At 36.7% G+C, this 109,151-nt stretch overlaps 1 protein-coding gene across 3 annotated transcripts; it reads right to left on the bottom strand.

The window, feature by feature from the left end:
• Window positions 1–4,560: 4,560 nt before the first annotated feature.
• On the bottom strand, window positions 4,561–79,738 carry HMGCLL1 (3-hydroxy-3-methylglutaryl-CoA lyase like 1). Of its 3 annotated transcripts, none has more exons than XM_014869479.2 (9): window positions 79,553–79,738; window positions 58,903–58,980; window positions 57,827–57,934; window positions 54,387–54,482; window positions 52,549–52,697; window positions 37,061–37,124; window positions 32,472–32,660; window positions 9,811–9,936; window positions 4,561–5,699 (listed from the first exon to the last, which is right to left on the bottom strand). In XM_014869479.2, the coding sequence occupies exons 1-9, from the start codon at window positions 79,655–79,657 to the stop codon at window positions 5,586–5,588; spliced, it is 1,029 nt and encodes a 342-aa protein (XP_014724965.1). In that variant the 5' UTR covers window positions 79,658–79,738; the 3' UTR covers window positions 4,561–5,585. The 3 variants fall into 3 exon arrangements, with proteins under 3 accessions (XP_014724965.1, XP_088018391.1, XP_088018390.1); XM_088162265.1 differs by lacking the exon at window positions 79,553–79,738 and adding an exon at window positions 79,270–79,336; XM_088162264.1 differs by lacking the exons at window positions 58,903–58,980; window positions 79,553–79,738 and adding an exon at window positions 56,729–56,912 and having other exon boundaries at window positions 57,827–57,929.
• Between the last annotated feature and the right edge of the window lie 29,413 nt (window positions 79,739–109,151).

Below are 109,151 nucleotides of genomic sequence, written 5' to 3'. Positions count from 1 at the left end.
TACAAGACTAAAGCCCAAGTTTCAACTTCCATCATGCCACAGAGAGTCTTGAATTCTTCAAAAGGAACATTTTTTCCTTGCTGTCTCACCTGCTTTTGTGGGTCAAAAGAACAAGCTACTTGGATAGGCATAGGCTCAGCCTTTTCAGGCTGTTGTGGGAATCATATCCCGGTCCTCTGAGCTAGATATTAGACCAAGCTAGGAACACAAAAAATGGATGGAAGCAGCACCAACACCAGAAGATGGTGCCATAAAACAGAAAACACCATTCAGTTCTTTTAAAAAATGACTGTGACTGTCTCTCCACCTAGGGAAACACTAACCCTTATGTTCAAGCTAGTGAAGATAACTAACTGCGGCTCATGTTGAGGAACTTGAAGAGTAGCATGGGGTAGGGAATTTTGCTGTTGGCTTTGCCAAGGAAGTTCCCTCATCAGCATTTTGATGTTTCAGACCACATGCTGAAGTCATTCAGTGTCCCATGATGTGTGTAGGGAATCTTAGACATCACTTAGACGGCACAGATTTCTATCCTGCATTGGAACATCTGAAGTTAGATAATGCCTCATTGAATTTTTTCAACTCCTACCTCCATTCCTGCCTGTAGCTTTTAATGTTTAGTTAATGGAGGAAAGAAATGTTTCCCCAGTAACTTAAAAGAGATTTGTCTGCTATAAAAACACACAGGAACACCAGATTAAAAGGTAATCCTAAGAAAAAACACTCAAAATGGATTACAAGGTAACAAAGTCAACACAGACACACACGTCAGTGACAGCTTATATTTGCTAATGCTGTACGCATGAACTGGTTAGTCAGAGCTGCTTAATCTGGCATAATACATGAGCATATCAGTTTCAATAAACAGTGAGACAGATTTTATTTCAGCTTTAACACCACATACTGCAAAATCACAAATGCATTCAACCAGGCAGATACATGACAATTCCTTGACAAACATATCATCTCTTCAACGTTGGTTTCAAAGGACTAAGTTGACTTTGGCTGTAGTCCTTCTGCCTGCTGTGTTATTGCAGCAATGAAGATCAACACTGCATTACAGCAGGACTGTTGAGAAAAATAATCTTCAAAAGTACAATATAACAAAAGAAAAGCACTGATCTGCAAGTCAAGAACTGGAATTCATTTACTTCTTTCCACTGTTATACCTGTTTAGCTACTTTTTTAGATACTTCACAATCAATGAAGAGAACTTAAGGCAGTGTCAGAAATCACAGAAAAATTCAGTGGCAGAAAGTACCAATTTTCTGATATCACAGTAACTAAACAATATTTCTATCCCTTAAACTCATTGAAAAAATAGGCAGATTTTATATATTCACACTAAATCTTTGGTAAGTATTTCATTTCAACAGCACTGATCCCAAACATAAGAATTTTACCTCACAGACTTGTAGTCTTCATTCTATGACTCCTTAATACAATAATAAAAGTTTTATGAACTCAAATGACACTATTAAGAGAGGAAAATTAGCCAAAGCCTCTCTGGACTTATTCACAACACTAGAATATTTAGTTCTTATTTCATAAGCTCTGGTAATACATGAAAATGAACCATTAAAGTGCTGGTCCAGAGCCAAGTTGCCCTAGTACATAAAAGTTTAAACTACAAAGCAAGCTGCTGCTGGAAGACATTAGAAGTGTATGGGATCTGTGTCATTGCTGTGTTCTGGAAGGCACTGAAGAATGATTATGCTCATACTACTGGAACTGATCAACTTCTTCAACAAAGCACACCAGTAATGCCTTTGACAATGCAATATCTTTACTTATGATTTTTATAATGACACAGTGATAAGAACACCTGCCCATGGAAGCCAAACACCTGGATGCAAGCCCTCCACAGGCAGGGGGCTACTTCAGGGTGAAGTGACAGCAATGCATTCAGCTTGGGACAGTGACAGGGACTAAAAGAGCAGACACCACTAGTGATGGGTCACTCTGAATATAAGCATAAAAATTTAGGAAGTCAGAAGCACTGGAGAGCCTCATCCATGTCTTGACATGTTTTTGAACGGGTATAGTTTCAGCTGTTTTCCTGTGTGCTAAATTCAGTGCTGCCTGTGTGAGTGATGCATGCTCATGGCATAGCTACTGGATTAGCCTTTGATATTAAAAGCAATAGATGCTTATTTTGTGAAGCAAGAGATTAGGTGTCAAAATGTTCTTCATAGTCAAAATTATGCTAGCCCAGAAAAGCAGAGCAGCAGCATTTTGCACACCTAAAAAATGTGAGTAGGCAGAACATAAGTTGTCTCAGGATTCTCAGTCACACTAAAAGTAAACAAGGATTTTATATGGACTGCTCACCTGGATCCACAGACCTAAATACATCCCAGGTTGCAATTTTGGCACATAAACACTAGGTTTGGGGTTTTTTAAAATTCTGGCTCTATATTTCTTTCTCTCTTGTAACAATCCTGACAAACAATCTATTTGTCTGTGACCTCCACCCTGGATTACTACAACTCATGATGTGGTTGAAGCTGAACATGTGGGTAAAGTACAGGCTCCAGATGTGACTGCTCATCTTTTCCAATGCTTGCATCATTACAAAATAACAGATTTGCAATTAAGGCTCTCCACAAGTTTCCAAGTAGTTTCTAAAACAGACCCAATAAAGAACTGAGACATTTTAGGTAGTTCATCCACATGATTTAATAAGTACCCTGTTTCACTGCATAGGAAGAATCAAGAGCCTTAGAATTGCAAACCAGACAATCCAGATGCTGAGAAGCCTAGGATGCATTGTTCAGAGGCATAAAAATGGACACTATCCATTCAGTTCCTTACTTGGCTGATAATTGAAGGCCTCACCACCACCCTCAAGGAAAAGAACTCTGCCATCTGTTGCAGAAGCACTGACATTCTTTTCTTGTGATTTTTCTGGTCTTAGGAATTTTTAATTCCATTCTACCCAGTGGCACAAATTCATCCAGATTTACTAGAAAGTGTGTTCTTTTTCAGGTCATAATCACAGGATAAGCTGAGTTGGAAGGGACCCACAAGGATCATCAAGTCCAACTCCTGGATCCTGTGCAGCACCATCCCCAAGAGTCACCCCATGTTCCCAAGAGCTCTGTCCAAACACTTCTTGAACTCTGTCAGGCTGGTGCTGCGACCACTGCCCTGGGGAGCTGTTCCAGTGCCCAAGCACCCTCTGGGTGAAAAATATTTTTCTAATATCCAACTTAAACCTCCCCAATACAACTTCAAGCCATTTCCTTGGGTCCTGTCATGGGTGTGTATTTAATCTCCCCAGGCTGAGCAGCAAGCTCAGTCTCAGTTCAGTTGTTTAGTCTCACATTCAGGTTTGCATCAAAACTGGTTGGTTTTTTTTCAAGGGCTGACTTCACTTTCAATCTTTGAAAAGCTCAATATTGTTTATGTCAATTAAACATGCTTGCTCAGGGGGTCTTGGGTGGAAGAAAATTCATCAGGACCTACATGAAAACTGCATACTTAGTTCAAAATGAGCCAATTCTGTGCCTACAGAGAAAACTAAACAGGAAAATTTATTATTAAATAGGAAAATATCACAGTAAGGTTAGTCACCTTCAGGGGTAAATGGCACCTAAATTAGGGAGTCTTTAAGATGTCAATTCTGGCACCATGTTTAGGCTTAGCTACTAATTACTAGACTGAGTACAGTCTAAGTACTGCCTCACCTCTTCATTGGGTCTAATCCATTACAGAATTTTTATGTCCATGAATTGTTCAAGACCTGGTTTTATTTAAGTTCATATTTTGATATATGAGCTATAGTGGCTGCTAAATAGCAAAGCCTCAGCTGAAACATGGGAAAAAGAAGAAAGAGCTTTTTTGTGGTGATCCAACCATGCATCCAGGGCAGGTCAAGAAAATCAGGGTGTTCACACCTTCAGGAGTACTTGCATGTCTTCTTACTAGACTCTGCAGGAAAGATTTAGTATTTTGGAATGATAGGCAAAATATTTCTTGCCTCATCTGAACACATTTCTTTGTTTTTCCTTTGACTTTTACCATGAGAAGAGTGAAACAAAGTAGCTTATATTAATTCTGACTATCATTACAGCATAAACAAGATAGAGGTATTATATAAAATTTATACCTTTGTGTTGCCTGGAATGCAAATACTGACTTTCTTAAGCTATGCCAATTCTAAATGACACAACTGGCTAAAAGATCTCAGAAAAAATTCACTTTGGTATTTCAAAGGCAAACCGTGACTTAGCTGTCTGTAACTCGGCAGACTTGAGCTCCAGACAAAAAATTTTTCAGCCTTTTCTTTTTTTATCTGTTATCTTTCACTTTCTTTCATTTTACCTTTTGACAAGATTTCACATTTTTGAGAAAAATTGAGAATATGGATGAAGACCACAGTCCAGAGTTTTAGATTTTCATGTCAACAGGCCATGTTCAGAAAAAATACAGATCAAGGTTAAGTACACAGAGAGGTACAGACACACAAACAACCAGTAAGAGTACTGAAGTTTCAGGCTGAAAAACATGACAGCATTTTCATGGCACACTTGAACATTTATAAATAAGATAAGGCTCTTTGAATTTGTCCATTTGTTCTTTATTGATCTAAAAACGACAGTGCAGTTCATTGGCATCTTGTTGAACTAAGGCATTTAAAAGAACAGTATCATTATCAGTAGAACACAAAAAAAACCTTAAGTGGTCTCCTTTGTGTTAGCTAGTCCAGCAAAATACTATTAACCTAAAAAACCTGTGACTTCTGAATGAGAATATCAATTCATAGCCTACAGAATGAAAAATCTAATTGTTTGATGAAACCTTGGATGACAATGTAGCCTCTTCTACACCACTGGACCTGAATGATGCTGAAAACCTTGCCAATTTTTATTTGTTTCATATAACTGGGTTTTAACAATTTTACCAAAAAAAGGCAACTACAACAAATTTAACATATGTAACAAATAAGGAAATTTGCAAGAGAATTTGAAGGATCTGGCAGAGTGCCATTCACCACAACGTCTTGGAACAAGATAAAATCATCCATAATTTAACAGATGTTAAATAAAATTTAAAAGAAGTTCTATTGCTAAAAAATTCTTATGGTAAATTCAGATTTGGCTCTGTGTTCATAACACAGTGACTTGACAAGTGAAAAGCGAGAATTCAGATAAATAAAATACATAATAGAATGGCCACACACAGTGTGAGATCCCATAAACTACTGAAAATATTTGTACTGTTCTGAAAGACATCTTGATTAAAATTTAACTATGTACTCACTGCTTCTACCTGGTTTTCCTGAAAAGAAGTAAAAATTCAATTTAAATCATGGTAAAATGTCCTAGTGTTTGTACATTTTTCTCATCTGTAGAAGTACCAAGTACAGGGTTCTTACTACAGTCATTTATTTCTTACTTACAAATCAGATAATTCCTGACAAGACAGTACAGTACAATAACTCCTCCCATGAAAAAAAAAATACATAATTAGTTCTATTTTGCTTCTTTGACACAATGGTTTTCTTGTTTCTTTTCCTGATGCAAATGGCCTTGGTCAAGATAAATGGAAAATGTAATCAAGCTGCAAAAAGAAAACTCTGTTTAATTGGTAGTTCGAGTACTGAAGGAAGCTTGTGCAACCTTCGAGTTTGTTTTCTTGTTCAAAGCTGTGCAGATGAAGTTTCCAGCTTCCATCACGGCACAAAGATTTACTCCCTAAAAAAGAGGTGAAAAATGTTAAGAATAATAAATGCACATGTTGAAAATGCTTAGACTCCAAGATTTTTGCTCCAGGGTCTAATTTTTGCAAACAAAGGGCCTGATTCATGTTATAGGTCAGTAATGGGGATCAGTACAGCTACAGTGATTTATGGATAGTTACAGCTTCTAGTTGTTCAAAAGGTTCTGCTACTTTGAGAGTGATTTCTTGTCCCATCAGCAGTGGACCAAATACTGGAGTAATACCTTTCAACCCCAAAAGAATCTGGAATAAAGAACTGGAATTAGAACTAGAAGTTAGAAGAAAAATATAGTGTCTAAATATGTGCTACACTTATTTTATCATCCAACACTATAAAGCTTCATGCTTGCAAGTGCCCCACTAGCAGCTCAGGAAAATGGAGGAAAGACACTGGTATTGGCAACTGAATCCAGGAGAAATGGGCTCCTGGATTCTCTTGAATTACTATAATCTCCTTCTTGAAGGAGTCCATTTCAAAATCAAATTACAATTTATCTTCATAGCATAGATGAGAAAAAGCTCACAACTGCTTCATCTGCCCATGCTAAAAAACATGTCCTTTGAGCTACTGTTTTTAACTGTGATACATATCAGCACTTCTTGATTGCTAAAATTAAATCAGATCATTGATTAAAGATGCAAAACCACTTCATTATAAGTTTCCTTTATTATTCATGTATAGTAGAAGTTTTAAAGTTAGATCATCTAAGTGATATAAATACTTGCTCCAAAGATTGCAATTTGAAGCCAGAGAAAAGTTCCTGTACAAAAGATGAAAAAGGAGACTTTGAACTACCAATACACCAAGCAGTCGTTCAAAATTGGGAGAATATCACTCCATTAAAGAGTACAAAGTGTATTGCACCAGAAATTACACTTTCATCACACTTCCAAATTGATGCACTAATATTCAGACCGAAACCTGACTTAAATACTTAATCCTTTAATTGGATCAAGTTCCAGGTTCTGTGGTAAACTTAGCCTTTTTCATTCTTGAAATAGGCTAAAAATGTTAATGAGAATAGAAGGGACTTAGCAGAAATGTAATCAAAAACATTTTTAATTTGAAAAAAAATGCTACCACCATCTAAACCATATAGTTCAAAGACATTCTTTTCTTACAATCTCATTTTAATACAGTTATAACGAGGTTAATTTCAGCTTACTTCGTTTATCCTTTATGGATCATTACTTAGATTTACTTTGTAAAGTGCTATCGTACATAACATAATCTAAAAAAATTTAATCAATCAGTGCTTTTTAACAAGGAAGAAATGAGCAACATACCACCATAGACATACTTGGTAGTTAGATTATGGAAGATGTCAAAATAAACTCCCCAAACTACACAATAGTCATGTTTCCATCACTCTAGCACTGCATAATGTGATATGTGTTAGTAAGAAACATACCTTCACAGTTCACATTCATTAAATGGAATACATGAAAATCTTCTTTTTATACTGTCTTCCTTAACATAAGTACTGTGAACCAGAGGGGACGACCATGAGGGCACAAAACCCAGCATTCATTAGCATGACTTAGAGATGGGAATGGGATAGGAATAGGTGTTTGTAAGGTTGTCAACAAAATAATGTGTCTGCAGATAGATACCCAGAATGTACTTACTAAGTATACTGGGTAATCACTCCATATATCCAGAATTACTCCTTCACACCAAGGAATTAATATCCCCCGAGAAAACCTAAAGAAAAGTGCCTCTAATATTATCTACAAACTGCCTTAAATCGCAAAAGCTTCTACCAGAAGGCAAAATCCTTTAATTCTCATTGAATTCAAAATTATTTCATATTTAGTCAGCCAAAGATTAATTTCACGTGTCACTTCTTGTTTATGTGTTCTGAAGAACAGTACAGAAAAAGCATCATTTATTATTTTGGTGTATCTAGTCAATCTGAAGTCAATAATTCACAGATATCACAGAATACTCTGAGTTGGAAGGGACCCACAAGGACCATCAAGTCCAATTTTTAAGTGAATGGCCCATATGGGGATCAAACCTGTGACCCTGGAGTTATCAGCACCATGCTCTGACCAATTGAGCTAAAATAATGTATGGTTAAATACTGTCCAACATTGCCTGATGTGAAAACTTTAGTGTATAGTTGAGATTAACATAAGAAAGTGCTCCTTGCAAATAGACAACATTAGCAATTATGACTTCATTTTGTGCAATTACACAAAAAGGAACACATTAACAGTTTTCTTCAATAATGATTGTACAGAATTGGCAATGGTACCAAAAACAACCAACATTATAAAGACAAAAGATCATATATTATGGTAATAACTTTGAGGGTCCAGGGCTCTCATCCAGTAAAATACTCTTTATTTATTGAGCCAGAAAGCATTCACAAAGCAAAGCCTTGTGTTTTGCAATTGCATAATCTAAAATATAAAATAAAACAAAACCTAAATAAAACCACCACCAAACCAAATGAAGAACTAAGCATTTGAGGGTGCAATTGCCTCCATGAGATTTGGTATCACCCTTTGGGACAAGCTGGACTCTTGCTTGGCCACCAGATTTTTAACAGATTAATCAATCTTATCAAGAAGCCTGAGGCATGGTATATTTCATATAATCAGACTAATTTTGCTTAATTACTTCCTTTTGCTATGAGTCAATTAGAAAGTTCAATGAATATTTTGCCCAAGGAAAGACTATACTGAAAGCCTAAGATGCAGAGCAATGTAAAGTGAAATGCATGATTTCTCCTCCTTATTTCAAAGAATTGTGTTGTTTCAAAAGAATAAACATCTTCATGAAGAAAAGCTACCCCAAAGTGTACACAAATGGTTCAAACCAGACTCCATTTGTACAGTGGACACCTGTGATTGAACATTTTCTAAACATGTCTGACATGTATGCTGAACTCCCTAAAAAGCAAATGAGAGCAGATAAATGCTTACAGTAAACTCTGTAAGGCACTGAATATGCTTTAACAGTGCCCAGGGAATGTGTAATTCAGAAAGAAGTTCTGTAATCCTTTCATTTCAAGGAACTCCATTGGCATGTACACCACACAGAACTGCAGCCTACAAACAAGTCATGTGTTCCAATGAGATCCTCAATAATTGAAATCTTCCTATTTCGGATGTCAGGCATTTAGATTTCTTTCTGCAGTAGTTTAAATGCAAATCACACACTTTATAGTTTTGGTAGTTCTTAATATGTTCTCCTTTGAACCTGACTCTCCAAGTCTATGTGTAAATTAAACTAAAGATACTGCAGTGCCCAATTTAGCACAAATTCATTATGTCACACAGCCAGAAAAATGGGGACCAACAGGAAGACCAAGGACCACATTTATTGAAGAAGGCAGTAACTGAGTCCAAGGAATACAGAATAATTAATATGCAAACCAAGCCAGGGGTACTAAAAGTGTGCTCTTGAGGTGTGGATGCTCACTGGTAAGGTTCATTAAAGTGCAGCTCAGTGCATAAAAGCTGCTCTGCCCTCTCCTCCAAGAACAGAACTGGTAATAAAAATGACTGTGAAGCCTCCTAGCCAGTTACAGGTTCTGTACAATTTTGAAATATATTAAGTGGCTACCTGAGAAATAATAATGTCCTATGCTTGGGTGCCAAACACCACATTTTTTTTCAACTTTTAAGTCAGAAAAAAATGATAATAAATTAATAAGCACTATGAGCCAAATCCAAAACTGTGACAAAAGCTGAGATCTGCTCAATCTTTCCACTGTTGAGATAATCAACCTCCTGGATATCCAATCCAATATCTATGGTACTGAATTTTTTGTGGCTACTGAGACAGAGCAATGACACAAAACAGCTGCTACTCAGTTCCTCATAGCTCCAGGTAGGAAGAAGTGAATTTTTCAAATTACGTTAAATACACAAGCCATTTCTAGTCTAAAATGCCAATGAAGACATCATCATTCCTGTTATATGTCAAGCCATATTAAAGCATTTCATTTACAAAAACTGGGCCCTGAATATTTTATTGAACAGCACAAGTTATTGTGAGGTATGTATCATATATTTCCTAGAAAAATATATTTTTGTCCTTTAGGTCTTAAGTAGAAAGTAAAAATATCTTACTGTGCTGATCCCCAGACCATTCAGCATGTATATCACATCCTCTGTGGCTACATTTCCAGTAGCACCTTTTGCATAGGGACAACCACCAAGTCCTGCAACAGATGAATCCACTACAGAAACTCCCATCTGGAAAATAACGGCACAAAAATGAAGCATCAGCACAGAGTATCATTTATAAATTTTCATAAATGGCAGGCCATATATATTAGTTACCATGCATAACATACACATTTGTCCACAAATGGATGTGTTCCTTGGAGGAAATTCCTCATAATGGCTTTAGTCCTGACGTCTTTATAAGGTAAGACTTTTCAAACACAGGATATGGAAGAAAGAACTAATAGTCCACTACATGTGATTTTGGCAGATAAGATGATTGCTGTTTTATAGACAGAGGTATAAGTCTTTTCTCTCTTTTTCTTTCAACTTGGTATTTTTAAATAACCTGCATCTAGTATGAAAGATTTTCATGCAAAAGAAACCAATCAATAGAAGTTCACTATAGATATACATATATTCTAAGGTTGGAATATTTTTAAGAGAATACTTGGTGCACATTTAAACTGGACCTAAATTACGACTTGAAAAAACACTCAACTGTGGTAAATTCATGTTTGCTTTTTATTTTATTCCTGCTTTATTCAAATGTCTTCTCTCTTCTGATCCAGTCAGCAAATTCATGATAAAAAGTAGTGAACCCAGTTACCAACTCCACCCAGGATATAATATTATATTTCCTATGTGATAAAGTCTTCCCTAGAAGACTGATAAGGGAAGGGACAAAAAACTGAACCAGTGACTTCCACTGATATATTTAGTGAGCTTTGCACCCTCTTCTTTCTATGATTTGATTTTAAAATAAAGCTGAAACTGGAAAGCAATCTTTTTCTGTTACAACGTTAGGCATGTGATCCAGGACACTAGATCTCACACCTTGTCAGAGAAGGCTCTTCAGCCTTCCCCTTTCCTCTGGAGACATTCAGGCTCTACAGATAATCAGAAGCAGGCTAGGGAATTAGGCACAACAATTATTAGGTCTTCAAAGATACAAGCTCCTCTCTGCCTTAAATGCACTAGACGGTTCTCTTCCCCATAGGAATAATTTAGACAGGCATACACCAAAACTGTAAGACAGGTCAGGCAGATTGAAATTCAGGACAGGAGTTCCTGTGCAGAGATAAATTTTCAAAACCCCGACTTTGGGTATGGAGAGATTAAGAGGTTAAACCACGCCTGTTACCTGCATACGCAAGTCAGGAAGTTTGGTTTAGAGTCCTGACTGCACAGATCTCTCTTCTGAGGAATCTACTTGTCCCTGCAGGTTGCTCTGGGAGCCTAGGCATCTCCTTCTCCTTCTTTCCTAGACATGCACACAGCTAGCTGGCAAGGTAGGCAAATGATACATCCTGCATGTTGCAGTTGGCTAAGTCCCCTTTCCAAAGATACCTATTAGTTGTTTTTTTAGTTCTGAAATAAACTACCCTAATGTGAGGGTTTTTTTGTATTTGCTTCTAGTTTTAATAGTGCATTTCATAGTATTATCATTGGCCCTACAGGGTCTTTGAACTTCCAGCATCTCTGCAGAGCAATAATAAAGAATGAAGTGTTGTCCCAGATCCTATTTTTGGACAGAGAATATTATCTTGATCAAGGTAGCTGCTCAAAGCCTGTAATAAAGACCTCAAAGGAGTCAAAATTCAGAACTGTGACAGACAAGAGAGTGCTATTTAATATTGCTCACACAATGAGAGTCTCTAAAAAGAGATCGTGTACTTAAAGCACACTAATCTGTGACTTACAGAGTGAATCACCAAAGTGCACATTTCATGTTTCAGCCACTTGTCACACTCTTTGTGTAATCCACCAGTCACAAAATGTGTTATATGACACATCTATGTCCAGTACACAGAAGATATGCATTCATGATAAATTCTGTCTCTTTTTCCCTAGGTGCTAAGATTCATACATTTACTCTAGAAGACATTGCTCCAAGCTCCACAGTGGCAGCTTTCATCTTGAGAGTGTCCCTGCAGAGACATACATAAGGCTTCTTATTGGAAAGATTTAGGGCGTGGTGAAGTCCTGCAGAAAAAGGTGTCTAATGTGGATGTATAGGTTGATACAAGTATGATCCCACTACTCTGCCTGCTCTCAGTCTGATTTTAAGATTTCCATCAGAAATTGTTTCAGAGATGAAAAGATAAAAGAAAGTGTCTTTCATGGAGGTTTTCCCAATCTGTAAGATTATGTCATAACTGCTAGAGCATTCTTCTTCATGTACTCATTTTCAATAACTTTCAAATGGGGATAAAACTATAGGCAAATAATGTGGTGCTGTACATCATGGCTGTAAAATTCCCAAGGAATATCAGCAGACTCAGAAACACCTTCAGTAGCCTATAAACAGTCACTTTCTAATCCCAGAAAATTATCTCAATAAACTCTTGTCCTTTTGCACAAATGTGAAAAAGTATCAACTAAATAGTATTTGGTAAAAAACAGCCAAAAAAGTCAGTAACCTGCTCCAGTCCTTCACAGGGCACTCACTGTAAGCAAAATCAAGAACCATATCCTCCAGCATTAAAAGGGCATATTTTCTAAAGGCATTGAATATATATACATATTAATTCTTGATATCCTTGTACAAACACTAGTAATGCCACCGTAGTTCTGAATTTGCAGTGCAAATCTAGCAGCAGGGGGGTACAGGTTGCTTATAATTGTTTGCTGAAAGTGTTGGTGACTCTATGGGTGGATACAAGATATCACAGCCACTTGAAGGTAACATTAAACACCTTTGTCTAACCACACCCTGCTATTTTCAGGCAGCCTTATCTGAGTTATTCAAAGTATCCTCACTGGAAGCTGAAGTAAGCTCAGATAATTTATCTCATAGTAGATGCAAAAGCATATAAAACCCTGATGCCTTCTGCTGGTTAAGAAGTGGGAGTAGTAATGTCCACATGATGGACAGTGATAACTGCTCTGTCTTTTAAATCAATGACTGTTTTGGCTAAATATAAAAAAAAGAGAAGGTCTAATAGCACCTTTACATTAGTAGCATCCTTGGAGGGATGGCTTTAACCCTAGTACAGCACACTTAATCCATTACTTCCCAGAAACCATGTATAAACATGAAGTCTCTAAAATTGTATCTCTATCAGGATGTATTTGCTATTTGAACATTAAGCCAGTGATAGACAAGGTCCAAACATGACATATATAATACAGCCACCCTGACTGACCTCCAAATCTGACAGTTCTTCAAATCAGTGGTGATAATATGCAGTGAGCAGGTGTCTCTCCTTTAAGATAACGTCTTAAAAGTTCTCTTGACAATGCTTTTCATAGGATATCTACTGCAATATACTAATATTTCAGCAACAGGGTCAGCTGCATCTGTCTGCTCTTGCATGTGGTACAGACAGTTATAATGTGTTTGCTGACTCAAGTGCAGAATCACCCCAGTTCATCTTCAGTGTGGCCCCATTAAAAAAAAAATCCTTAAATAATCCATTCTCTAAGCTCCAATCTAGCAGTGCTAAAAACAGATGTTGGAAAACATCCCTCAGCAGTGCTACTAACTAACTAATTTGGAGGCTGATATTGCAGCCCAGCCTGTCCAAGCACAGAGTCTGAAATAGCACCTAATAAATAACTCCTCTGCACATTTGAGCAGCTATGAAACTGTTTTGCTTTTGCAGCCATTAAAAGCACAAGGAGCTCTAAAGCAAAACCTAAAAATTGACAAAATATGTAAAACAAGGTATTTTCCTTCATCACATCTTCCATATTTGTCAGACTATTACAGGAGATAATGAGTTTCAATCCTTTTAGCAAACCAAGCTTGCAAAAAATTCACTGTCAATATGACGTTTAAGAAATCCACAGTCTCACTGTCACTTCCTGACAGGCACCAAATGGTGCTGACATTCATGAGAAGTTGTACTGCAGCTATTTCATAGGATATGTCCTAGATGAGCACTCACGGAGCTGCTTACATATGGACATGTGTGGGGGTGAACAATGGCTTGGCTTCCAGGACAACTATAGTACTTCAATATTTTTTGATAATCACAAAATTCCTGACAGTGGTTCCTGAACACCTTCCAAACATTAGCTTTGGCTAGCTTTAGCTTACTCTCTGGAGAAGGCAGAGGACTTTTTGCTCCTGTCCCATGCTAACTTCCTAATTCCCCAATGAGAAACCAAGGAATTAAATTCATCACCTTTGTCAAACAGCCAATTTTAACAGGAAACCATTATTGCCAGTGAATAATAAATGCTTCATGTTTCTCAGTTTGCTTTACTAGCTCCCCATAACTTCTTGTTGGGACAGTCAGTCTCCTTCCTTACTGATCTTTAAACCTGGTTTGTCTGGCAGAAGTTTAACTTTGTTTCTCTCTTAAAAATGGCAAGGTCAGCATCAGTAACTCCAGGAAAGTACGTGATATAAATCAGAAGCTATAAATCAGGTCTTTCATAGATTAGACTTCTTCTAAACGATGAGATTTTGAAAGCGTAATACCAAGGATACAAGGCATGCATTAAACAGGAAAAGATTTGTGCCACAAAGTCAAGAGGCCACAGCACTGTGGCCAGTGTCTTAAAGACAGATGCATGTAGATATGGCAAAGAATGGCTGAATTAGTTCAGCTTTTGTCCAATGAAGGGGGAAGGCAGGGAGGAAGAAGCAAGATGCGTCAGGTCAAAGGCTGCCCACACAAAAGGCAGTACAAGACTATTTAATCCTGCAGCCCAGTCGGTGCCTAGCTGGCACTCTTGGAATGGTGTGGTTCTGCCATATTACTGTGTACCCCTGGCATCAGTCAGCTGCTGTACCCATTATTATATGGCATGCCACTGGCAGAAACCTCCTCTCCTGCAGAGAGACAGAGAGGTCACCACAGAAACAGAAATAACTATGCCAGCAACGCTTTGTAAGGTACAGTGGCTACAAAAACCCTTTCCTAATTTACATTGCCAAGCTGTCTAAAATCAAAGCTTGCTATTCTCCCATATTTCAACAAAATAAATGTATGCAAATAAATATTATTTTTGTATTTACGAAATTAAAGCATACTTTTCTACGAATAGGCAATAAAATGGGATAACATGTCTCTGTGAAATCCTTGAAAGTTATCTGCATTTCCTTTCTGCTTCTTTTTTTTCTCTGCTTTTGCTAAAAGCTAATACATCACAAAGCTGCTTTTCAGAGTCAACACCATCCCTACTGACCACAGGGTGTCACTGTTACATCAAAATCTCTAATTTCCCAGTTCACGTCGTTTGAAAATTAATACATTCATCGGAGGAAAAAAAAAAATCCTTTTCTTCCAAAACATATTGAGATGCAAGCAATTTGTGGGCAGACGTGCCACATAAAATAGGTTAATACTGCATTCCTTTAACTTATTGTACACATCTTTTCATATTGCTACTGACACATTTATTATAAGCAAAGCTGGCAATGACATCTAGAGTTAAAGTTCCCTAACACTTTCCGTCATAAGGCCCCACTTTCAGTTGTTTATTACTTTGTCAGCCTTTAACTGCTGGAACTTATATTTTCCATACCTTGTCTCTGCCTCAGACTGGATTGTTTTGAAAGTTTTAGTGAAAAATGGGCTTGGCAACTTCCGGGAACAAGTTTTGGGGAAGAAAAACACTCTGTTACGTTAATATTCAATAAGTTTTACATGAGTTTCTTGGAGATATTTTTGTACCTTTGCACTCTCAAGTTTGGCACAGTAGGGATACTGATCTTAAGAGATCCCAGTCTGGACTTAGTTACATGCTTAGGGAAGTTCCACCTTATTTCCACCTTATTGTCAGGAACTGGTCAGTCTGAGAGTTAAAATGTCCAAGGGTCAAGAAAGCAGCAGCTGACCATGATTTTTTCTTAACCTCAACACGAATTGTGAAGCAGTTTCCCTGAGACTGAGTTGGAAAATCTGTGTCTCTGACTGACAATGCACCACCTGCACAAAAAGCCTGAGCCGTGAGGTCTGGTTTTGGTTCTTCAGAAAGCATTCATAGATGTTTAGGGGGAATCAATTCCATTCAACATTAGACTGATTTTCAGATTTTGGAATGCTAAAAAAAGTCCTATGCCATAACACAATTAGTGAAGCAGATGTTCACAAATCATTATTCTTATTGCCTAAACAGGCTTATTGTGCTCTTTTTAGGAATATGTGCACTCTTATTTAGAAGCACTGGGGTTTGCTGGTGTGGGGCTGTGTTCAACTCGAGCTCTGCCTTGCTAAGGATCACAAAGCTGCAGGGGGAGCAGGAGGCACACCAAGGTCTTCTTAGAACCCATGAAGATGCAATGATCATCAAAACAGTAAGCGACTTTCCAGCCTCCCTTCCTTCCCTCCCCAGGCAAGCCAGGGCATTGCCAGATGCTGCTCTGACTCACAGTAAGTAGCTACTGCCCCGGATGCTCTTCAGCAGAAGTTCTGCTCTCAAGCAAACCTGCGATGGTTTAACAATTTATCTGCTTACTACATCATGAAATAACCTGATCTATAAAGGCAAGTTATTTGTTCTATAGACAAAACTTTGACACAGATGACCAGTGAAATAGGTAGGGCAGGGAAGATAATAATCTTAGGATCTGGAGGGAAAGGGGGAACTAGACAGAAAAGGCAAAGAGAAGCTTTGGGGTAGGCTGGGATAGAACTGTCTAGCCCAGAGGTGCAACAGCTGTGCCAGCTTGCCTGTGCCCTACATATCATCAGGTAACAAGGTTTTTCTCATATGCTACATGCCACTGTACATGAATAAAAATAAACTGGAAAATAAACAGAGGGCTTTGAATCGACAGGGGAGATTATGGACAGGGAAATGATTACTTCACTCCATGGTAAAATTACTGACGGTAGCTTTGGGAGAGGAAAATTTAGCTGGGACTGGATAAAGAATGTTTGGAGCTGCTGACTGTTAAGATCTAATGAAGAAAGAAAAAAATATCCATTTACTTCCATGGATGGCTCATAGACGATAAGCTGAGTAGACACATACTCACTGAAATAAAACGGCTGAATTATCATAATATGAGACATCAGCTGAGAATGAGTTGAATGAAGGACAGAACAGGTAAAAATCAATGTTTGAGATGCAGGCTGCAGATAGTGCACTTGTCTGTGAGCCACAATTCTGAAAAGAGCAGAGGACTACTATGAAGAATCAGGGAAAGGCACTGATTTGAAAGGCCTAGGATTTGATGTGCAGGTGGCAAATGGGGAACATGTAAATCTCTCAATGAAAACGGCCAATCTGACCCAAGCATAACAGTATTTGAAAAGGCTCCTTTTTTTCCCTACATTCAGGGAGCACATAATGAAGTCAATCTATCTTATGTACCCCTTTTACTGTACCTGTACCTTAGAAAGAAACTACAAATTCTTTCGATCTTGGTTTTTTTTTTTTGTCCTCACTAGCTTCTGCCCACTCCCAACCCTTCTAGTTACTGGAAGAAGTAACAATTTGTGTTGAGTGACTTTTCAGCTTAGCCCGGGTGACCAAATTGTTACTGTAGGTGTAATTTCTCTCACTTATAACCAGAACACTTGCAGCATTATGCACTAAGTGGCAGTGGACACTACCTTGTATCAATGTGAGCAAACAAAATAGATGGATGGCCGAAAACATCTATTGTTTTAAAATAAATTTGCAGCAATGACAGCATTTGTAAAAACACAGGGGAAGTAGAGCAGAACCATTTTCATTCCACATTATCATATATCAGCATCGGGATATCTAAAGGAACAAAATAACCGCATTTAAAATGTCATCTGACTTCAGTCTGAATCTTCATGTATTGTCACATTTTTCAGATTATTTTAGAATGTACTACAAGGATATGTAGAATTTTGAATCCTAGTTTGGTCTTTACATAATCCATAGTATCTTTTGCATTTTATATGTATATTCAAAATAGATGCTTTGTATTTGGAATACATAATATATTTTTATAGCAGTTATTTTCTAATGCAACAGATTCCTTTTCTCATTTCTGGAGATAAATCTCACAACAGAAATGAACAATTGTGCTCAAGATGAACAGATAAGTATCTACATCATTCACTATCATACATAGTACATACATAACATAGTAGATTTAGAGTCAGCCAAAAATAATTTGTACAGTTAATGCTGTTAAATAAAACCTGGACTTTTTATTCAGACTTAACTACTATTTCAAATCTCTCTTAATTCTATTTTCAGAGTCCCTTGAGTGAAACAATACTTTATTCTGCTTTAGTATATAGGATATACGGAGGTTCAGAGACTCTGCTCACCAATATTCATTGACAAACCATACTCAGCATAAAGAAAAGTGGATTTCCAAGATGTATGGCAAATTAACCTTAAAAAAACCAAACTCCTGGCATTCCTTACATCTTCTGGATTGCACAGGTGCACATCCATCTTCTCCCATATATGGAAAATAAGAACTGCATCTTCCATTCAAACGCTTTTAACTTATTTACAGCTAGACTGGAGACAATATTTATCATCACAAAGTATAAAGCCAAATGTCCATTTTCTTCAGGAGCACCAAAGATTAACAGATTAGAATGTTTTCCACATGTCCACTTTACTGTCAAGAGAATATTAAAGAAGTTTTCCAGCTTCCGCAGCTCAGCCAGATGTCAATGGATCCCACAGTGAAGCAAAATTGGCAGAGTAGCCTTCTCATGACCCCAGCATTGTTTTATCAAGGATCAGTTTAAAAGTATAAAGGGCCATTTCTTGCTGAGATCTGTAATGTTTTTCAGCCCTTTCCCCCTGCAATTACACAAAAGTGCTGACTTTGTTGAACTACTGATATGCAGTAGTATTTCTTATGACTTCTCTCACACTGTGCTGTAATTGCTGTTTATGTTGGCACAAGAAAAGTACCACATCTTGTTTCCACTGTACATTTCCGGACTCTGGTTTCAGTAACATCAGTGTAGGATATTGTACTGGGCATATGTTTTGTTGTGTAAACATTAACTGGTAATTTACCCTGTCAATCTCCACAGTATGGCTTCTAATTACCAGAGGTTGAGGGGCTTCAGATGGACATTTTACAAAATATTTACAGCAGCTATCCTGCTTCTTCTTTTTTTTCCCCTCCACTTGTATTTGTGTTTTGAAAATCATTGCAAGAGTAAAAAAACCACTCCATCAAATGCCATAAAACAAAACCCAAAACCAAATGTATTCATTCTTGTGCACCTCATTCTCTAGAGTAACTAAAGAGTAGTTTCCTAATTAGTTAAGCAAAAATCATGGCAATATTACAGTAAATATGACAATATAGTAAAGTATCAGATATTTCTGTTTGCGTGTAATTTGATTATTCCCTTTACATTTTTTTAACAAGAAAAATAAACTTCTATGGGCTTTTTTTTTTTCTTAAAATTCATTCTTGCTAAATAGCCTGTGAACTTGCAAATGGCTGTGCACATCTTTATTTGATTCAAGACTCAGACAAATGTACTTAACAAATGGGACCACTACAGTCTTATTGGAAAATCTACTGCAAAGATTCAGAAACAAGGAACAATCTCTCTTTAAGAGCTATGGAATATATGTTTTATTCATTCATCTGTATAATTTCAAGGAAGAAGCACTTTATATTTTGTGCAAAAATACAGTGTCTTGAGTAGAATTCCAGGATGGGATTATACAGTAACAATAATTATGGTAACTTGGGCAAAGAAGATGCAATCAAATAGGCCATTTTTTTGGCTACCCTAGGCAGAGGGAATTTTTATTTCGAATAAAATTTTCATCATGACTTTAATTATAATACAAGAAACCTTTTTTTAAAAGTGCGATAGTTTCTCATCTTCTACTACTCCATTATAATTGGATCAAATTTATAATGTTCATCACATTAGAGTACCTTAGCATGTTACACTGCTTCCCCTTCAAATACATGGACTAATTAAGTGGTAGCATTAAGGTGGGGAGCCACGAAATGTAAAATATCTTGAAAACATTTTTCTCTTATTCTGATGGAAATTCCTTTTATAAAAAGACACCTGTAATTGTCTATCCAGTGTATCTGCCAGCAGTAATGCCAGAATACATCTTTTGTTTAAAAGGGCATTCAACTTAGCATCTTATATTTTGATATAGATGCATGTTACATTGCTCTGCTAAGTCTACTTTTATTTTGTTTACTTGGTTTATTCTTTAGAGGAAAAGCTACTCCATCAAGTTTAAAATTATTTCCTATTGTTGTAACTTTTAGTGCAAGCAAAATTTAACTGCTATGAACATTGATTAGAGAAATAATTTTTTATTTCTCTAAGTGTTTACTTTATGCATTTGAACGGACTCTGATAAGCAAATCACATCATTTGCCTCTGGCAATCTTACCACATATCATTTGCCCTAAGCAACAAATAAGAAAAAAGTAAGCAGGCAAACATGCAAGCTGGCAAAATTATGGAGTGTGTAACATTACCATCCATTTATGTTTAAACATTATAAAAAAAAATTAATTCTGAGTGCCTGGCTGCTTCAATTCATAGTGCAATATTTCAAAAGGAAAAGAAAAAGATAAGTGACAAATGATTTGACTTGGGAGACCGTTTCTGTGTTGCTTCTGCACAGCACAGAAAGTGAAAATTATTTTCATACTTTTAAGTACTACATCAGCTTTGGTTTCTGTCTTAGCTGAAGAGTCATCTTCAACTTATTCCACTTATGCAAATGCTCATTTGTTCTCCCAAGCTACAAAGATCCACCCAACACTCATTTGGAGTGAGTTCAGAACTCCAGCCTTCTGGTCACAGTTATTTACAGATTTTCTGCAGTTTAATTTACCTTAGAAAACACCTAAGATCTTATTTAAAACCACTTGATGCATCTTAGAATAGGAAGTAACTCCCTCCTGATAGAGAATAATAAAATTCCTTCTGAGGAGCTGTAAATATGCAAGAATGGCTTGAGTTTTAGTTCCACCCCCTCAGCACAGCTGTTTGTAGAGCTGCCCAAAAAGGAAGGAAGCATCATCCTCTAAACTACACTTCCCTACTGGAGACTCTGGGATTTGTCATTTCCTAAGTCTGTTCCAGCCATGGCAAACTCCTCTGATCCTTGCTTAGGTCTGAAATTCAGGTTCCATGCAATGTCCTCTTTTTCAGGCAAAGATTAGAATACAAACATTCACAAATAATGAAAGGTCATGAAAACAGTAATTTCCAAGAGGGAAGCATTGTAGTGATTTGGTCCTTTTTTTACAGTTGCTATTAAACTTTAAGAAAAACAACTTTAGGGGAAAAAAGGAGAGGAGTCATTCCTATCAAGCAGAAAAATAAACATGTCTAAAAGCCATTTATCTTCTTCTAGCTGATGTGTACAGATTGAAGTTCCATATAATTATAGTGAGAAATTCTAAAAACAAGTCAAACAACACTTTTCCTTTCAAAAAATAATGTAAATTAAACGAGGAATTAAATTCTGAAAAAAAAAAAAAGGTTTTAAAAGTACTTAATTGTATCTTGATCAAACTTTTGAAATTTTTCTTTCACAATTCTTTTTAAAATTATGTTGCAATATTGTACTTTATTTCTGTCACTGCTCCACATATCTTTTTAGTGTCCAGCATATAAACTCAAATCCCCAGAGACATCAGCAGCACACTCAGAGCCGACCAGAACCTCGAAAATCTCATCTCCAGAGACATCCTTAGATGTCATTATGGAATGCCATTTGTGGAATGCCACAAATGCTACTAGGAATGACAGCAAAAAACTTCTCTTTTGTGTGGCTAATGCACAGGAACTTGTGCTCTTTTGTGGCTATATAAATGACCAAAAATCTAAATGGCATCAGGACTGGAATTCAATTGTCCACTGTGTGTAACTCTTGCATAATCCTTGGCGTAGCTTTGCCCTGGGGCAGACAGAGCTCCACCAAGCAATTTCTGGCACAGCCTGGGAACTAGCATCCTTTAGGGACTATCCATAGCTGTCAATCTGGATTTTTTGAAGGGTAAGAGTTTGGTTTTCAGGATACAAGCTTTAAATAGCTATAGACCATTTCATTTGTTGTGGAAGTGGGAAGGTGTGGGAGAGATAAGCAAGACACCATAAAACTAAAGGGGACAAGTAACCATTGTGAAGAACTAGCTTGTCTTTCTGTGGATGAGAGAGTGCTAATGTCATGCTGAATAAGGCACAAGAAACAATCTTCAGATCAATGAAAATTCTTTATTTTCCAGTAATGTAGATAATCAAGACTTTCATTTTTAGGAATTGAATCAAGCACTGTTGTAGAAAAACAGTTATCAATTATTAAATTTCTGATTGCTACAGGCAGTCATCTCATTAAAAACTACAGCCAGTCACTACCACCCATGCAAAAAACCACCCCAAAATACTACCTTTTATGCATGCAATCCGAGGCACAATAGAAATATGCATGGGGAATTTGACACCAGTGTGCCCTCACCATACTTTTTATGCATGCTAAAGATGAGTGATTTCAGGGTTTTAGTGCTGTATTTTCACAGCTTCTAAAAGTACTAAATATTTATTTTAAATGTGGCTTAGCATTTTGAAAACTATTTTATATCAATTTGTTCTATAAACACCTGAAACTCTTTTTTTTTTTTTTTTAAAGCCTTCTTACAATTCCAGCATTTGGAAGCAATTTGTTTCTAGTCCAAAAAAATGAATGCCTGTCTATAACAAAAAGAGCTGGATTGCTGCCCAATCCACTTCAGAACTGGATGATGCTGACTCTTAGCCATTTAAATAGTCAAGTTAAACAAGACACAGTTGGGATGATAAAAGGAGGTCTGTAAAGAGACTATTGCTCGGACTGTGTGGACTTAAAACTATCAAACAATGACTAGGAAAACAGCGAAAGAGAGGAAAAAAATTTAACATAAGTACCAGGGAAAACATTTGGGTTAGGTGAATGCAGGAGCATGGTATCTGTTCACATCATTCTTTTCTCTTGCATGTGAGCTGCCAGCAGGATATTTACTCTGCTTAAGCAATGACGGAGGCAAAGAATGGCAAAAAGGCATTACAAAGGACAATAAAGTGAAGGGGATGTAGACACTAACCGGCTGTGTGGAGTATTATCCTAAAAAGCAACTATAATTTGCTAATTTTGTGTCTAAATTATATTCCATGCTATTTTGTGTGAGCCTTGTTTGCAAGCACTACTGTGCAAGCTTCTTATAATCTGGAAAGAGGTGGAAAACCGATAAGGTCTTCTCATAGCTTATTAATACCAGTTTCTTTCCCTTTTGCAAACTATAGTTCCAGATATGACAACTAAAGATGCAGAAGAACAGAATCTGATGAAGACCAGAGAACTATTTAAAGTAAATTCTCTGAGTCTGCTTATTTTTGCATAGGAAGAAGTGCATTCACGAGAGGACAAAGATACACAGCAATGAAAACAATATTAGTAATGTATTTTAGGTGCTGCTCAATCAAATCAGTATGACATTAATGGCTCTAGATTTAATGAATTAGAAAATTATCATGAAGCTTAAACTGGAATGTACCACTGACACTGCAGAATGAAATGTGCAAACAAATGCCACTTACAGGATGGGGAACTCAGAAATTAAAGTATTTAAGATGTAATTAGGAGTCTTAATTTATAAGATACAATAAAACAGCATTCCAAGTGTGCAAGGAGGACACAAGCACAGAAAAAGAATACTTGGGCCGAATCAATATTTTTAATAAATACACAGCTTCAATATTATTTCTATAGAAATAATGTTTGCTTTTAAGACAGAAAACTAAAACCACTTCAGATTTCATTTGTATAGTTGCTGCAATGGTTTTCCATTCATATTCCATTTAGACACGGAGTGATAAGTATGTATGAATTTGCAGAGATATAAAGAAAGATGCATAGATTTGCATGTGAAAAATCAAATGTTTATAAATATTTTAGAAGACAGTTGAGGTTCAATTTTAAGCCAAAAGGAAGTCATGTCTACTGTTCCAAGTCAGCTGTACTGAGGTAATTTGAAGATGAGAATAATCTATACCTGATGAAGGCTCTCTTTTTTTAGTATCTTGAAACAGACTTAGACTTGAGGTTTGTTGGTTCAGTAACTAGATCTGAAAGCTTCTGAAATCCTATCAGCATATTACAGACAGCTAAAACAATGAACATTTCTATTATTCATTAATCCTTTACAGTATGTTAAGTTTCATTTAAAAAAAAACCCCAAACCTCACAAAACCATACATACAGACTATTGGTATATACATGTGCATATATATACACACATATGTATATATACAAATATACACACAAATCTTTTCCTCAGGAACTCTCACCACTATTTCAATACACAATAACAAATAAATTCCCCTTCCTATCCTAAAATGTTCAAACAATAAGAGATCTGAAACAAAGTCTACCATTTGATTTTTTTCCTAATTATACTGTAACAGTTGTAATAGTAGCAATGATTAATTTATTTGTGGACTCTCAGACTATTAAGTTTTTCTGAAGCATAAGGAGAGAGGTCAAAAACTTTCATTTCCTCAGAAATTGCACACTGTTCACACTCAGAAAAAAACAGCAGAAAGCAGTAAGAATAAAGTTTCTAATTCTTTTGTACTGATCTGAGAGAAGAGCAGGAGTGATGCTGTCTGTTCACTTGTTTAATTCCTTATTTTGCTGATATTACAAGCAAAAACATAAAACCAGTACCAAAAAAAGAAAAAAAAAACCAAAACCCAACAACAAAACAACAAAAAAAGACAAAATACTGGAAAACATCTGTCAGATTTTGAGCATGAACACCTATGTTTTCATTTTCTTCCCATACGTAGGTCTGATTTATCCATTTGTGAAGTATGTTTTTTCACTTACAATACTAACTAGCTGACTGCTCACAGTAGCAATATTATTTGATTAAATGCAAGGGTTTTTTTCTACTTTCTCAAAGTAGACACTCTCTTTTCAAGTTTTCTTCAGAGGAAGAAAATGAGTACTTTGCAGCCTGCAAAGTACTTTGAATACTTTGAATATCCCTTTGAATAACCTGCCATTTGATCCCTAATTTATATGCTTTCAAATTGAGTTTTTTTCACCTGTCTTTTTAGCTTTCAATCTCAAACAATTCTACTCACGTACTTTCCTAATATCACATACTTGTCTCCATAATCTGCTTTTTTAATTGCAAGCTTTAGCTAAATGCTATGTCATTTCCACATGGAAGAGGGAATGAAAGGAAACAGAAACAAAAAGAATTTGATTTTACTAGCAACATTTCACCTAGCTTGCTAATCAAGAATTCAAAAGTACTGTTTCAAACCCAGAAAATACCTAGGAAGTGCCCAGGATAATTTAATTCTGAGAAAAATCCAAAAGCAGAAATCTAGGAATACCCTTATTTAAAAGAACAGACAGGTTGTAATAAAGTTTCTTGCTTTACCTACAATTTTGTGTATTTCCATTCTCTCATGTTTGATCTCATGCATTTTCTTTTGCATGTTTTAGAATATTACAGATTTCCACTTACAAATTGTGCTAGCTATCCTGTTTCTCACAATGGAAATCTAAAATCTGAAAAAAATTAATTTCTACAATTTAGAACAATTGTCCTTAACATGAGCATTACAGTATTGCAAATTATTCATTTAAGCCATAAAGCCTAGGACCCACAAGCCAATATATCCACAACTCTGCTGATGGGTGCTTTCCAGCTAAAAGAAGTTCTGTTTCATAATTCCATTTGTTTCCTGCCATTTAGCCAACTTTCCACTTATTACATGCCTCCACACCTTAATATGAACTTCCAGTGCAGAACACTTTAAATTTTCTATGGCCATTGTACATTCTTTGTCTTCTTTGGCAGTGATTGCCTCAAAGAATTCCAGCAAAATACTGAAGCTTGACCAGCCCTTCCTGAATTCTGTACAGCTACTCTCAGTCAAGCTGAATTTTTTTGTAATGTTTCCCTATCTGAACCTATCTGAAATTAGTTTCTGGAGGTCTCTGTTAAGTCTTCTGCAGTTTGCTGGCATATATTTGTAAACAGCAGAGGAAAGCAAACTTGTGAGGTCTGCTGAAGCCTTTCCATTTCTACACTTTCCTCAAAATAGGAATACAAACATATTAAAATATTCTTCAATATGCCAAAATATGCGCATTCTTCATATGGCAAGTCTCTCCTACACTCACATCATGCACGTCTTCAGAGTGCCAGGTTGTGCGGGACAAAAGACATGGAAGGTTACAGGGCTCAGATAATTTGATTAGGCATATATGTATTTTGATCACTTGTTCACTCATATACCTTAGCTTTTTAAATCTAAAAAGTACATTCTACACAAAACTTGAAATCTATTCTGTTTTTAAATTTCAATCTCAAAAATTAAATCCTAAATCTTCACAAAAACTATCAGTACTTGTCTGATGATCTTCCTCTGTCTTTTTCCTAGCCCTTCACAAGGTAAAAGAGATAAGCCTTATTTCTCTTTTACAAATAAAAATATTTTTAAAAAGAAATTAAAAAAGAAAAAAAAAATGAGTACAGTGACATGTCAAATTAGGAAAAGACAAGCCAAGATGTATGTTATGGTTCCTGTCTCCTGTACCTCCTTAATTCCATACAGTACCTCACTATTAGCTTAGAAAAACAGTCTGTAAGACAGTGTTGAAATTTTAACTGATCTGTCATGATTACTTTTTGCTCTGTTAAAATTTAGTTCAGATAGAAATCATTTAATTGTCAGGTAGTGAGTGCCCCAGCACATTGCTGAAAAAACCCCAAAATACTAGTATCATTTAATGCATTATTGAAGCAAGAATTTTGGCAGGTAAATACAAGTTCTTTTTGCCAGTTACTACAGAACTCCCCAAAACCATTATTTTTTGATGTGTGTAGCAACAGACAAATCTGGCTGGGCTGGCTTCCTCAGCTAAAAAGTGCATATTCACTGTTATAGGAGAAATTCCTAGCACAATGAGTACAGGCAAGGCTTCACACTTTTTCACAGTTATTTACGTATCTTTGCCTTAAAACAAAAGTGTCAATTCATTCTACTGCACTATAGCTCTGGATGACTGTGTTTTTCAGGGAAATAAAAAGGTAGTGTTGCTTACAAATGAAGAATGATAAGGTATTGTTTTGGGGTTTTTTTTCCTTTCTTTATCAGTACATAAAGCTTGGGAAAACTAAGCTGAAGGTATTGTGCTTATAACTTTTTACAACTTTTTATGGTTTCATAAAACTACTTGAAGATCATCCTGTTATTTTTTAAATCAAGAGATTAACTGGGAATTGGATACAGAATATGTATAATTCAGTAAAAAGGTAATAAATAACCAACATAAACCCTGAAACAATTTATATGGAACTACTATACACATGCATTTTTCCCATTTAGTCTTCTACCACTTCTATCCATATCTTCATGCCATTTTACCATTATTTTGTTTTATCATTTCTCTATTCTATTCAGCTTCCTAACTTGCTTGGCTTCGAGCTGTAACTACTATTCATTCACTGGGATAAACTGGGATGAGCCCTCATCCTGGCAGATGTCTACTAAAATACGCCAGACAAATGCAAGGTGAAAGAACTGACTGTAGGATATAAATGTTAAGTGAATTTTCTAGTACATAAGCGTTCTTACATATGATGTATTTATTTGGAAATTTATCACTACTGGCATTACGGGTATATTATTTTATGTCAGTCACAGAAATGCAGATCTGAAACCTAAGAGGAAAATATCAGCAAATGTAATCTGGCACCTGAGAGAGACGTTTAAGTGCTGTCAGACACCAACACCAATTTCTCAGGCATTCTTGAGTCTTTTTTTTTACCAACAGAACTGCAAGTGGAGAACTTTGTCTACCCCAGACACCAAGAAAAGCATTCTGAATTTAACTGAGTAGGAATATCTTTCCTCTGCAAGACAAAGCCTCCAGCTGAGCTCCAAGATCAAAGCGCATGAGACCTGCCAACTCTCAGCATCCACTGCACTACCTGCCATTAAAAGACATCCATAAAGCTCAAGTTACTGGTTGCCAGTCCTTTCTCTAAAGACTTGACTGTCCTAAAAAGCAGCAAGGACAGACTATGCCATAAAAGAAGGCAAGCAAGGAGCCCAGAGTCATAGCCAGGCAGGCAGTGGTGGCAACATCACCAGAAAAACAAAGCCAAGAAGTTGAGTCAGAGATTCAAGACTGGAATCTGGTCTGGACACAATAACCAGGATCAGACAAGATCAGCCAGGTCTGAGGGTAAGACAGTAAGTGAAGCCAGCAGGTGAGGATGAGAATGGGAATCAGGGAGGTACAAGATGGCACAAGTGCAATTGCAATGCTGCACCAGAGTAGCTCAGGCAAGGGCCAAGCACTGGAGCTTCAGGTTTAAAGCCAGATGAAGGAGATGGAGCCTACACTGAGGATCCTTAGCAGCAAGCAGTTCCTGGACAAGAGATCTCTCAGCAGCAAGCCAGCCTCTAACCAGCACCTGAAAAGGGCCATGATAGCTTGTCACTTCAAGCAAGCTCGACAGCTATAAAAACCAAATCCTGTATTTGAAAAAAAAAAAAAGGGACAAGATGGGACAGCTACATCTAGGAGATGGTTTTGAGTGGAAAATACATCTCATCTAATACTTTGCACAGAAGTTCATGTAAATCACGAAGGGAATTTTAAACACGGTGCTTTGTCATTCACTTAACTTAGGCCCTACCATTTCATGCTGCTGGCTGTTGTGAACTCTATTCCTGTGAAAAATGATCCTTGTAAATTAATAAACCATGAACTTTAGCACCTACATTCAGACTGCTTCTGGCAGTTAAAACAGCCATGCCAATACTGAGTGCCTTTGAGTGATCCTAGATTTTACTACGTAAGTAAACTGGATGCACAAAAATATAAAGTTTAGTTAGAGTCTCCAGCATATACCAAGAGGTTAGAATCAATTTAGTTAAGTGATGAAGGGAAAAGGTCAGCAGTCAGCCATTCTTATTTGGATTTACTTTTGTCTTAAGTCTATGTCATCTTTAAAATTCAAGGATCTTAAAGAAATTAATATTATTAAATATTTTAAAGCTCTGTCAATATATTTCAATATTTTAAGCTCTCTAAAAGATATATTATAATGTTTGTAAGAAAAATTTGTATTCTCAAATCTGGATTTTACAGTCTGAACCTTGAAAGTTTAATTAAATGCTTGCTAAATTCTGTTTCTGGCACTGAAGTGAGGATTTTATTTCAAAATTCCTGATTTCTGGAAAAAGAAAGAATAAAGTGAAGTTTCATTTGGCATGTAATCAATCGAGTTCATCTCATTGTCCAATAAGGTGAACATGATTACACAAGATGGTAAAAATCCTTGGTTTTTCTAAGTCATTAGGGTTTTATACTTGTTTTCTTTAAGTTAGAATTTGATCCTCACAGTGCAGAGATCCTCTTTGCCTCTTAGCATACTCTTTCTCATGTTTGAATATATGTTATAAAGACAGACAAATCTATTTCTGGCAACTACACAAGCTTCACAGGAAAACAGTTCTTTAACACTTCCATTAAACACTTTCCCTTCCATACCCATTCTGTATGTACAATGGGAGTCAATTGTCAATGAAATGCAAATCTCCTCAGATCAGTGGCCTACCTTACCAGGGCCTCTCCAGAAAGAAGTTTCCTGACCTATCTTTTTACCCTTCCTTGGAGGTCTGTAACAATTTCCTATAAATGTTTTACTATTTCTGTTAGCTACACTATGTGTTTGTCACATCAGCTCGCCCACACATGTAATTTTACTCAAAACACCATAACCTCTAACTAGAGCTCCACATCATTTCCCATTTCATCATTCAGACAAGCTTCTGAATTGTCTCTTTAGTAAATTCTATACTCTGGTAGTTTTACGCCACGTAACCAAGAGCCCAGTCATGTTTCTACTTTAAATGTTTACTGGTTTGTTTTGAAGCACCAATGCATGTTCCTCACATTTTTACATAGATTCTGTTCATAAAATAAAGTGAATTTCCTTTCCATCTGTATTATTCACTTCAGCAATTAAAAAAATTACTTATGCTTTAAAAGTTGGCTAATCTCTCTTCCATCTTTCACTACCTATCCTTTTGCTAAAACAACACATATAAAACTGAGTACTAAAACTGCAAGACTACTGCCCTGCTAATTTCTTATACAGATATGGCCTGTCAGTTCTAGATGACTTTGGATCAGCCCCAAATGAAAGAAAATATTCTGGGTAGTATAATCCTGCATGAAACAATGTGATCTGTATAAAAAATCACTTACTGAATCACCAGCAACTCTTTCCACTCCTAGGAGATCTCCCATCGAAGCAATGCCTGAATTAGTGCAGAGTGATTTGTGGCTTTCCAGCTGCCATTCATTAATTCTTAGGAAATACAATATACAATACAACAGTATTCAGCCTGGGGTTGTTCAGTGATGTCTTAGGAAGAGTGTAATTTGTCTGCTGAATGTCCTTTAAACTTATTTTCAAACAATAACTGTAGCCTATTATTTCTATGACCCCCCAAACACATTTCACTCTTGCTGAAATATCGTGTCGGTCACGCAGACCCATAAAGGGGGAAGGGAAAGGAATTGTGTCTGAGAAGTTTGGTTTAGGAAACAGCAGCTGAGTTGAAGACATAGACTTTTATTCCAGTGCTCTGCCATTCCTGTACCTTTGGCAGAAAGGAAAGCAAGAAAGGCAAACCTGACAGCAGGGACTAGAAGTGACCTGGGCACTCTGATCCACTGGCTTTAGCACTTTACCACACAGCTGACCTGTGATTTAGAAGGACCCCCTATTTTAGAAGGAGTATTGCTTTAGAAGGAGTTTTAATTCACTGCTAGCTGCCTTGGATTTTTGACCAGAGACAAGAGAGGACACTGAGGTGCAGGATCTGTTTGAGCATCTAAAAGCCTGGGGACCTTCTTTTACATGAGCCAAGGAGCTGCTTGCACAAAGCCAGTCAGAGAGACTGTGTAATGCCTGCTTCATCAAGGACTTTTGGCAAACCCTATGACAAGTTCAGCTCAGCCAAAACCACTTCACCTTTAGACATGTATTGTAGGAGACCTTGACAACAGAGGGAAGTTTTCTGGTGGGTCTCAGGCACCCTTGCCTTCCCAGAAATCTGAGAAGGTTGCATAGGAATTTCTTTTTAAGTCTTTTGCTCTCTTGAATTTGCATGTTAATTATCCTAAACTGCACAAAAAAAAACCCCCTAAGAGTTTGGGGCGCTTTTTTTAACATTTAGCTCTTACACAGCTTGCTTAAAAACTAAATAAAAAGATAGGAGCAAGAGTAAACATGAGACAAGAATCACTTACAACAAATGCTGGCATTAACAAAACATAGCCATTGTTCAGCGTTTAGTAGGCACCATGACAGCAATTATTTTAAGGAAGGATTTGAAAAACAATGCTTCAAGTATTTTTATGGTCAACTCCTCCCATGCTCAGGGGTTTTCATGCTTTTAGCTATTGCATCTGCAACTGAAGCTAACTGTGAAATTAGCAATTTATTTATCCCATGGTACATACACACACATTTGCAACAGTAAAAGTGAGTAAGGGTGAATAGTGAATGCTGTGAGTAAAAGCTAGAACCTTTCTTACCAGATTTTGTCATTCCCTATTGAACTGAATACCCGTGGATACCCATATTGAAACGTTCCTCGTTCCTTCTTGTGGCGTATACCACTAATATTGTTAACACAATTGTATCTAAATAACATCATATGACCTCTGTCAAAATAACAAGTCAGACAAAGGAAACTTCGACCTTCAAAATGACTGCCTGAATTGCAAAGAAACAGAAGACACCATTAAGTATAAAACAGAACAATAAAGGCCTACAATTTGTAAATAGCTTTTGATTCTGTAATGCTTAGTAAAAGTAGATCTCCTTAGGAAGGCATATGCATTTTAAGATATTTCTCAGGATTATATCTTTACAAAAACTACATTAGAACTTGCAGTCTTTTTTCTGCATTGTGTCCTATTTTGAAAAATGTATCAACATAACGGAAAAAAATCTCTTATGGAAATTAACTCTGATTATTTAGGCACAGATTTGAAAGCTGATTAAATAAGATATAAAGTTTCTGCTAATCTTACTTGGAAGGCATAACTGATAAACAAAAAGAATAATGAAGGCACAGGAATAGTGACGAAATTATCTATTCTGTGTACATAACTACCAATATTTTAGATTTATCCATTTGAAATAAAAATGTAATTATGCATTATTCCATTTTATTTTTAGACACATCTATAAACTAGAAATTTAAATTTAGTGGAAAATAAACATACAGCTGTTCCTAAGAAAACAGGATATGGAATCTGAGATATCATTAAAAAAATATTTAACGTCCCTCCTTCATCTAATGTTAATGAAATGTAGTAATAATCACTGTTTCTCAGTGATTTTGTATGGAATTGAAGGTAATTAATAGATAAGGTTTGACATTTCCTAGTAAAAGCAACAGCAGTAATACCAGTAGACAATCTGATGTCTGAGCAATACTTTCCTAAAGTTTAGTGAGTGCCTTTTTGATCTTCTTAAGATTTCTTTAATGGCAGGATTTTTTAAAATTGCACATTGAATTAAAATATTATTATTATATACATAAAAAGAGAAACCAAGTCACCTGTATGGCTGTGAGGATATTGGCTAAGGCCTGGCCATATGTGTCATGACAGTGAACAGCAAGAGCACTCAAAGGAATTTCTTTCATAACAGCTTCCAGCATTTTTTTCATACTTCCAGGCGTCCCCACACCAATTGTATCTCCCAGAGAGATTTCATAACAGCCCATACTGTACAGCCGCTTAGATACCTGATTAGAAACAGAAAAACACCAAGAGGTCAAGATGAAAGAGCATAAAATAAGGACAAGAATATACATTATATAGGACTTACTTCTGTACAGGTTTTAGGTTTTGACCCACTAAGGAGGATCTATTCATCAGACACCCCATATTCATTCTTGAAAACTGCCATTGAAGAACATCCCACAGACCCTCTTATTTTAAAATTATAGTTATGCTACATTCTGGGTGTGGAATAGCTAACCAAGTCAAATCCATCAAAAATTTGCTTTCTGACTCTCCCACAGAATCCAAATGAGCAAAATTTTAACATTATGAATTAAGTTTCTGTCAAGCCCTTTCCTAGCATTTTCTTCTCTCTGGGGATTTCCCAGTTGTTTAGTTTTGTCCATGTACTTTTCAGCTTACAAGTTGTGCAGGGTGAAGACCTGTCCTTTTGTTTGCATATTACATGAAGCCAACTGAGATAATAAATAATTAACAAAAAGGCCGATTTTTCTTTCTCTTGGCACTTAAAAATCAATGAAAACTGAAATTTTAACATGTTGGAGTGAACATTAATTTTGCAATATTAATTTTTCTTGCTTTTCATGAAATCAAATACTAAAATACTAACGAAGCAAAACTGAAACTTTATTAACATTCTAGTCTTTAAGTTTTAAAAATTTTCTTAATATCAAACAAAACCATATACAATAGGTCTTACTTATGTAAACAGAGCCCTAAATATTTCTGGAATTATGTCTTTGAGGAGTTCTTTGTATGAGTGAAAACTGAGGTCTGGCTCCATAATTTTTGCATGGAGAGAAACATATTCAGAAGCACAAAATCATGTTTTCACTGAAAATATTGCTTCAGGAATTGAATGCAGGATCTTTCCATCTTATTTTTGTTGGATTTATTTGGAAAGATTCCACCTTATTTTCAGCTGCTCAATATGTTTGTCCCCCTTTAGGATTCCCCACTGTGTATGAAAGATCCCAAAAGACCACTCCACCGGAACAGAATCCCAGCTTAGAAATGAACAGGTTAGAAATGAAAAAGTACAAGCCTTTTCCAAAAAGACATCTTAAGCCACACTGCAGTCTGCTGTTAAAACAATTCCAGGACTTCATCAGTGGGATTGCTGTGAGCATGTCTGAGGAAGTGGACAAAGTGCTGCACCAGCAGTCTCGGAAGTGCTGGATTAATATTGCTGTTCACTTAATTCAAAGAACAGCTGAAAAAGAACTTCAGATAATCTGAATCCTCCTGTTTGAGGCTTGGAAGTGCTATGGCTACTGCAAATGTGGTAAAACTGTGCTTTCAAGTCAGCTCATATACACATAAATTCAACACATATTTTAAGAAAGGGACATTCACTGTAATGCAAAAGGGATTCATCTCACAGCATATTTTTAAATCATCAACACATGGCAGGCATTTTAACTAGACTACTGTTGTAAGGAAAAAAAGGCTCATCTGCAATTAATGGTGGATTACATTCAGTCAAACCTCAAACCTTAGTGTTTCTTTAAGTTCTGGACAAAGAAATGTACTGCATTTTCCGCCCTGTTCTTTTTAATCCACGATTAAAAGTTTTTCTAGATGAATATTTTAGTTATAACTTTAGTGTAAACTGCTAGAAATCATATTGCAATCACTTCTTTTTCATGCTGAGTCCTTAGGTCTTTCAGCTTCCTGAATGCAGAGTTCTGAAAGATGGAAGAGGGTTAAACTGTTAACAAGCTGAGCACCATCACTGACTCATCATGATCTAAACTTAAAGTGATCCTTAAAAAGAGGTCTATATTTAATTTAAAGAAGAATAAGCATTCTTGGAAGCTGAATGGGAGATTTTTGTACTGAATTTTCTATTCTACCATATTAGAAGGAAGCTTGTCAGTTTTGTAAGTTTTCAATATGGATTTTTGGGAGCAGAGTGCGGGAGAAGAGAACACACTGTTTTTTCTATGTAATCAGGATGTGATTATGATCTTGAAGCTTTGTTGACTGAACAGGGATGTGTTCTGGACCACCACTGAGAAGTTTTGCCCACTGTATGAGTCTTGTGCTACTCCCCTGGGGAATACTGAGTTGATACCAAGCATTGATCAGAATGGGAATTGGTGAACCAGCACTGCAACCTCAGACATGTGAACAGTCCTACTCTTGGAAGTAATATCTGAAACTATACTCTTATATTGAATACAAAAGCTGACAATCCAGTTATAGATTATTTTAAGCAACAATCTAAAAAACCTGCAGTTCTTATGCTGTAAGGGAAACTTTAATGATCCAGCAATATTCAAACAAGAGTAGGTACATTTTCTATCATTTGATCAAAATGTGTCCTGGATAATATTTAATTTAATGAATTCGCTGCTTAAAGGTTAAAAGGAAGCTAAGGAAAGAAATAAGCAGACAAAAAGACAAAAACAGCCAAGCATATGATGTATTTATATAATAATGGATTATACAACTGGCTTCAAAGATGTTATACAGTGTTTCCAACAACTTCCAAGCTTTATCTGCCTGAAGTTGAAATTCTCAAGCCACAAAATGATAAATGGTTAAGCAGTGAATTCCTTTCAAGAATCAGCAGAGTAATAAGATTAGGCAGTTTATTTTAGGATATGAAAACTTTGTTTGTTTTAAATAAAGAACCATACAAATATACCTGACCAATTCCAGAAATCTGAAGGTTTCTGAATTTTGGACTCACTAGATAACTATGTGTAAAGCAGCTATGTATGTAGTCTGCAAGAAATTAATGTAGTCTGCAACAATCTGTAATAATGCATGCAGTCTGAAAAAATTCACCTCTTTCTAATTGCTTTTGCTTCAGTTGAAAAATCTTTTGCTTAAAAAAAAAAAAATGGTCACTGTTACTGACCACAGGAGAAACTGCCTAAACCTTTCAATCATAGCTGCTGATTGCAATACACAGTCAAGGGAGTCAAAATGCACGCATCCCAAAAAGACGATGACCAGAGTAGCAGCTCTCTGAAAGAGCTTAGCAACTCAGCCAGTAATTTTGATAATGCTGATTCTGTGCATGTATTTACATAAAATCCATCAGAGGCTTCTGTATATACAGCAGTGTTTGCTAAATCAGGGATAGAATTAATACATTTAATGTGGTAGCTTTTTCATGAACACATATACAGTGGCATACAGGTATGCAAGAAGACACTTATTAGGATGAAGATAGAAAATAAAATAGCTGTGTGAGTAAAAGTTTGCTGTTCTGGAACATTAAATAGCAATCCCACTGGCAAACTGAGAAAGCTCTTCTGTGCAAGGAGTCAGTAAAAAACAAGCAACACATGGAAAGAAGCCTGTTGGGAACATGGTAAGCAGCATGTCATCACTGCTTTAACTAAAGCTGTGTCATTTCTAACCTTCACTTCATATTAAAGCAAATAAATTTAGAAATACTGAGTACCTTCCAAATTAGTTTTGTTTGTTTGTTTTTTTGTTTATTTTGCCAAAGAGTCTGAGTATGTGTGGATGCTGTGGGAGAAGTATTATCAAAAACTCCATCTGGAATGTATACTAGAAGATGCAGGAGAACAGGACCTGAAAACCACCCACACAGAACATAATATATAAGACAAATGCTGACTAGCTGCCAGTGCTACAAATTAAAAAATAATGGTTTGGATGTTCTGCTAGATCAACAAAAATAGGTGATTAAGTGTAACAGAGAAGACAAGTCTGTCTCTAGGTGGAAGGCCAGCATGTTCTGCCTTAAGTCTTTTAGAATTTTTACTCCACTTCGGTTTATTCCTGTCCATTTAATCTTTGATGACCTCTTTGCCTTCCTGCAAAACTTTATGCTTGTGTTTTAGTAATTTCTCTTCTGGAAAAAAGGCTGGACTAAGAGATCTTCTTTATCCTTTATTCTAAATGGGGAAAGGGGTAAGGGAGGGAAGCTGCAACTTATTCCATCATGGCACTAGAGCAATTTAAGAAATCATACTGGGGGTGAGTTTTTGTTCATGTGTCAATCACATGACCATCACCAGAAGTACAATGACAACACAGTGTGCTTTTTCCAGCATAAAATGGATTTAAAAACAAGACGCTGTACTGGAAACCCTCTTGTACAACATAGTCCACTGACATATGTGCTTGATACTATTTCCTTAAGTAATTTCTTACCTTCTTGCTAGTCAAAATAATGCATAATATTTTTCTACTGACTGATAACAATGAAAATATGGGTTTTTTTTTCTCACATTTGACTATGCATGTTTAAGTGAGGTTATGCACCAAGTTTTAGCATGAGCTAGGTATTTTGCTTGTTCTCCTTAAATTTTATGCATTAAAGATCTTTTTATGATTAAGTAGAGAAATTTACTTATAGACATTTCTAAATGTATTTTTGATTCATTAAAAAGACAAGCCAGAAATTCACTCTTACTTCTGCCACTTTATCTGGTACAACGTTTCCTTCATATGGGCATCCCAAGGCACAGGACACATACCTATAACAAAAAGAACACACAATGTTGTGTTTTATATATATATATATATATATATGCATGTATGTGTTTGTGTGTATTCATCCATGTCACATTAAAATATAGGTTAAATATAATTTTGAACATATAAAGCAGTCAACGTAGAATAAAGACTTGAATGAAAAGTTAAAATTACATCAGATGAAAATTGGTTTATCAATTTTCCTTTCCGATTACGGAACAGCAATGCATAGCTTTATTTACACTCAATATATGTCACGAGTTGTAAAAGACTGGCAATGCAGCAAAGTTTATAATGTTGTAGGACACTCAGTTTTTCTTGGTATTTCCTTCTGAAGTTGCAAGAGCCAGTTAAATCTTTGCCCTCACAAGGTGTTCAGAGGAAGACATCACTTTCTTCCTTTAACCTACCCAGATCATAGTGAGCAACCATGGACACTTCTGACAACTTCAGACTACTTCTGACAACCCCACCATCTCATCAGAACTGTGGTAAATGAGAAAGTTTGCATGCTCTCTCTCTGTGCCCCAGAAGAATCATAGCTCCATTGCAAGCTGTAATTTAGGTATGCCTTGGGACCAGAAAAGACTGAGAAGCCAAACTGTGTCCCTCAGCAGCTATTGGCTCCACAAAGAACAGAAACTGAAAGCCACAATGAAACTTCTGTTGTTCAGTACTAATGCTCTATTAGCATAGAATTCAGTTTATTTCCTCTTTTGAACGACAATTAAGAGCCATGAAATTCTAATTAAATTTCTAATTGTTTATCTTAAATTGATCAGGAATATGATTAAACTAACCAGAAACATCCAGTCAAATCAAAAGTGTGACTGTAAAAGGATTTACAACAGATTCAAAGGCCTGCAGAGCTCCAGTCCCAGTGGGAGATTGCTCAACTGCTTAATAGGAGAACAAGAGCCTTCATCGATCTCCCATCATTCCCTTTCGCTCAACACTGAAGGATATAATGTAAAATTATACACTGTATAATGCAAAAGGGATTGAACAGATGCCAGTTTGTATGTAGTCAAGGTCCGTGGGGTAAAGGATGTATTGTTTCTTTGCAGTTGAAGGAGAAACTGATTGATAGAATGTGAAATTAGGATCAGTAACAGGCAAAAACAAATAGCAAAAAAGTCCATATTTTAACGCATAGAGCATATTCTATCCCTTATATGAAGGCATAGTGCTGGCTCACTAGAAGTAAGAGTAAGAATGAAACAAGCCTTAAATCTAAAAAGAGCTTGATTAGCTCTGACAAAGAAATGGAAATGAATTTTATTTCCACAAAAGTGGTTGGGTCTATTACATTCTGCTCATAATTTTAATCCAGATGCCTACTAGGCATGATTTCAATTATCTATATGTCATTATGAAAACCAGGTTTTGAAACTTGACCACAGAATTCATTAACTATCAGCCCCAATTTAGATGTCATTGTTTAAATTCCAAAATTCTGAATTTTCATATCTACATTAAAGATAATAATGCAGCTACTGTTAACAGTTAAACACTGCCCTGATTTTCAGTGACACATAACTCAAAAGCAATTCAGGATAATTTCCTTAATTTTTTTAATGCATACAGTTTTTCAAATGAAACTAAGCATGAAGAACTTCAGACCCAAAGGATTGCTTTTTACATAATACTACAGTGCCTAGAGCTAGTGACTGCATACACCTACTGAAATTATTTTCAATATCAGCCACAGCACTTTTTACAAACTGATTAAGAACAGTACTAAATACTAAGTAAATGCAAAACATACAGTACATATGTGCATGTGTTCCCTTTACTTACATATCTTTACAGGTTCCTAATGGCGACATAAGTCAGATCAAGAAGACATGCATTTGGTAGTGATAATGTGGCATGAATGACATCTGGAATGGAGTAGGGCAAACGAAAGTAAAAGCAGGCCAAAAGGTATCTAGAGAACAACAGAATACTCCCTGTGGTTCACACCAGAGAGCAGAAATTTGCCTGAGCTCACATAATTCAGTTGTGCCTGCTGGGGTATGAAAGTATGCGGTGACCTGAGGAATTTGCCTACTACAATACACAAATCTGTTTGAGATTATGAACTCTCTGCATACTTACACCATTGCGACTAGACTGACGTTTTAAACAAGGAAAATATGGTACATATAATCTATCTGGGCATCTGATATTCAATATTAAACTGGAGAAAATAGGGATTACCGAAAGAATTTGACTGGAAAAGAACTTCCTACCATAGAGACAATAAAGTCCTATGGAGAATGGAAAAACAAATTTTCAGTAGAGTTCATCAAGAATGAGCTTGGCAGAATTTTATCTAATATTTTCACTTAATGAGTTGGAATAAAAAGTAGAGATGTGGTGATAACACTGATTTTGAAAGGGAAATACTTAAAATGCAGCTATAAAAGAGTAAAGTGCACTCCTGACATATATCAGGATAAGCGTTTTTAATAGAGGACATAAAATAGCGGACAGAATTACAAAAAAACTGAGCTGGAAGAGACTAACATTGAGTCCAGCTCCCGGACCCTGCACAGGACCATCCCCAAGAGTCACCCCATGTTCCCAAGAGCTCTGTCCAAACACTTCTTGAACTCTGTCAGGCTGGTGCTGTGACTGCTGCCCTGGGGAGCTGTTCCAGTGCCCAAGCACCCTCTGGATGAAGAACCTTTTCCTGATATCCAACCTAAACCTCCCTTGGCACAACTTCAGGCCATTCCCTCAGGTTCTGTCACTGGTTACCAGACAGAAGAGATCAGGGTCTGTCCCATCTCTTCTCCTCACTAAGTAACTGCACTAAGGGCTCCCCTCAGTCTGTCTCCTCCAGGCTGAACAGACCAAGTGCTCTCAGCTGCTCCTCATATAGTTTCACCTAAGGCCCTTCACCATCTTTGTTTCCATTCTCTGAATGCTTATAAAGATCTTTCTTATAGTGTGGCACCCAAAACTGCACACAATATTCAAGGTGAGGCTGCCCCAGCTCAGAGCAGAGCAGGACAATCCCTTCCTTGGCTGACTGGCCATGCTGTGCCTGATGCCCCCAGGACAGGGTTGGCCTTCCTGGCTGCCAGGGCACTGCTGGCTCATAGTCAAACTTGCCATTTACCAGGAACCCCAGGTCACTTTCCATGGCATTGCTTTCCAGAATCTCATTCTCTAGTCTGTCCATACTGAGATGGATGGGTTGTCCCATCCCCGGTTCAGAATCTGGCACTTCCCTCTCTATGGCTGGTGATTGCCCAGCCCTCTCATTTGTCAATGTCTCTCTGCAGGGCCTCCCTGCTTTTGAGGGAGTTGACAGTTTGTCTTGGGGTAACTGTATAATTCATGTATCCCCAAATCATCTGTTCTGTTGGTGTTGAATATTGAATTCTGCAGCTTTAAGACTGGTTCCAGAGGTGAAGGGGGGGAAAGAAGTGCAATTTGTTATCAGAGACTGCACTGGCTCCCCCACATTCCTGCTCACAGACTGTGTTGTCTGCAGTGAACAGCAGGAGAGAGCTCTCTTTTTGCTTTTGGTTAGTTTTTCTGGCTAGCTGAGGCAGAGGAGCTTCCTGGACTGTGGGGGTTTTTTGGTTGTTTTTTTCCCTTTTTCTTGGAACTATCTGAACCTGCTCCGAACTAAAAATTCAGAAGAGCACCGGGAGCTCACACCTGTGTCCCACCGGGCCTGGCCTGGGCTGTGGCATTTCCCAGCGCTGGAGGGACTGAGAACAGCCTGAGTGAGCCGGGCTGCAACCCACGGAAGGCACTCTGCTGAATCTGTCATCTCTTCGTCAACTCTTCAGAGCAGTGAAGGGTTTTGCTGTTTAGTATTGTTCATTTGTGTGCTCAAAAGTGTTTTACCTGCTGAATAAATAGTTTTTCTTTTTCTACTTCTGTCCGAGGAAATATTTTTCCCCGAACCAACTAGGGGAGGGACTGCTTGAATCTGTTTCATAGAGGGACCCCATTCAGAGGTTTCCTCCCAAATTTGCCCTAAACCAGGACACAGCTCCTCATAGTTTTGTATCATTTGCAAACTTGCTTAGTATCCCTTCCAGTCCTGGGTCCAAGTCATTTATGAAGATGTTGAAAAACACAGGGCCTATGATAAAGCTCTCTGCAATTCCTTTTGAATATATCTTGCTGTATTCTTATAGGAAATGAGACACAAGTTGAGACAGTTGCAGAAAACTACATGCAAGTTGGAACATACACAGGCAAGCACTGAGTACTGCTAGCTGGGGCACAGAGAGCCTGGCATGTGAAAGGAGAAAACATGCACGTTTGTGTGAAAGAGCGAAGAAAATCATGTATCTGGTCTGAGTATTTGTCAGGATATCTAGAATTAAGGCAGCGCTGAGTGGGATACTTTGAAACTGCATTTGTGTGTTTCCAAATCATTAAGTGGATGTGTGAAGAAATAGGTTTCAATACAAATGTAGATCTGTTATCTACAGATAAATTTGGCTGTTACATTTTTCTTTATTTTTGGGTATGAAAGAACCCATAGGGCATTAAAATCACAAGAGAATACAACCAAATCAGAGCCCCAAGACTTCCACCCATGTGACTCCAACGTGGGAAACAACTTTTAAGAACATTTTTCAGAACTGTTTGGAAAGAAAATTACCAAGACAGAGCCACAGAGAGCAACAGAAGACACAAGTTAAAGGAATAGTCTGGTCAACTGCAGCAAACACTACTGACAAATCAAGAAGAATGAGGATAGACTACTGTTTCCGAGATCTTGTCATCAGGGAGTTTGGTGAGAGTTGTTGCAGTTGCAAGCAAGGAACAGAAGCCAAAGTGTAGGAGTTATAGGAGGGAATCACAGAAGAGGGTCTCCAGACAGTAATTATAAACAGCGCCTTCAATGAGCTTAGGAATGAAGAAGAGATAGGCGATGAGATATGATATGAAGAACCAAGTAGGGTCAAAGGTGCAATTTTTAAGAGGCAAATGCTTGGTTATATTGCAAATGGAAAAGAGCCAGAGGACAGTGAGAGGTTAAGAAAGAGAATAAGGGAGGGAAGAAATAAGAGAAAGAACAGAACATGGGGTCACTGGGGCAAGTGGAGGGGGTATAGATGAAAAGTAGACAAGAAACTTCTGCTGCTCTGACAGTGGAGAAGAAAGGACAGAGGGAAGAGGATATCGTATCTATTTTTCTTAGGAGAAAAAACAGCAGAGGAAAGAGAAGAGTTTGAACAATAAATTACAGAGGCAACTGGGATTTAATTTGTGAATTCAATTAAGTTGGAGAATACAGATGTTTTCTAAAAAAGATAGTAGGACTGAAAGAAAAAAATATACCATAATGAAAAAGACTGTTCCAGTCAGTCTCAGAATATTCACCAGAGACACTCCACAGTATGAGAGCAGAAGCAAATATCTGGGAGTTCACAAAGTAGAATCTGCAATAGAAGTGTTTAATTCTAAGTATGCACTTAAATCTTTGCTGAATCAAGGGCAGACATAGCTTAACTGTATCTTCGGCAAACAAAAAAAGAAAACAGCCCATGAAGCCAGAGATGGAAAGAAGGACTTGCAGGTAAACACATCTATACAGCTGCTTTAGCAACACATGGGTATATGCTGTTTGGTTCACTCAGGTTTTGAGAAATCAGAATTCTCCCTTTTAAGAAAAAGTGATAAAAAGAAGTTTTCTACTTGTTTCACCTGGCATAGTTTACCCAGTCTCTTGTCTGTCTGCAGATGAGTATCATTCATCTACTAAATTTCCTATGCATATAAAACAAAAACAAAACAAACCAAAAAAACCCACAACAACTTTACTGGGTAATATTTTGCACAAAAAATGCTGAATAGTCTCTGGGGATGGGGAGGGAGAAGGAAGAGGAAGAGAGTTTTCGATTTCTTCCAGTATGCCAAAACCAAATTTCAATGTTCCAGAAATGGTATAGACAGTACAAGGTCCCCATGATCAAGGTCACTAAGAATGGTGATAATCACATCAGCCCAGTGCCTATGAAGTGAAGGATATAAAACCACAAATAGGGTGAATGAGCAAACTTTTCTTAACCAAAGTGTGTTAAAAGGAAAATTAATCCAAGCAGAAACTGAACTCCATGTTGTAATCAGCCCTTTGTCAACTTGTTTCAGCAGGAGCCCCAGAGCCAGATCCACAGCTGCTACCACAGCTGGAAGCATGAAGCCTCCTGAGAAGCCAGTTGCAGACTCAGATGCTGCTGTTTCCTGTTTATTATTATAGTGTAACTTTGCATATAATTTACCATGTTCACTGCAAATGTATTTATTTTTACTGGATGTTTGCGCTAAAATGTACATGCCTATTATTTGGTGAATTCATAATATTAAGGCTGATCTATTCTGTGTCTCTGCAAAGAAAACCATTTGTTAAAAACAGGGAATCTTTCCTGTAGGGAGAGAGAAAACACAAAGAAAAGAGAGAGAGAGAGAAAGGAGATTCTTCCAGAAATAGATTCTCCAAGCCAAGTCCAAAATGAGTAAATAAGGCCAGGATCTTTTTCCACATTTGATTTAACAAACAACTCAAAACCCCTCAAACATCCTCCCTCCTACCCCCCCAAAAAACCAAATACAATCTCTCCATGTATTTAGTGCCCAGTTACAAGTAATGTATCTTTTTCTCAGTAAATACTACATAAAAATATTTGTTAATCTTTTTAAATTCCAAAAAGACACTGTTAACTTGTGAACTATGTTCAGAAAATAGTTATTTCTCTAAAAATAAAACATAACCATTACAATAATGAAGACCCACTTAACCATTTAACTTTCAGTAACTCTCTCAAGTTACCTATTGAGCTATCACATACTAGCAAACACATCACATTGTTACCCTCTAATTTCATACTAACTTTCCACATCTGATTTACACTACCCTTTCAGAAGACATGGGGATCATTTTTACTTCCCACGGGGATCCCTCTTTTGTTTTTTTAAAGTAGCTCTTTTGGCCTGCTAATAATATTTTCTCTCTGCAGGTACAAAAACAATAGGTAAAAGTTGGTATAAATTTATTCCTCAGCTAAACCCTCACATAGTGCAATCATTCAGTATGACCAAGTCAGTACAATGGCTCCAAAATCCTTTTCTTAGCCTGTTCCCAGTACAGAGAAATTCACTAAGTCCCTACATCCCAGCAATCTCTGGCTTCTTAAACTTCTCCAGGACACTGATTCCAGCTGGCTTAATACTGTGTAACCCTGTATATATGTTCACCATTCACATACAAAAATGTGTTTCTTCCAAGTCTATTAAATGCTCATCTACATTTTGTTATTTCCAAAACCCCAAATGTAAGCTCACTTAAAGTGACATGAAGGTGTTACACTGGTTTTACTATCTAGAAAAGTCATAATAGTATAAATCACGATATTCTGAAAATAATTGTGACTAAGCTAAACTACACAGTATAGTCTTTAAAATGGGCAATCTAAAGTTATGTGAAAAAACCACGTATTTGAGCTCCAAGTATTCCAGAATACCAGAAAATGAGTTGAGTTTCTGTCTGTATTTGTAAGACATACATGGCTTCAAACTGTATTTGTGCAAAACTGAATTGTTGAGTTTATCTTAAGGTATTTCTAATTTTATCTAACAGATTCACTACTGTAAGGCCATCCAAATATCTCAAGTTACTTAGGAAGGACTGTAATAAAAGAAGAAAAAAAGAAGGTTATTGAACTAAATTATAAATATCTGATTATCTTGATAATCGGGAATTTTGGATAATCAGGATGTGTCTTTATAAACAAAACAGGCTTTGCAATGAGTTTCTAAAACCAACTGTTACAAGTACATTAAAATAAAAAGAATTTATTCTTCCACATCTTTTTTTTCCAAAAGAAATCCAGGTCTCATTAGCACAAGACAAAGATTACTAAAATCAATTCTTTAAGTCTTGATTATATTTTGTTTAATATGTATTAGCATCAAAGTGAACCAATAATTATTTCCTATAATCAACAAGGAATTACGTTTGTTGCAACCTGTAAGTTTTATTATAGTATAATATAAAAGGTGGTAATAATAATAATAGTCATGGAAAAAATATTCCTATATTTTAAGTATATCAACAAGTATTTGAATTCTATATAAACACAGATGTAAGCCAAATAGTGATACATTTCAAAACACTTTTATGTATTATGAACTGCACCATACAACTCATTCTTAAAAGGCATAGGACATAAACAAAGGAATTACATAGAACAGCTCAGAATTAATGTGTGATTGTATGTGCTTTAATTTATGAAGTAGCAGCTTTGTAAAGAAATGCTTCTAGAGGTATTTCTACACCAATCATTTGCATCTGTTTTTTTAACACTGAACCTCTAAACATTTGCATACACATTCACATTTGAACAAATGGCCTTAAAAGGGCTACTCCCACAAAAATTTTTCAGGTCTGGGATATAAATACAGCTTTTGGTTGCTGACCATGGAGAAGTGTTTTTTTAGTATAGGAAAAAAATTACAACCTTTCAGGCTTATACTCCTGGTTTATTTTTTATTAGGATTAAGGCAGTCCTATATAGTATTGCATTTTTCAGAGGTAGATAGCTTGGTTTTATGTCATGGTCAGAGGACCCAAAGCACCATTTTTAGAAAAGAAAGAAAAATACCAGTAAGGACGGCCTTACTTTCTTTACTGTTCTGTTGTACTAATTGCAATTCACTCCTGCGTCTTTTTAGATTTTGTTATACATTGATTTAGAAGAATCTAACTTAATGGAATACATTACCTTGGAAGAAAAAAGCTTATTCAGAATTTACTTCACATTTTCTTCATATGTACATTCATGATACACAAGTTAAAGAACAATCCAAGTGACTGTTTCCAATTACCATTTCCCACCATTTTTATCAATCCTGGCTGTTAAGATTTAACTTTTAATCACTGAAAAAGTTGTGGTATTTTTAAGAGTACCTGAATTATGCATTGCAAGGTGCAAGTTTAAAACCAGAACAATTTTGTGTCACTTTACATGTAAACCACACATAGTACTAATTAGCTGACCACACAGTTCATAGCTGATTTGGCTCAGTGTCTTCACAGAGTGTGTCCCAGATGTTACTGTAAAGTTTTTGTAAAAAAAGTTTTTGTAAAAAAACCTCCCAAACTAACCCAAAACCCCAAACAAAAACCAACAGAACTCCACCCCTTTATGATGCTAATAAATGGTCTAACTTCTCAGACCATATGCAACATTTCAATTCTTCATAAACATTTGAACTGATTTAGTAAACATTTAGAAAACTGTGGACTGTGGTGCAGATTTTAAATGTGACAGCCGACAACATAAATTTTCTGGATGATGATGGAGTCAATGTTAGTGCAGCTGTAGTAACAGTAAGACATGCAAAACTTAAAGTTTAGTTTCAACTGTTTGAGTGCATTTTTCATAAGATTCAAGGATTGCCAATGATTTATGCTCACTACATAAATTGCAAATTGCCAGTAAAAATAGGAAATACAATTTGAACCCCATAAAATTATTTTTGGAAAAATTTTTCAACTGCTCAAATAAGGAGTTAGGGCAAGGCACTAAATTATCCATTTCCTGCAAATAAATAATGCTTTAAACAATAAGAGCACTTTAGAAAGGAAACAATCTCTGTATTGAAATGAACACAAATACAGTTTATACATATTATTATTTTATTACTTTAGTAATTCTAGCAAAATATTTAGCCTACAAAATTTATATTAGAATTTAAAATGTGTAGTCCTGGGAGCCTGCTTGAGGAAGGGCTGAAGGTTTTGGCCATGGTTCTTTAAGTCAGCCAATATCTAAAAGGCTGATTAAAAACTAAGTCCACAGAGTAAAAATCTTTCACTATATAGTCAACAGCTTCATTTTGTGACACCTTGCAGCACAAAGCCTATTAATACATTTCTTCTATCTCTTGTAATTTATACAAATTACAAGGTCGTAATCCTTTGCCTGTGCAGAAGGAGGATGGGATTAATTTGTTCTTACTCCTGATATCAGAGAGAGTCATCCACGGCCTAGCCTAAGACAGGCCACCTACAGAATGACCAGCACTGGAAGACCTAAACTCCTCTGCAGACAAAAGGATGGATCATCCAGAGAGTGTTTCATTTTATCCTGTGGCAGGTGCTATTAAAAAGCACAAAGTAAACCACAGCAAGAAGGCTGCCTAAGTACCTCTAGTAAAGTACTAGAAAATTTAGGATGACAAGCTCAGGCTTGTTGTGTGGTCATGCTCAGATGTGCCTCATGTTACAACAACAGTGAAAAACAATATATAATTATTATCAGTAAATAATAGCCACACAACAAAAAACCTGAAACTAATCTTCTTGAATTGAGTAACAACCAGTCAAAACAAGGGCATCTATTCAAAATACTGAATATAAAAAAAATTGCCACAAACCCCTGACTGTCTCAGCATTTCAAAAGAGTGCATGGAATCAGGATACCAAAATGTAATTTATTGTATCTGTCACTAAAAGCAGCCTCTTTAGCAGCAGCTAAATATGGAATCATAAATCACAGACTTTAATAGCTAATTATTTTTTGATTTTTTTTTTATTCCCAGGAAAAAAGTCACCTGGATTGCACTGAATATTTCTGTGAAATCTTAGTTTAAGTTTTACTTTCTAATTATATTTTAATTTTTTCATTGAGGAAGAGAAACCCAGTATTTTATCTCACTAAATACAATGAATAACTCTGGAAGTCTTCCAAATGTTCTGCAATATTTGGGAACCAATGAACTACTTTCTTCCAAGTACTAATGAATTCCCTATAGTGCAGGCTTTTTACCAGAGAAAATCACAGTTTAGTTTTCTAGAATTAAGTCTGAAATGTCAGACTGCTTCCACAACCTCCCTCCTCACAAGCATCTGAAACGTTGTAATTCCTGGATTTAGAATTCAAAATTGATGCTTCTTCTTTAAGTATATTTCTTCATTTTTTAACTAATTAAAAGTTTTAAGTCCACCTTCTAGACCTTTTTTCAACTGCTGGGAGATCTACTATTAAAATAAGAAGTCCTTGTGAATCCTCTATTTCTATATTCAGGCTTCTGCTATTTTTTTCTGATCTTCAGAATTCTACTCAAGAAAATACACCAGAGCTTTAAATAATGTAGTGAAGTATATGGAAACTAAACAACCCCTTTTGATTATTATTTCTGAGCAATCATTCTGTCTCAACGCTTCTCATTGACTCTTGTAACTCTGCAACCCATGAGAACTGCATCTGAATGAGTATGAACAGGGAGGGTCACAAGACAAAGTGTCACAATACTTTGCAATTATTCTCTAAAACATACTTGTCTAGAGTCTGATCCATAGTACTCTTTTATTTCTCATTAATTACTATTTTGATTCCTCAAAATCTTCCCGGGATGGATTTTTTAGAAGTGCACTCAAAATCCAAATGTATGGGGATAATCAGTTCCCTTTTATCTTCTAACTTACAGTGTTCAAAACCTTCTTTCCGGTATTTTCATATACTGAAATCCATGTTCAGTGGATACTGAGAATTATTGCCTCAGAAAAGGTTTTTTGTTATGAAATAAGGCTCTATATTCTGCAATTTAGATTCTCAGCAGGTTTTTAGCATATTTGCTATTTTATTATTGAGTTATATTAGATAAACCCTGGAAAAATACCAGATCTCTCCTAAACTTTTCGATTTGTCAAAGTGTAACATCATCTTATCTCTTGTGCCTCAACCTCTATTTTTTACTGGATAAATTAATTCTCAAACTAATATAATGTGAGGAAGATACATGTAACATTTGCATAAATGTAGCTTCCATTCTATATACATATCCTCTCTATTTGGATCCTTTATTACAATCCCACCAATGATTTTTTGCCTTTTATATACCTTTTATATAAACTTTTATGTATCCTCAATATTCTTAGCATGCACATTTGTAATTCTTCATGTCTGATAACTTAGCATAGTCCTAGTATTTTGTTAGGCCAGGAGAACAAACATCCTAAAGGCCTTGTAGTAGAAGACTGGAAAGCCCTAGGCTATCTTGGGATAGCAAGGTCCTGTCTAGAACTTTTCCTGCAAACTACAGATTTGGCCCATCCAGGGGGGAATTTCACAGATGGGGGAATACCATGCCATTCATCCAGACCTCCCATTGGGGCATCCTCTTTAGATATGCTAATTTGTAAGGTCTATAAAATTGTATACACGATCTATTGTGTGTGTACTGTGGCACATCCCACCTCGGTGAAGTGGTGTCTGGCTCTCAATTTTCTAAGACCAGGAAAAAGCATCACCACAAATTGAATTATTCTGTTAATGGCTATTTAATTCTGAATGATTCACTTTTCCTAGACCTAAGGAAGAAAGCTCGAGTGCATTTAACATAATTTGCATTCACAACTTTGAATAACTTTGTAGAATATCTGGTATTAAGCAGTTCTCTGCTGAAGTGCTCTGTAACATACTGCACCTGGCATGACAGACTCAATAAAATCTTCCTGCATTTACTGTATGAAGTTTATCTTATGTTTGCATATTGCACTGAAATTAGAGATATCTGTACTGGATACACAAAATAAGCACTTTCAAAATATAATCTGATTGTATTTTCCCTGAGTTCAATTATCTCCTTTCTCTTCATCTCTGTACTGTTCTGTTTCCTTCACCACCTGGTTCTTGATATTCCTCCCTTTTATCTCTTTGCTTTGCTTTCATTCTTTATTACTTTTTTTTTTTTTGCTGTGCTGTTCTTCTCTTTTGCCATTATCTGCCTCCTATTTCTTTCTCTCTCTCTTTTTTTTTCCTTTGTTTTTTTTTTCTTTTTCTGTGTGAAGAAAAATAAAAGCCACATGGTTTGTCAGATAGTAGACAATAAATGTTTGGGAATGTTGTAGAATCCTGTCATGGGAACAATTACTTACATCACATCAGTGTATCAGTGCCAGAATAATTGCTTCTGGTATGTTACAAATGCAATAGACATAATCCAGGGTGAGGAAGCACCAGGCTGCCACTTTTTTAAACATGTGAAAACTATTGCACAGAAGTTAATATTTTAGAGCAGAAAATCAATCTACAGTACACCACAGGGGCTTCTTCATCACCTACAATTTACATGTTATGGACAAGTTGCAAAGTCCCTTTTTTGACATCCTCCATAATTATCCAAAAACAATACACAGGGCTTTGAGGATTTCCTAGATGCTTGGTTGCCTATATTGTACCATTTAGTTGAATTTTATTAGTTAAATGCAGGAATATGAAACAGAAAACATCTCCTGACATGCCTAGACATCTGAAAAAAACAGAAAACAGACGTTTAGTGTAAAAATGTTCACAAGTGGATAAGGTTTGTGGCTATACACTTGCTGTTTTGTCTGAATTGACTGCCTGTTCCTTTAACCACACCTGTCTGGGACCTAAAGTTCAGGCATACCTGAACTTAATCCTCCTGGAGAACTCAAATTGCTAGTTATGTTCTCAGCTCAGAATTTAGTTTTAGAAAAAAATGTGATGAACAGTGGTGGCAGACAGCTTTTAAACAACAGACCTCTTATATGAGAAGTTGCTCAGGAAGGCAAATCATGACTCTACTGGCAGATTAGCAACTGGAAAAAGTATTTAAACTCTGGTACAAGTTACTATTTCTTAATGCAGTGAATGTCCTTACTTCTCCCTTTAATGATTTTCCCCATGAAATATACCCAGGATAACGAAAAAGAACCCGAGCATTTCTGAGTTGTCCTTGGTTGACTCTTGTGTGTATACCAAAATCATAGAAGCACAGTATGGTTTGGATTGAAAGGGACCTTCAAGATGATCTAGTTCCAGCCTCTGAAATGGGCAGGAACACCTCCTTCCAACAGATCAGGTTGATCAGAGCTCCATCCAACTGGGCCTTGAACAACACCTCCAGGGACAGAGCATCCACAACTTCCCTGGGTGAACTGTGCCAGTGCCTCACCATGCTCACAGTGAAGAATGTCTTCCTAGTATCTAACTGAAACCTACTCTTTCATCTTGAAGCTTTTCCCCCCTTGTCCTATCATTACAGTTCCTGACAGAGTCCTTCTTTGTCTGCTTCCCTGCAGCTCCCTTCAGATATTGCAAGGTTGCTATAGGGTCTCCACAAAACCTTCTCTTCTCCAGGCTGAACAGCCCCAACTTTCTCAGCCTGACCTTTAAGTGACATGTTCCATGCCACATGTAAGTCCTCTGCTGGACTTGCTTCAACAGTTCCATGTCCTTCTTATGCTGGGGAACCAGAACTCTATGCAGCACTCTAGGTGGCATCTCATCAGAGCAGAGCTGAGGGGCAGAATCCCCTCCCTTGCCCTACTGGCCATGCTGCTTTTGATGCAGCCCAGGACACGACTGGCTTTCATGTGAGCACACACTGCTGGCCCAGGTTGAGTTTTTTGCCAACCATCACCCACAAATCCTTGGACTCGACAAGATGATCTCCAGAGGTCTCTCTCAACCTAAACCATACTGCTGCTCTGTGATCCTCTGGGACAGAGGTATAACTAGAAGTCAGATTTCCCGTTCTTAGGGCAGATGCCCAACCAACCACACACTGTTGTGAAAAAAAGTGTGCAGCAGCATTACCTGCATCACTACTTCTGGAGCAAAGAGAGAAACCAGGATTTATTCCCAGACTGATTTTCAAGTACTTAAGTCTCTGAGGTATCTACCTCTACATATTTTCAAGTCCAAGTATTTTCTGAGCATGATGCAGTTTACACTACTACTAATCCTCAAGGAATCTAACTACCGAGTTTCTCTTTGAATCTATGCGAGCCCTTCTGCATTCACGAGGACCTTCTTAGGTCTTAGGTAAGTAGTTCTTACCTGTGATGCAAAAGAAAATGGAAACAAAAATTGATACTGTTCAAGAGTGAGTACCATTCATGATAATTTTAAGTTAAAAAATAAATTCTAGAGTTTCATGCACTGGAGACTCAAAAATTTCAATGCCTGGGTTTTCAGGATAACTTATATACAGAATAAGTTTTTTCTTAGGAGTATATTTGTTTTGTCGTTCTTATACCTTGATGCTGCAATGTATGTAGTGATATATTATCAATTCTATAATAAAATAGAAATTTGTAGGGCATTTTTGTAAGGTGCCTGCATTACGAATTCTCCACAGCACAAAAAAATTGTATTCTGTCATCTGTGATAGTAAAAATTAATTTGTATAATAAAACCTCATAAACACAGCTCTCTTTTTTCAATTTCCACAGCAAAAGAGTCACCATCAGTAGTTAAAAATGCAAAAATAACAAAATATATTCAATCCTAAACATAAAAATCACAGTAAAGACTATTATTTCAATTCATCTACAATGTAAAAATTTGGTAATAAACTTTTCTACTGGTACCAAATAATCCATGTAACAATGACTCCAGCAACTCTGTATTACTTTAGAATCTGAATATTTACCCACGCACTGGAATATTCATATTCCTCGCAGATTTAGTGACTTCTTCAAACCTTTCTATGCTTTCTTCAATTGAACAATTAATATTCATTTTGCTAAAAGATTCAGATGCTGCACCAAATACTGAGACTTCTGTAGCTCCTGCTGCAATCTAAAAAACACATTTCAAGAAAACAGAATCATAACACTATATTAAAGTATTAGATTAAGCATTTAATTCTATACAACATTCTAAAATTTTAAAGTATATTAAGTATATTATCCATTACTAAAATCTAATTTTAATCACATTTTTTTAAGATAATAGCATACTGACAGATTGAATCAAATTTTGAGATCATTCACTATGGCATATTTTCTGCCTCTTCTTAGCAATTAGTTAAACAAGTTTCTAAAGTGATGAATGATAAAGGTAATAAGATGTAAGAATTCACATGAGCCAACTATACAAAAACAATGATTAATACTTATATTCATCTTTTCAGAAAAGGAAAAGGTCATACAACAACTGTCACACTGTCTGTTACTCCTGAACACCAGGAAGTCATTCTCATGATTGGGAAAGTTCTCTGTGTGCATATGCCTGGAGCAGCAACAATAACCAGCAGGGATTTCCTTATTAGAGTCAGCTCTAGGATCAAGGGCTCCATTGGTCTTGGTGTCACAGTTGATAAGGATAACATGGAAAATGTTTACATGAGAGAAGTCTCAGCAAACATCAGTCTAGAAAATGTGTAAATGTGATGACTTCACTGAAGGGGCAATTAGCCTGAGCTTGTACTCAGTACCTCAGTAAATCAACTAACATGAGGCAAACTGGAAGGCTGAAAGGCAACTGATAGGAGAAGAAAACATTTTAGCTTAGGAGAATAGTTAACTCACTCTCCAGTCAGAATAATACTCTTGGTTCAATGGGAAAGTATGGAGCTTTTGCCTTTACTTTTTGCCTCTGCAGGATACTGTCTAAAATTCAGCAACCCATACAGGAACAGATATTCTTTCAAAGAGAGGGGAAAAAACATCAGCAAGGAAGAATGCAGGAATAATCTACAACCATTTTTTCATTGTTTTCCCTTAAATAAAGTATAGAGATAAAGCACACTTAATTAAACTCATATTACCATTGAGACAAAGTTGTAGCACTATAATCTGACTGTTGATAATTAAGTCAACTATGCACAGGATTTGGTTTTAACCGATATTTCAGTATAGGAACTGAATGACACAATAGACAACAAATGTTCACCAAGCAGTATGCTTTCCAAATACAGCTTGTCATCAGGACAAAAGCAGAAGCATTAAATATTTTCAGAAAACAAAAAAATGTGTAAAGATTTGACTAACAATGTATATATTTTAAGACGACTGAACTGCTCCGTTTTCACACTTTTACACACTTCAAGTCTATAATTTTGACTATTTTGGAAGAATGGAAACAATTTAAACTTTCAAACCCAACCAAACCCAATATGAAATCGAGAATTGCTATAAATCTTTTTCATTTAAATGAGTCTTTCCTCATCCTTCTTCAGTATTTTCCACCAAGACACTCCTCAGAAACTTTGCAGGGTCAACAAGTCAAAAAGAAAGAACTGTCTTGCCCTTTATATACAAGTATCGTTTAAAAGAAGTTACAAAGTTCCTGGTCAATGCCTCCAGTAAACTATGAGCTTAACATCATTCTGTGAATTTCCCTATATTTCATAAAGAAAATTAGGAGTTTTCAGTGAAAAAAACTATAGCATATTTCTGACACTAAATAGCTAGCTTTTGGTACTGAACTTAAAGTGTCTGAAACATAAAAGAGGTAAATGTGGAAAACACCTATGAAGGCACTTACAGCAGAATGAAAACCTTGAAGATTAGGTGTGAGAACGGGATACTGGACTCCAGGATGCCGCTCAATGCCCCTCATTACTTCTTTGTGATCTGCCATCTAAAATATATAAATGATTTGTATTGATCAGCAGTTATTTTCTGATTTTATATAGCTAACTAGAAATTGGATTAGACTGTGGTTTTGCCTTCATTACTTTTACAGTTCATACAAAAAGTCTAACAACAAGAGGGTTAAACTGATTTTGTACAAATATTATTTTTTAATTTCTTTTGACTGTGTTGCAATCTTTTAAGATCTATGTGAATGTAGAACTGGGACTAAGACTTCTACATTGTTCCTTTGTGTGTATCTGGAAAAACATAATTCACAGCATAAATTGACAGGCTTATGATCATGCTGTTCATGAAGTGTTACAGCAACTTTAACTTTGCTTCACTGGACTTAATAAGTGGAATTAACAGAATAACTGAGATTTTAAAAACAGGAATCTTGAAAACTTCATCACTCTGATAAATGCAACTTCACAATGTTAAGCATAACAGAACCTGAATTACTCAACACTGTAATCAGAACATTTGATAAGACTAAACACATCTATTTTTAAAAATACAGCAAAATCCAGATGGCCACAATATTTTAATATATTCAGAAGTTTCTTTCTAAAGAAGAAAATACTTCTTTACTATAGCAAAGATCAGAATACCTGTTTTCCTTAGTCTCCCCTCACAAAAGAAAATCTGCCTTTTAAGATACTCTTGCATTTTTCTCATACATTCAAGATTAAATATACTCTCTGTACTAACGAAGAAGATGAATGAAACTTATTCATTTAATAAAAGGCAGATTCCTTAGATAAGCACATTTTCTTAAAAGAAGTGGCTTGAAAACAAATATTGTTCAATGGTGTGCACACCTGAAAACAATACAATTAATAAAACACATTCCTCTTATTTAATGTCTTAAAGATTCTGAGTTTTAAAAAAAGTACTGTGCATTTTAAATGAGCATAAATAAAAGCAAATCTCTCAAGCAAATACTATTAAGTTGGATTTGTGTTTCTTTCCACACTGGTGAAAAGTATTTTGAGAAGTACCATGTGAAAAGATATATGAACTACTTTCATTACCCCTTATTTTCAGCAGATACCTTCTTGATAGCTATGCAGTACCACAATTCTAAATACATGGTATTAAATTATACCACACTCTTAACTAAGAATACTACTTGTAACCTGGAATCTTCCTGTCACCAGCTTCCTTCTATGAAAATGATAGATAAAAAATATTAGAAAAATCCATTCTCTTGAAATATAAGTCCAACGTATATCTATAAGGAAGTGTATGTATAGTACAAAAGGTGTTTTACAACCACAGACAACCCATTTCTTATCAGGAAGTAAGTGATGGCGCAAAACTTTTTGTATTTGCTTCTATGTGAACTAAACTGATCTGATAATCTCACAAAAAACCTCTGTTAACACCTTAGTTTTTTAAGAACAATATTTCATTCCTTAATTTAATATAAGCAGTAGCTACATTTCTCAGGGCAAAAAACAATGTCTGAAACCAAATGACAAATTAAATGGCAAATGCTGGAACTAAATTCACTCTCCACAATTATAGCCTGTCTTAAAATACACTGGAAAACCAAAATGACACTTTTTCAACCAGTATAAACCTGGCAGATTCAAATAATATTTTATGCATTAAATCCGTCCCACTGCTATTTTTCCTGTAAGTAAAATCCCATCTTTGCACATATTGCATGTTATAAAATTTTAAATTGTAATAAAATATTTCTTTTTCCAATTTCTTTAAAAATAAGCTTCCAAATAGTAGGTATTTATAATTTTTGGCTGTTTATGTTATAGGTGTGGGATCCTGTTTTATATGGCACCTTGCTACTGTGGAACTTTTTATTTTAGATTTTTCAGTAAAAAAAAAAAAATCTTTGCCAAAAACAACAGTGGATGGGAAACCATAAAAAACTTAAAACACTAAAAACAGAAATAAGTGAATGAGATCTAAACATAACTGCAAATTCTATTCCCATGACCTATAAAAAAAGAGCAAAGAAAAGACAAAGTCAAGACTGCACCCTCTGTCAAAGCAACACAATCTTATCTTTTAAATTAAAAAAAAAAATTAAATACTAATTAAACCATTAAAACAAAGTACCGAGTGAATGAATTTGAGATAAGAAGGGATCACTCATTTTTTTCTAAACTGACATAAATTTGATAAATTTGGTACTCATAATGGCTCACAGGAAAAGGAAATAATTAAACAAGGAAGAAATACACCTTTGCTTTAGACATTTTCTTCTAACATTTAAAAAATTACATTATTATCTGTTGCAGTAATTGACAAAGTGTGATGGCACTTAGAAAAACTTAGCCTGTTTCCTTTTAGTAGACAAGACATCATTGCCCCCACACTGATGCCAAAGAAATTCTGCACTGTCATTCCTCTCTTCATCTTTCCTATTATCCTTCTTCTAGACTCTTCCCTGGTGACCCTGACAACACTGAAATAAAGCAAAGGACTTCCTCAGAGTGTTGTACAATTTGCCTTGATAATTCATGAATTAGCATGGCTGTACTATGTTTTTCTCAGAGAAAAGCTGAGAATACAGTCCAGGCCCAGGATGTATTCTCAGTTTAAAATGGACAAATTTTATCCACATTTTATCAGATGTTCAACATGCAGTAGACATTGTTAAAATTGAAGTATTTTTCCCAAATAATTAACTTCTTGTTTTTATTTGTAAATAACTTGTATGCTCCTTGTCAAATATAAAGTATTCAAATGCTTCTGTGCAAAAAAGTGTCCAATTTCTTGAAAAATAGTTTAAATTACATACACAAGTATTGATTTATTTCCTTATTTGCAGGAAATAATTAATTTGCACAAACAGGTGCTAAATAGTAAACTTCAGGACTAAGCCTGAATTTGCAGTGTTAAATCTCAAATGGAAACGTGGCACTCTAATGCCAATGTATTTGCTGCCAGTTCCAGAAAGGCTAGGTTTCTGCTGAATTCTACCAAATGCAAAAATTAATTCTGGAAAAACAATAAGCCAATTATTATGATTCTTCAAAATTTAAATGTAGTTGCTGATAGAGTGTTAGAACTCCAAAATAAGCAATGCCACTAAGTACTACTACGTATACAGAAGTCCTAAATTTCGATCTCCCAAACACATTTCCAAATGTGGAAAATTACATTTCACTTAGACAAAAAAGAAAATAACGTATACTACTTTTCTTTTTTACATCAGTGACTACTAGTTTTAGAAGAGTAGAAAAGAAGTAAGAACAGCAATAAATTATATTAATGATGTGTCTCCATCCCAAATCTTTAGTTGCAACTGAATGTTACACAAATAAATTGAATGGCATTTAAATTGAAATAGTTCTGAATGGAGCTGATTTTACATACCTGAGGCACCCATTTGGATGAAACGAAACTGGTCACTTCTATTGCAGGCAGGCCTGTTTTGGAAAGCTGGTTGATTAACTCAATTTTTGTATCAGTTGGGACTATCACCTATAGACATGGAGACATACTTTAGTAAAGTATTTCATATATAAGAAACTTTTGTAAGTGAAATGTTCCCTGTACATAATCAATACTATTTTTTTTGTTGAAGAATGAACTACACTTAGATATTTTACTATAACTCTACTGTTTCCTGGCAGTAGGAAGTATAAGGAAGGTACTAGGCAGTATACATGATGTTACCCCATTTTCTGTCCATCACAATAGGAAGCACTCCTGTGTAACTGGTTATAGATCTGGCCTCATTATTTGTTATTAACCAATCACCAAACTAGCAAGAACTGACAAAGGAAACACTAACAGTGCAACCAGCAAAAAATGGAGGAAAAGGCTCCACAGCTGAGGCACAGTAACTATTCTGCTAATACAATTAACATCTCTGGTATCAGTAACAATGATATGTGTGAGCTTATCCTCCTGTTTGTGGAAATAGATGACTGTTTCTATACACGTACCCTATAACCTCTTGCAATCTTCTTCCATGCTTCCCTACCACTCTTCAGGCAAAAAATGCTATCAAAAGAGTAATATTTTTCTTCCTTGTCTCTTTAGCAGGAAGCACGATAAAACCTATTTTACCATTCCTTCTACATTAACACTTGAAGCAGAAACACAAGTTAGAAAGACAGGCAGTGTTTCATAGTGTTTACCAATTATGTCACGACAGAATGTTATGGACTGACAAGACAAATTCCAGCAAAAATAAATGTTGAGTAGCAGAAAGGCTAGTTAGCCAAGTATAGAATGAAATTATATGATCTAAAAGCTGGGTAAATAGGAATAGACTTTCTAATACAAATTCTAATACAAAGGAAAGTTATCAATATGAAAATAGGTATATTTATTAGTATAAAAATGAAAGAAACATAATCAGCAGGATACACATGTTCAACACAATGAAAATAACACTAACATCCATGTCAAAGCACATACAAAAATAAAAAGCGCTAAGTTACCTTTTCATTTTGTAATCCATCCCTTGGCCCAACTTCTACAATTTTTATGTACTCAGGCAGTCCAGATGCTTGAGGTTCCTGAAATAAAAATCAATACCAAAAAATAAAACAATTAAGGTCACCAAGATCAAAAGGTACAGCTTGTACTTGTGCTTTCATATGATTCTGGGTACAAAGTCATATTGTCAACATTAAGTTTGCTCGGCACATTTAAAAATCTGTGAGAACATGTTCCATACCTTGACCTAAGGAATAAAAGTTAAAAACAGAAGTTAATGAATGTTCCACTGCTACTTTGAGGTCACAAAAGTTTATTAAAAATGTATAGAGAACCATAAATGAACATTGAGTTTTACAGCGAGAAATATTTCCATTTCAAAAATCTTTCCAATCAACAATCCAGTCCTCCAAACTTGCAACTCAGTGTTCTCAATTTAACTTAAGGGGCACTTCTCTGTAAACGTTTGCAAGACTTGGCTATAAATCTGAAAAGAACATAGCAGTCAAGAAATGTTAAAGAGATTATTAATGAAAAATGAAAGTTATTTCTCCGACAGAAGATGAAATTTTTAAAAAAGGATTTAAAGGACAACAAGGAAAGCCTCTATAGATAAGAATTTTTCAGGTGTAAGAGAAGCTATGGAAAGGCAGGAGGCTGATGGGGACAGGAGGGAAGGAAGGCAGCAGAATAAGGTCAAAGGGCTAAGGAGAGCATGGGGAACTGAGCAGGGGGAAGGAGAAATGAGAACAGGAAAGCAGGTGAAGGGAAATGAAACTTCCTTTTTTATTATTTAGCTGCTCTGTGATTGAATCAAGTTGACAGGTGTGGCAGTTAATGTAAACTGGGCCCGTAAGTCCTGAAACAATTCAGAGCAGTTGGCTGGACTGAACCCTAAAAGCTGTGTGCCCTTAAAAAAATACTCCATGGCTAATTTGGGGCACACTGTGCATGCTCAGGAATGGACAGGAGAGACAGAGGCAGCCTTGCCAGGAGCTCTGGAAATACCCTGTTTTCTGTATTGTACTGAGGACAGACCAGTTTGTTCCAGCGTTGAAAGCCTGAGCTGGGATTAGCACAAGCTACCTGCAGGACAGCTGCTCCACCGAATCCACCACCTCTCCCAGGGGTTTAACACCACTGGAAGGGTGACACTGTCAGCACAGGGGGACAGCTCCTGCCCGTGGGAGCAACAGCTCCCCCAGACCGGAGACGCTCCATAAATACAGCCACTAATCTCACAACATCCATAACCAAAGGAAAACCCCATATTTTATTCCTCTCTGACTCATATCATCAGGGTTGTTTCATCCAAATGGCTGCTAATTTCCTCTCAGTAATGGAAAATGAGCATGCCTATGAGCACCCTTGGTTTCTCCCTGCATTCTTGGTGCCTGTGGGCAGTTCTCTGCAGGATTTGCCAAAATACCATAAATATATTTCAGACCATTTACTGTGTATTTATCTGAGCCCGGTAAAAAGAATGGGAAACAGCTGTATAGCATCTATTTGATCACATGGAACATCTGGTAAGTTGAAACTCTGTCAGGCCCTGCTAAGCCCACACTCACTGACAGTATAAACCTACTTAAATGTGAAGGTAAAACCTTCACATCTGCTGCATATTGTTCCTCTTAAGTTATTTTCACAAATATGGCACTGCTTCAGCACTACAGGCATAAATCTGGGTTATTTCATGATTATCAGATCCTTCTTGGTGCAAGACAAATGCCACAGCTGTACTATGAGTGAAGCTGTGACTGGAAAATAAAAAGAGAGCTAAAATACATTATGTGAACCAAAGCATAATTTAGAGCATGAAAAATGTCCATAAAACTTTGAGAGCAAAAGCGTTCATTTTCTGGGCCAAATCTTTTAAATCCCTATTTAGTGTCTACTGTGGCAAAACTTTGTGGAAATCAGGAGCTGCACTTGTCTTTTCAGAACAGGTCACACAGCTATGTCAGGTGATGTCTGCAGCCCTTGGAGTTGATAGGGCTCAAAAGTTTGGAGGGGATATTGCAGAAAGCCATTCAACTATTGGTTTTTATTTTCTGTCTGTGTTATTACAGATATACAATCTCTTTGAATCACAGTCCAGGCCTCTCAGGCCCTGATTTTCTCTACAGCCTTCCTGTTCACTAGTCAGTCTCAACTCAAATTCACTGTTCACAGAGTGAGAACAACACTGACAACCACATAGGGAATGACTCCCACATACTAGAAACTCAAGGCAGTACTATACACAAATCTGTACACTCTTCAAGCTGATGAACTAACACCTTAGAATAAACTTCTTGGCTCAGAGTCCAGAAGAGTCTTGATTTGCATTGTATTTCATCTAATATTATTTATGGTGCATTGATTGCTCCTATCTTCAGTGTTTCTCCTGTGTGGCATCCAATGTTGTACTGAAAATGTCTCCTTCTGTTATCAGCAGATAAACCTTAATACTTTCTTGTGAAAACTTTTGGACTAACATCATTACCTTATTTTAGTGCAAACATATATTATCTCAAAAAAAATTATTAGTGCCACAGAAGAAAGATGTTTTAAAAAACACAGAGGAACTCCACCACCAATGTCCTTCTGGTATAATAAATCTGCTTTCAACACTATCTCCTATTTCCTCCTCAGCCAGTTTCTTATTCATCTCACAAATTTTGATCATCCTTCTCCCTAGCATAACTAATAATTTCTCTTCTGCTGCATTGCTGAAGCTCAGTTAACAAGTAAGTCAAAGACAGGCAGAATACTGAGTTTCAGGTCCCTGTATACTATTTATACATTTTACAGTCTATTGCTGCTGGATAGAACTCAGAAAGAAATTGGAGACTATAAGAGTATGTATACCATCTTCTGCTAAAGTGACTCTAGCATTTTTCTATGCTGTGGCCCAAGTTGAATCCAAGGAGTAAAGGAATCTCACCTGTCCTGTGAATGAATACTCAGTAACTAGCTGTTAGGACATTCCTCCAAGAGAGAAATATGTACTTGACAAAGCTGTTCGGAAGAAAAAGGAGACTCCAGTTTCTAGGAACTTTTCTGATCACAGTGCCACACTTGCAGAATATCTAGACATTACTTAAATCACATCTGAAGAAATTGCCTGAGCCACTAGTCACATTCTGTGCCAGGCTCAAGGTCATCTGACTCACCAGTCAAGCTTCAAATGCACAGAACACACTAAGTCTGTAAGAATCTAGGCAGAGTTTAAACACTTCTCTGTTTACTACCTGGATGGCATCAGACCTCAACAAGGACTTGGGCTTCATGAACTGCAGGACTCATTTCCCCAAACACTAACTGGAGCATTTCAAATGTACACTACATCCTTGGGTAAAAGGAATGATTTTCTGAACCAATGAGACCAACTTAGAAAATTTCAACACCTTTAAGTATGGTATTAAATGACCTACAGATAATAATTAGAACATAGAAATAAATAGAAAAATGAAAACCAGTTTCCATATTTTAAATGTATGAGAAATGGTGAACTTTGCAGAAATACACAAGTACCAATTTTAGTACCACTAAACATGCCAGGTATACAATTTTGTTTCAGAATTACTAAATTTAACTATATGAACTATTTTTATGTAACAATATATATAAAGTATTAACGGCAAATACTTAGGGGGGACTGCTTATTGAATAAAACAGGGTCTCTGTTAAAAAGTAATGACCACCAAAGTATCATGTTTTAAATATCAAAAAGGAAATAGCTGACATAAAAGACTAAGAGCCTGGAAAATTTGTTTTTCCATGTAGCAAGCCTTGCCAAGGAAGCACAAAAAGCATATAAAACCACAAAAAAAAAAAAGAAAAAAAAAAAGCTTCCCTCAAAACAGAATGCAGCCAAAGAGTATTTTAAAAGAAATAGAGAAAGGAAAACCAAACCATTTAGCTTGGGACATTGAATGCCAAATTTTTGTATGGAAACATTTTCTCTCAACTATAAATAGCTGCAAATTTAGGTTCATTACAGAAAACCCTAGTAACTTTTAATTAAAGCAGTATAATCTCCCTAATGTAACAATAAATGTAAAGAAATTAAATAAACGCACTTTTTAAGCTCTCTCATTACTTCACTACTTCTACTAAAGGTGTTAAGGTTCTTTCAGCCTTCTGATTTTTATTCCATGAAGGTCATTCATAAGGGCAGAACCAGCAATGGCAAATATTACTAAGAGCTTCTGAAAGGTAACTGAAAAACACAAAAGTAAGAGAGAAGGATCTGGAGGTTCAGGTCTTTTCAATCCTAAGCAAGCAAAATTAAGCTCTGCTTTCCTTTTCCACAAGGTGGTGTTCTGGCACAGTGGACAACTGAACAAAGGTAGGTCCATCGTGTACAAAGTATTCAGGAAAGCAGTTTTCAACAAGAACGAGGAGGGAGGTGGCATCATAACTCCATAATGTGTATCTGTAGTGACATGGAAAAATGCCCAAAACCAGGAGAAGGCTCTAAGATAAATAATATGATTGCTGGAAGGAGAACAAAGAAAACAGTGATCAATCTTCTGAACACATAGATGTCTCTAAACTTTACAAGGCATAGAGGAAATAAACAGGAAGAAATTAAAATCCTTGTTCACATAGTTCATACTACTAGAAAGCAGATAAAAAACATATTAATTCCCAGCTTAACTAGAGAAAAAATGGAGAGAAGATTAAAAAAACAGTGGGATGCACCTGAGGAATATCCCTCAGAAAAGATAAACTGAGTACTCATTCTAGAACCTCTGCTGTATGCTGCTGACACGACCACTGGGAGAAGAGTAGCCATGAATGAACCATGACTAGCAAAAACCCTCAACCCCTGAGAATCTTTCATCAAATGAAGTTTTCTTATTATATGAGTCCACATGCATGACCTGAATGTTAACATAGACATACTAGAGACAAAGCAGTTACAACAGAGTACAAAATTCCATTGAAATACCAGATGCATTTCAATAAAAGCAATACATATGATAATACTTAGGACTCTTCATATTGTTTCTGATGCTGATTGACTAAGAAAATGAAATGGCAAAATTGATCCTAGCCTATAAACTAGCATGTCATAGATAAAACAGTGGCCTGGCACTTAATGAGTAGAAATATTGGGACTTCCTACTTCAAAAAATAATTCAATCAACTGGAGATTGTCCATGGGAGGGCAAAATATAGAATCCAAGTCAATCACGACTAAATAAAATTAGTTAAGTCCAGAGTAAACCTATCTGGAATAAACCAAATAATTGTTGAGGTCAGAAGGCTTGTTTGACCTTATGAAAGAGTAGTGATTTACATATATCAGGAGATTGTTTGAACTGGGAGAGAATTCACTTTAGGGATTTCTATGATAAAACAATAGCCCTAATATTTCTACTGTCATTTACATTAACTATTAAATTCCAATATAATCTGCTAGTATACTACTTCTTATTGTTGCAGGGTTGTTTACAAAAAAAAAGTCATTCATATGAAAACATAAAAAATATGATTTTGAACAAGAAGGAATTTAACTGAACTATGAGAATCATGTTTATGCCTCTGGAGTGGTATAAACAGTCAGTGGCCAGTTGTTTGACCTAATCCTGTTTACAAAGAGGACTTTAATGGTAGAGACAAAGGTGATAAAGTAGAAATAATATTAACAAATATAAAAAAAACTATTACTTTTATTTAGAAAACAGAAATTAAGATTTGGAAAAAATAATTCTGTCAAGTATTCTGATGAGCTGGAAAATCAAAAGGTAACAAATGATATTAATAAGAAGTGCCCAGAAGACTGGAAAAAAAAAAAGTTGCTGTGTTAAGAATACTATTCTTACATTAAACTAGAACATTTGAATGACGCTCAACTACACTACTCGCAGACATAGTTACAAATTTTAAAAAGCAAAACACCATCTATATATCACTATTCCTTTTAAAAATCCTTTACAACAGATCTTCCAAAGCTACAGCAGACAAGGTATTCAGGTCAAAGTTAAGAAACCTCAGCTAGCACCAGTCCCATGAAAAGGATACTAAGTCATTTCAGAGCATCTTTTTGGAGCAACTGGCATGATCTCTGTTCTTCTGCCCAAACCACACCTTAGAAGCAAATCAGACCAAATTAATTCTTGCCTCCTTGTTTTCCCACCATGGCTCCTCTGTAAACAGTGAATTCACATCAATCCAGATCTAGATCCATGGACTGACTCTGCAGTTTGACCCTGGATCTCTTTCATCACCATGGACCTGCCTGAGGGGTGCAGGCTTGCATGGAGAGCTCCGTTTCTGGACTGAAGCCTGACCATGACTCACAGACCTGCACTCCCAGCCATAACCTGGGACCTCCCTTAACACCACAAACTCGCCTGATGACCTGCACTCGTGCCTGAGCCCTCTCTAGGCCTACCCCTCTCACCCCACTCAGCTCCTGTGGGACTGCCTGGTGACCTGCCTGTTACCACCCTCAGGTCCCTCCCTTAGGAAGCTGCTGGCCCTAACTGCTCCCTAACAAATTCCTTATTCTAGAGTTCTAGTACCTGAAATTTGTTCCTTAACATCCAATTCAGATATATACTCCTCAAGTATTTCTCTACCCCAAGTCAGACAGGCTGGGATTAGAATGCAGTCTATTTCTCCTTTTCTTTGCCCCTTTCTATCAATTGCACCTAAACCAAAAGTGTAGTAGCTGTTAATGCCTAGCACCCTAAGGATAAGCTTTGTTGATGAAAGCCAGATATATCACACTTTTCAGATTAGAGTAGCAGCACTCATAAAATACACCTGAACATTAGTGTTTTGTGTATTAACTGATTTATCTCCTTACCCACTGGAGGCTACAGCCATCAGATGCTATGACAGTAATCCCAAAGAATAATGTTTTACTCAAGCAACGAACAAGGGTTGACATGAAAAAATATACCAAAATCCAATTAATAATAAAAAGGTTCTGTCTGATACACAAACAGAACCATGTTTACAAAAAAGAAAACTTAAGCATAATATGCAATTGTACTAAGTCACCTATCACACAGACAACTGCCACAGAGGTACGAAGTTTGCAAATCAATTTCACAGCACAGTACTTCCCTGGTCTTAGCAAAATGCAATGAGATGTAGCAAAACAAATTAGGAACTCCTTTCAATAAGAAAGAACATTTCTTTCAGACAAACACAAAATTGCACATTTTCTAAAGAGCTACAGAGTTAATAAATCAATATAATCTCTGTCTGCAGGATTCTGAGAGAGGGAACAGGAGGAATTCCTAACTTGCAAGATTGTTTTCCTTTATATTATATGAAGAGCTCAACTCTCACATACTTGGGGTGAAACACCTGCTGATTATTTTCTGTGACTTGTAGTTTACTCTTTTGCTTACAGTGGATGTACTTAATGGATGGGAAACCAGAACCTGCAGCTGCCTCCAGTACACAATTTACCTCATATAACCAATTGAAGTGAACTCAGCTTGAACTATGAACACACATAAACTGAAAGCCTGGAACTGTCTGTTTTGTTTAATTGAAAGGGTAGTCATACATTTGAATACTGTTTGGAGGTGTCTACTTTCATTTTTATTTTAAAGGCATAAAATGCTTTTATTTTAAAAGAATAAAATGTAATAATAATACATTTTTAAATGCATGGGAACGTGAAAGTTGTTTTCTGTTGTACTTTTCATATCACATCGCAGACTAAACTCATGTTCCTTCTTAGGTTATTACTCATTTTCCCCTTTCATGAGGAAGTCCAGAGTTCAGAAGTAGTAAACAAGCTTAAAGATTCCTCACTGTTTTATTTACCATGTCGTGGGTTTGGAATGCATTCTGAAACTACTACTCTTAGTCAAACAAATTACATGGGTTACCATACATATCTTGCAACAATATTATTCTGTATTTCTCTATGACCTTCTCAGTTTCTTTATAAACTAGATTTTCTTCTCCTTCTCTCCTTTATTTGAAGAGAACACAAAATGTCTTTCTTCCAAAACTGATGAGCTACACTCAACTACTATGCCAGGCAACTGTTTTTCTAAGTAGCAGGATATAAAACCATGAATTGTTAGCCGATATTCTTTAGCTTCAGTCCTCATTAAATCCTTGCTTTGTAACTTTACATATGTCACTTTCAAACCCCAAAACTGTACAAAGCATACATATGGTGAAATGATAGCACACAACTTAACTGGTGGTGTTATCTCAGGGATACAATAAAGGCAATGATGGATAGAAAATCAATAAAGCAGTATTTCCCACTTTATATAATAGTCATGAACAAAATCTTAATATAAACATTACGAAGAAAGATATGTAAGTTTTAATAATATACAATACAATGACTAATAGTATTTCAAATAATTAAAATAAATCTGTGGAAATATAAGCATACAATTATCAACATTTAAGATTATTAATTTAGACATTTCATTGTTATTTTCATAACTCAATCCAAACAGCCAGAGAAAGTATATCTGTGAAGCAATTTTGATGGGAAGATAGTTACAGACCCTCAGAAGCTTTTCCCTTTAGTAACCAAAGGGAAGAAAAGTGAATTATATACACTGAATTATATATGTTACACATTTTAAACTGTGATCATCAAAATCCACGCTACATTCTAACTATGCGGCCAAGGACAACTTACTACATGTCACTACAGAGTCACACAGACATTTTCTGTGGTAATGGCTTAAAATTTACCAAATGCAAGCTCCAGTGGATCAGAAAATTCCACACATATGGCACACTAACAAAATGCTGTTCTGACAGCTTTTGAAAGAAGGAAATCTCAGGAACTGGAGACTGAGTGTCTAACAGAAGCAGCAGCTAGTTCTAAGAGTACCTGGAAACCATGTCCAATTCTCTGCCATGATGTTGGAAGCTCTTAAAAAAAAAGTAGTAGTATTACAGGACAAACAGAAAGATAAAATCAAGCCCAAAGATTGTTCACTACCTTTGAAAACAAAGAAACACCTTCTTTAATATTTATGTCTATATTTCACAAAAACTCATTCATAACCTGACAAAAGCAATAGGCCACATTTGTCAAATAGCAGTCTCCTGGATGAGACTGAACTTTCTGAATTATCACTGACAACTTGACTTGACACCTTCTAAAAAACATTTGTTGCTGCTTTCAACAAATGCAAAGCACATGGAATAGCAGAGATCTGAACACCCAAATTACAGCCAAGAGTTCAAGCAACCTAAAAAAGCACATAGATGTGCTGCAGTCACTGACAATTTTTGATAACTTGAAAAATAAGGATCAAGAAATCTATTAGTAGTGTCAGGTGGTAGCAGAGGCATAGGCAATCACAGTTATATTTGTGTTACAGTGAAATCAATAATAAATGGTACTAGAGACCTCTATTACCAACAGGAGGCCAACACAGCCAGTCACTTCAGCAAAAATTAAAAATGTATTTTCAGGATATGGTGTATACATTACCTTTTTCTATTTCCCTAAATGCTTCCCTTGGCTAACAAGCAGCATTTCTCCATTAACCAAGCTGATTTACAGCCAACTCACTTTCATCCATATCCCTATCTTGGTCAAAGCCTGGAAAAGCAATTATACTCTGCCATCTGGGCTGGATGAAAAGGATACAGAGAACGGAGATCAACAGCACACTGATGACACTGGAGCCAAAACCTCCCACACTTTCCTTTACTATTATTTATGGTAATAGTATTATGGTGTGTACAGTGTTTTATAGGCAAGACAAAAGACAGAATTCTAGAAAGGAGAAAGAGTGGTGTTTTTCCACACACATTGAAAAAGCAGAGGCATGATCACCATTACAAATCAAACATGTGCAAGCAATTTGCTCTTTAAAATACTTTGGGATATCAGTGAGGGGGAAAATGAATATACTGACAAGTCAGCCCATCTACCCTATCAGGTAAGTCTCTCTAAATAACTCATTGTCAATAAAAGTGAGTTATGCATAGATCTTTAAGAATTAAAATTAAAAGCTGAAAGTAAAACAACTACTCTCCATTACTATCACAATCAAAATCATCTTCTGTGCCCAAAGGCTGGGCCTAAGAGATTGAGTAAATCATTAATTTAAGTACAGGTGGCCCACCACTATGTTTTCCATAGCTCTCTTTCCAAAAGACATTGATTAAAATGACAGTATTTTAATGACTATTTATTTCATCACTGTTGGCAACTCATCCTTCAGGAGAATTTGAAATTTATAAAGCTCTTTAGAAAAATAACATCTGTAAAGTATCACCATAATAATTTCCCAATAATGGCAAGGAAATTATAATTTGAACACTACGTCATTCTTGATGCTATAAAAATCGTCCATTTTCACAATGAAATTAGTCAAACGTGAGCATATTTAAAGAATATAATTTTCTTCCTATTCAGCTGAAAATAATGAAAGGCATTAAAATTTTTCCTTATATGGAATTTTAAAATTACATAGATATAAAGTGCTAGATTTTAAATAAACATTTAAAATACATTATCATTTTCCATAAGCTTACTAAAAAATATTCATGTAATAATGATATGTCACAGCATCTTCTGAACTGGTTAAATTTCTAATTTATTACAGTAAATAGCAATGTAGCACATTCGAATCATGCAAACCTGAAAACACTGAAGTGGAAAAGGTAGAACAAAATATACTGGCACTGGAGGAACTGTGACAAAGATAAAAACAAATTTGGAACATATAACTTTGGACTGTTTGAGAAGATTAAAGGTTGTCATGGCAAATTGAATCATGGTGTTTCCCCATTTTTTATTGCTTTCACTTCTAGATTTTGCACATTTAGGAAGCTGCTTTGTTTTTTCAAATCTCCATATTCTGGATAATAAAGTGCTCAACTCATGAGAAAGAAATTTATGTAGTTGTAAAATTGGTAATAAGACCAGTGTTAACTAAGGACAAAGAAAAGGAAAGAATGTCTGGTAGCATTACTATTAGGTGTACTTTTACTTTACTGTGACACATTAACTTAACTGAGGGATTTTTTCAACCACTGACAATAGAGAATGCTGGTTATGGACTAAATGGCAATGCAGCCAGACCATTCATTAAGCTCAAAATGTCCTGAAATGTTCTTAATGATAGGGTTCAACTGGACTTTAAAACACCTGCACTTAAGTATCTACACAGTTATGTCTACAGGTGTCCTAGGTATCTCTGTACAGTCAATGTATATATTCACATAAAATGTCTTAAGGTTCCCTAAACACAGCATGCAGGACACAGGTCTGTGGCTTTTTGGAAGCTGGAGATAAAGGAGGATATTACAGGGCATCCTAAATGGGATTATCAATGAAGAATGGCCAACTGAATGAAGCCACTTCTCAGCACTGTCAGCAATGGCCAAAAGCATATTCAACAGCACAGCAAACACCAGGAGCACAAGTCAGCTGGCTAATTACAGGCACCCTTGTGCATTTGGGATGCACGAGTCTCCTGTAAATCCTATTCGATACCTGACAACCCTATAAGCCATCTCAACTACCTTAGGGCATCCCACATGGCATCAGACAAGAGTGCTTAGGAAATTAAATCAAATCATGAATATCAAAACATGGCAGGGAGACAAGCGAAAATTCTCAATTACCAGTTGATTCCTCTCTGCATAGCCAACAGCCAACTGTCTTAGTAGCTTAAACTTCCATTATCTTTATTCATCCCATTCTGACAAAAGTAACATGCCAAGGCCAATCAACTAGCCTATATTCTGTCTTCTCTTTCCCCAGTAAAATATTCATGTACGCTGCTTTACTTTTTATGAAGCTAGTACATAGTTCAATTCAAATTATGTTTCCAGGGTTTTAAAAATTCAGCTGTGATCTGCTGCAGATTCTGTGAAATCTTTACCCTAATCCCAGTGTTCCACATGATATACCTTCATCACTTACCTTGTTCCTCCCTTTCTCACATACTAACACCTATATTTAATCTCATCTTAACTACTTGCATTATAAGTAAGCCCTAAAGCCACATACAGTTCCTTTCCAGATGCTGCTGTTGAATTATTTCCCCACGGGTTTCACCTAACATTCCGGCAATGTCCTCTGGCGCTTCAGTCCACACATCTCATCCATTCAAAGCCTTTAAACTTCTTTTTTCCAAGAAACTCATAAACTAACACCTTTATTCCCATACAAAACAGCTAACATCTGTGGACAAAAAACCCCCACTCAAACAAAGAATAAATGTCTACCCAGCACAGTTTTTTCACCAATGCAACTTTTAGCAGTTTTTGCATGTAATAAATCTGTGTTTTTGTCACAAGAGCTGCTGAGAATTACTCTCATAAGAGTATTTAATCCAAATAAATTCAAATGCAATGCCACAATTGGAGTAACTTTCATTCATTTACACCAAACTGTAAAATAAATCTCCATTTAACAAGGGAATTATCTAAAAATAATACTGGCTGTAACAACATTCCAACAGTAAATATAATTTCCTTCTTATCACCTGCAGCATCTTTTCCATCTTTCGCAATATTAGAACTTTGTCCCAAATGCTAATCAAAATCTTCATCATTGACATGATAACTAATCCAACTAGGTTAAATTCTAAAAGTTAGGAAAAAAACGCTATGAGCTGATTACTTCTAACTGTAATAAGTTTGAAAGGCAACCCTTAAAACTGTCCCTGGAAATACTTTTCTGAAATGTAAACCATGCATTTAGCAGTTTTCTCATTCCTCTGAAGTGACTGATTAAAATACCAGATAATAAAATATGTGTCTGATTAATAATATCTTATGTAATAAAGTTCTTACCATTCATTGTATGTTATGTCCCTATCAACATACTACGAAGTACAAAAATCCTTCATCTCTACTGCACTGCTTAATTTTAGAGCACATGCACCATTTTGACATTTCTACCCCAAAAGGGCTATATAAGCACACATTAATACAGTAGTAATATTTCCCTTTTGCTGAAAAGCAAAAATGATGAATTTGTTTTATGGGTACTAAGCACAGTATGAAAGTCTGATTTTGATCATGCCCTTATCGCAAAAATTTCAGATCAGCCAATAAAGCAACTTCTCTCAGAATTTCAATATCCTGATGAGTTTTCCTAAGTGACAGAAGATGGATGGATTAGATAGACAGAGAGAATCTTTTCCCACAATTTCGGCTTGATTTTTATTCCCATTATTAAAATTATTATTTTTCTGTTCTGACATTTTCTAAGATTCAATTAATTGATGATACTTACAGAGTGCATAGTACTGCATGGCACTGTATGTCAAGGTCCACATCTACACTATCATGGGCCTCGGCAAACTTTTAAGGTGGCACATTTCGCCCAGCAAGTTCACAATACCACACAACATTGTCTCTTTCATACTTCATCTATCTTTATAAATATACATTTGAGAGAAAAGAAGGATGCTACAGAAAATATTATACCTTTGTTAAATGAACGAGAGAGTTAAACAATAGAATTCAACACAGCCTGAGGTACTAAGTAACTACTTTTCTGAAGCCCTCCACAGTTTCTTTAAACATAACTTCTTTCATACTTTACAATTTACATTAAGGATTCTCAATAGCCTTCAGTTCCTAAAATTTCAGAGAATCATCGACTTGTTTAAACACCTCAAATATCTATGCAGTGAAAGGAATAAAGATGACAAGAATTCAGCTTAATCTCTGGATTGTACCTATACTGCACCAGTTTCTTACTGCATGCTATTCACATATAAACTGAAATTCAAACACACACTTCCATAAACATGTGAATCTTTCAACCCAGGTGCTGCAAGAGTTGAAGCTGCCCTCTTCTTCAGAAGGACCTATATATAGCCCTATCAGTAAAACATAGAGAAAACAAGTAACTTCATCCACAGCATTCCACCCTTAAGCATTCTAGGTACCCAGCATTCCTTCTAAGTGAAAAAAAAAACCAAAATCTAAAATCTACTATAGAGACAACAGTTAATACTATTTATTAGTCACCATATCAGAAAGTTAAAAACCAGAAAATTTGACTAATTAGAAGCAGTAAATGTTTTGCTTTATGCAAACTTCTATGTATGACCTGCTTCAAAGCTTCTAAGGTGAGATTTCCTTACTGAAGTTAAAAGACAGAAGACCTATAAATTGTAAATAAGATCCTTATTAAAAGAAATTCTCATTTATTTAAGTAGGAATTAAACTGGGACCTGACTGATCTTCAGCAATTCACTTATTTTCACTCTCAGCCAAAGTAATGAGAAAAGAATAATCTCAAGATGCATGAATTTTAAAATTATTATCTGACATGTGGGGTGCCTTAAGTCAATCCTCCTCCTTGAGCTGGCATGAGAGGAAATTAACATCACTGTGCCCATATTTAAGCTTTGAAGGAGATGGAGGTGGGAAAAGTAAAAAAATGGAATCATACCAAAAAGCAGATATGGGGTCTGAGTAAAAACTTCCTGGGCATTTTTTAGTTTCCAAATTTGCAAAGCAAATCCTTTACAATATTTGCACCTTTATCATAAAATTTTTAAATCACTTAATAATCCAAATATAGCATAGATCTCTATCAACTAAAAAGCTCCTGCTATCCATTCAAGATTTACAGGCCAATGGTCCAAAAGAACTGAAAGTCAGTGACTCCACTTAGGTAAAACCTACACTTTATCAGCTTAACTTCTAATATCCTGTTTGGCACCCCTAACGAAACAACTACTCAGCCTTTTTGGGCTTTCTCTCTTCAATGTTCTTGAGATCTTACTCTGCAGCATATAAAATACTTGACTGAAAAAGCTGGCAGGAGTCTAGTGACTGGATCTTCTGAAGGGGAAACTCCTCTTGACTTCAAAGAGCTCTGCATTGCACTCTCCCTACTCCAGTCAAATTTAGTGGGAGGGTGTTTTATTTATTGCCTTCAGTATCAGCATGTATCATATGCCATTCATCATTCCCAAATTCAACAAGAAAAAAAGAGCATGCTGATACAAACTGAATAGATTGCTAAAATTTAAAATTAAATTATAATCTCTTCTACTTTATTCTTCTATTTATTCTATTTTTATAATAACTTTGTATGCTTTACATCTCACAAACACTAAGAAAATAAATGTTCCTTGGAATCTGCAACAAAGCAGAAAAAAAAAGTCCCATTATTGGGACATTCTTGTAATGTATTCACCTAGAAAATAATCCATTTAATGAGTTCTGTATTGACAAGGCTTCTGCATGTAGAAAAATACAGAAGGGCTAGAAGAATGTAGGACTGGAAACCAGGAATTTCATAGTCTTTCAGTGATCAATTATTTGGTCTTTGGTTATATGAAAGACAACACAAGGTCAGGATGAAAACACAGAATGGGGTAAGAATGGTGGGCAAAAGAAAGAGGGAAAAAGATCTTTGTCCAGTGAAATTAACACACTTTCCCTATAAAGATTTCATCAATTATCTTTAAATAATGCCATCTTTTGAGAGTTAAGAAACAAACTGCAACATAAAGTCCAGGAAAATTACCTTGTTTTTACTCTACTTATATGCAATTTTCATCAGATTTAAAAAAAAAAAAGGGTGTAAACAATGAACAGTGATGTATGGTAATTGTCATAGTAAATTAATAAACTTGCAATATTGTTGTCAGCAATTTTTTATAGTACTTCTTAACTAGATAAATGAAATTAAAAAATGAAAATAGCCTAAATAGTTATTTGATGAGAGACAGCAAATGTAAATTTATTCCCGGAATATATAATTACACAGACATAAAAAGAACGTGAAATACAGTGTGTCTCACATCAGTTGCTCTGAGGTGTACCTAAAAGACTCAAATAAAAGAGATCTGCTGTCTCCTCCCAGGTTGCATAATAATATACACCTCATTTTTTATGTTGTAATTTGAATCAAGAGTCAAACATAAGTAAGACATATATAACTGTCACATGGACTGTGGGTTCTGTTGTTATTCTTGAGTTACTTTAAAAATAAATTTGAGAGGTTTCTAGCATATGTTTAAAACACATCAATCTGTTACAAAATCTAAACTAATAAATAATAAATAATTATAAATAATACATAATAAACTGCAAAAGTAAGACACTTGTATGCATCTCTTGATCCAAGAGTGTCATGCAGTGAGGAGATGAGGGAATCTTAGTCTGTGCATTTTCAGTTTGGATATTTAGGCACGTAGCATATAAATCATTGCAATCAAGGCTCTGAAAGAGAGTTAGCTGTCTAAATTAGAGGACACACGTTTTTGTTCATTATTTTACATATTTAGCACCTAGAATTTCTGTTCCTCTCCAGTTACAAAACTTTCCAACGGTAATATCCTGAACAGCTGCTAATGATTCTGGATATTGCTTCCCATATGACCACCAAAGTCAGCGACAGAAATCCTACAACTTAACATGGCACACATTAGCATTATTTAGACATTACACTTCCTAGAGTCACAGCTACATCCAGCAGAATAAGACACTAGAGTCTTATCTTTGTCTTATTTTTGCTATATTTGCTGTAAGTGTAGGTAGCTCTCACCAAACCATATGAGTTTTAATATATTCTTATTTTACTATACCCCTTAATACACCTAGCTAGTAGTACATAAACATAAGCATTTAAGAAAAAGATGCTTATAATTTAGCTATGCTTAACCACTAGCCTCCTTCAATGTAGGATTCCCCAGTTTAAAGCAGCAGATGAACTCATGCTAAAGTTGATACTCTGACCTTAAGTATTATAAGCCATGCAACGTAATTTAAAAACTGGACATGGAATTGTCTCTTTTTTAAAACATTTAAATGTCTAGTCCTCTATTCCTTATTATATAATTTTTGAAGTTCTTAAAAGTAAAATAATTTTCGCTACTATGGAAACCACATCATATAATTATTTTAGTAAGCCTAAATCATATCCTCATTACTGTGATTACAAAGCTCACAGACAATTCCACCAATGGATGATTTGCTTTTAAATTTCTACTTTATTATATGGACTGAATATAAGTTTGTGTTTGTGGGTAGAAACATCTTCCTTTATTCTAAGCAACTAATTCCTCTTCTTCCCACCCTGCCTACTCATCCTCCAGGTCTTAACACTAGATATCAAACAAATCCAAGTTATTTTACATTTCATCTCCTTTTTCCCAATCATCCCAGTGGTGCAAGACCTCACTTATCTCAGGTGGAATTCAATTTCTTGAACATGACTAACCAAAACTGAACAGATACAGTTTCTTTGCAATGGCATCTACATCTCCCTGTTTGACTGAAAATACTTTATCTACCCTATCTGAGGACTCAACCTGAGTTTTTTTTAACAGCTATATTGGCAGCTCATAGTCATTCGAGGATTTGTGAGGATTGCAAAGCTCTTCTTCAATCTCTTCTAACAAGTCAGTTTCTTGTTTGGGTTATAGGTCTCAAAGCACCTAATCATTCTGTATCCTTGAATTTCATCCCAGTCTTTCACACTTCTTTAGCCATCCAGCTCTTCTCTGCTACATCCTTAGAATATCCGTAGTGCATCAAAATTTCATTGTAGCCTACACGAAAATATAACGTTAAGTCTGTAGGATAAGACCAATGTTAGTTACTCTCAGACCATCTCTTGTCCAGCAATAAGGTTCCTGCTAAACCAGAGGACAGCAGCAGCAGATAAACACCTTCTCCACAGCTCAGCCTGAGCATTTCACAAAACACACCACACAGTACATTACATACTCTGGTCAAATCTGTAAGTCACCATCAGTAACAACCTTGATCACTGCAGAAATCACCCCAATACTGCAACATCTACAGCCACCTCTTTTCTCCATAGATGCCAGCACATTTTACAGTTCTGACATAAATCCACGTCTTTAACAAATTCTCGTGTGACTATATCTCTTGTTTAGTAAAAAATAAACCAGACCTTTAATATTAAGTTAATCAGATCTGTTAATAAAACCATATACATTGGGGTAATGCTAAGAACATGAAGCTGAATTGTATTTCTTGTATGAAGCATTACGGAAGCATTCTGAAGCAAACTGTTAAGAAATTAACAATATGGAGAATGATGAACACACTGCAACAGGAATGTGGTGTCTCACTGACTAGTCAGGTGCTCAGAAATTTTTTTATGAAATAGATTAGTCTAAATAAGACTGAAATAGGTATTAGTAACTTCTACAAACAGGTAGTAGAAAAATCTATTTGCTGTCTATTTAGCCACCTAGCCAAATTACCTATTTTCACCTCCCTTTTTTAATAACTTTACTAGTCAAGCAAGTCTACCTCTTAAAGCCAAATATTGTTCTAAAAATACCAGAGAAATGGTTGGCTAAATGAAAAAGAAAAAATAAGGGAAAACAAAGACTAAGACATCCTACAACTCACTTTAGAACCCATTATTTCACCTTCAGAAGAGCTTCAAGTGGTTAAACCTGGACAGGACCACAAATTAATCAGTACAGTATATAACCAGATTTTTATATATTGGGGGTTTTTAGACAAAATATTTATTTTTACAAGAGCCTTGGCAGCAGTATTTAGATTTTACTTGGTGGTTAAAGAAAAATCCTGAGGAACTCCTGAAAATATTTCAGCAAGTAAATAAACTCTTTATTTTTATCAACCATGAAGGCATTATTTCTGGGAAACTGTTCTTGCACCTAAACCCCCTTTCCTATTTTATTTCTTAACGTACCCTCATAAATATCATTACAGCAGTGCTGCCATAACTATCTTATATACACTGGTCATAAAAAAAAAAAGACCAACAAACCTTTTTACAACCATTTCTTGAGCCAGTATAGTTTCTAGATCATGTAACAAGAAACACTTTTTTCTTGAGCAGGATTGATATGGAATGCACTCCTACATAAGGAAAACCTTTGTGTGTTGCTTAAGAATCCACGTGAGAAAAATGGAAATTTGAACAGATTCATGTAAAATCACAGCAAGGTAATGCAGAAGTAAATGTTGAAACATGAACAATGACCAACTCTGGATTTAATCAGTGCACTGTGCAGCTCACACCCACATCAGTGTGCACAGGGAAGATGTTTGCTGTTGATTCTCATGTTTGCAGATTACTGATGATGACATCTTCCTGTATCCTTGGAGGAAGAATAATGGTGACGAAAATGAAAGAAGAGCACTGCAAAAATTAAGTAAAATGATCCATTACAATAAAGAAAGCCTTTTTTTTTTTAATCTACTACTTTCTTAGAAGATGTTAATGATTGTTTTTAGCTGCAAACCCACTCTGTTGCAAAAGCCTTTTCAAATGCTTCATCTGATAGGAGGAGACTGACACAATTAAGTAGCAAATCAAGATATTTTGAAATAAACTTTTAAAATATGTTCAGGTCTTTTGAAAGGAAATGATGCAGCAAAATGTAGCAAGGACACAGGAACAGAATTATAATGCTTTGCTTCAGGCCTAATGCATAAAAGCCCATTAATTCTATTTTATTTCTTTACCATAAAAAAACCCTTTTTTTCACAAAAAAAAAAAAAAAAAAAAAAAAAAAAAAAAGAAAGATAAAAGTTTATTATTTCCCCAAAATTTAATGCTGCATAGACACTATTCCCAGTGAAATATGATAGTCAGAAGCTGTATGGGGCTTACCTATATAAAGCCCTACGCTCACAGCAATGCTGCTTTGGGTATTCCATATAAGCAACTTTTGAGATATGAGGCTCAGACCATTTGAAGCAAAACTAAAATGCTACCAGTTTTCATACCACTCAGAATATTTTTAATCATCTCTCCACCTCTGAAGTCACATTGCTTCCTCGTCCTTAAATTTCACTTCCAAAGAGTGGAGAAAAATGGAAGATAATCCCATCCCCTATCTGAAAACAGAAGAAAGATGCAACAAGAGGTGCTCTTTAAAAAAGAAAATTAAAAATATATTTAAGTATAGTTTAAACTCTTTTGTTATAGGCTTGCCTTATTTTTCTAAAGGTTTGAAGTACTGACTGATTACTGGAGCTGGAATTGGACTGAGTGACTGTTCAGAGAAGATATGCTGGCAACATTCCTTCATTTCTACAGTCATGTTCAGGACACTCACGGCCCACGGTGTGGATTCGGCAGCCTGCCTGGGCATCTCTCTAGCCTACACTGCCCCAGCCACTGACCCCACCTGCTCAGAGCTCAGAGCCAGGAGGGTGAGCAGGCACCTCCACTCACCGCTCCGTGACAGCCCCCGGCTCTGCCCCGCACCCCACGGCTGCACTGACTCTTCCCTCGGTACAAACGCGCCCGCCGCGCTCCAGGGAACCGCACAAGCTGCAAGGCCGGTGCCGTGGGCCCGCTTAAATGCGTGTCACCCTGCCATTTTATGATTTTCACACAGCGAATGATCACGCGTGGCGGGGACCACTGCTGGGTGGGTTTACCACTGCTTCAGCGCTGCCCCAGCACCACCCACCTGTGTTCGCAGCGCCTGAACACGGTGGAATAACACCGGCCGTGTGCTCAAACACTGACCAGGCACAGCCCAGCGGGGCGGTGGGCGAGGGCATCCCTCCCTCCGCCGCCGCTCCGAGCAGGACGGGAGAGGGGAGCGAGCCGGGCGCTGCCGGCGGGCACGGGCAGCACGGGCGGCGGCAGCAGCGGCGCGGGGGACGTGCCTGAGGGGCGGGGGGCGGCGGCGCCTCGTCCTCCCCCTAGGGCCGGCTCCGTCCCATCCCTCGACCCGCGCCGGGCGGTACCTGCGCGGGGTGCGCGGCCGCGGGCGGCTCCGCGATCCACAGCTGCTCCTTGAGGAGGTGCTGGTAGCTGAGGCAGTGCTTCAGCGCGGACGGCACCGTGCCCATGGCTCGCCCGGCAGCCGCCGCCGCAGGGAGGGCGCAGCCTCCCGGCCCGCGCGCCAGCGGCCCCGCGATTGGCGGAGCGCGAGCGCCGCCGCGTCCCCTCCCGCGCGGCTGCGGCGGCCGCCGCCTCAGGCCCGCCGGCCCCGGGGCTCGCCTTGTGCGTCTCCTTCGCCTCCTGCCCCCATCGCTTGCTGCCCCTTCTCGCCTTCCCGGTGGAGGAGCCGCGGCAGGGGGTGGCCGCGCTCGCTGCGGGCTCGGCTGGCTCCGCAATCGCGGGCCGCGTATGCAGGACAAACCGCTGAGGATAGCCCGAGGGCAGAGCGTGGCTACAGCGGGACATCCTGCCCCTCATCCTCCCTGGTGCCCTGCAAGCCCGCGGGACACCGGGCCCAGCCTGACCTGGCAAGGCTTTAGGCAGCAGGAGGGAGAGAGAGGAGCAAGGGGAAGGGACAGGGCTGCTGCCAGACCAAACCTTCGTGTCCTGCTCGGCATCCCCGGGGCTGTGCAAACGATGCAGATAAACCAGGTCGTGCTCGCTCGGGCGTCCAGGTGGCAGGAGGCATTTCTGCTTCCATTTATGTAGCAAAAACTTAAGAGTATAGCAAATGGAATACTGTGCAGGTTTCAACAGATCTCTCCGCAGCAGCAAGTTCTATTTCGTCTGCTCCCTTATATTCATTGTGTCAGACAACTTTCCAAACTCCTCTCAAGCAAAAATTGTTTATGAATCATTCCTCTTCTGGGGTATCAGAGATATTTTGTTAAATTTATTAACCTTTCCGTCCATCATTTTCTGCAAAAATTATCAAGTTTACCACCAAGTCTCTCTTTCAGTTGTTCACAGCTAGACATGATGCTCTCAAAGCCCCATCTTTAGCAGTTTTGCATTTCATCCTTGTTGTTCTTTGCGTCTAAAAATTGTATTTCCATAGCCGTTGTAAACGAAAACTGGATGCTGATTGATTGCCTGGAAAGATTTTGTTTTCAAGAATAATCGTGGCTTTTCAGAAATAAGATATTTGAAATAAAATATAAAAATTTAAAAATATTACTGATGGTCATCTCTGCAATTTCAAATCTGGCCACTGAAAAGTGCCAGGAAATTTTATACTGAATGCTATCTGATGCAGTTAGTATCTTTTCTGCCTTTTTCCAGTAAAATATTTGTGAATTCGTCATTCTTTTATTTTCACAGTTCAAAATTCCACTAAGCTTCCCTTAAATGCTGGTTCTAGGTACTTGCTTTCGTCTTGTTACCTGTATAGTTAGGGATAAAATAGAGAGAAACTGGCCAAAAAAGTCAACTTTCTTTTTTGACTCACAGTGAGAGAAAGTTTATCAGTAATGGGGTATATGTGAAGGGAAAGGCACATTATTAAGGTTAATAATTTCATTTTCACTTTTCTCTACATTTCATAGCCAGCTGGAAAAAGGATAAAAACTGCAATCACAAGAAAGTTAAGAGTATGTCTGTGAATAAAGTGTATCACTCCTACCTAACTTGCCTGTTCTTGAGTTACTCCAGTCCCAAAGCCAAATTTCATATGGCCTTTAATGATCTTTCTTACAAGTACCTCAGAAATTATCTACATTGTAATGCTCTGAAGGTAGCTTATATATCAAACTGCTATTTTCTCCACATTAAATCCCTTCTAATTGTATTGTTTTTATGTCTGTCACTGTTTTGTTTTCGTAGGGCTTAAAACCTCTGTGGGCTCTTCTAGCCTATATCCAGTGTCACAAACCTGGACTCAGGTTTGACTGAAAGTCAAGACTCAGAGTGCCACCACATGTACTGAAAAAGACCATCTTTATCTGAAATCCTGGTGTTGTTGGGCAGAAGGAAAATATAACAGATGCATTTTAAAGTAATCTTAATTTTGTTCTCATGCAGCAGTTTCTCATTGTTTCTTTTCTGTTCTGCCTCTCATTCTCCCTGCAATCAGAGTATGTTTTTCACCCTTGACAATTTTGCACTGAATTTTTCAACTGGTCCTTATAAATGCAAGGAGTTGTTTCAAAAACAGGAGACATATAAATAAACACATTCATCTGAAATGTGCACGAGAAGGGTGTGATAATTTTTCTGTTGCAAAAGGCCCTGTGTTTTAAAACCTTGAGAGCTACAATGGATTGTTATTGCTAAACGTCACGTTGGACAGCACAGAATGAAAGTTCCAAGAGGATTGTATTTTAGGCACACACAGTCATCTTGATACTCTTCTTTGCTTGCAGAGGCTACAAAACTTACTCCACCCCACTTTATGAGTCAACGTTAAGGCAGATACCCTTGTTCTGTGATAGTACCAGTATATTTACCAATTTATTTACCATCTATTTATATGAAGGGTTTGCAGGGTCATGTAAAGAATGATGGACACTTCTGGCAGATCTTTCTGTAACAGCATGTGGGCCTCTCAGGGTCTGGACTTTTATGTGCCCTGTCCTGTTCTTTATTTTGATTCTGCATATTTTTTGTTCAACAATGGTATTTTGGAACAACTTCAGTTTACTAGAACACATGGAAGGGCTCATGTTTAGTGCTGTATCAGGATAGTGAGTAGAAATTGCTCACAACTGGCCTTTGGCTTTCCATCTGTCTCTTAAAACTGTTTATCATTCTGATACTCCTCTGAATTTATCATTGTCATTGGCTCACACTATTCTGGTCAAAGGTTTTAAAACGTTTATTAAAAAGGAATGCTTTTCACTAAAATAAATAATCTCTCATAGAAGTCATGCCACCAAACCAACCAGATGGGGAGAACAGGCCTATTTGTGTAATATGCAGACCAGCTTCCAGCACTATCACAAGAGGTGTTTCTGTACTCCTTATTGTTCCCATGCAGTTACACAGGTAGTTGGCAGTCAGATCATTAGGAGTGGAAACATAAAGCTGCTGGATTTCCTGCAGTGTGACACAAAACCTTGGCCAAGAAAGGCATGGTAAAAATAGATTGATCGTTTATAAGCATCTAAAAGAAAATAAGAAAGTTGTTTAAAGAGTGATTTGATGACAGCAAGAAGGACAGAATCAGAAGCAAGGGAGCTATTCATACTGATGATAATCATAAGTGCCAAACTGGCAAGCAGCCAAAGTGCCTACTAGGCAGGGATCAAAGACACATATGGTGAGTCTCAAACAACAAGTAAGCCATAGAATTCTGGCAAGCATTGCAGGAATAATATGCTCCAGCCCTGACAAAGATGAGGGCTAAAAAAAATAACAATGGGGCTACCAATACTGGATCATACCTCAGGGAAAGCAAAGCTTTCATCATTTCAGTTTTATTGGAGAAAAATGTAGATAACTTCTCACATATGGTAGGTCTGGTTGATCTAAATTGATGGGAAGTGTAACACAATGTTAAAAAAATATCCTTTACAGTTGTGGCAGTAAATCAGTATTCCATTAGCTGCAGCATCATTCAGAGACGGCATTCTTCAGAGAGTTAGTAATAGATTTACTTTGCCAAAGTAAAACTATATCCCAGGTGATAGACACCTGGCATTTGAAACAGACACAATCAAGAAGAAAGTCCAAGTTAACGTCTTGCCAGATGTTGGAGCCTGTTCTTTTCTATTCTTTCACTAATTTGGTCAGATGGCAGGGTTTATGACAACTAGATCACAATGTAAAACAAGCAAACATGAAAAGGGACACGTTTTAACTTTATTCTCACACTATTATGCAGCATCAAATAGGAAAAGAAGGAAAGTCTGTGAGTTTAGACCTGGTTTCATAGTTATACACCCATACACAGAGTCATTAAAAGGGAGTGTGTCATAGCTGTGTTTTTTTACATTTGTAAAGGGTGCTGACTTTTACACTGGCAAGAATGGTACTCGGCAGTCCTGTGGGTCTTTGGGTGGTCTCCAAAGTACCAGCACTACATACCTACATAAAATTGTTATGAGGCATATGAAGGACAGCAGAGAATTGTAGCAGAAAGTGCTTATTTATGGATAACATTTTCTATTTGTAATATTTCCATAACTGACAGAAATGCTGCTGAACCAAATGTGTGCCTTGTCTGACTCCATCATTTACACTGTAATTTCTTTGTCTCGGTGACCTGACCTACCACTCGACAGTATCAGGAGAAACCATGGGCCAATTCCAGAATGGATTTTCAAGGTGCTATTATAATATTTAAGAAGATATTTCCTTTTCAGAGCAACTGTTTTGCCTACTGTTTTACAGACTTTGTTTCCATCTCTTTTTTTTACATCAATGTACTTAGTATCTCCATCTCCACCTACTCTTCTTTGCCAGTAAATACTGATGTGATTTCTTACAGGGATTATAAGGTGCAATATGCAGTAACCTCTGATTTCCTTCCTCTCTTTAAGTTACTAGGAGACAACAAAATTTGTGCTGATTGTCAGTGAAGCCAGTTTTCTTGTTCTTCAAAAAGTGACCCTTTTACCTCATGTAGGAGAAAGAGAAACTATAAATTACTCTTAGGAAATGTTTATTGAATACAGAAATGCTAGGACAGAATTTATGCTATATCCATTGCTTCTCAAATAGAGAGCATTTATCAGAGTTTAATCAAAACAGGACAAAAAAACCACCTGAAAATTGTACCTGCACTGCATTTTGGGAGTAGTGCTTTCCAAACAGGAAAAAAGAGTTAAAGATCTGGACCTTTTCTGTTCTCTTACGGAGCAATTGTTCTGATTTTTTTAAAATATATGTTTTAGTATCAAAATAACCATCTTCTACAAACCATGTGCAATTTCTCTATTTCATACTTGTCAAGTGAAAATTAATTAGGCATTATCCAATAAAGCAAAAATATATGTAGATTCTATGAACCCAAAAGCTAAATTTACATGTTCTTTTTTTTTAATTTTATTATTCTAATTACTAGGTTAACATGCAAAACATATTTTGTGGGCATACCAGGAATAAGTGTTCAAGAGTTTTTTTAGGCATTTGCCATATAAATGTACTTTTAAAATTACTTGTAGTGTGTCCCAAATCGCTATGCCACTGTCATTAAATTGTTCCAGAGCAATAGCAACAGTTTGAATTCTAGTGGTGACCAGTCTGACACTAGAATTTTTTTATTTCTTCTGTCACCAACATTACTCAACTTAGGACCAAAAAAGCCCAAACAATGGAGAGCTTTGCTGGTGCGGTATAAACTTGCTTAATTTGGCAACTAAACAGTAAAAAAGGCAGAGTTATTGCTTAAGAGACAAAACAAAGTTTGTGTTTGCACATAAAGGATGTGCTTGCCAAGGTAGTTTGCTCATGTTTAATATGGCAGTTTCATGTTTTTCAATTTACTTCATACCATTTTGCCTAAACAATGTGCAATTAAGATGTATATCCACAGTAACTGAAAGCAGTTTTTAAATTATCAACACAACAAAAACGTTTGGACAAAATACCAGTAAATAATGAAAAATAAATTGGAATAGTATGTAATGTAGGATAAAAACAAATATCACATGTGCCATAATACAAAGTAATCCGAGATCATCAAGTAGATGTGTGCATCATTTTTTTCTCCATTTCTGTTTGTATTTAACTTGAGAGTCAGATTGGAGTTTTCAGATAAGTCCTATGATCTAAAATCCTCTTCAGTCGTATGCATAAGTAGGACAAAGAATTGTGTTTTTTGGCTTCAACAGTAAACCCAGAACCCAGCAAATGGATACTGTAACTCTAGAGGAAAGACTGACATAGGAATTACTGGAATGGTATTGACATTCAGAGATTTCCTTTTTAGCAGAATGGTGGCAACAGCACTGTAAAGTAAAAAAACTTGGAAAAAGTCAGATTTTTTTACATCTTGTTTTGCTATCTTCATCATTAATACAAGATTTAGTTGCATAAAAATTGATGTGCACTACTTCATGCTGCATTTACAACAAAAGAGCACATTCTTGAATCCACAGCATTTCTAACAAAATTTATCTGTAACTTCATCTGGGCAGAAAAAACCTACAATACCCTTAAATTAAAATGCTAATGTCATATTGTGAAGCAGGATACATCTTACTTTTGTTATGTTTAGGACTCACAGTCTTGCTTAAGCAATATTATGTGAAACAGAGCAGTGTTCTTTTTCATAACAAGAAAGCCATTTAGAATGTCAGCTATTCCATGCAACCCTTAATTATTTCGTTCCCCAATTTAAAAACAATTGACATCTTAAGTAGATGTTTGTACGCCAGGATAAGAGATTTGTTTCACATACTGTATCTGGGAGTTTTAAGGTCTATGTGTCAGCTCATAGGAGTATCAGAGAATCATAAAATTGCTTCGGTTTGGAAAGACTTATAGAATGATTGAATTCAGCCATTAACACAGCACTGCCAAGTTTATCACTAAAATGTATCTGTAAGCATCACAATTACTTGACAACACAGGAACAAGAATTTTCTTAGGAAATTTCATCATTTTCTCATCTTTCTAATTGCAGAAAATGACTTTTAGAAGTGTTAGTGTGGTCCTAGTACAACAGGCTGCTAGTTTTAGCTGGGATAGAGTTAATTGTTTTCATCACAGCTTGTGCGGTGCTGTGTTTTGGATTTGTGATGGAAACAGTGTTGATAAGACACCCGTGTTTGATTATTTTATTCCTGACCATTGTCAAAGCCTTCTCTGTTTCTCCCAGTGGTAGACTGGGGGAGGGCAAGAAGTTGGGAGACAGCGGGGACAGCCGACCCCAAAATGATCAACATACTAATAAAAGCTGAGGAAAGAGGAAGCAGGGTGACATTCAGGGTTATGGCATTTGTCTTCCCAAGTAACAGTTGTATGTGATGGAGCCTTGCTTTGCTAATGTGATGGGTTGACTTGGGAAGAAGAAGCTCAGAGAGAAGCTCTCTCTAAGGAGCTTCCTCTGTGGGGGTTGAGACAACTTCAACAGCCAATGGGAGAAAGTTCACTCCGTGAACACACATTTCAAAGGAGGTAATCCAGAACTGAGTCTCTTTGTCTTTCCAGTGGCTGAGCAGGTAACACCAACCCGAGCTTCCCCCCTCTATGCGGGGGGAGGCTCAGGAGGCCGCTTGGGCCCCGTTTGCAAACGAGGGGACCTGATGGCCAGAAGGAGGAGAGGCTCATTGGTAAAACCTTCACGGCTTCCTCCTCCACGGGCCTGCGGCTCTGGGGTGGGGGGCCCGGTTCTCGCTGCTGTCGGACGGGCCGGGCCTGCCCAGTCCCCACGTGGCCTGGGGGAGGCAGCCAGGCCCTGTCTGGAAGCAGGGGTGGCCATGGGCAATGTGGGGCTGTAGCACAGCCCCAGAAAGGCTGAGTGACACCTCAGCCACCCCCCCAGCACGGCCTGAGCCTGACCTAGCTCTTGTAGTTGTGTTAAACTTTAACTCTTTAGTGCTCAGATAAGATTTGCAAAACCTCCAGCTTTCCTTTGTATATGAAAGGGAATAAGAAGATTTCTGAAGTCAGTGAAGGAAGAGCTAAGTTTTTTTAGATGGAAGGAGAATGAGAAGATGCTGTCAAAATGGCTGAAAATCCTTTTGTAAGATTGTAAGAATGAACTGATGTACTGAATATTCCTATAAACCGTAAAGAAAGACATGGGAAGTTGGAGATGTTCCATTTGATAGATGATTTGACCAAAAAGCACCTGTGTTGAAAATCTTTTGCCCCGAGGAAAGAAGGGGATCTCGGTTTTCTGAGGATGAAGCATGAACAGAGAGAAAAGAAATGAAGAGAACCTTTGCTGTGGAACATTTCATTCTTAAAAGTAATACCCTGTGAAACAGACATAGCCCACATCTACAGCTTTGGGAAGGCTGTGGAGTTGGGAGGAGTGTCACGATTGCAGGTCCAGGCGGATGCAAATCGTGAAAATGAAGCCACGAGAGAACTGTTTTCTTCCTTCTTGTGGAAAAAATCCCTACAGCTTCAACAAGAGGAGACTTCTCTCTCCAGAAGTGAACTGAAAAAGACTGAGTTGGGAACTGACCGAAGTAGTTGTTGTATGTTTGTTTTGTTGTTAGGAAGGTTGGAAGAGGGAAGGAAAGAGCAGTGTGAAAAAAATCTTATTCTGAATTTGGTTTTTTTCCGCCTTTGTTTCTGTAGTTAATAATTTTTTTTAATACTCTCTTAAGTTTTAGGCCTGCCTTGCTTTTTTGCTCATGGTTCTGTCTTACAACAGAAAAATGAATATATTTAAATTGGCAAATCAAAACTAAGACAGCTGCAAATGGCAGAACACCTGCTGTCAATGGGAAATGTTGAGTCAATTCCTTATTTTGCCTTGCTTGCATGCACAGCTTGGCTTACCCTATTAAACTGTTTATCTCAACTCACAAGTTTTCTCAGCTTCATGCTTTTGTTTCTCTCTCCCATACCGCTGTGGGGAAGTCAGTGAGTGTGGGACTGAACTGCATCCTAGGGTTGACTCAAAACTAACATCCAATCTGCATGAGACTGAAGTGGGAAAACATAGACATGGACAGCATTAGTCAAACCTCCTACTTTAGGCACTTAAATTAGGCATTGCAGCATTTATAGGCTTTAGAGAGATTTAAGCTGCCTAAGCTGCATTCTTTCTGGAGTAAGCGAAGGGATCTAGGTGTCCACATCACCCTCAGGGAAGCATTTGCTCCAGTTTAACTACAGAGTTTCTTTTCCAGTGTGATGAAGGAAACTTCAGTACTTTCTAGGTGGGACAACGTGCACATGTTGAACAGGTAGCCGCTGAATTTTGGCCAGTAGGAAACATCAAGGACAGAGGAATAGCTACAAAGTTCCTGGCTGAGTTTGAGAAGCCTTCCTAGTATTGGACCTACACTTTCCATTTACTAGGAGAGAATCCTAAATGCCAAACCAAATGTTGACACTGCATCCCTGTATAGCCAGGAATTTGAGTGATAAGGAATCAAAAACAATGTGTAGAATATTTCATTAAGTTCTATAGTAATGCATTCATGCTACCGTTCTGACTTTCCTTTGACCTTTACATATTGTGGGTCTTAGTGCAGAAAGATTCTTCAAGATACATAATTTCCATGAGGTCAACAGGTAAATAGACTTTTGGACTTAAAACTATTGTGTTTGGGTTGTTTTATTTTTTTTTGTTTGTTTGGGTTTTGGTTTGTGGTTTGGTTTGTTTTTCTTGGTTTGGTTTTGGGTTTTATTTGGTAAAACTTTTTGTTCCTTTTCTGCTTATGCAGAACTTCAATTACAATTTTTGAAGTGCTTTGCACCATGTTGGGGAACATCATTTGACATAATGCCTAAATTATTATAAATCAGATTTTTTATTCTGAGCTCAAGGAGAGTGCTAACAGAGACTGGAGGCAGTATGAGTTTCCATAATTATCTTTAGTGGGTCTTTGAGAAGCATGATCAAAGGGAACAGGTCACCATGGGGTGCCAGAAGACTCAGTGCAGGCAGGAGAGACAGCATTGCAGCCACAGAGGCAGTAGGACTGCTCCAGTGCTTGAGAGCCAGGAAGGGGAGCTTTAACTTTCTTTCACAATTGTCCCCCGAGAGACTTTGGCTCTTCAACCTCATTAGCATCTATTTCCTGCTTCTTCCCATAGTGTTGTCACCTCATATGTTCATGAGACAATGACCTTGTGTTCCCATTGTAAATGCAGTGGTGTTTACCCACGTTACATCTGGGCTTGATATAGTGACCACCCTATTTAAGTTGCCAAAATCTTTCTGTTACAAAATATGTCCAACTGTTTCTAAAGGAACAGAGATTTCCATGTCTTGTAGCAAGAATTTGGAGTTTAGCAGCAGTATAGCCTGGAGTCAGGAACATCTTCTGTTGTTTCAATGAATATCACTTTAATTTCTAAAATGTTGAGAAATGTGATTTTCTAGCTATGCTTTACTGTTTTGTGTTTGCCAGAGACTAACAGCTAAGCAGTTTAACATTCTATTTGCTCTGAGCAGATTTTTCTCTTGCATGTTAACTCCAGCATGGGAAACAATACTGAACCTAAATCTGGAGCCCACATAACTCAATTCCTGCCACTACTCCACAACAAACACTCTCAAAGAGTAAAAGTTAGTGGTACACTAAAGAAGAGTTCTGGAATGAAAATAAAACTTCATGCTTTTGGGCTTCAGACAATCTCTTAAGTATCAGGGTTTAGGATGAGACCTCTTTAATAGAGAAATAATCCAACATCTGCCTACTGTAGGGAGATTTTGCACCTTTATGTAAAACATCTGGTGCTGGCTACCATCACAGACAGGATGCTGTGCTTCAGAGATTACACATTTGATGCATATGTTTTTTATAGTATGGATAGAAAGTTCATAGAATGCTAATTCAGAAAATGCGAGTTCTAAAGGAATTTGGTTGTACCTGTAGACTATTTTATTTCTACTAAAACAATGATTTCCAGCAAGAGATCATTCAGGTAATGTGTATAAGATGCTAATGATGAACATATGAAAATATAACCACACTTGCATGCTTGCCTTGAGATGACTGCATCCAGACATAAAATAAAACATGTTTCCTATCCCAGTTTATCAAAGGAGAATGGAAATATGGTTAGAGAAAGATAGTCCAAAAATACCAGCTTTTAAAAGCCTATTATTGACAAAAGAATACAAAATATAGCCAGCCCTGTTCCTTTTAGACAGAAGCAGCTAGGAAAATATGGTAGACAGGGTACAGGATCTCTTGCTCATCTCTGTTTATCTGTGATAAGATTTTAGGAGTTAACATGTTAATTGTGAAGAAGTGCATGCATTGTTAAAATAATTTAAGAAAACCACGAAAAATTTTTGTTTGTCATAGTTAGATATCTGAAGAAATCATTGTTAAGGCATTTGAATAGTGCTATGGTACAAAGGGAGTTCGTTCAGCCATTTGAAAGAGAAGAGACATCAAATCCAGCTCTAGCAGCAGAAGAGTAGGTAGGGATCTCTGAAGCTGGAGGTAAAATTCTAACCAAGGTATAAATCTTTACTCCAAGAGATAAATTCGATGAAGGCTCCACCCAGAATTGTATGGAAAAAGTAAAAATAGTTGAAGTGTCCTTTCTGTTGGAAAATGTGCAGCAGTCAGCTAAATTAATGAGCACTGCCTGATGAATAATTCACCACCATTATTCTCATAAAACCTCTAGTCTGTCCAAACAGATTTGGGATTATTCTGTAAAAACATAAATGGCCTGTTAAGGGTGGTAATTGTTGCATTGTATTCAAAATGTGGTTTATCTGAAATGTACAGTCATGAATTATTGTGCAGCTGGTACTATATACAGACATGGAATAAAATGACTCATTAAAGAATTAAAGAAATACAAAATTTTTATTGTCAGTGGGCATTAAAGGTCTTTATGAGCAACACCAGTGATTTGGGCTTTCCAAAGTACAAATCAAACTGAGAGTGAATGAAATCCACAATCAATGAGATGCACATTCAGGATTAACTGGGCATAAAATAAGGGGCCTATTATTCTACATATTCCAACAAAAAATGGAGACTTAGCAAAAAAGGTGTTTGAAAGAAATCTTTTTTAAAAAAAAATATGCCTTGCTTAAATAGGTTGTGTCATTGTGAGAGAAAAAGGGGAGGGAGATATAACTGAAAATATATTTCCTAGGAATAATATCTGAAAAAAGTGATTGAGTTTTTAAAAACAAACTGCAAGTTATATCTCCATACTATTAAGAAAACAAGTGATTCCTTTGACTCCTAATACATCACCATGACAAATCAGAAAATTACAACTTTTTAACCAAGGTTAAAATTGAATATGTCACATTTTCCCTTAAAACTTAAAAATAAGGATGTCAGACAGACAACTTGAAACTCATTACAATGTTCTTATTACTGTACATATTTAGGCAATTCTTGACTTGTAGGGATTATGTTATTTGCATAAAATATCTGAGCTAAGATCTCAGCAGAATTCTAAGGACTAATGTCTATATGCATTATAAGATAGCTACAAAAGAAAGTTTAAAAATGTAATTATTTAACCAGTTGACACTAGGTGGAATTAGAGACTTCTGCTGAGAAGCATATTTAAACTACTGTCTGATTTCATATAGTAACCAATTCCAGGATTCCAGATTCTGGGACAAGTTACTTCCTAGCTAGATCTTACAGCTGGTGTTAATTGTATCTTAATATGAACAGAAAAGGTATCTTAATTCGTACATCTGATGTCAACAAAACACATCATATACACCAATATGCAATGTTATGCTTTTAATATGGATACTAATCAGGTCATAATTTTAAAGATTTGATTGCTCTCTTTTTAAGCCCTTCCGTCTGTAGCACAAAAAACCATAAGACTATATACAACACTGAATAGGCAATAACTGTGATAACATGGACAACACATGCTCAGTTGTGATTTCACCTAGCAACACAGTGAGGGATGATGTCACAAGTCAATAAAGTTGATGGATCTATAGCTGTGATAAAATCAGCTTTTTCCTGAAAATGCTGCCTAGCAATAAAGGATATCCAAGCAGCAGGGGACACCTGGCTTCATACGAGATATGAATCAAAACTTTGATAGTGATTCATCTTTTGGAGGTGAGGGCTGGGGGGATAAATAAGCAGAGCATCTTATTATTGGTGTCACTCAGTACTCCGCAGAAGGAAAAGGGCTCACTAGCAGCTAGGAATTGGGCTGGTTCCCATTCTTAGCCATTACTGGCCTGTACAGAGAAGTACCCACAAAGTCTGGTGTCCTGCCCTGTGCTGCCAAAATACAAGTGAAATATAGGAGTTATCTTGGCCTCAGAAGCAGAGTTTGCCCCTAAGTAAAGGGGGAAAGGAGAAAAAAGGAGAAAAAGCACCTTTTTTCTCTTGAAAAATAGGAAATCCTGAAATCTCGTGTAATGACAAGGTAGTTGGCCTTTGTACAGGTGTTGCATGTTGGGTCTGGAGGAAGACAAGTTGCCACATGTTCACTTTTGCTGTACTCTTGTGCTACTCTAACAAGTATTCACAGAATCACAGAATCAATTAGGTTGGAAAAGACCTTTGAGAACATCAAGTCCAGCCTATGACCAAAACACCACCTTGTCGACTAGACTGTGACACTGAGTGCAACATCCAGTGTTCCCTCCAGGGATGGTGACACTGCACCTGCCTGGGCAGCCCATTACAATGCCCAATCACCCTTCTTGTGAAAAGCTACTTCCTAATGTCCAGCCTACAACTCTCCTGGTACTGCTTATACTGTGTTCTCTTGTCCTGTCACTAGTTGTCTGGGAGAAGAGACCAAACCTCATCTGGCTACAGCCTCATTTAGGCAGTTGTAGAGAGTGATAAGCTCTCCCCTGAGCCTTCTTTTATGAACAACCCAAGTTCCCCCAGCTGCTCCTCATAGAACTTGTGTTCCAGACCCTTCATCAGTCTAGTTGCACTTCTCTGGGCATGCTGCAGCAGCTCAACATCCTTCCTAAACTGAGGGAGCCCAGAGCTGGGCACAGTATTCAAGGTGTAGTCTTATCAGTGCCAACTAGAGTGAAAGAATCTCTTCCCTAGACCTACTGGCCATGCTATTCTTGATACAGACCAGTATGTCACTGGCCTTTCTGGCCACCTAGGCACACACTGGCTTATGTTCAGTCTGCTCTCAATCAGTACCCCCAGGTCCATTTCTACCTGTTGTCTAGCCACTCTGTCCCCAGCCTGTAGCACTGCAGGGGGTTGTTGTGGCCAAAATGCATGACTCAGCACTTGGTCTTGTTAAACCTCATATTGTTGCATGTGGTCTATCTATCCAGCCTGTCCAGATCCCTCCCAGAGCCCTCCTACCCTCCAGCAGATTGACATTCCCTCCAGCTTGGTGTCTGCATATTTGCATCTGCATATTTGCTAGTAGTATTTGTAACAGATGCAAAGCTCATCTTTTAATGGAGCTCACTATATTGTCACCCCTATTTCCTTACTTATCCATTCTTAAGAGTAGTCATATAACTTAACACAGAAATTTCCTACATGAAATTTCTTCTGCCACACAAGGCTCAAATATATCTTATGATAATATCCATTAAATTCTCTGGGATTTTACACTCTTGCCTCTTCCTGCAGGCAGGAAGATTTTGATTCTTCATATATAGAATCAGTAACAGCAGTTACTTAAAAAAAAAAACCTTCCTTTGGACTAGAGTTTGTTCTTGAGAGGCAAGATTATAGTTGCTAATTTTTGTTTATATGGATATATTCTCAAATACTAATACTAGAAGCAGTGCTGTGACTGTGAGGGATATGCACAAGAAGTTTTTGGTAATATGTAATATCTTTTTCAGTACTCATCAACATTTTTAGAAAAAAACCAGATGATCTCTTGGGCACATTAAGCCATCCTAGTCCATTAGGACTACTAGTGCTAGTAGTTTCTAGCTACAGGGTTAAGGAAATTGACTAGTTGACAGATTCAGTGTTTTTATGAGCAAACAAGTCAGGATGACAAATATTGTTTTGCAGTAGCAAGTTTCTTCACAGAAGGATTTTTTAATGGAATAAGAAGTTTAATGTTATTTTTAAAAAAATATGTCTGTTTTGTCTAGTCTTACCAGATTAACTGGTAAAGCAAACACAAAACTTGGTTCCTGTGGAATACGATCCTGTAGATTTCCATGTGTTGCTGTTAATTTAATGCTTTGTATGTACTTTTACAGCTGGATTCATGAGTTGAAGCTGTTAAATTTAATTTCTAGCAAGCTAAATATCTTATGGTCTAATTTTATTATTATTCATATTTCTGAACCTTAAGCAATAAGACATTGCCTGTAGGGATGTTTTAAACCAACACATGACTAATCCACCTCACAAGAGCATGAGCAAAGGAGTGGCAATATATCCACAGCTGATCCCCAGTGACTTTTTCTCATTATTCCTGCAGTCAAAATAGTATCATTTTAAAATTAGTGTAATAATAGAGAATAAAGCTTGGTGACTAACCTGATGAACTGTTTAAAAAATTTAATAAAGCAAAACAAGACTGAAAAATAAAGTGGACTGGAAAAGGTCTTCTTGGTATCATTCTTCACCTTTGACAGACTCACCTGCTGTGAAAGTAGATAAAGGACATTTCCCACTGAGGTTTAAACTTTTTAGACCTTGATCTACAAGTCACAGGGCGTGGAAACCAGTCTGAAGTGGGCATTGCTCTCCAACTGGAATTTATTTCAAATCATTCTGGAATTCTGCAGACCCATACTGGTTTGGATACTTATATTAATCTTGGTGATAAAGTATCTTTTCTCAAATGAAGCACCAGTCTTCTATTAAAGCAACAATTCTCTTTTATAATTGAAGTCTACTTAAGTATTTTTCAGCAAAATACTAGTTACGCATGTTTTTTTCATGAAAAATGACAGGCAGACTGCAGTTGTGTTATTCGATGTATGAGTTATGCTCTAAATTACAACTTTCAATTTGGCCCATTTTGTTTTGGGGAAAGCCTCTGTATGGATGAAACCTCCCTCGTGTTGGATGAATGCTTCATAGGCTTGCCACCCAAATTTGACAGCTCAGCAATGTTGACAGACTCGGGTCTGTGATAATCCTGGTGTGGCTGATCAGAAGCAAAGTGGAACAGAAAAGCAGTTCTAGGGATGATTGCGTAGCATTTCTGCAATATGTTTGTTTTTACCAAGGTTCAGCTGGTTGTGCGACATTGTAAACCGGCCTCTTACTATAAAGCAAAAGCAGCAAACCTGACAACAGCAAGCCACCAAAATATGTGAACAGTATAAAATTGATACCTAGTCTGAAAAGTGTATGTTTAATGGTAACATAATGAAACACAACTTTATCACTGTGCTGCTTAAGGACTCTCTTTTGTGGGGTGCTGAGCACTCTTAACTTAAGACGCATCATATTTTATAATGAGGAGCTGTGCAAAACAAAAAGAAAGACATTTCAATATGTCATCAGGTCTAATTAACCTAAATTACAGTGCTTGACTGCATATATCCTATATACCAACTTTATATGAAAGCTCTTGAAACTTAAAAAGATCAAGTCCATAAGTCCCTCAACACCTCCAGTGTCTGAGTAGATTCATTATTATTATTTTGTTCTATATAACAAGGCTGTTAAGCTAGAAAAGCATTAGCTACTGTGTTTAATGTAAACCCTAGAAATCTAAATAAATGTAGCAATTTGTACATAGGAGGGATACCTATTGATCCCAATTGGATTTTACAAGTATGTGAGTTACAAGATGATACATAATGTATATCAATAATATATGTTAAGTTTAAAAGAACAGTTCCTTCTCAATATGTGTGAAAATGTACTAGATGTGGATTTCCAATTATATCTTTTCTAAGGAGAAAATTTACACATGTAAATGCATGCATATGCACACACACACACACAGACAAGGGAGATGTTATTAATATTGAGACATTATTCATATATTCATATTCATATATTGATGTATCTATATTAACTATATCTAAATTACACACAGGGTACTTGTTTACTGTTGAAAGCAGCACCAGACATAACCAGTGAACCATCCTTTATAAACATTTGCAAGGACCATTTTCCCTTATGGCTTCTACACAATTAGTTCAGCAGGTTCATAAGCGTGGATTCCTGATATCTTTTAGCTCTGTAATTAGCAAGACATTTGTGTGAGGCTAACAGACAAAAGTAGAGAGGATACACAGTTCGAATGGGATTGGCAGGCATACGGGACTGTGGCCTGTGCCTTTCTAGAATGCTGTGAATTTGCCTTAGTTGTCTAGCAAGTGGTTTAAGGCTAACAAAAAAATAAGCAGTTCTGGGTCCTCGGAATTTTAAGCTGTCTCATGCTCTGTTACAAAAACTTCTGGTTTTATTTCCTAATGAACAAAGCAGAAAGGAAAGAAAGGGCATCCATATATATCACTCCATCTTACTTATTCAGCTATGTAATTTGCATAATGAAGCAAGGTCAAACAGCTTTTCTGTTTGATCAGTCCTTTTGATTGCATGTCTCCCATGTGGAAATGGGGAGTGCCAAATCTGTAATATAATCTCATAAAGACTTGTTCTTCTCATTCTGAGAATCATCCCCAGTGTTTTTGTTGAGCCAGAATTAACGATTTGTTATTTTGCAATTATATATTTTTGGCCTGACAAATTCCATATCGCCACAGTGAGAACTGATTTTCTTGCATGCAACAGTGTCAAAAACTCCAAAAACTTCATTTTCCAAACTAAAAAAGATAAATAATAAAAATATTAAACCTATATTTTGATATTTTCCTCTATTTATATTTTAAGGGGGTATTTTATTTTTATTGTTATTTTTATAACAAAGTACATCTAAAATACTGAATTTATCCATAATTCCAAAAGCCCAAATTTGAATTACAGCAGGCAGTCCAGAAAACTGGTTTCTTAAAGCATTTCAGAATGACTGGAAATATCATCTGTCAAAAGCACATGGAACACCTCTTAAACAGATGCAGATCAGTGTTCTACAAGGGACTGAATTCAAGTGCCCTTTAAACCAGTTATCCACCCTTAAAGACAAGCTGAAATGAAAGCCAAAAGACATTCATGAGACTGAAACACCACAGCTTGGACTTCCTCAAACTGTGTGCTGAATAAAATGCTGGACTGTAAAAAGTCATGAGCTCAGCTTCCATTGACCTTTGCTCTGCCTTCTTAACTGTGAAGAGTGCAATGCTTCAGGACTGTAGATAACTAGAGACATGCTTCATGAAGAGGTATTCCAGATTCAGGATACCTGCTAATGTGTATATAAGTACCAGAGAGGGGAAAAAAAAATCAAATCCTCAAAGGCAACATATTTCTACTGGGTAACTAAGCAAAGGAAAGTGCTTTAGGAATATCACTTCTTTTTGATAAGAGAATTTTAAATTCTTTTTTTTTTCCAAACTCCATACTAGTTCCTTTTCTTCAGTGGATGTTCTCCCGTGTTGGAAGTATTACAGGAGGCTGAAAGATGGAAAATCACCCTCATTTTTGTAGTCCAGGTTCTTTTCTGTAAGTTGAAAGCACAATCTTGAAAGCAGTCTTGCTTTTCCAGATCTCATATTGGAAGGAAAAGGAATAGCATACTCCATTTCTAACCCCTTCTCCTTTTCCTTCCTTCCTTCTTTACCCTTTTCCAGTCACCAGTTTCAAAAAATTTCTGTATGACCTCCCCAGCCCAAGTTTATACCCTTTGGAATTAGTATATTCCCTACTGAGTTTCACCAGCAACAGCAGAAGCAAATCTGTTACCATGATCTCAAGGGAATTACCTAAGTTATATCTCGAACTTAAGACAACTAAAGATTTACAGAAAATCCAGAAAAAAGTATCAAATACTACTCCCACCTAGCTTTATTGTTGATCTTACCAGGTGCAAGATGGAGTCTCATAGATGAATATAAACTTATGTTGTGTATGTGAAAGGCCTTTACAACTTGAAGTTTACCAATTCCTGTGATCACTGCAAATAAAAAAAACAATTATCTGGTGGCTTTTTAATTCAAAAGCATTATTTACTTTTTTTTACTTTTAGACAACTGTTTTTCACAGCTCAGATTGTTAAGAACTGCACCAAATTCTTCCTATAACTGTTGATTTCCAGCTGTTGAGATTTGCACTCTGCCCACACCTGTGAATATCTGCAAAGCACTTGTAAACAAGGTGTGGGACCAGAAGGCCTTCAGCCATTTCTACTAAAGGAAGACAGCAGAAAGGACAGCTGGTAAAATGATTAAATCAAACCAGAAAAACTTTCTTGCTTTCAACAGGTAAGAAATACAAGTCAGAGAACAAGGGAACCAAATGCTTGTCAGGAGAGTCACAGAAGGGTTCACTTGCTCCCATTGATATGAAATGAAGGTAAGAGAGAATGTCGTAGAGTAGGAAACAAGTGATTAGCATTTCAGGAAAGCTAGGAAGCAAGAATCCCACTCGAATGGACATGAGCCACAAATATGATCATTACATTTATTTTTAAAGGACAAAGAAGAAATGTGAGGTGCTTCACGGAATACACTAAAGAGAAAATACAAGTAACAAGTTGTAACTGGGAGAGAGGGAGAGATGTGTTCTCTGCATGGGACAGGCTCATACATAGTGCTCAGTCCTGTGAATTCACATTCGAGTAGCTCTGTTAAATCAGTGGCCTCATTCCAGATCAAGGGAAGACATAGACTTCAGTGGGCTTTCAGTTTTCACCTAGGTGAAAACTAGGTGAATTTAGAGAGTAAGGGGTTTGTCAAGGTCGGGGACAGTTCTTTATTTTGTAATCAGGAAGGTCCTGAAATTCTAAGGTTTTGAATTGTGGAATGCTACTAAAGAGTGTCGTAAAAATACTGTGAAGAGAAGATGGAGATATTCTCTTTTCTGTCCTTCCCCAGTGCTACACCTTCCATAAATTATGTCACTAAATTCGTGAAAGGCTTTCTTCAAGGTTAGAGGGGGAAGAGCTGAAGCAACTATAGGTGAAAGCGAAGTCAGTACTCAAGGGGAGTGATAACAGTGTCTGCTTTTAACATTCCTCAGCATCCTCTCTTTCCTTGAACTGAGGCCCCCCAGTACTTATTATAGCAAAGTTGTTCTCTTCCTGTAAGCTGTGTGTAAGAGTTTGATTGCTTCACCATATTGAAAGCAAAATACATACTTTGAAGAGAGCACAGTTCATATTTTAAGGTATTTCATCACTCAAGACCACAGCTGGCCAATACCAAAAGAATAATCAAGAGACTAGGGACTGTCAACAAAGAACAGTTCTCTACATCAGAGAATCAGACACATTTGCACTCAATTAACACTTTGCTTAAAAATAGACAAAGATAAGCCCTAGAGTGTGGTGCCCAGCAACCCCATCATTATATATACAATAGCAATGCGTAGCAGCAGTTATCATCATGCCTTACCACTCCATTTGCTACAACAACAAAAACACCCACTATCAATTCCTTATCATGTTTGGATATATTTGGAGATATTATCATAAAGCTGTCTCTGTGATATGGTCAAAGGGATGATAACCTAGTTTGTTTTAAAAGTGAAATTTATATAATCTTATTCTTTTCTACTTAAATTCCTTACTAAGTGCTGATTAAGCAAAAGCCTCTGTCATGTATGGGTGGGAAAGATGGTTTTATGTCACTTTCACTGTTCTTGAGGTTCAGCAGAAACTATTTTAACTGTTGTAGAAGTTAGGTCTGCTTCAAAATTACACAAATCTGTGCATAGAGCCAAAGATACAGGAATCAGTGGAGTGCGGAAATGCTGTGGACTATCACCTCTTCAGGGAGAGCCCACTTCTTTTTTTTATGGCTGGAAGTCAGTTGGTACATAGTTTTTCATTCCTTTTCCATCCCCATGACATGGGGATTTAGGCACACAAGAGAATTCAAATCTGCATAGATCAGCTAATTCAGCAGCTGTTTTGCAGCACCTGAGTAGTGCAAACCAGAGAGAATTAGGCTGAGAAGAAAACTTATATTATAGCAGGTCACCATTCAGTAAGGCATTCATCCTCACCTCAAATATTTCCATCTGCAAAGCAGTATCTGGAGAAGGCATACAGCATTTACAGACCACTCAACAAAAGAGTAAACTCTTTGTCATTTTCCATGGCAGCTTTCTAATGAAGGAAAGCACTTGTAGAACAGCAGTAATAACTTTCCTTTTACAGAAGTACAGTTCACTTGAGATGGTTCCCACATGGAGAAGAAATGCCTCAGATTTTTTTTAGCATTTACTTGGCAGTTGGGACCTATTTATTACTTCATATACTTGGATGTAATGGCAGTTAACACACAGTTATGATGGGGAAGTGATGTAGGATTCTAAAAGATACAAATTGCAGTACATATTAAACTTTAATTTGCTGCCAATCTCAAGTCCTTCAGCTTTTTTAGGACTGGAGAGCCCTTACAGAAGTGTGGTGGACATGAGCTATATTAGCTGTTGGTCAAACCCAGTGCTGCTAGACAGCTCACTGGGGGAATAATATCAATGTGTTCTCTTCTCTTTGCACTTTCCTGATGCTGTGGAGAAGACATGCATAAATAATTGCTGTTTGTGTGAAAGTCCACGCATACAATACCTGGTTTCTATGGCCAACTTAGGTGATTTTCAACATTTGCTCTTGTAGCAGTATGTTCTCTAAATCTTAATAGTTTTACTGATCACAGTGAAAGCAGTGGAAAATATGACAACTAATTATAAGATTCTTATAAGATGCTTGAGTTTATATGCAAAATAATATATGAAAAATAATATATCTACATGCAAATGTTTCTCCTTATGCTAGGCACATGAGCTCTAGTGACAGCCAGGAAAAACTTAGCAAATGCAGTCCTTAGAGATGGAAAAGCCATTCCCAGCTCCAGGCACAAGGAGAATTAAATCACTCTCTAGACTGTGCTGATTAGATAACTGCTATCACACCAGTTTAAACGCCCTTGTTGGGATTCAGTTGCCTAAGTTTAACATGCCTACTGACAAAATTTGAGATGCCATAGTCCACTGATGCCTGTCTAGAGGAGTAGTCTCCTGCAGGCCCTGTGATATCTGTCAAACATGCCACAAATGTCTTGGACATCCCTGAGCACCTCAAATTAAAATGCTATAAATAGGAGATTATCTTCAGCTTCATCCTTTTAAAAGTTTGAGATGCTTAATTACAGATTAAAGAGATACTTCTCTCTTATGATGTCCCAGTTTGAAAACTGAAAGCAGTTTTTTTTCTTTCAAGGAAAACAGAACAAGCAAATGCCTTTAATTTAGTCCATAGTCCAGTGGTAGGGATCCAGAGTTGATCAGTCAACTGGGCAGAGTTGAGCACTTGTATTTAACTGCAGAAATTCCCTAGGCATCATTATCATTTTTCCAGTGGTAATATGAATCAGCAGGCTGTGGAGTTACTGACTTACTTAATCACAGCCACTGACTAGAAAACATTTAATCAGGCAGTGGAAAACATTAATTAAGCAGAAAAACTGACAGCTCCTATTCCCTGAAATCTCTGAAGCCTGGCAGTTTAGAAACACTGTCAGATTCAGACCCTGTCTGCCAAAGGATGGATCTGAAACCACATTTCTCAACAGAAATAAGTGCATTGTCTACTGTGGATTTCAAAATGAAATCTCTGCTCTCTCTTCACCTTATAACTGAGTTGTCTGTGGATATGCTGAGAAATAAAATTTGTGACACTAGAACAACTTTGAAATCATAAGTTTAAATCCATAGGAATTTTATGTACTGCAGTTAGTTGAATAAGGAATCAGAACGTCTGTGCTTTAGAGTTAAGCTGGTAAAGAGACATTTGGGTATATAAATTCCTCTTTAATTTCCATTAGCCCAGTTCTTAAGTAACTGAATAATTTGTCAGGAAGGTAAATGGTTATAGAAATAAGTTGATTTAAAATGTTCAAAATTTTAAAAATCTTTTAACCTCAAGTTAGAAGTGAATTATCACATATTTTGTATATAAATCTGTTGTGGATTAACATTTGATTTTTCTGTCTTGTACCTTAAGTCATTATACTGCCTAAGGAAAAAGAAACATCAAACACAAAAGCAGAAGCAAGCATATTATTATTTTATTATTTCGTACTGAGGTATAAAACGGTAAGAAAATGTCACTGAGAGCTTACTGTGAAGTCAGCTAATCATTGCAGAAATAAATATATACTGGAAATACAAGGAAATCTGGAAAATAACTCTGGCTATTTTTAGATAACTCCATCCTTCCACTCCTTGAATGATGATACAATAACCTTCAAGCTGGGAACTTACAAGGAGCTTGGACTGAGTTCCATGTGGAACCATGTGTATAGTCTCAGGAAAGGGCATTTCACAGAAACATGGATCTGAAATTTTTCTTTTGTCTTTTAGTATTACCTGCTGGAAAATGGCATAATAATTTATTTCTCTTTTTAATTCCATTTTTCTTGCCTCTGCCTTTAGAATATTTGTAGTTTTTCAGAAAGATGACAGCAGTTAGGAATGCACTGGCAGTCTAATAGTGATAAAGCACATGAAGTATAATAGTTGCCTTTGTGTGAATACATTTATGCTACTGAAGGATTTCTCAGTATTCAAACAATACACATATTTACTGAATTATTTAACTTTTACATATTTAAACAAGAAACATTCTGTGCTCAAGGGAAAAAAACAAGGATACAGTCTGAACTGTACTATACTCAGGTTCAAATGATGAGCATCTTTCAGAAAGAGAAAAAATGGTCTGTTAGCCCTCTTAGGCAAGAATGGATTAATTTTTATCTTAATCTGGTTTATAGAAAAGCATTTCCTCCTCTTTGATGTGGTATATGCTAAGTGAAAACATCATGCTCTACCCATCAGAATCATGCAAGTGGTCACTCTTTCTTTTGCACTGATGTTACAAAAGGAGATAGCCTGTATGGCTGGAAGGTATCCATGATATTAAACAGTTCATGGGGCTGTGAAGTGCTGAGAGCAATCATGCAGAGCAACAGGCCACAGGAATGCAAATCATCCACAAAGCCAAAAGTGGAGCTAGCAGGTGGCCTCTCCTATTCATCTGATGTCAACACACTGTTCAGATCAAGCCCTTTTAACATCTGGGTAGGCCCACTATTGCTTTTAATTAAATATAATACAGCCATTCAATGTTCTCGCATCCCTGAAAACCACGCAGTAAAAAGCATATCTTCTGCACACTGAGGGTCACTCTAGCTATATAAATAAATAGTACCATTTAACTTAGATTCTGAGGTAGTTTAAATTCCATATACTTTCCATATACTCCTCAGTTAGAGCCTCTTTGACATTCAGTGACTGACCATATTTCCATGGAAAATGTTCCTGCTCTTTCAGAGGATTTAGAAGGGGGCAAAAAAAAGCCTTGTAATTAACTTTTTCTACCTTTGAAACATTTCCACTGTAAAAGATTTTGAACAGAAACATTTGTTCTCAAAATTAGTTTACAGACAGAATTTAACTGTGTTAACATATAAGCCATGGAAACTGTCATAATATCTAATTAAATTATTACTGACGTTCCAATCAGTAGCAAAAAAACATCTGTAACTGTAATTCTACTACAGAGAAAGTATAATTAAATCTATTCAGTAATGGGTAGCAAGCTATTGCAGAAGTATACTGCAATGCTTTAGAAAGCTGGAATGCTTCAAATATCTTTTACAAGTATAATAAACCTTTTTTTTAAGTGGGAACATGAATATTCTTCTGAAGACCCTTTATTGAGATTTAATTTCAATGCATTTATGATTACATTAGTTCTTCTGTTTGAAACAGACTGGAAAAAAATAACTGCCATCATTCAGAGCCCAGGACAGAGAAGCCTGTAAGTGTGTTTTCGTTCTATCTCTATGGAGAGCAAACGGTAACAGCATGCTTCATTTTGATTTCAGGAGATAAGCAAAATAAAGCACACAGTGGAGTGTTTTCTTGAACAGAAACATTTTCCAGAACTGGAGCCAGAAATGTGTGACAAAGCTGAAGTGCATTATTGTAAAAAATTAGGAAAATAGATGACTTGGGAGGAAAGTAATGGGATGTGAAGCATTTAATGTAAGGTCGCAAGGTCAACTGTTGGTAATGGACTGAGAGTTTTTATGTGAATGATGGCTGCTGGGTAACTCTGTGCAAAGAGAGATGAATGTCCAGCCCCTAATGGGCAGATGTGGTCACCCCAGAACTCCATCACAGTTACCTTTTTCTCTTTCTCTGGTCAGAAAAGGCTGCATCCAACTGGAATCTCAGTCTGTGATGCCCTTTCCCATCTGCACTGAGGTAGACTGATGTTTGGACAGAAGCTTTGCCTAAATTGGTCTACTTTCTGATTATGCTCATAACATGGAGATTTGCTCTCCCTCCTTTAAAGCTGAAGTTATTGTTGAAGGAGTTTCTCAGGAAGAGACAACAAAACCAGCAACACATCAAAATTCTGTCTCAGGCATTCTTTATGTCAGAGGTTGAATTATAAGCAGTAATTTTTTTCTACTTCCTTGGACATGCTATCGATCCATAAATTCCATTTCATTAATTGAGATGCTCAATAGCATATATTACAAATAAACAATGTCTAATTTTCATTCATTATTCTGATATAAAAGCCCATATGTCTACTAACAACCATACTATGTACAAGAAAATGGTACCTCAGTAGCACTTTGAGAGCGAACATCAGGTTTCAGCTGCATAATCTCTGTTTTGTGGAAGATTATATACCTAAAAGCCCCATTAAATGCTTTCAGAATTTATGACTATGTAACTTTTGCCAGTGTTAAGTTAGTTTAACTGTAAGCAAAAATATGTGGTACAAATATGTCCCTGTCACAGTGCAAATAAGAAGTTTATTGGCCTGCTAGAATAAAGGAGGTTTAGAAAGTGCTGCTCTTACTGAGGTCATTGGCAAAACTGCCACTGACTCCACCTGCCACAGAGTTAGGCGTGGGGGGAGTGAGATTTTCTTTCTCTCATGTGGACTGTGGAGTGGAGTTGGGTTGGGTGGGGTTGGAGTCCATTGTGTTGGGTTATGCTGGGGGTGGTTGCCTGCACTGAAGAGAGGGGAGGAGAAGAGAAACTGCTGCCCTGGGCCTTGACGTTTCTGAAAAGCTTCAGGGCAGGAGGCATCACCCTGAGTAGAGATCTGCCTATTTGGCTAATGGCTCTTGAAGAAGAAATATGTAACAATAATGCCAATTACTCCATTCTGATCAGCTGGCAGCTGATATTAGGCAACAAGAGCCAACAGATTTACCAGCTACATAGTTAAGGAGCAGCTATATGTGGTTATAGCTACAGATATAGCACTGCAGATTTTAATGTATAAACAGAAAAAGGACACTATACTTAATTTTGATAACTGCATAAGATTTCTATAGTTTTCCTTTCTGAAAACATCTGTTTCATATACTATTAAATATTTCTTTTTGGATATAAGGGAATTTAAATATATGCTTAATGAAAGATCTTATCAGATGTCTGTCTTTTTAACAATTTTTTTTTCCCAGATATGCTTTCTATAGTTTGTAATCTCTTAAGCAAAGACAGAAACACTATCTGAAGCAATCAAAAGGAAATAAGTGTGTATTTAAGTATAGCTTTGCAAAATTTTGAAATATCAAAAAGATAACAAAAAAAAAAATTTACTCCAGATTTGCCTTAATTTATAAACCAGTTTGGCAACTATACTTATTCAGAATGTTTGTTATGTCTTGTAATGCACTTTAGCAGTTTTGAAAATAAATCATTAGAATAATTTTAACAAAGCTTAGGAGTCAATTTTAAAACCCTATCTTCTCCTATCAATCTATGTCTTAGTAGTCCTAAAGTCACTTTAAAAATTTTGGTATTTTGGAAGTCCTCTTTAGAGTGCAGATATTCCACCTCCCCTTTTAAGAAGGTTCAACACTTTTCTTGGAAAGATTGGCCTCTCTTAGATACTCCAATAAAATATGTAGGCTTTCAGATTCATTTATACTAAAGCCTCTTTTTTTATTCATTTTATTTTGGAGGTAATTATGTTTTGGAGGTGTCGCCTCTGCTAAATACTTTGTGAACTGTTGTACATCTGTCGAATCTATTTTGCAAATATGATACTCTTCAGAGGAATTCTGAGGCATTCATACAGAATTCAGCTGGATTAAGTGCTGTAATGAAAATGCTGCCCATGTGTATTTTATACAACAGTAAGTACTTATTTCAGAATTCAGTAATACCTAAAGGAATATATTCTGTGTCTGGGAATGCCAAAGATACACAGTGTTTTGGCAGAATGACTACAACTCTGCTAACTAAGTTAATGACTTTGAAGAGGAAATTGTGTGAAAATATTACATACAGCCTGAATTTTCCCCTCTGGTTTACTAAACAATGGCATTTACTTGACAGTAGTTAAAACAAGAAGGTTGGTGTCTTTGTTACCTCTATACAAGCTTTTTCACTACAGTTATATGATTGGAAATGTAGCTGATAGACCTTCCTAAATCGCAGCTTAAGAAAAATAAGAAAAAGGAATATGACCGTCAGGGCTAGGACTCGGTAACAGCGAGGCTAAGATCCTCCTGAAGTACAAAGAAGAAAGAAGGTAGAAGAGAAAGAAATTGCTAGACAGAAGGATGGGTTGCCTCAGTATTTCATTCTGAATATATTTTGAGAAGTAGCAATCTTAAATTTTTACTGTGTTTGATTAGCACTGAATAAGAAAAATAAATAACATTTGTTTGAATTTCTCACCCTTTACATCATTCAGTCCTAAGCAGAATTAATTGATAGTCTCTCCTCCTTTTAGCTGCAGTGAGTTCTTTTGATGATATCTTGATGTACATTCAAAAGCATTTCAATTTTACTGGTTCATTGACTACTTGAAGACTTCATATTCAAACAAATTCAATTTTACCATCAGTTTGAGGTAAATTTTGTTGTTTTATTTAGGTGTTGAATTTATGAGCCATTTGGGACAGTTCTATTTTAATTACTTTTTTATTATCTTTATTCTTGCATTATAATTTTGCAAAATAGTTTTTTTATCAAAATAACATTACTGTTAATGCTAAATACATTGCTGCTGTGTACATAAAGAACAAAATATACAAAATCTGACCGAGAATGTAATTCCTTTTAAATAGTATTATCATTTTACTTACAATTTTGCACCTCTTAATCTTTAGCAGCTTTACTGTTCATTACTTACTGACCCGCCCTTTTGTCTTTATTAAAAGCAAACTAACACATTCCTTTCTTATCTTTCTGGCATCTTGATACAGTGAAACATTTTAAACTTTTAAAAGTTTTACAATGTGTTATATGATAGTTCCCACATAGAATTGTCCATGTCTTATCTTTAAAAGAGTTTAGAAAACTCTGTGTATTTAGCAGATATGCAAAATGAATTTACAGACAAGCTCAGAATAAATCTCCTACAGATTCCTTAGTCTGTGGTTTTCAATAATAAAGGGCAAGGATTTTAGGGGGAGTAGGTATTTACTACATCAGTGGTGTTAGAAATAACAGATGCACTTAGAAACGCAGAACCTGGCTGATCTGAAATGCAGGCAGCAAACTTCAAATTAATTGCAGACTGATTTTCACTATTTGAATAAAGGAGGATGTCAGCAACAGGAAAATTTTACAAAGTTTGTGGTTCTTAAAGAGACAGGAGACACATATTAGGGAACCCTGTTCTCTGAAGGATTGTAGTTCAGAGTTAGGGGTTTTTTTGAATGTAGTTGAAATAGAATGTAGAACATTCTATTCTATATTTTACAGTGAACAACTTCTGTCCTAAGATTCCCCCAACACCTCCTTGCTTCAAATAAGCCAATATGTTAGGCAGATAATTAAAGAAACTTTTCTAATATGTTCTATTCTATATATTGGTATATATCAGGTATAAAGGGGGGGAAAGAAGTTTGGAAAGAAGTACAAGTGAATACAGAGATTAATTGTTCTGCAGTTAATCCTCTGCATGCTACAACCTCTGCAATTCAAACTGCAGGACATTGTAATGTGCACTGGGTGTGAGTGATAATCTCTTGCTTGGGCACATTCTGAGAAGAACATGTTGATGTGACTTAACTACATCTGCTTTGTATGTGCCAGTTTTAGGAAATGGAATTCATAACACTGAGTCAAGACTCTGAATTCCCTATAGAATAAATTGAGAAAGACAGCATCCTTGGGAAGGTGTAGGAATAGCATTGGCCTACATGAGTATGAGGGACACAGCTGAAGGAGAGTGCTCAGACTTCTGACCCTCACACATACTTCACCTGCTCCTTAATATGGATTCAGATGTTGAAACTGCACATCTAAACCGTTACTTTTGAATTTTTGATGCAAATGGTTGGCCTGTTCTTCAGATAAGAGGTGACAGTAGTGCTCCCACCAGTCAGTAGATTCTGATGCATATGGTATGCAGCCAAGGTCCCACCTTAACTTCAGGTGATTTGGATCGTTATCTTCTTCAGAAAATAAAACCATTTAGTGACTGTTTTGCTTAAGCTGCACCACTGGATTGCCAAGAGCACAAATTGTGGAACCTAGAGGAATTATGCTTCTTAAAATAAGGGTGGAGAGACACTGGAATACATTGCCTAGAGAAGCTGTGGATGTCCCATCCGTGGAAATGTTCAAGACCAGGCTGGATGAGAATTTGAGTAACCCAGATGTCCCTGCCCATGGCAGGGGGTTTAGAACTAGATTTTTGTTAAGGTTCTCTCCAACCCAAATAATTCTATGATTGTACAAGACCATGCTTGCATTTTGTATCTATATGCTTTACATGCATAGAAAGAATAAAGAACTTAATCTTGATAGCAAAGACTAAAACAGATAATTTGTTATTAGATTATGCTGATAAATTTGGCTATATATGATGCTGATATTTTTCAAATCAGTGTTCTGATGCTAATTATTTCTTCAATTAACTTAATAAATATAACCATCATCATTTTCACTTCATGAAGAACAGTGATATAACAGATTGCAAAAATCACTGAGTACACTCCACTTAATTCTATTGACATGACTAAAATCAGAAAATGTGAGCTTGTGTCAAAGTTCTGTT

This window comes from Sturnus vulgaris, chromosome 3, assembly GCF_052056855.1.
Source record: "Sturnus vulgaris isolate bStuVul1 chromosome 3, bStuVul1.hap1, whole genome shotgun sequence".
NCBI lineage: Eukaryota > Metazoa > Chordata > Aves > Passeriformes > Sturnidae > Sturnus > Sturnus vulgaris.
The sequence above is the reverse complement of the archived record's forward strand: the minus strand, read 5'-3'. Positions and strand labels throughout refer to the sequence as shown.

What these genes read in the sequence shown, in the direction of transcription:
- HMGCLL1 (XM_014869479.2), bottom strand. Translation starts at nt 79,657, where the DNA reads ATGGGCACGGTGCCGTCCGCGCTGAAGCACTGCCTCAGCTACCAGCAC. An exon ending in CGGCCGCGCACCCCGCGCAG is followed by an intron (nt 58,981 to 79,552) that starts GTACCGCCCGGC and finishes TTTTTATTTCAG; the next exon opens with GAACCTCAAGCATCTGGACT. An exon ending in CATCCAAATGGGTGCCTCAG is followed by an intron (nt 54,483 to 57,826) that starts GTATGTAAAATC and finishes TATATATTTTAG; the next exon opens with ATGGCAGATCACAAAGAAGT.